This window comes from Anomaloglossus baeobatrachus, chromosome 1, assembly GCF_048569485.1.
Source record: "Anomaloglossus baeobatrachus isolate aAnoBae1 chromosome 1, aAnoBae1.hap1, whole genome shotgun sequence".
NCBI lineage: Eukaryota > Metazoa > Chordata > Amphibia > Anura > Aromobatidae > Anomaloglossus > Anomaloglossus baeobatrachus.
Window position 1 is genome coordinate 918,436,439 of NC_134353.1, and position 144,179 is coordinate 918,580,617.

General features: G+C 46.1%; 1 protein-coding gene across 1 annotated transcript; it reads right to left on the reverse strand.

Annotated features, from left to right (window-relative positions):
- Positions 1-23,943: 23,943 nt before the first annotated feature.
- LOC142256197 (aquaporin-3-like) lies at positions 23,944-86,633 on the reverse strand. The gene is made up of 6 exons (XM_075327769.1): positions 86,469-86,633; positions 50,039-50,165; positions 41,651-41,788; positions 36,476-36,594; positions 26,221-26,438; positions 23,944-25,231 (listed from the first exon to the last, which is right to left on the reverse strand). The coding sequence occupies exons 1-6, from the start codon at positions 86,574-86,576 to the stop codon at positions 25,063-25,065; spliced, it is 879 nt and encodes a 292-aa protein (XP_075183884.1). The 5' UTR covers positions 86,577-86,633; the 3' UTR covers positions 23,944-25,062.
- Positions 86,634-144,179: the final 57,546 nt, after the last annotated feature.

The following is a 144,179-nucleotide window of genomic DNA, read 5'->3' on the forward strand; positions in this document are numbered from 1 at the left end:
CTAGATGCTCTAGGTGGTCCTCCCAGGTGGGACTGAAGACGGCAATGTCATCCAGGTACGCGGCCGCGTACCCTTCAAGTCCCTTGAGCAGGGTGTTGACCATCCGCTGGAAAGTGGCAGGGGCATTCCTCATCCCGAATGGCATCACCGTGGACTCGTACAGTCCAAATGGGGTAATAAAGGCAGAGCGTTCCCTGGCCTCGCGAGTCAGGGGGATCTGCCAATATCCCCGGCTCAGATCCATGATGGTCAGGTACTGAGCCCCGGCCAACTGATCGAGCAGGTCATCGATGCGTGGCATTGGGTACGCATCGGCGACCGTGACCGCATTGAGCCCCCTGTAGTCCACGCAGAACCGAGTGGTTCGGTCCTTCTTAGGGACGAGGACTACAGGCGAGGCCCAAGCGCTGTTGGATGCCTGGATCACCCCCAGCTTCAGCATCTCGTCAATCTCCTGGCGCATGTGTTGCTGCACCTCCAGGGAGACCCGATATGCTGAACGCCGGATCGGGGGATGATCCCCAGTGTCCACGTGATGGACAGCCAAGTCAGTCCTTCCGGGCTGGTTGGTAAACAACCCCCGGAAGGGGTGTAGGGTGGCCCACAGCTGGGACCGTTGGTCCTCCAAGAGCTGGTGGCCAACCTCCACATCCTCAATGGATCCGCCTGCCCTAACCTGGGCTAGCATATCCAAGAGGGTTTCCGCTTCTCCCTCCTCGGGCAGGTTGCACACGGGGAGCGCACATGCCTCCCGCTCATGATGTGCCTTCATCATGTTCACATGGAAGGGCTTCCGCCTTCCACGGGCAGGGTCCAGGGTGACCAGGTACGTTACAGGGTTGAGCTGCTGGTACACGAGGTATGGGCCTTCCCAGGCTGCCTGAAGCTTGTCCTGTGGTACGGGGACCAGTACCCACACCTTTTGACCCACTTGGTAGGTCCTCTCACAAGCGTTCTGGTCGTACCAACGCTTCTGATCGGCCTGGGCTTGAGCCATATTGTCGTGTACCAGTTGCGTCAAGGCCTGCATTTTGTCCCGGAAGCGCATGACATACTCGATAACCGACACTCCAGGGGTGGCCAAATCCCCTTCCCAAGCCTCTTTCACCAGAGCCAGGGGGCCCCGCACACGTCGCCCGTACAGGAGCTCAAACGGTGAGAATCCTGTTGAGGCCTGTGGAACCTCCCGGTAAGCAAATAACAGGTGTGGGAGATACCGCTCCCAGTCACGCCCATGGGAGTCGACCAACATCTTAAGCATCTGCTTTAAGGTGCCATTGAACCGCTCGCACAGGCCATTAGTCTGTGGATGGTACGGGCTGGCCACCAGATGTCGCACCTGGACTTGCTTACAGAGGGCCTCCATCAGCTGGGACATGAATTGGGTCCCCCGGTCAGTGAGCATTTCCTGGGGAAAACCCACTCGGGAGAAAATCTCCAGTAATGCGGTGGCCACCTTGTCAGCCCGAATGGACGACAAGGCCACTGCTTCTGGGTACCGGGTGGCATAGTCCACTACCGTCAGTATGAAGCGTTTCCCGGAGCTGCTGGGGATGGCCAGCGGGCCGACCAGATCCACAGCCACCCTCCTGAAAGGCTCATCGATGATTGGCAGAGATACCAGTGGGGCTTTGGGGCGTGGCCCCGCCTTCCCCACTCTCTGACAGGTTTCACACGAACGGCAGTAGGCAGCCACATCGGCCCCCATTTTTGGCCAGTAGAAATGCTGGTTTAACCTGGCCTTGGTCTTAGCGATCCCTAGGTGTCCGGCCATCGGAATCTCATGTGCGATCCGCAACAACTCCGTCCGGAACGGATAGGGTACCACCAACTGTCGGTCCCTGGGCCACGCCTCCGGTGAACCCTGCTGGACCGTGACCCGGTACAGCCGTCCTTGGTCCCAGACCACTCGCTCCGGGTCCGAGTCCGAGGGAGGCTGTGCCGCCTGCTCCTTAAGAGCTTTCAGGCTGTCGTCAGCTTCTAACGCTGCCTGAAACCCCTGACTAGATGTGGCCAGAATCGACGAGACTGTCACATCTTCAGTCAGTACCCCGGGACCTGTGTCCTGGCCTCCACCTGACTCGGCTGCCACTTGGTCAGAAGGGGAAGAGCTATCGGACCTCCGGGAGGCCCCTTGGCTTCCAGCACTCCCACTGCGGGTGACAGCGGCCACAGCCGCTGCGACCGTGGGTCGTGCCTGCTCCTCCTCCGTTCCTGACCAAGTCGCCGGTTCAGGCAGACCTACCTGGCTTCCCGACACCCCGGTTGTGGGGGAACCATGCACCGAGATCTTACCTGGGAGCACTTCCGCTCCTGGACCGGCCCCAATCTCACCTGCCTGTTCCCCTCCTGCAGCAACAGAACCCCGCTGTGAAATCTCTGGGGACCCCACATTTGCTGTGGTAGCCCCCACCCCACACACTGGTCCTCCCCCTGCAGCACCCTGCTCTCTGCTTATCCCTGCAGAGGGCAACAGATCCCAGCTCACAGGCTGGTTACTTGTAGAGGCATTGTCACACCTTTCTCTGACCCCCTCCCCTGTCACAGCTGCAGCTGAGTGTGTGTCTATGGTGTCTATGCAAGCAGAAATATCAGAGTTCACTCCCTCCTCCCTTACATCATTCATAGATAACACATTAACATTGTTAGGAGTCATGTCAGTACGGGCTGAAGGTTCAGCCCTTGGGGGGGGCCCAAACTGGGAGGTTATCTGCCCCAAATCTGTCCCAAGTAGCACGTTTGCAGGGATCCGATCAGTTACCCCCACCTCCCTCACCCCTCGCCCTGCGCCCCAGTCCACATAAATGTCAGCAACAGGCAGCGCCGGGTCAATGCCTCCAATCCCGGAGACAGCGAGGGTTTTTCCAGGGATCAAGTCTTGGGGGGACACCATCTCAGGCCGCACCAGAGTCACCTCCGAGGCGCTGTCTCGCAGTCCTATGGTCACAGACCGGCCGACGGTGACAGGTTGGAAGCTGTCCAGGGACCTACCACCACCCCCACCCACACAATACACCTTGGGCGGCCCTTGGGACGGGGACGGAGCCGGGGCCTTGGGACGCTGAGGGCACATGGCCTTGAAGTGTCCAGGTAGGTTGCACTGGTGGCACCGTCTTGGTTCCGCCACGGGCCTGGAGAGGGGAGTTGAGGGGGACACCCCCTGCAGTCTAGGGGCAGGTGGGGCAGTCGCCGAATTCATCTTACCCCCTCTCCAGGTGCTGCTGGTGGCCGCTCTCCTGGCCTCAGGGGCCCGGTTGTTGGTGTAGTCATCGGCAAGGGCAGCTGTAGCCGTGGACCCCTTTGGCTTCTGGTCTCGGATGAACTGGCGGAGATCCTCAGGGCAGTTCCACAAGAGTTGCTCCGTGATGAACAAGTCCAGGATCTCCGGTCCGGTGGAAAGCTGCAGGCCTTGGGTCCAGTGGTCGGCAGCTCGGGCAAGTGCCCGCCGGTGGTCAGCCCAGGAGTCCTTTGGTCCCTTCTGTAGGCTCCGGAACTTCTTGCGGTAGGACTCTGGAGTGAGGTTGTACTGTTGGATCAGGGCCCGCTTGAGGGTGTCGTAGCCCTGATCTGCCTCAGCAGGCAAGTCACCAAGGATATCCAGGGCCTTACCCCTTAAACGGGGGGTCAGGTATTTGGCCCACTGGTCCTGGTTCAGATGGTGCTGCAAGCAAGTCCGTTCAAAAGCAGTCAAGAAAGAGTCCAAGTCTCCATCCTTCTCCAGCACTGGGAAGTCCTCAACACGGACCTTTGGAAGTTTGGTGTCTTGAAGGTCACGTGTGGCTGATGAGGGCCGGAGCTGAGCTAGCTGCAGCTGGTAGTCACGCTCTGCCTGGCGCTCTTCACGCGCTGCCTGCCGCTCCGCAGCCTCAGCCTCACGCGCTGCTTGCCGCTCTGCCCTGCGCTCTGCCAGGAGTCCCTTGTAGCCCTCCTGGTCTCCAGCCTGGAGAAGGGCCATAGCCATTTGAAGAAGGCTATCCGAGCCTCCCAGGCTCGGTGGAATGGCACGTGGTGATCTGCGGCCCGCTGCGGAGCCTGGTGATTCACTGTCCATTGCAGAGCGGAGGGCTGGCATCTGGCTCGTTGAGGACCCTTGGGTGAGCTGCTCCTCATCTTGTCCATAATTGCCAGCTTGTGCGCTGTCCTCTCCAGAACGGTTTTCTGGCGTCGAGCTCCTGGAGGACTCGTGGGCAACCTCCTCATTGCTGTCCACAGCACCGTCCTCCCTCTCTTCGGCTCCTGCCTTAGCATTGGCCAGTTGCATAGCTCTGCTCCTGGTGCCATCAGCCATTCTTGCAGACTTTTGGTCACTGACACAGAACTGACACCTGATGCCTCCACACACCTTACAGTATCTGCACTCTGACACTCTAGTGTTGAGCTAGTCTGAAGACCCCAGCAGCCACAGCTGCTGCAGGCAGTCTTTAGTGTCTGGGAGTATGGGTCTCACACTCACACACACTATTATCTCGATCCCACCGCTTGCCACCAATATGTCACAAACCACCGGGGGGGTCACTCAGAAATCCCCCGCGCTGGCTACCAGTACGTCACAATCGGGGGGTAACAAGTGGGGGTCACCCCTCCTTTATACCTCCCGACCGACAGACAGAGCACGTGACGCGCTCTCTAGCGCCCCTCTTATAGTCAGGCCAATTATGGAATTGCCCGACAATAAGCAAGGAGGCCGCTATACTACTTATGCCGATTATTGAAGGGTCCCCGGTGAGAGTAAGGTATATATTCCCCCGACCTCCGCGGGCGGAATATATAAAATCTCCCCGAATCTCACTGGCCTCCCCACAATAATCCTTGGCACAATTCGCTGCCACCAACCGATTTACGGTAACTATTAGCCGAACACACAGACGTGGGATTCAAGATCGAGATAACAGAACAGCCCAAGATTAATTATATAATTTAATCAGCCTAAAGCACACTAGAAACTACAATATATACAATAGGGAATCTACAGAATATACATATGTCAGAGTACAGTTACAGATAAAGCATGGTTTACAAACAGGCATACACAGTTCAATCAGTTACCTTGTGCGTCTGGCCACAGGGGGGCGCTGTAGACCAGGTTTCCAGGAACTCCCTCACAGGTCTTTCCCAACCAGGCCCCCGAGCAGAAGAACCCTGGAAAATGGCCGAAGTAGGGTTATCAACCTGGGCAGATCCAGGTCCCCTCCTACCTTAGTGACCTCACAGGGAAGCACTGCCACTCCCCCTGCATGGATCAGAATTATCCAGCAAAGGGGATATTGGCCATAACTTTGCCTGGGAGCGTCGTAGGCAGACGCCAATGCTCTCATTGTGACAGTTATGAATTTAGCTACAGAACGAGGGGACTCATGACCTGTCTGCCAGTTCCCCATTGGCTGATATCACGCCTGGGGCATTTCCCAATGTCCTGCTCCCATAAAAAGGGGGTGCCGGCATCGTCCACATGCGGAGACACCATTTTTATGGTTGCCATATTTATCGGAAATATGGCTTGCGAGATATGAACCATTTTTTACTGGAGTCGTTCTGTCTGGCTATTTCCATAGCCTTGCTAACTAGCTAGCAGCTCCTACTACAGGGTCACGGCAGGGAGTCATCCTGTGTCCATTGTCCCTAAGCCACCTAATTTCCATATCACAGGACATGGCCATGGGATTTGTTGCTAAACCAGTTGTGTGAAGGAAAGGGGGGGTGACACCAGGAGAGGGCTTCCTGACATACTTGAATATCATGATTTATCGTCATATCTCCGGATTTACCTCACAGGCACCTTCAAGTATTTGTATCTAAGGATGAACCAGACTTGTGCAAGTCCACACTGCTCTACCTAAAATCTTGGCTGATTTCTTTTGACTTTCCCATGATGCTACACAAAGAAAAAGAAGCAGTGTGTTTCAGGTGTGCATTAGAATACATCTACAGGTGTGTCTCTAATTAACTCAGATGTTGCCAATAAACCAGAATCAGAAGTTTGCAAAGACATGGCATCATCATATGGGCTGTCCCATATTGTTTAAAGCCATAGTACTCTTAGTGTATGTAAATTTTTGACTTTGCAAAAAGTAATAAAAATGCCATAAAAAATTCTCTCTCGCTCTTTCATTATTCTGGCATTTGGTAAATATAAATAATTTTAGTTTCTAATTGTCCTAAAAATGGAAAATGTTTATTCTGATTTAATGTCAGATAGTTAGAAAAACCTGCAGATGGGTCTTTTTAGACAGTGTATGTAAACTTCTGTTTTCAACTGTTTATCTCTATGTGGATTTATATCTGGGAGTTTCAGCCCCTCAGCTTAAGGGGTTTACCTTTGAGTAAACAGTGGTTGAGTGTCTGCTGTGTTTTTTCTCCTTCAAAAAGAACAATAAACTCGTCAGTGGCCTTTTAGCTAAGGGTACTGTCTCACTAAACGACGTACAAGCAATTCCGACCACGATATGACCTGGCCAGGTTCGCTGGTGCGTCGTTACATGGTCGCTGGTGAGCTGTCAATCAGGCAGATCTCACCAGCGACCAGTGACCAGCCCCCAGCCAGCAGCGACGCGTAGAAGCGATGCTGCGCTTGGTAACTAAGGTAAATGTCGGTTAACTAAGCAAAATGCTTTGCTTGGTTACCCGATATTTACCGTGGTTACCAGCGCACCCCACTTAGCTCTGGCTCCCTGCACTCGTAGCCAGGGTACTAAGCAAAGCGCTTTGCTTATTTACCCGATGTGTACTCTGGCTACGCGTGCAGGGAGCATGGAGCCAGCACTGGCAGCCTGAGAGCGGCGGACGCTAGTAACCAAGGTAAATATCGGGTAACCAAGCAAAACGCTTCGCTTAGTTACCCGATGTTTACCTTTGTTTCCAGCGTCCGCAGCTGCCAGAAGCCGGCTCCCTGCACATTCAGATCGTTGCTCTCTCGCTGTCAAACACAGCGATATGTGCTTCATAGCGGGAGAGCAACGAGCAAAAAATGAACCAGAGCAGTGTGTAACGATCAGCGATTTCACAGCATTGTCCAGGTCGCTGCTCAGTGTCACACACAGCGAGATCGCTGATGAGGTCACTGGTGCATCACAAAACCTGTGACTCAGCAGCCATCTCGCCAGTGATCTCGCTATGTGAGACGTACCCCTAAGAAAAGTGGAGTTTTTAGTTGTGGAGCTAGTATATTGTTTAGTCTGTACAGTGACCTGTGGAGTAGGGTTGATTTTCTCCCTTTTTCCACCACCCCTGTGTGTGAGAGTGTTATTAGGGTACCTTCACACTTAGCGATGCAGCAGCGATCCGACCAGCGATCTGACCTGGTCAGGATCGCTGCTGCATCGCTACATGGTCGCTGGTGAGCTGTCAAACAGGCAGATCTCACCAGCGACCAGTGAACAGCCCCCAGCCAGCAGCGACGTGCAAGCGACGCTGCGCTTGCACGGAGCTGCCGTCTGGAAGCTGCGGAGACTGGTAACTAAGGTAAACATCGGGTATGGTTACCCGATGTTTACATTAGTTACCAGCGCACAGCTGTGTGTGCAGGGAGCAGGGAGCCGCGCACACTGAGCGCTGGCTCCTTGCTCTCCTACCATAGCTACAGTACACATCGGGTTAATTAACCCGATGTGTAATGCAGCTACATGTGCAGAGAGCAGGGAGCCGCGCACACTGCTTAGCGCTGGCTCCTTGCTCTCCTAGCTGCTGTACACATCGGGTTAATTAACCCGATGTGTACAGCAGCTACATGTGCAGAGAGCCGGAGCCGGCAGCACAGGCAGCGTGAGAGCTGCAGATGCTGGTAACTAAGGTAAATATCGGGTAACCACCTTGGTTACCCGATGTTTATCTTGGATACAGCTTACCTCAGCTGTCAGACGCCGGCTCCTGCTCCCTGCTCGCTTCATTTGTCGCTCTCTCGCTGTCACACACAGCGATCTGTGTGTCACAGCAGGAGAGCGGCTTTGAAGAAAACGAACCAGGGCTGTGTGTAACGAGCAGCGATCTCGCAGCAGGGGCCAGATCGCTGCTCAGTGTCAAAAAATTGAAAAAAATCCAGCACTCAAAGCATTCAACTGAAATTGTTTTATATTTTATTCATTGATCTGTGTAATTATTAAAGACGTTTCGGTCATCCGACCTTCATCAGTTTACACTACAATAAAAAGATACATGAAAAATTTTTTAGTGTACAGAAATAATGGCATTATACAGTCATGGTAACAAAAAAGGGCAGAAATATTCACCACATTATAATGCATGAACCATAAACTATGATATACAAAAAATGTCAACAAAAAGACAAAAATGAAGAATCTGTCAGTTGAGCCGCTTCACTAGCAGATATACTGTCCACCTAAAGATATAATTGAAATACAGATAAAATGTAGCATAATAGAACCATTATACAACAAAAAGGGGAACCAAACAGGAAACCCAAAAATTAGAAGGACAAAGAGCCTAAGCACCAGCACTGAGACACTATTCTAATCTAATAAAACAGACAATACACAGAAATGCCAGGTAATGAACACTCACCAGAAAGGGCTCTGTAGAAATATATGGAAAAGCTGGACCAGAGGAAAAAGCTGCCCGTCCGGGTCTGCAGTCAATGTAATCTGACAGTCCAATGTCCAGATTTAAATAGACCGCTCAATTAGCTCATTAACAAGTTACAGAGCGTCACTTCCGGTCCGAAGACCGGAAGTGACGTCACGGAGCGTCACTTCCGGTCCGAAAACCGGAAGTGACGTCACCGGCTGGCAAAGTGTAAATCCTGATGGTTGGCAACTGTAGACATACACAGACAGCCACTCCTCACCGCAGGACGTCACTTCCGGTCCGCAAACCGGAAGTGACGATCCTGGTTGGCAAAATGTAAACCAGATGGTTGGCAATTTAAAGACAAATTACCTAAAAGATCAAATAAAAGAAAAAAATAGAAGAAATAAGATAAGGGGACTAAGGGAATGGTGTATTTATTCAGAATCAATTTAATAATTCTTTAATTTTTTATCAACTATAATCAACCCTAGTAAAAAAAGGGAAAAAAAAGAGAAAAAAAGAAAAGAGAAAAAAGAAAAACTAAGAGGAATATAAGTCAGGAAATGGAGGGGGGGGAAGGGGGGAAGGGAAGGGAAAGGAAAAGGGGGTGGGCATTGGGAAGGGAAAAGGGGGGGAGTGGGGGGGGGGAAGGGGAAAGGGAAAGGAGAGACTATGGAAAAAAGGAAACAAGGGAAAATGAGTAATGCGTAGAAAAAACTAAAACTAGGGAAAAAGCAGAAAAAAGGATTATGTTAAGAAAGAAACAGGAAAAAGATTATAAGACAATACCTAAAGGGACCGGCCATCATCAAATCAGTGATCAACTCCTCTGAAAAAGATAATAATAAGTAGGCATAAATGAATGAAAAGCTATAAGAAACTAGAAGTATCGAAATCACGATTAAGGCCTTTGGGCTCCAAAGTCTGAAGAGTAAAAATCCAATACGCCTCCCTTTGTTTCAATTTTTTAACCCTATCACCTCCTCTTCTATTTGGCAAGACCTGCTCTAACACCTGGAACCGTAATTGACTAACACTATGTCCCTGTTTAAGAAAATGAGATGGAAGAGGTAAAGTCAATCTCTCACACCTAATGGTGGATTTATGTTGTGATATACGTTCTTTAACAGTCTGGGTGGTTTCGCCTACATAGAGTAGGCCACAAGGACACTTCACTACATATACAACATAAGATGTCTCACAGGTGAAAAAACCTCTAATTGGATAACCCCGACCACTGTAGGGATGCAAAACTCTATCACCTTTCAGCACATTACTGCATTGGGCACAATTTAAACATGGAAAAGTACCACGTCTCTGGGTATAAAGATGAGTTTGAACGGGTCCAGTCACACCGGCGCCCACATCAGCTCTCACCAATTTATTACTGAGGTTGGACGGTCGTCTAAAACAAGGAAGAAAAGGTGATTTAAATTCTTCCACCTCCGGGTACCCTTTACGCAAGATGTTCCAATGACTTCTGATGAATTTATGAATTTTGTAAGAAAAAGGATGGTAAGTATGAACGAAAGCCAAACGTTTATCTCTAGTCTTACCAATAGAAGATTCGGTATTCACACTAGCACTATTCAAAACCTCCTGTGCATAACCCCTCGCCAGAAACTTAGTCCTCATCTCCTGTAATCTGGTATCTTTAATTTCTTGTTGGTTAACAATCCTATGTACCCTAAGAAACTGGGACTTAGGTATAGAATTCTTCATGGCTTTGGGATGACAACTATCATATGCGAGTAAGTTATTCCTGTCCGTCGACTTTATGTACAAATCTGTTTGTAAATGTCCATTCTCTAATTTCGTAACAGTGACATCTAAAAAATTGATATGATGTAAATCATATTGTATAACAAATTGAAGTTCAGACCAAATGCTGTTAATGTAATTATGGAACTCCATGATGGAATCCAACGGGCCAACCCATATGCAAAAAACGTCGTCAATAAATCTCTTCCAACACTTGCAGTGCTCTTGGAATCCCTTATGTGGATATATGAATGTATCTTCAAAGTAAGACATGTACGTATTTGCATACGGGGGCGCTACGTTGGACCCCATCGCGGTCCCCTGTTTTTGAATATAAAAGATGTCCTGAAACAAAAAGAAATTTTCAGTTAACACTATTTGTAATAAGTCCAGACAGAAATCACTTGTATCACTCAAAAAGTTATGTTGTAACAATAACTCACGAACTGCTGACATGCCCTTCTGATGTACAATAGACGTATATAAACTTGTCACATCCCAAGTCACGAGAAAAGCATCAAATGGAATAGTATCAAGTCCACGAATCACCTCTAGGAAGTGACCAGTATCCAACAGGAAAGAAGGAATGTTTTTAGTCAAAGGAGTAATAATCTTCTCAAGTAGAATAGCTAAAGGGGAAAGGATAGAATCTGTGCCCGCCACTATAGGTCTACCAGGAGGGTTCACCAAGGTCTTATGAATTTTGGGGAGTACATAAAAGACAGGAATGATTGGATTCTGCTTTTGTAAGAAATCAAATGTCTTCTGATCTATTACTCCCTTTTGTAGATAGTGGCCGGTCACAGATCTAATCCTATCTCGAATCCTATTCGTCGGGTTACTTGCCAATATTCCATAGACATTACTGTCCCCCAATTGTCTCAGTATTTCCTGTAAATACATGGATTTGTCCATAACTACCAAAGCTCCGCCTTTATCGGCTTGTTTGATAATTATGTCTTTATCCTGCATAAGAGATGCCAACGCATTTTTATCCTTATCTGAAAAATTGGAAGGACAGTGTAATGATTTGTTAGACACATCTTTGAAAAATGACGTAATGTCATGTTCCAATAAACCTATGAACGTTTCCACTGGAGGGTTACTTTTGGGAGGCATGAAAGTGCTCTTAGTTTTGAGTCCCAATCCTTGGATATTGATAGGAGCAATAGAGGTAGATTGTGTCGATGGTCTCAGACCTATATCAGATAATGATGAAAAATGGGCCTTAATACGTAAATTTCGATAAAATCTTAGTAAGTCCATTTGTAACTGGAATGTATTGAATTTGTAGGAAGGACAAAAAGATAAACCCTTCTGAAGAAGACTAATTTGATCCGGTAACAAATTCTTAGAAGAAATGTTGACTACAATGGTATCCGGCGTACCTGGGATCTGGTGACCATCGTTGTTCTTGCAGGTTCGGTGGCGTTGTCCCCCCGCCTAGGTTTCCTCTTTGACCTCTGCGGTTTCTTTGACCTAAAAAATGTGGTTTTGGTCGTCTGGTAAAGGAAAATTCCGAATCCGAAGCCGAATCACCACTAGAGGAATATTGGAAACGTCTTGGAAACACTCTGGAGGATGTATCACGCCACCGATAAACTCGATTATTTTTATAGTCCTCAGTATCCCGTAGGAATTTTTCTCTTTTAATTTTTTGACTTTCAATTTTATGGATTTGTAAATCTCTTGTAACTTGATCTTTGATTTTCGCCAGATCCTCAGCCGAAGAGGTGGAATTTAATTGTTGCTCAATCACGACAATCTCTTCACGTTTGGTAACGATCGCTTGATTTAAATAATCCAAAGTCAAAGTCATTAAGTCAAAAGAGCATTTGTTAAGAATCTGTTCAAAACGATTACAAAAATCAGGGTTGTCACTGAAGATGGTCGGTCTTACACCAACCCGTAGTCCTCTTGGAATTCTTTGAACACGTACGTATTCTGCAATAGTGGCACAGTGCAATTCCAAATTTTGTAATTTTCTAGATTCCTTCTGAAAATCACGGGTTCGAAGCTCAGAAGTAGGAATATGCAAAAAATCACTCTGCACTGTGGTACGGCTCATAATATCTGCCATTTCATCCGCAGTATAAGAAAACGCCACATTGGCCATTATAAGAAAAAATGAGGGTGCACACACTAAAGGATATACTATATAGAATATAGAAATGTGGCACTCCTTCTATAGTCGCTGGTGCTTGGATAGGGTCCCACCCCAGATCAAAAAATTGAAAAAAATCCAGCACTCAAAGCATTCAACTGAAATTGTTTTATATTTTATTCATTGATCTGTGTAATTATTAAAGACGTTTCGGTCATCCGACCTTCATCAGTTTACACTACAATAAAAAGATACATGAAAAATTTTTTAGTGTACAGAAATAATGGCATTATACAGTCATGGTAACAAAAAAGGGCAGAAATATTCACCACATTATAATGCATGAACCATAAACTATGATATACAAAAAATGTCAACAAAAAGACAAAAATGAAGAATCTGTCAGTTGAGCCGCTTCACTAGCAGATATACTGTCCACCTAAAGATATAATTGAAATACAGATAAAATGTAGCATAATAGAACCATTATACAACAAAAGGGAAACCAAACAGGAAACCCAAAAATTAGAAGGACAAAGAGCCTAAGCACCAGCACTGAGACACTATTCTAATCTAATAAAACAGACAATACACAGAAATGCCAGGTAATGAACACTCACCAGAAAGGGCTCTGTAGAAATATATGGAAAAGCTGGACCAGAGGAAAAAGCTGCCCGTCCGGGTCTGCAGTCAATGTAATCTGACAGTCCAATGTCCAGATTTAAATAGACCGCTCAATTAGCTCATTAACAAGTTACAGAGCGTCACTTCCGGTCCGAAGACCGGAAGTGACGTCACGGAGCGTCACTTCCGGTCCGAAAACCGGAAGTGACGTCACCGGCTGGCAAAGTGTAAATCCTGATGGTTGGCAACTGTAGACATACACAGACAGCCACTCCTCACCGCAGGACGTCACTTCCGGTCCGCAAACCGGAAGTGACGATCCTGGTTGGCAAAATGTAAACCAGATGGTTGGCAATTTAAAGACAAATTACCTAAAAGATCAAATAAAAGAAAAAAATAGAAGAAATAAGATAAGGGGACTAAGGGAATGGTGTATTTATTCAGAATCAATTTAATAATTCTTTAATTTTTTATCAACTATAATCAACCCTAGTAAAAAAAGGGAAAAAAAAGAGAAAAAAAGAAAAGAGAAAAAAGAAAAACTAAGAGGAATATAAGTCAGGAAATGGAGGGGGGGGGGGAAGGGGGGAAGGGAAGGGAAAGGAAAAGGGGGTGGGCATTGGGAAGGGAAAAGGGGGGGAGTGGGGGGGGGGAAGGGGAAAGGGAAAGGAGAGACTATGGAAAAAAGGAAACAAGGGAAAATGAGTAATGCGTAGATTGAGCTAATTGAGCGGTCTATTTAAATCTGGACATTGGACTGTCAGATTACATTGACTGCAGACCCGGACGGGCAGCTTTTTCCTCTGGTCCAGCTTTTCCATATATTTCTACAGAGCCCTTTCTGGTGAGTGTTCATTACCTGGCATTTCTGTGTATTGTCTGTTTTATTAGATTAGAATAGTGTCTCAGTGCTGGTGCTTAGGCTCTTTGTCCTTCTAATTTTTGGGTTTCCTGTTTGGTTCCCCTTTTTGTTGTATAATGGTTCTATTATGCTACATTTTATCTGTATTTCAATTATATCTTTAGGTGGACAGTATATCTGCTAGTGAAGCGGCTCAACTGACAGATTCTTCATTTTTGTCTTTTTGTTGACATTTTTTGTATATCATAGTTTATGGTTCATGCATTATAATGTGGTGAATATTTCTGCCCTTTTTTGTTACCATGACTGTATAATGCCATTATTTCTGTACACTAAAAAATTTTTCATGTATCTTTTTATTGTAGTGTAAACTGATGAAGGTCGGATGACCGAAACGTCTTTAATAATTACACAGATCAATGAATAAAATATAAAACAATTTCAGTTGAATGCTTTGAGTGCTGGATTTTTTTCAATTTTTTGATCTGGGGTGGGACCCTATCCAAGCACCAGCGACTATAGAAGGAGTGCCACATTTCTATATTCTATATAGTATATCCTTTAGTGTGTGCACCCTCATTTTTTCTTATAATGGCCAATGTGGCGTTTTCTTATACTGCGGATGAAATGGCAGATATTATGAGCCGTACCACAGTGCAGAGTGATTTTTTGCATATTCCTACTTCTGAGCTTCGAACCCGTGATTTTCAGAAGGAATCTAGAAAATTACAAAATTTGGAATTGCACTGTGCCACTATTGCAGAATACGTACGTGTTCAAAGAATTCCAAGAGGACTACGGGTTGGTGTAAGACCGACCATCTTCAGTGACAACCCTGATTTTTGTAATCGTTTTGAACAGATTCTTAACAAATGCTCTTTTGACTTAATGACTTTGACTTTGGATTATTTAAATCAAGCGATCGTTACCAAACGTGAAGAGATTGTCGTGATTGAGCAACAATTAAATTCCACCTCTTCGGCTGAGGATCTGGCGAAAATCAAAGATCAAGTTACAAGAGATTTACAAATCCATAAAATTGAAAGTCAAAAAATTAAAAGAGAAAAATTCCTACGGGATACTGAGGACTATAAAAATAATCGAGTTTATCGGTGGCGTGATACATCCTCCAGAGTGTTTCCAAGACGTTTCCAATATTCCTCTAGTGGTGATTCGGCTTCGGATTCGGAATTTTCCTTTACCAGACGACCAAAACCACATTTTTTAGGTCAAAGAAACCGCAGAGGTCAAAGAGGAAACCTAGGCGGGGGGGACAACGCCACCGAACCTGCAAGAACAACGATGGTCACCAGATCCCAGGTACGCCGGGATACCATTGTAGTCAACATTTCTTCTAAGAATTTGTTACCGGATCAAATTAGTCTTCTTCAGAAGGGTTTATCTTTTTGTCCTTCCTACAAATTCAATACATTCCAGTTACAAATGGACTTACTAAGATTTTATCGAAATTTACGTATTAAGGCCCATTTTTCATCATTATCTGATATAGGGTCTGAGACCATCGACACAATCTACCTCTATTGCTCCTATCAATATCCAAGGATTGGGACTCAAAACTAAGAGCACTTTCATGCCTCCCAAAAGTAACCCTCCAGTGGAAACGTTCATAGGTTTATTGGAACATGACATTACGTCATTTTTCAAAGATGTGTCTAACAAATCATTACACTGTCCTTCCAATTTTTCAGATAAGGATAAAAATGCGTTGGCATCTCTTATGCAGGATAAAGACATAATTATCAAACAAGCCGATAAAGGCGGAGCTTTGGTAGTTATGGACAAATCCATGTATTTACAGGAAATACTGAGACAATTGGGGGACAGTAATGTCTATGGAATATTGGCAAGTAACCCGACGAATAGGATTCGAGATAGGATTAGATCTGTGACCGGCCACTATCTACAAAAGGGAGTAATAGATCAGAAGACATTTGATTTCTTACAAAAGCAGAATCCAATCATTCCTGTCTTTTATGTACTCCCCAAAATTCATAAGACCTTGGTGAACCCTCCTGGTAGACCTATAGTGGCGGGCACAGATTCTATCCTTTCCCCTTTAGCTATTCTACTTGAGAAGATTATTACTCCTTTGACTAAAAACATTCCTTCTTTCCTGTTGGATACTGGTCACTTCCTAGAGGTGATTCGTGGACTTGATACTATTCCATTTGATGCTTTTCTCGTGACTTGGGATGTGACAAGTTTATATACGTCTATTGTACATCAGAAGGGCATGTCAGCAGTTCGTGAGTTATTGTTACAACATAACTTTTCGAGTGATACAAGTGATTTCTGTCTGGACTTATTACAAATAGTGTTAACTGAAAATTTCTTTTTGTTTCAGGACATCTTTTATATTCAAAAACAGGGGACCGCGATGGGGTCCAACGTAGCGCCCCCGTATGCAAATACGTACATGTCTTACTTTGAAGATACATTCATATATCCACATAAGGGATTCCAAGAGCACTGCAAGTGTTGGAAGAGATTTATTGACGACGTTTTTTGCATATGGGTTGGCCCGTTGGATTCCATCATGGAGTTCCATAATTACATTAACAGCATTTGGTCTGAACTTCAATTTGTTATACAATATGATTTACATCATATCAATTTTTTAGATGTCACTGTTACGAAATTAGAGAATGGACATTTACAAACAGATTTGTACATAAAGTCGACGGACAGGAATAACTTACTCGCATATGATAGTTGTCATCCCAAAGCCATGAAGAATTCTATACCTAAGTCCCAGTTTCTTAGGGTACATAGGATTGTTAACCAACAAGAAATTAAAGATACCAGATTACAGGAGATGAGGACTAAGTTTCTGGCGAGGGGTTATCCACAGGAGGTTTTGAATAGTGCTAGTGTGAATACCGAATCTTCTATTGGTAAGACTAGAGATAAACGTTTGGCTTTCGTTCATACTTACCATCCTTTTTCTTACAAAATTCATAAATTCATCAGAAGTCATTGGAACATCTTGCGTAAAGGGTACCCGGAGGTGGAAGAATTTAAATCACCTTTTCTTCCTTGTTTTAGACGACCGTCCAACCTCAGTAATAAATTGGTGAGAGCTGATGTGGGCGCCGGTGTGACTGGACCCGTTCAAACTCATCTTTATACCCAGAGACGTGGTACTTTTCCATGTTTAAATTGTGCCCAATGCAGTAATGTGCTGAAAGGTGATAGAGTTTTGCATCCCTACAGTGGTCGGGGTTATCCAATTAGAGGTTTTTTCACCTGTGAGACATCTTATGTTGTATATGTAGTGAAGTGTCCTTGTGGCCTACTCTATGTAGGCGAAACCACCCAGACTGTTAAAGAACGTATATCACAACATAAATCCACCATTAGGTGTGAGAGATTGACTTTACCTCTTCCATCTCATTTTCTTAAACAGGGACATAGTGTTAGTCAATTACGGTTCCAGGTGTTAGAGCAGGTCTTGCCAAATAGAAGAGGAGGTGATAGGGTTAAAAAATTGAAACAAAGGGAGGCGTATTGGATTTTTACTCTTCAGACTTTGGAGCCCAAAGGCCTTAATCGTGATTTCGATACTTCTAGTTTCTTATAGCTTTTCATTCATTTATGCCTACTTATTATTATCTTTTTCAGAGGAGTTGATCACTGATTTGATGATGGCCGGTCCCTTTAGGTATTGTCTTATAATCTTTTTCCTGTTTCTTTCTTAACATAATCCTTTTTTCTGCTTTTTCCCTAGTTTTAGTTTTTTCTACGCATTACTCATTTTCCCTTGTTTCCTTTTTTCCATAGTCTCTCCTTTCCCTTTCCCCTTCCCCCCCCCCACTCCCCCCCTTTTCCCTTCCCAATGCCCACCCCCTTTTCCTTTCCCTTCCCTTCCCCCCTTCCCCCCCCCCTCCATTTCCTGACTTATATTCCTCTTAGTTTTTCTTTTTTCTCTTTTCTTTTTTTCTCTTTTTTTTTCCCTTTTTTTACTAGGGTTGATTATAGTTGATAAAAAATTAAAGAATTATTAAATTGATTCTGAATAAATACACCATTCCCTTAGTCCCCTTATCTTATTTCTTCTATTTTTTTCTTTTATTTGATCTTTTAGGTAATTTGTCTTTAAATTGCCAACCATCTGGTTTACATTTTGCCAACCAGGATCGTCACTTCCGGTTTGCGGACCGGAAGTGACGTCCTGCGGTGAGGAGTGGCTGTCTGTGTATGTCTACAGTTGCCAACCATCAGGATTTACACTTTGCCAGCCGGTGACGTCACTTCCGGTTTTCGGACCGGAAGTGACGCTCCGTGACGTCACTTCCGGTCTTCGGACCGGAAGTGACGCTCTGTAACTTGTTAATGAGCTAATTGAGCGGTCTATTTAAATCTGGACATTGGACTGTCAGATTACATTGACTGCAGACCCGGACGGGCAGCTTTTTCCTCTGGTCCAGCTTTTCCATATATTTCTACAGAGCCCTTTCTGGTGAGTGTTCATTACCTGGCATTTCTGTGTATTGTCTGTTTTATTAGATTAGAATAGTGTCTCAGTGCTGGTGCTTAGGCTCTTTGTCCTTCTAATTTTTGGGTTTCCTGTTTGGTTCCCCTTTTTGTTGTATAATGGTTCTATTATGCTACATTTTATCTGTATTTCAATTATATCTTTAGGTGGACAGTATATCTGCTAGTGAAGCGGCTCAACTGACAGATTCTTCATTTTTGTCTTTTTGTTGACATTTTTTGTATATCATAGTTTATGGTTCATGCATTATAATGTGGTGAATATTTCTGCCCTTTTTTGTTACCATGACTGTATAATGCCATTATTTCTGTACACTAAAAAATTTTTCATGTATCTTTTTATTGTAGTGTAAACTGATGAAGGTCGGATGACCGAAACGTCTTTAATAATTACACAGATCAATGAATAAAATATAAAACAATTTCAGTTGAATGCTTTGAGTGCTGGATTTTTTTCAATTTTTTGATCTGGGGTGGGACCCTATCCAAGCACCAGCGACTATAGAAGGAGTGCCACATTTCTATATTCTATATAGCTGCTCAGTGTCACACACAGCGAGATCGCTAATGAGGTCACTGCTGCGTCACAAAAAGCGTGACTCAGCAGCGATCTCGGCAGCGAGCTCGCTGTGTGTGAAGCACCCCTTAGGCGAATAGGACATAAACAAACCCTATCTTTTGTACTGAAGCATCTAATGAGTGTGTGCAAATGTCATTATGAAAAGAGGGAGAGCTATGTTATCATCTATTGTGATTAGTGGATCCTGTGTTATCAGCTGTGTAAAGAGGTGTTAACGGGTATTGTAATCCTGTCTGTGATGATAATGAGCATGTAGGAAACTCCTCTTGAAAAAAAAAGGTGGTATCAGAATAAAGTCCCAGTGGCCAGTGTGAAGATTACAAGATTACTTGTTTTTTTAATTAAGATTGTGATCTGAAAAAAAAAATTCCACCCCCGGTCTTTTCTCAGTCATATGATGGAGAGTCCAACCAGCCAGATTACACTGCTCTTTATGTGTAAGCCGGAAGTCGCTTTTTCAACGTAAGCCTATATGGCGCTTTGTTCTCATGTTCCATATTACAACATTGTAAAAGCAACTTGTGGATCACACATAAGCGCAATGTGATGGAGCGAGTTGAAAGAGTGATCACATAGAGGAGAGCCGAAGGGGAACGGATTTTGGCATGAACGTCCATCACTGTCATTCGATGTTCAGCTCTGAACACACCTGCTGACACTGTGGCGTCAGATTCTGTTCACACTGCAGATTCTGACAAGCAACTGAGACTTTTGGATTGTTCAGTCAGAGCCAGGCCTCGGCTGGTTCAGGTTCACTGGTCTTCAGCTCTGCAGGAGTTAATTCCTGCAGACTGCTGAGTAGGACCTAAGTGCTCAAGTTGCTGATTGCCAAGTGCAGGTATCAATTAAACTATTTAAGACACTGCCGCCTTCCAGGAGGTGCCAATGATAGCTTCAGTTTTTACTCTAGCGATCCTAGTCTGTTATTTTCCTGTGTATGGTGATCCGTGCTGCACTTCTAAGTGGTGTGGATGTTCTCTGATTGTGCGTTACTTACTCCCCTTTTGCTTTGCTCCCCAGTACAGATATTGTCTCTCCTGTGTGTTTTGAGTGCTATGTATACATATATCATTTCGTGGGGTTTTGTCTTTGTGCTTTTCAGCCCGCCCCGAGGGTGGCGGAGAGGGGGAGTAAGAGCAGAGTCCAGACAGGATTTAGGGTCACACTGGGTGCTCGAACCTGGTCACCATCAAGCCTACCTCTGAGATAAGGGACAGCACAGGGTCACAAGTCCTAGTGCCAGCCTAGGGGCCCCTGTCCTGTCTTCATTTAACCCATGACAATCACTAATGATGCACTCAATCAATGCATTATCTTGTCTGTCTGGTGAGTCCCAAGCATTACATTGTTTTATCTCTTAAGGAACCAGAGTAAAACGTTTTTTACACTGTCGTAAAATATGATTTGCTCATAGGTATTGTGGTTCCATTAGTTGGTAGGATCTGCAGTCGTAAACTTGGTCCAGCAATGAAGACAGAACACATGACTCTCCCCCATATAAAGCAGAGATTATCCTCAGCTGACACTTACCCTATTTCCATTGATGGAGAGGACTATAAAAATGTAATTGGGAACATAATGGCACCAATATATCTACATGATCCTGACGGTCGAGTTACATAACATCAGTCACCTTCTATAGGCGGAATCCGGATGCTGACAAGGATGATCCCCAGTAAACACAGTTTGTTGAATAGAACTCTGGAGTTTAATTATGTCCTTAATTCACCTATTAAAGCTTCGGTGACGTTAATGTTAATAGCGACAGCATTGCTTTGTGGTTTTAGGATTACGGTATGTAATATGATTTTGAAAAGATTTTCCAGAGAGATATTAATAAAAATGACAAATCAGCCAAGCAGTCCATAGTTATACGAAGAGATGATGAAACATTAGTACCAGCACAGCCCAATAATTTATGGCTATGTTCCTGTGTTTTCCCAAAACCTGGAAAAAAAGTTATTGATCTGCCAACATGTTCCCTGTTCTCACACATTGTGGCGTCAGACTAAAAAATCCTCCACCCATAAGTGTCACGGGCGTGCCACGAGTGACAGACAGTCATATGGTTTCTGGAAATAGAAGGTCATAGTGTTTAGCTGCACAAAACTGCTCCCTGACATTCTGTTGTTCCTGCTCTTAGCATTCATTGTACTAGGTAGCTCCCCTGCTGGGTTTTCATCTCTTCCCATTTAGGACCCAGCAGAGCCCTCCTTCCATGCAGCTGCTGATTATCAGTATACTCCATGTGCTTAAATACTCCCATCTTCCCTTGACTAAATATTTAGTTCATTCAAGCTCTGGTTGCATCATGTGGCTTTTACTCCTCTGTGGTATTGTTGCTGGAACCTTCCTGAACTTCTATCTGTCAATAAGTAGTTTATGTATTTCCCCCCTGTGTGTCCTCCTTGTGTCTTCATTAGTCTTTAGTGGAGTTGACGAAGAGCTCATCCCACCCGTTCCCTATTAAGGGCCCAGCACTAGGGATACCTAGGGTCAGGTAATCGGCTCAATGCATAAGTGCAGAAAATATCTAGGGTGGTGCATGACCCCAGGGACCAGCGGTAGGTTTGATCAGAAGTCACCATCTCCCCTTTCCCTATACACAGGGTTTCCCTTTCCTTCCGTTTCGCTTGGTACTTCCCTGTACCTAGTGTGACAATAAGACATCTTGCCAAAGATCTACTCTAGGACAACTACTGGAGCAGATGTTCAGTAAGTGCAAAAAGTTCCAGTTTAGGGCCACGTGTTGTCACACTAAGAGGGTACTAAGTGGGTCTCAGTGCAAAAAGGTGGTTGCAATTCCTGCTTCCCATTTCTCTCCATTAGGAGAAAAACATTTTGGACCTTTGGTTGAATCTCTTTCACCTGAATGAAGCTACATAGAGCAACACTATTATGAACTCAGCCGGCTCAATATGGTATCAAAAGATTGCGGGACACATTCTAAAATCATCACCTTGGACTGAGTAAAAGATTGCCTTTAACTTTATTGACCTTAAGGAAAGTTGTATGGCGCCAACCTGAACAGGACCCTTACTACTCTATTACTCCATAGTGTTTGCCTTCATTAATAGTCTATACTTATGCATCTAGTTCTTCACTTATCTTTGAGGTTCAAGAACATGCCATACCACAATGGAGATCAACTCGCCCTGGATCAAGACAAGCCTATGTAAAGCCTGCTTTACACGCTGCAATGTATCTTACAATATGTCGGCGGGGTCACGTCATAAGTGACGCACATCCGGCATCGTAAGGTACATTGCAGTGTGTAACAGATACATGCGATTGCGATTGAACGGTAAAACGTTCATCGCATGCACGTCGTTCATTTCTCATGAATTAAACGTCATGTTGTTCATCGTACCCGGGGTAGCGCACATCGCAGCGTGTGACACCCCGGGAACGATTAACAGATCTTACCTGCGTCCTGCGGCTCCCGGCTGGTAATGCGGAAGGAAGGAGGTGGGCGGGATGTTTACGTCCCGCTCAGCTCCGCCCCTCCGCTTCTATTGGCCGGCTGCTGTGACGCCAAACGTCCCTCCCACTCCAGGAAGTGGACGTTCGCCGCCCACATCGTGGTCGTATGGACGGGTAAGTGCATGTGACGGGGGGTTACTCGTATGTGCAGCACATTCAACAAATTGAACGTGCCGAACATACGATGGGGGCGGTTATGATCGCATACGATATCGTATGCAGAATCGTAACATGTAAAGCAGGCTTAAAGGGAAGGTTTTGAGGTGGTTCTTTACCCTCATGGAGCTTTAGTGTGTGAAATCTAGGTAGAAGTGCCCTAATATGGCCAAACCATGACCTCCTGCCCATGTTCTCCATGTATATTTGCATTGAGACAAGTCTACAAGATGTTGAATAAAGGTTTTCAAAAGGTTGTTTTGAAGGCATTTTCTGGTCCTGTCCTCCCACAGAGTTTGTTTTAAAGCCCTGAGGTCATGTCGAAAGTGTTGCAGCCGATCAGTGAGCTGAGTGACTTGTGCCATTAACTCAGTCAGAGCAGTTGAGCTCACAGATTGGCTGCAGCGCTGCAGCCAATAACATACATTAGGAGCAGTGGTGGAAACTTAATGATGGACATGGGAAGAGTGAGTAAAAACTGTAGTTGTGGGAAAGGGGTCTTTGAAATTGGAAAACCCCTTATAAGCTGTAGAAAATTGGGATGAGGGATTAAATTGTTAATCATGCTCCTAAATATAGTGTTTGTTAGTGGTTCAAACTGAATATACATGTCATGCACTGTCTGATTCTGCACACGCGGATTGCTACTAAGGCAGACTCTGTTCAAATTGCAGAGTCCGACATGCAGCCTGGTTTCAATTCTCAGCTCTGCTGGGCGTCGGCTGAGTTGTTTCTCTGCTCCCAGCCATGCAGGAGTTAATCTTTTTTGGAGCAGTGTCCTACTCTTCTGTGAGCCAGGCTGCTAATTACCAACTCCAGCTGGTTTCTCCCTATTTAAGGCTGGGGACTGTAGTAAGAGGCTGATTAAGATAGCATCAGCGATCCCGGTCTCAGTGGAGCACTGTTTATGGTGAACAGCAGTTGTTTTGTTGCGTGGTATGAACGGTCCCCTGTTGTAAGTTTTTCCCAGCCCTTTTCTTTATTCTCCAAGTACTCATATTGTCTCCCCTTTGTGTGTGAGTGCAGTGTGTACTTAGTTTCATTTTTCCCTTGTCCCTGTCTTTTCTGTGGGGATGTGTTACTGGACCCACTCCTAGAGTTGGGGGGAGTAAGATCAGGGCTAGGCAGGAGACAGGGCCAGGTCAGGGATCCGGACCTCCCTACCATCAAGGGTACCTCCAGGTTGAGGGTGAGCATAGGGGTCTCAGTCTTAGGGGTAGCTCAAGAACCCCTGGTCTGTCAGTACCTCTCCCATGACACTACAGGCATGCAAATAAGGGAAAACCAGGGCCAGTGTATGGACACAATGTGCAAATAATGAAAGGGAAGCACATCTCATATTTTCTATAACAATATTGTATTTAAGGGCACATAAAATATACTTAATGCACAAGCAATAAGGTATATGTACAAAGCTTACAGCCATCATCTTTATCAGGAAATTTCAGCAATCACAACCTCTTCGGTTAAAAAAAAAAGAAAAAATCATCATATAAAACCCCCCCGAAGCATGGTCTGATGAATGGACAGTAAGTGACACACTGCAGTAATGTACCGCAGTAGCTTCCAGTTTATATTTAATTGCAGTCAATGGTCCGGCCTGGCTCCTGGTATTATAAAAAAATGCCCATTGTGGCCACACATACATTAAAGAAGAAATACCCATTGTATATGTTCCTAGTACAGCCATGACCCCCAGTATATATGGTTATACAGAGAAGGTGGTCAACCACTGTACAAGGAACACCTACTGGACTCCTAAGATTAGATCAACTTTTTGGGGGCCAAGTCAATATGCATATAATTTGAATATTTCCACAAATGGTTTTTGCCTATAAAATTGTTTAAAAAATGACATTGAAAGGTTGAATACTTAGTTTTAAGCTCTGAGCTGCATTCAGTGCTATAAGGAGGAATAGTCAAGAGGGGAGTGTCACACTGCAATAAAGATAACATCCCCAACAGTGATTCATGCAAAACACCCTCGTTCCCGGACAAGAGGGATCAGAACTGGTTTGCCCTCTTTTTTCCTACCCCTTAAAGGATAGATGGACAGCCTACCCAGTGGGAGTTTCCATTTTGCATCATTTGGTAACATTGTGGAGCCTGGGAAGAAAGTTGTTGATGGGCAACAACCCGAGCTCCTTCCTTCTCTCCAAAGGCTCCATAGTCGTAGGGGGTAACTTGGTATGTGCCCTTGTAAAGTGACAAAAATGTTGTCTAACGGGATTTAACACAGCGCTCATACATCTCAGTGCCGCACTCCATATATGCTTAATGTACAGCGCATGGTAAGGGAAGACGGATTTGCTCAACAGGGGAGGATGTTTTTGCACATCTGACAATCTATCAATGGTATACAAGGAATATCTAATGTCTAAGACACACGGAAGTCGTCCGCTATCTTGTTCTTGGCTGGTGGCAGCTGTGATATTTAGTCCTGTAGTGGCTGCCTCTTTAGATCCTCTCTTTGTGTTTGACGTTGGCCAATTTGACGTTTTCTTGTTCTGTAGACTCTGGTGCAGGCTCAATATGACAGCCAATCATAAGTTGGTAGACCATAACTCCAGCAACGGCTCCCAGTAAAGGTGAAACGATGGGGACCCACCACCACTGTCCGCCAGCACTATGGGAACAAACAAGATAATGTTATTAATTTGTTATATACAGTGATGGGCGATGAGTGAAATATTCGGGTTCGGATTATTTGTCTCCAATATTTCGTACTATTCGTATATTCATCATGAATAACAACTTTAATGCAAGTCAATGGGAAACTTGAATACATTTTCTGCGGACCCTCCCAGGATGACTGGCGGGGCTGCAAAAATGCTGAAATGGATGGAAACGTGCTGAAACTGAATGGGAACAATATCGGGAAGATGCATCTTTGAAATAGGTCGCTATTGGGAACAATGTTGTCAGAGTATTACACCACTTTGACGTGCGGTCCCCCATCTATTTGTGATAATCAGCGCAGATAAAGTAGACAGCTGTGGGCTGACAAATCACAGCTGACATCAACCCCATATATTACCCCGATTGCCACCACATCAGGGCACTTTAGATGAGCCAGGTAAAGTGCCACAATTGCTGCATGCAATGGATGCGCCAATTGTGGGCTGGCTACAGGCTGCTATTTTTAGGCTGGGGAGGACCCAATAGCAATGCACCTTCCGAGCCTGAGAATACCAGCCCCCAGTTGTCTCCTTTACCTGCCCTGGTTTTCACAAACAGACACATTGATGTGTTCCACCACAGGTCCTCACATTTCACAGCACTGCCGACCGAATGCAGTATAGCATCACCGGATGTTTCTGTGTGTGTGTGATGCTCCTGCGATCTGATGTGTGTGAGTGCCATTCGGAAGCAGGGGAGGACCACTATGGAGCACACAAGGACCTACTGGGAGCGCCTGCTGTGGATTGCAGGAGGACCTGGGAAAGACGCAGATATCCGGGGTCTGGTAAGTATGATTCTCCAGGGAGGTGTCTGCCTTTTTTGGGGGGTTAATTTTCACCCAACCCGTATTTCCCATAATGTTTTAATTTCGGGGAAACACAGTATTACTAATTAGTTACCATTGTTGTTGTGAAAGGAAAAAATGCCACTTACGTAAAGACTTCTGTGCCCCAGCCAGCCAAGGCGGTGAAGAGACGTGGTCCAAAGTCCCTAGCGGGGTTGACGGCATAACCAGAGTTGAAGCCCATAGACAATCCAATGACAAGAACAACAAATCCAACGGTGAAGGCTTCAAGCCCACGAGGGATGGGGTTGTTGTAGGGATCAACAATGGCCAAGACACAGACGACCAGAGCTGCAGTGCCAATAAACTGGGGAAAAAAAAGAAAAATATTTTTATAATACTGGAATTAAGACTAATAGGACATAATTTTCAGAAGGGTTTAAAAAGAAAAAAGAAAAAATCTCGGAATGGTTAGTGACTACTAATATGGCTACTCTCCATCCAAAATAATATAGATATTGGGAAAACCGGGCTGTAATGATGGCACCACTAGTAATCACTTAGCTGATCCCTAAAAATATTTTAGCAAATTGTTTGAAGCGTGTAACTCAAGAGATTTTACTTGGGAGACGTCCTCTTTAACCAGAGACAAGGAGAGTCCGGAGTCAAAGTTTATTGAAAGTTTGCTTTCTTGAAGTTGAACAAAGACCTCATTGAAGCGGGAGCAGAGAAGAAGCATCTGGTGTGATGTCAAGGTCGAATTTTTAAGACATGTGAGGACCGATATTTAATTACGGAGACATGTCTCAAGGTCATGAGAGGTCAGGAGATAGGACTGAGCAGGACTGGAACAGATCGCTGAGAGCTACTGATCTGAGCAATGTATGTCAGTACATATCACATTGCAACAGGCAAAAAAGAAACAAATCACTCAGATAATCATCAATTAGGACGTAAAGGTGAAGGGGTTGTCAAAAAATAACACACAGCATATCAGTTTTCAACAATACAGGATATAAATGGATAAACATTGGGGTCCCACCACTGGGAACACTACCGATCACTTATAGTCTCCTGTGTAAATGGAGATGTAGTGAGCATGTGCGACCACCCTTCCTTTCATGTTTTACGGTCTAGGGTTGATGATTGCACATGCTCACTACTGCTTCATTCAAAGGGGGACTTTTGACCTCCACTTCTCATGCTTGGTGGGGGTATTGGCAGGGAGACCCCCAGTGACCATACATTTATGATATATCCTATGAGCAGCTGTTTATATGACAACCTGTGAGGCAAATCCCGGGATATGAAGATGAATTATGACTCCAGTCATAATCCCTCATCACTCCCTGGCAGTGCCCCCTCCCTTCTTGTTCTCAGTGTTCCACTTACACCTCCATGGCCATGTCCTGTGATATGGAAATTAGGTGGCTTGGGGACAATGGACACAGGATGACTCCCTGCCGTGACCCTGTAGTGGGGGCTGCTAGCTAGTTAGCAAGGCTATGGAAATAGCCAGACAGAACGACTCCAGTAAAAAATGGTTCATATCTCGCAAGCCATATTTCCGATAAATATGGCAACCATAAAAATGGTGTCTCCGCATGCGGACGATGCCGGCACACCCTTTTTATGGGAGCAGGACATTGGGAAATGCCCCAGGCGTGATATCAGCCAATGGGGAACTGGCAGACAGGTCATGAGTCCCCTCGTTCTGTAGCTAAATTCATAACTGTCACAATGAGAGCATTGGCGTCCGCCTACGACGCTCCCAGGCAAAGTTATGGCCCATATTCCATGTTGTGGATTGTCCATAACTCAAGCCAGGGGTGGAGCAGTGCTCCCTCTGAGGTCACTAAGGTAGGAGGGGACCTGGATTTGCCCAGGTTGATAACCCTACTTCGGCCATTTTCCAGTGTTCTTTTCGCTGGGGGCACGTGTAGGAAACATCTGTGGGAAGGATCCTAGAAACCTGGGTACAGCGCCCCCCTGTGGCCAGACGCAACAAGGTAACTGCTGGAACTGTGTATGCCTGTTTGTAACCCATGCTTTGATTGTAACTGTACTCTGACATATGTATATTCTGTAGATTCCCTATTGTATATATTGTAGTTTCTAGTGTGCTTTAGGCTGATTAAATTATATAATTAATCTTGGGCTGTTCTGTTATCTCGATCTTGAATCCCACGTCTGTGTGTTCGGCTAATAGTTACCGTAAATCGGTTGGTGGCAGCGAATTGTGCCAAGGATTATTGTGGGGAGGCCAGTGAGATTCGGGGAGGTTTTATATATTCCGCCCGCGGAGGTCGGGGGAATATATACCCTACTCTCACCGGGGACCCTTCAATAATCGGCATAAGTAGTATAGCGGCCTCCTTGCTTATTGTCGGGCAATTCCATAATTGGCCTGACTATAAGAGGGGCGCTAGAGAGCGCGTCACGTGCTCTGTCTGTCGGTCGGGAGGTATAAAGGAGGGGTGACCCCCACTTGTTACCCCCCGATTGTGACGTACTGGTAGCCAGCGCGGGGGGGATTTCTGAGTGACCCCCCCGGTGGTTTGTGACATATTGGTGGCAGCGGTGGGATCGAGATAATAGTGTGTGTGAGTGTGAGACCCATACTCCCAGACACTAAAGACTGCCTGCAGCAGCTGTGGCTGCTGGGGTCTTCAGACTAGCTCAACACTAGAGTGTCAGAGTGCAGATACTGTAAGGTGTGTGGAGGCATCAGGTGTCAGTTCTGTGTCAGTGACCAAAAGTCTGCAAGAATGGCTGATGGCACCAGGAGCAGAGCTATGCAACTGGCCAATGCTAAGGCAGGAGCCGAAGAGAGGGAGGACGGTGCTGTGGACAGCAATGAGGAGGTTGCCCACGAGTCCTCCAGGAGCTCGACGCCAGAAAACCGTTCTGCCGAGGACATTGCGCAACCTGGCACTGCTGGACAAGATGAGGAGGAGCTCACCCAAGGTTCCTCAACGAGCCAGATGCCAGCCCTCCGCTCTGAAAGGGACAGTGAATCGCCTAGCTCTGCAGCGTGCCGCAGATCACCACGTGCCATTCCACCGAGCCTGGGAGGCTCGGATAGCCTTCTTCAAATGGCTATGGCCCTTCTCCAGGCTGGAGACCAGAAGGGCTACAAGGAACTCCTGGCAGAGCGCAGGGCAGAGCGGCAGGCAGCGCGTGACGCTGAGGCTGCGGAGCGGCACGCAGAGCGTGAGGCTGCGGAGCGAGAGCGGCAGGCAGCGCGTGAAGAGCGAGAGCGACAGGCAGACCGTGACTACCAGCTGCAGCTAGCTCAGCTCCGGCCCTCATCAGCCACATGTGACCTTTGAGACACCAAACTTCCAAAGGTCCGTGTTGAGGACTTCCCAGTGCTGGAGAAGGATGGAGACTTGGACTCTTTCTTGACTGCTTTTGAACGGACTTGCTTGCAGCACCATCTGGACAAGGACCAGTGGGCCAAATACCTGACCCCCCGTTTAAGGGGTAAGGCCCTGGATATCCTTGGGGACTTGCCTGCTGAGGCAGATCAGGGCTACGACACCATCAAGCGGGCCCTGATCCAACAGTACAACCTCACTCCAGAGTCCTACCGCAAGAAGTTCCGGAGCCTACAGAAGGGACCAAAGGACTCCTGGGCTGACCACCGGCGGGCACTTGCCCGAGCTGCCGACCACTGGACCCAAGGCCTGCAGCTTTCCACCGGACCGGAGATCCTGGACTTGTTCATCACGGAGCAACTCTTGTGGAACTGCCCTGAGGATCTCCGCCAGTTCATCCGAGACCAGAAGCCAAAGGGGTCCACGGCTACAGCTGCCCTTGCCGATGACTACACCAACAACCGGGCCCCTGAGGCCAGGAGAGCGGCCACCAGCAGCACCTGGAGAGGGGGTAAGATGAATTCGGCGACTGCCCCACCTGCCCCTAGACTGCAGGGGGTGTCCCCCTCAACTCCCCTCTCCAGGCCCGTGGCGGAACCAAGACGGTGCCACCAGTGCAACCTACCTGGACACTTCAAGGCCATGTGCCCTCAGCGTCCCAAGGCCCCGGCTCCGTCCCCGTCCCAAGGGCCGCCCAAGGTGTATTGTGTGGGTGGGGGTGGTGGTAGGTCCCTGGACAGCTTCCAACCTGTCACCGTCGGCCGGTCTGTGACCATAGGACTGCGAGACAGCGCCTCGGAGGTGACTCTGGTGCGGCCTGAGATGGTGTCCCCCCAAGACTTGATCCCTGGAAAAACCCTCGCTGTCTCCGGGATTGGAGGCACTGACCCGGCGCTGCCTGTTGCTGACATTTATGTGGACTGGGGCGCAGGGCGGGGGGTGAGGGAGGTGGGGGTAACTGATCGGATCCCTGCAAACGTGCTACTTGGGACAGATTTGGGGCAGATAACCTCCCAGTTTGGGCCCCCACCAAGGGCTGAACCTTCAGCCCGTACTGACATGACTCCTGACAATGTTAATGTGTTATCTATGAATGATGTGAGAGAGGGGGGAGTGAACTCTGATATTTCTGCTTGCATAGACACCATAGACACACACTCAGCTGCAGCTGTGACAGGGGAGGGGGTCAGAGAAAGGTGTGACAATGCCTCTACAAGTAACCAGCCTGTGAGCTGGGATCTGTTGCCCTCTGCAGGGATAAGCAGAGAGCAGGGTGCTGCAGGGGGAGGACCAGTGTGTGGGGTGGGGGCTACCACAGCAAATGTGGGGTCCCCAGAGATTTCACAGCGGGGTTCTGTTGCTGCAGGAGGGGAACAGGCAGGTGAGATTGGGGCCGGTCCAGGAGTGGAAGTGCTCCCAGGTAAGATCTCGGTGCATGGTTTCCCCCACAACCGGGGTGTCAGGAAGCCAGGTAGGTCTGCCTGAACCGGCGACTTGGTCAGGAACGGAGGAGGAGCAGGCACGACCCACGGTCGCAGCGGCTGTGGCCGCTGTCACCCGCAGTGGGAGTGCTGGAAGCCAAGGGGCCTCCCGGAGGTCCGATAGCTCTTCCCCTTCTGACCAAGTGGCAGCCGAGTCAGGTGGAGGCCAGGACACAGGTCCCGGGGTACTGACTGAAGATGTGACAGTCTCGTCGATTCTGGCCACATCTAGTCAGGGGTTTCAGGCAGCGTTAGAAGCTGACGACAGCCTGAAAGCTCTTAAGGAGCAGGCGGCACAGCCTCCCTCGGACTCGGACCCGGAGCGAGTGGTCTGGGACCAAGGACGGCTGTACCGGGCCACGGTCCAGCAGGGTTCACCGGAGGCGTGGCCCAGGGACCGACAGTTGGTGGTACCCTATCCGTTCCGGACGGAGTTGTTGCGGATCGCACATGAGATTCCGATGGCCGGACACCTAGGGATCGCTAAGACCAAGGCCAGGTTAAACCAGCATTTCTACTGGCCAAAAATGGGGGCCGATGTGGCTGCCTACTGCCGTTCGTGTGAAACCTGTCAGAGAGTGGGGAAGGCGGGGCCACGCCCCAAAGCCCCACTGGTATCTCTGCCAATCATCGATGAGCCTTTCAGGAGGGTGGCTGTGGATCTGGTCGGCCCGCTGGCCATCCCCAGCAGCTCCGGGAAACGCTTCATACTGACGGTAGTGGACTATGCCACCCGGTACCCAGAAGCAGTGGCCTTGTCGTCCATTCGGGCTGACAAGGTGGCCACCGCATTGCTGGAGATTTTCTCCCGAGTGGGTTTTCCCCAGGAAATGCTCACTGACCGGGGGACCCAATTCATGTCCCAGCTGATGGAGGCCCTCTGTAAGCAAGTCCAGGTGCGACATCTGGTGGCCAGCCCGTACCATCCACAGACTAATGGCCTGTGCGAGCGGTTCAATGGCACCTTAAAGCAGATGCTTAAGATGTTGGTCGACTCCCATGGGCGTGACTGGGAGCGGTATCTCCCACACCTGTTATTTGCTTACCGGGAGGTTCCACAGGCCTCAACAGGATTCTCACCGTTTGAGCTCCTGTACGGGCGACGTGTGCGGGGCCCCCTGGCTCTGGTGAAAGAGGCTTGGGAAGGGGATTTGGCCACCCCTGGAGTGTCGGTTATCGAGTATGTCATGCGCTTCCGGGACAAAATGCAGGCCTTGACGCAACTGGTACACGACAATATGGCTCAAGCCCAGGCCGATCAGAAGCGTTGGTACGACCAGAACGCTTGTGAGAGGACCTACCAAGTGGGTCAAAAGGTGTGGGTACTGGTCCCCGTACCACAGGACAAGCTTCAGGCAGCCTGGGAAGGCCCATACCTCGTGTACCAGCAGCTCAACCCTGTAACGTACCTGGTCACCCTGGACCCTGCCCGTGGAAGGCGGAAGCCCTTCCATGTGAACATGATGAAGGCACATCATGAACGGGAGGCATGTGCGCTCCCCGTGTGCAACCTGCCCGAGGAGGGAGAAGCGGAAACCCTCTTGGATATGCTAGCCCAGGTTAGGGCAGGCGGATCCATTGAGGATGTGGAGGTTGGCCACCAGCTCTTGGAAGACCAACGGTCCCAGCTGTGGGCCACCCTCCTCCCCTTCCGGGGGTTGTTTACCAACCAGCCCGGAAGGACTGACTTGGCTGTCCATCACGTGGACACTGGGGATCATCCCCCGATCCGGCGTTCAGCATATCGGGTCTCCCTGGAGGTGCAGCAACACATGCGCCAGGAGATTGACGAGATGCTGAAGCTGGGGGTGATCCAGGCATCCAACAGCGCTTGGGCCTCGCCTGTAGTCCTCGTCCCTAAGAAGGACCGAACCACTCGGTTCTGCGTGGACTACAGGGGGCTCAATGCGGTCACGGTCGCCGATGCGTACCCAATGCCACGCATCGATGACCTGCTCGATCAGTTGGCCGGGGCTCAGTACCTGACCATCATGGATCTGAGCCGGGGATATTGGCAGATCCCCCTGACTCGCAAGGCCAGGGAACGCTCTGCCTTTATTACCCCATTTGGACTGTACGAGTCCACGGTGATGCCATTCGGGATGAGAAATGCCCCTGCCACTTTCCAGCGGATGGTCAACACCCTGCTCAAGGGACTTGAAGGGTACGCGGCCGCGTACCTGGATGACATTGCCGTCTTCAGTCCCACCTGGGAGGACCACCTAGAGCATCTAGCACAGGTGCTCAGGCGGATCCACCGGGCAGGTTTGACCATCAAGCCGGGAAAGTGTCAGCTGGCCATGAGCGAGGTCCAGTACCTCGGTCACCGGGTAGGTGGGAGAACACTGAAGCCCGAGCCTGAGAAAGTGGAAGCCATCGCATCCTGGCCCACCCCCAGGACCAAGAAGCAGGTGATGTCCTTCTTGGGGACCGCTGGGTACTATAGGAGGTTTGTTCCATGCTATAGTAGCCTGGCAAAGCCCTTGACGGACCTCACCAAGAAGAAGCTGCCCTCTGCAGTCGATTGGACAATGGACTGCGAGACAGCCTTCCGGGCCCTAAAGGACGCCCTGTCCAGCCCGCCCGTGCTACAGGCAGCCGACTTCACGCGGCCGTTTGTAGTACAGACCGACGCCAGTGACTTCGGCCTCGGTGCGGTGCTCAGCCAGGTGGACTCTGCGAGCCAAGAGCACCCAGTCTTGTACCTGAGCAGGAAGCTGTTACCAAGGGAAGTTGCCTATTCCACGATGGAGAAGGAGTGCCTGGCCATAGTGTGGGCCCTGCAGCGTCTGCAACCCTATCTATACGGGCGCCACTTCATCGTGGAGACGGACCACAATCCCCTCAGCTGGTTGCACACCGTCTCTGGGACGAATGGGCGATTGTTGCGATGGAGCCTTGCGCTCCAGCAATACAACTTCACCATTCGCCACAAAAGGGGCCGTGACCACGGTAACGCAGACGGGCTGTCCCGACAAGGAGAGGTCGCGGACGGGCGCACGGGGGAACACCGGAGTGTGCTGCCCCCTAGCGCCCTCAAAAGGGGGGAGGTGTGAGGCAAATCCCGGGATATGAAGATGAATTATGACTCCAGTCATAATCCCTCATCACTCCCTGGCAGTGCCCCCTCCCTTCTTGTTCTCAGTGTTCCACTTACACCTCCATGGCCATGTCCTGTGATATGGAAATTAGGTGGCTTGGGGACAATGGACACAGGATGACTCCCTGCCGTGACCCTGTAGTGGGGGCTGCTAGCTAGTTAGCAAGGCTATGGAAATAGCCAGACAGAACGACTCCAGTAAAAAATGGTTCATATCTCGCAAGCCATATTTCCGATAAATATGGCAACCATAAAAATGGTGTCTCCGCATGCGGACGATGCCGGCACACCCTTTTTATGGGAGCAGGACATTGGGAAATGCCCCAGGCGTGATATCAGCCAATGGGGAACTGGCAGACAGGTCATGAGTCCCCTCGTTCTGTAGCTAAATTCATAACTGTCACAATGAGAGCATTGGCGTCCGCCTACGACGCTCCCAGGCAAAGTTATGGCCCATATTCCATGTTGTGGATTGTCCATAACTCAAGCCAGGGGTGGAGCAGTGCTCCCTCTGAGGTCACTAAGGTAGGAGGGGACCTGGATTTGCCCAGGTTGATAACCCTACTTCGGCCATTTTCCAGTGTTCTTTTCGCTGGGGGCACGTGTAGGAAACATCTGTGGGAAGGATCCTAGAAACCTGGGTACAGCGCCCCCCTGTGGCCAGACGCAACAAGGTAACTGCTGGAACTGTGTATGCCTGTTTGTAACCCATGCTTTGATTGTAACTGTACTCTGACATATGTATATTCTGTAGATTCCCTATTGTATATATTGTAGTTTCTAGTGTGCTTTAGGCTGATTAAATTATATAATTAATCTTGGGCTGTTCTGTTATCTCGATCTTGAATCCCACGTCTGTGTGTTCGGCTAATAGTTACCGTAAATCGGTTGGTGGCAGCGAATTGTGCCAAGGATTATTGTGGGGAGGCCAGTGAGATTCGGGGAGGTTTTATATATTCCGCCCGCGGAGGTCGGGGGAATATATACCCTACTCTCACCGGGGACCCTTCAATAATCGGCATAAGTAGTATAGCGGCCTCCTTGCTTATTGTCGGGCAATTCCATAATTGGCCTGACTATAAGAGGGGCGCTAGAGAGCGCGTCACGTGCTCTGTCTGTCGGTCGGGAGGTATAAAGGAGGGGTGACCCCCACTTGTTACCCCCCGATTGTGACGTACTGGTAGCCAGCGCGGGGGGGATTTCTGAGTGACCCCCCCGGTGGTTTGTGACACAACCCCTTTAAGGTTTGATTTCTTAATACATATTACATTTAGACATTAAACCTACATAGAAAGTTTTCCTTACCAATACATCATGTCTTGACTTGATCCGATTCCTGACTTACTATACTAGTGTATGCCTGAGCTGCATTCAGGATTCAGCAGGTGACTTATATAGTAGTGTATGCCAGAGCTGCATTCATGATTCGGCAGGTGATTTATATAGTACTGTATGCCAGAGCTGTATTCAGGATTCAGCAGTCGACTTATATAGCAGTGTATGCCAGAGCTGTATTCATGATTCCACAGGTGACTTATGTAGTAGCATATACCAGAGCTGTACTCATGATTCCGCACGTGCCTTATATAGTAGTGTATGCCAGAGCTGCATTCATGATTCCACAGGTGACTTTTATAGTAGTGTATGCCACAGCTGTATTCAAGATTCAGCAGTCAACTTATATAGCAGTGTATGTCAGAGCTGTATTCATGATTACACAGGTGACTTATATAGTAGTGTATGCCAGAGCTGCATTCATGATTCCACAGGTGACTTATATAGTAGTGTATGCCAGAGCTGTACTCAGGATTCAGCAGTCGACTTTTATAGCAGTGTATGCCAGAGCTGCATTCATGATTCGGCTGAGAGAAAATCTACTAGTTGTCTTCTTATTTATTGTAGGCATAGACCTTGCTACCAACATTTCTCATTTGTGCCCAGTAACTAAACTAATGCTAATTATTCCCCTCGGCATTATAGCAATTGAGCTGAGCAACCAGCTTGCTGACTGTTTTTAATAGCTACCAGAACAATTTTGATTGCAGCTCTGGAGTAAATTTTCAAAAGTGTATTTTTATGGGATATGTGAGCCTTCAACTATTTTGGTCAGTAGAAATAGCATTAGTGGAAGTTCATGATGCTCTACCATGTGACACCAGTCATGCGGATTGTGCGCTTATATAACTTAATAGGACTGTTATGTGCTTTCTATCGGTGTCAGTACCAACCAGCAGAGCATCTTCTGTCATGTCATAAAGACAACTTAAAAGGTTGTCAAAAATGCAAATAACATTTAAAAAACAAGTTACCATTAGGCTGAGTTACAAAAGACTTTTGTACTGGTGTCCCTATGACAACCCTTACTAGTCCTGCACTTAGCTATGGATCTCTGAGAAACCAATCAGAATCCAGTTCTCAGCTAATTCTTGAGACATTGCCCTACCTGATCAAAGAAGCCGTTCATCAAAGTGAGATGGTCCGTAGGGTAAGTGGCAAAAATACCAGCTGTGCCGTTATCCCCGGTCACATAGAGATTGTCATTTGCAAAATACCAGATGGCATCTGAAACATAAAAAGGTGAAAAAGTTATTGAAGACTGATAGGAAAATAGAAAGCCAAACACAATGCAACATCTGTACCAAAGATTGTTTCCCTAAAAAAAGGCCCTTTGTGGATTATGCTTAAAATATAAGCCCTAGTGGCAGTTCCATAAGGAAGTGTCCTTGCAGCTAAAAAAGTTAACGTATACTGCAGGACACTTCATTACAGAAAGCAGACACCCCCAAAAGAGAGAAGACACCCCCAAAAGAGAGAAGACACCCCCAAAAGAGAGAAGACACCCCCAAAAGAGAGAAGACAGCCCCAAAAGAGAGAAGACAGCCCCAAAGAGAGAAGACAGCCCCAAAAGAGAGAAGACAGCCCCAAAGAGAGAAGACAGCCCCAAAGAGAGAAGACAGCCCCAAAAGAGAGAAGACAGCCCCAAAAGAGAGAAGACAGCCCCAAAAGAGAGAAGACAGCCCCAAAGAGAGAAGACAGGCTCCCCTCCCAAAAAAAAAAAATAATATGAAATTGCACTCATCAGACCCCGAACAACCACCACTGGCAAGTGCTAACTGCGTCACTGTCACGCCCCTTGTGATTCTACACACACACACACACACACACACACACACATATTGGGTCGCAGTATAACTCTGCGTGAGTGATACCGCTTTTGGCCAGCAGGAGGAGTGACCACTGTGGAACGCCTGACGCAGTTCTGTATGTGAGAGCCCATTCACTTAACAGATGTGGCCACTCTTACTTCGCCTGGTTGATAAAGCTACCTGTGAAACGCGCGTCCTTTGGCTTGGTGTGAATCCCCTCCACCTCTGGGTACTGGTATACGTATGACTGCTACTTGATTTGTTATATATGTGCTGCTAAAACTCTTATCTGATCCACTAGGATATGCACAGCACTTTATATGGGACAATGTGCAATGTTTATGTAATCCCCCTGTTTCTGTGGTAATAGTAATTGTATTGCACATGACACTTTATTCCCTGTATCCTTTGTGGACATGTACTTCCTTGTAGCAATAATGTGATTTAATCAACTATAAACTGAATACCTGGATACCCTTTTTGACCCCTGCTCTCCATATGCAATTTATGAGTGTTATAATATGGTATTTGCCAGCTAATAAAATATTTATTGTTAACCCTTAAAAACCACAATTCTCTGTTTTTTGTTAAATTATGCCTGTGGTTGGTTCTTTACCTATTTGTTTTACAATATGATATGCCCTGCCATAGTACTTTGGATCGTTCTTTTGTTTATGCATATATATATATATATATATATATATATATATATATATATATATATTATAAAAAAATATATTTGTTATATATATATATATATATATATATATATAACAAATATATTTTTTTATAATAATATATATATATATATATATATATATATTATTATAAAAAAAATATATTTGTTATATATAAATATAAATAAATATATATATATATATATATATATATATATATATATATATATATATATATATATATATATATAATGTATGTATATATCTACTCTTTTTTTTTTACTGTATACTAGCCTGACAACTCCTTTAAGTCAGGATTGGTGTACAGTACTACTAAAAATTTGCTCCATTTTAATGGAATTGTTCCACGGGCAAATATTCTGCAAGCACCAGTGAGATGATTGGGACCATGGCAGAAATTTCTACAAAAAATATCAATTACACTTAATTTTTTCTACTTTTACATCTTTAAAAACAGTGAAGGGCTGATGCATAACGTATATGTGAAAGCTGCCATCATACAGCCATTTCTGCAGGACTTGCGCCCTTGTCTCTGGAGTCTTGGTATTTGGACGGATCACCTGTATTTATTTCCAGCTGATAATTATACAATTGTTTCCAAAACAATAAAGAGAATTCACAGGAACGCTTAATAACATTGTTGCCATTTGTATTTCCTAGCTCTTTGGTTAAGTTCCAGCCGTTTGTAACAATTTGGTGGCGGTGGAACCTGTTCTTTGGAGTTTATCATCCAATTGGGCCCCTAAGATCCAGCTTCAAACTGCGGTGTGTGAGCGCTGCGCCCAGATAATTGTCACTTCCTGCAATTTCCTAATGACTTTATTTTATTTTTTAACTTGTGAACCATATATCACTCGTGGGACAAGGCTCTTGGGTGGAACCTGCTGTATTTGGCAGGGAAATTATAAGCTTAGAAGTGGGAAAACCTGAATAAGCGGCTTATAATATATTTCATAGTTGTTGTATTTGGGATGATGGAGAAGGAAGGGTGGAAATGTGACTATTGTGAAGGAAAAATAGGCTTTATAAGCTTTATTGTTTTTTTTTTTCTATTAAGTTGCAGTGATATAGAATTATATCCTGCCTTACTGAGACACGCTTATTATATAAACATCTCCGAATATAATGTGTATGGGCGTCATATGCATTCTAGGTGTTGGCAAATGGGAACATTTGTAGTTCTCGGTGCAGAGACATATGACATGGTGAGCAAAAGTTGCAAATTATTTATTCTTTATCTGAATTGCTCTTTTATAATATATGGAGGCGTGTGAAAATAAGCTTTCAGAGTGACTGGATCCTGATAATTTCATGCGATTTACTGTAACCTGCATTCTGCTAATGGATCAACAAAGAAGCTCTGGGGAATTTCCATTTATGCAATTATACAAAGAAAGCTTACACTTCTTTGTATAGAATTTACTTTATACTTGTTTTGCATTATCCATTCTTTCAATTTTAGCACGTTTGTGACTAAATTGTCCATTTCAGTCATAAAATTAAAGTATTCATAGATCCCATTGCCTAGACCAGTGTTTCCCCAAACTTCAGTGAGTGTTGATTGCCGGTGTTTCCCAAATTTCAGTCCTCAGGGGCCTGAACAGATCACATTATCAGGATTTCCTTTGCATTGCACAGGTGATCGAAGAGATCAGAAATTGCCACATTTTCTCACCTGTGCAATACTAAGGAAATCCTCAAAACATGATCTGTTGGGACCTTGGGAAACACTGGCCTAGACCATTGGCAATCAGCATTTGTTTTATGGTGCCACCCATGTATTTGAGCTGTAGAGCGGAAAAAGAAGGGTTAATGCCGTTATTTACGTGGAGAGACAAGTCTCATCTGTCTTGGGGGTGACTGATTAGACAATGCGTTTCGGAGATACCATCTCCTTCATCAGGTTCCAATCACATGTGATTGTGACCTAATGAAGGAGATGGTATCTTCGAAACGTGTTGTCTAATAAATCACCCCCAAGGCAGATCGGTCTAGTCTCTCTTTCCACAGCAGCTCGGCATTAACCCTTCTTTTACCACTCTACAGTTTACATCCTTGTGTGGCTTCAGCAGTTGATGTTTTTCTACACTTATAAGTGGTTGTGACTCTTACAAACTTACAAAGTGAGCTTATACAGTTTTTTCACGCCTTGTCTCCCATCCAGGTAAGACCCTACTTATGGCTCTTTGTCTTCCAGTTATTTTCAACCTGGGCATCCGAAGCATCTCACCTCATTAACTAAAGCACATCTGTCAGCACAAAGTGACTAATCAAACCAAGCACAGGTGCTCGGTGCCCTATTGCCTGGAGTGCACATTTACATGTACTGTACTTGTTTTCCATCCTCCTCTTCCTGTATTGATGACACTGGCTTTACAGGAGCAAGAGAAAGGAGGAGATAGATGGAAAACACGTGGGTGGGAAAGGACACTGAACTGCTGGGGCACACCATGAGGTCTGTGTGAATATGCTTGGTTTGAACAGTCATTTCCTGCTGACCGACTCCCTTTAAAATCATTCAGTGGGCAGATTGTGCACAGACACATGTGGCTGCTCCTCTTTCTGGTTAATAAAAGTCTATTCATGGGGGACCGTTTCTATATTAATTCTATATGCCATTATTGGCTATATGAATAGTGTGGGAAGATTGATTGATTTGGAATAATTTGATTCTGCTCTAGTCATTCGACCATGAAATCTCTTGCCTAATCTAATCCAATTCTCTCAAAGCCGGCAAGACTATAATTGATATGCTCACCTCATTGTTCTTTAAAGTGCACCAATCACCAGGATTTTCCTATATAACCTAAAGCCAGTGCTATACTGGCACTATCAGGCTGATTCTATACATACCTTTAGTTGTCAGCTCGGATGTATAGGTTTTGAAACACAAGCAAGTAAAGTTTATAAAATGAACAGCTTTTTGAATGGCAACAGCTGCTGATCAGCTGATAGCTGGGGTGGGTTTTGATAGCAATTCCCATCCCCCTACCTATCCATCCTCCCCCTAGCTGTTATTTATGCTAATTCTATTATAGAATTGTTTTACTAAGTGGCTAGAAGGGACCTCTCCTGATGTCATACCCATGTGACAAGAAGGGGCGGGGCCTCAGCCAACAGAAAAATACTATTGTTTCCTGGTATCAGCTATGTTGGCTGAGGCCGCACCCCTTCTGGTCACATGGATATGACATCACCCACGTCCTTCTAGCCACTTAGTAAAACAATTCTTTAATAGAATTAGCATAAATTACAGGGGGAAGAACAACAGGCAGGGGGCGGGAATCACTATCAAAACCCACCCCAGCTATCAGCAGACTGGCAGCTGCTGTAATTCAAAAAGCTGCTCAGCTTACAAACGTTACTTGCTTGTGTTTCAAAACCTATACATTCGAGCTGACAACTAAAGGTATGTATAGAATCAGCTTGATAGTGCCAGTATAGCACTGGCTTTAGGTTATATAGGAAAATCCTGGTGATTGGTTCACTTTAAGGTTGATGACACAAATCCATTGAGTTCAGCCTATAACCTAATATACAGAGGAAGGGAAAAAACCCCATAGAACAGATCCTAATTTCCCTATATTAGTGAAAATATTCCTTCCAGACTCCTTGATCAACAATCTATCTAGTGCCCAAAACCCATAACTAATCTCCTAAATTCATATTCTCCAACTTGTGAATTGCCAGCTAAAGCCAAACTACAACTCCCAGCATGCCCTGATGTCCTACATAATGGTCTGTATTTCACTTAATATTCTGTATTTGACTTACCAAAGTACAAGCCATAAACGATGCCGGCTCCGAGGAACGCTCCTAGAGTCTGTGCTATGGTATACACAGGGAGCTTGATCCAAGGTTCTCTCGCCATTAGGCACAAGGCAAAAGTGACGGCTGGATTCAAATGGCCACCTGTAAAAGACAATGAGCATTGTGAAATACAATGGAGGGGACAATGTCTATTTTCTCTATAGAGAATGTAAACAGACAAGTTCAATTAGGAGCAATAGTGTTTCTCTCAACATCTGACCTGCAGTCATCAAGTTCACAAGTGCACACATTTCACCTGCGAATTAACAGCACACATACCCAAAATAATTGTTCTTGAAGGGGAGTTCCATCCAACATTACTAATTTAGCTATTGTGCAGATGCTTTTTCCGTTATTTTCTTATACACGATTACACTTGGAGGTTTTTATACCTCATCCTATTCATATTTTGGTAGATAGTTTTATTAAAGCACACCAATCACCAGGATTTTCCTATATAACCTATAGCCAGTGCTATACTGGCACTATCAGGCTGATTCTATACATACCTTTAGTTGTCAGCTAGGATGTATAGGTTTTGAAACACAAGAAAGTAAAGTTTGTAAAATCAGCAGCTTGTTGATTGACGGCAGCTGCCAATCAGCTGCTAGATGGGGAGGGTATTCATAGTTATCCCCTCTCCCTGTTATTTATGCTAATTCTATTATAGAATCAAATTACTTTGTGACTAGAAGGACCTGTGCTGATGTCATATCCATGTGATCAGAAGGGGCAAGGCCTCAGCCAACATAGCTGATACCAGGAAGCAACATTTTTCTGTTGGCTAAGGCCCCGCCCCTTCTGGTCACATGGGTACGACATCAGCACAGGTCCTTCTAGTCACAAAGTACCGTAATTCGATTCAATAATAGAATTAGCATAAATAACATGGGGAGGGGATAACTATGAATATCCACCCCAGCTATCAGCTGCTGCAGCCGCTGTCACACAAAAAGCTGCTGATTTTACAAACTTTACATGCTTGTGTTTCAAAATCTATATATATGAGCTGACAACTAAAGGCATGTATAGAATCAGCCTGATAGCGCCAGTATAGCACTGGCTTTAGGTTATATTGGAAAATCCTGGTGATTGGTACACTTTAAAGGGTCTCTGTTTAATGGAACAGCTTAGCAATCAGTAAATTGCCATGGAGTGGGTTTCTGAAACACCTGACCATCCCTGGGAAAAACTGCAGTTGCTGCAGGGAAAATGTAATACTGTAGTACATCTGCCACAGGCAGAGATACTCATAAGTAGGGTCACTGCTTTATGGCGCCCCCTACAATAAGTCTATAGTCATTTTAAGGAGTCTTATCTCAGTGATACAACCTTGTAAACGTTAGGACTATGCAAAATATTTTGGTGTGTCCAGTTTGCCAGAAGGATTTGGGCTATTACACTTACATTGCGCTTGCCGAAAAATTAGTAAAAGTGACTTATGCAGAAGCATAATACTTCAAACTAAAGGATATAGACACCTTCTGGGCCATTTTGTTTACTTAAATGTGTATTTTTTGGGCTAAAAACTATTTTTTCATAAAAAGTGTTGCACAGTTTGTCTTTTAGCAGGCTCTTTGTTTTCCTGCCCATTGCTATCATGTCAAAGTGTTCAGATGCTCAGCGTGCAGCGCAACACAAAGGTGACAACGAGGATGGTATAGAAGGAAGGCCCTAGTGACAAGGAGAGGTGACCCCTCCTGCAACTCACCTGAGTCTGTACCAAGCGCTCCCTTATGTCCCTATATGGTTCTTTCTTCAGTTACCATCACGTAACTAGGCCCTCGCTTGCCCTGAACTCACCCTGGCTAGTGAGAAGGCCGGCGAGAACACTAGTCTCACCACTGCAATATTACAACACCAAGTAAGGGTGACAAACAGAGGGAAAAAAGACACAAAAGGAAAACACCAAGTTTCATCAATACAGCAAAACACCCGAGCTGCAGTAGTCACAACTACTCAGCTTCTTCTAGAGACAGGCTCCTTCCAAAGTGGTCAGCATAGAATGAGATTCTATAACTGGCATCAGATGGTAAAACTTTTTATAGTGAAGGGGAGTGGTCATAAAGGAGCTGCACTTTGATTAAGGCTACAAAGGACAGCCAGATAAGAAAAGGGTCCTTAACCCCTGCAGCATTAAAAGAAAGAAGATACATTCACATACTAGTTGTAAGTTGTAGACATGTGAACAATAAAGCGTTGTGAGTTTCTGGTCCCAGAGTCAGGAGGGGTCTCCCCAGAGCAGGACACTCTCTTGGCAATTGCTGGCTGCAGAATGAGTTAACTGAAAATCTATCAGTGACCTAATTCTGACAAGAGTTTTTCAATTTTTTTTTTTTAAGTCCTCTGTACTGATTCTTGACTTTACTGATGCAGTTACAGTTCATAAAAGATGTAAAAAAGAGTTAAAATCTTTTCTCAGAACTCACTGATAGACTTTCTATGGACTCATACTGCAACCAGCAATGTGCAAGAAATAAATAAGAGCCTTTAAATTTCAAACAATGCAAAATATTAAATGGAAACTAAAAGGAAAATTAATTTTTAGACCAAAACACATACATTTAACAGGAACATACTTGAATGTGTCCAAGTGACTGCTGCAGCCAATCACTTGGCCTTGGTGATTATACTTACATGCTGAAGCAAGTGATTGACTGCACTGGTCATTGCTGCTGGGCAAGTAACCAATGACTAAAACCATGGAAGAGTTGGCCGTGAACCAACTGGGATTTAAAGGGGTAGATATATTTTTTCTATCTATCAATTCTGCTATTATTATGCTTTTTTTAATTCCTGGCCACCCCTTTTAAGGACTTGTTCACATGCTGCGTTTTTGCCTTGTTTTTTTTTTCCGAGTATTTTTTAAAAGTAATAAAATGGGAATGAGATTTCTGACATCTCATGCACACGATGTATAATTTTTCCTTGTGGATTTGAACCATCATAGCTTTTTTTTTTTTCTTTCCATTGTGAACGATGTCAATTCTTTCAGTGTTTTTGCAGCATTTTCACCCATGTAGATGAATAAGGAAAAAAACATGGTGAGGAAAAATGCATCAAAAACACAGGTAAAAAAAAACCCCCATAAAAACGTGCGGATTTTACGCAGGGTTTTTTCCAATCAACACTCGTTTTTGGTGCAGGAAAATCTGCTGCAAATACTCAACATCTACACATGAGCCAAAGCTCCCATGATGAGTTTTTGGTGAGTTTTTGATGTTTAAAAAACGTAGCATCTCACAGTTCAGGGAAAGTGGATGGGATTTATACAAATCTCCTGCCCGCTGCGCTTCTTTTTTACTCTGCGTAATCTGACCTGCGTTGCGAGTTTCCAATTTGCAACATCAATTTCCCTTGTGGTTAAGTTTTCTGTGCAGATTTTCCCCATAGACTTGCATTAGCCGTGAAAAATCCGCAGGTAAAAAGCACACATGCATTTTTAGTGCAATTCCACAGCAGAAATGCGTCAAAAACATGTGTAATCTGTACATAAGTATATAAGTAACATGTTTTCCAAAGCAAAATACCAGGAAGTATCAAAAACAAAGCAGCTTTATTTAAAACATGACACACCAACAAGAGACAAAAATCGCAGTGTAAAAAACGTGATTAAAAAAACACCCACAAATAACCTAATTTTTAAATAATGGAAATGGTGCAGAAATTCTACAACATTAAAAATTTGCCACAAGTTCATTGTGGGTACGTAGCTCAAAGCCCTGTGCACATGGTGAGTATTTAGTGAGCTTTTTTACCTCAGTTTTTGTAAGGCCATGTGCACACGTTCAGTATTTGGTGTGGTTTTTTACCTCAGTATTTGTATTGTAATGCTCACATTCAGTATTTGGGCAATTTTTTACCAAAGTATTTGTAAGGCCACGTTCACATGTTCAGTTGTTTGGTGAGTATTTTACCTCAGTATTTGTAGCCAAAACCAGGAGTGGGAAAATCAGAGGAAAAGTATAATAGAAACACGGCCATCACTTCTGGATTTTTCGCCCACTCTTGGTTTTGGCCTCAAATACTGAGGTAAAAAACTCACCAAATACTGACCATGTCCACGTGGCCTTACACATACTGACCATGTCCACGTGGCCTTACACATACTGAAGTAAAAAACCCAGTAAGGGCCTGTGCACACGCTGCGAGGAGTTACCGCAGATTTTCCTGCAGATTTGCCGCGGATTTGTTGCAGAAAATGTGTCTAAGGCCCCCTTCACACGTCCGTGAAAAAAACGAATAGATTTTTCACGGACGTATTAAAGGGGTGGTTTGCTCCCCGTGTGCCGTGTTTGTGGCACATTCGTGTTTTCCATGTGTTATACGTAATAACACACAGAGAACGGAAAGTCCTGCCTTACCTGTTTCTTTCGGAGCTGTCTGTGGTGCTGAATGACAGTGTCCGGCACAGGCCACGCCCCGCTGACGCTGCGTCCGGTCCCCAGTGAAGAAGATGCGTTGTTCAAATTCACTGGGGGATGGATGCAGGTGACAGCCGCGGCAGAGACTGCAGGGCTGGTGGAGGTGAGTTTGTTTTTTTTATTTTTATAATGACACGTGTGTTTCTCCGGCGCGTGTCACGTGGGATCGCATCCACACTACATCCGTGTGGTACGGGTGCGGGCTGTGTGACACCCGTGCTGCCAGAGAAAAACGGACATGCCTCCGTATAGAGCATACGGGTACATGTCTGCTCCACACGGAAGCACGGCCCAATGGCTGCACACGTGCGTGCACATATACCCATTGATTTTAATGGGTATACGTGTGCCCGTGTCTCCGGTACATGCGGAAACGGACCTAGCACGTACCGGAGGCACGGACGTGTGAAGGGGGCCTAACATTGCTGCAGTCATTCCCCAGCAAATCCTATGAGTTTTAAAAAATGCTGTGCGCACACTGCGTTTTTTTATACCGGCGGATTTTCCGCTGCGGAATTAATGAACATGTCACTTCTTTTCTGCAGGTACCTGTGGTTTTTGCCATAGATAATGGTAAAAATCCGCAGAGACCAACTAGCAGAAAATCCGCAGTAAATCCACGGCAAATCCGCACAAAATCTGTGGCAAACCGCGGTAAAACCACATGCGGATTTTGTTGCGGTTTTGGTACGTTTTTTTTTTACCGCGAGTGCGGGATTCTTTAAGAGGGTCCAGTTTTTTAAGAAAAAGGCACTTTCTAGTGCGCACATAGCCTAAATGTGTGCACATGACCTTACTAATACTGAGGTAAAAAACTCCCTTGGCTATGTGCGCACTAGGCGTTTTTACCCGTGGTTTTACCCACGGTTTTGCTGCAGAAATTTCTTGAGAAATGTTTGCAATCTTTCTGCAGACATTTCCTAGCAAAACCTATGGGAAAAATAAATAGCTGTGCGCACACTGCGTTTTTTTCTCGAGAAAATTCTTTCTGAAGAATATCTTGAGAAAATTTCTTGAGAAAATGTGCATGTCACTTCTTTTCCGCAGGTAGCTGTGGTATAGCCCCGGTATTTCACTCCATTCACTGTAATGTAATCGCGAAATACTGCGGGTATACCGCAGGTAGCAAATTATGTGCGGTATACCCTCGGTATAGCCGCGATTTACACGGTAATGCTCATCACTGCCTGCGGTTTTGCAGGGAATGATGTCATTATGCCAGGAGAGGAAGCGGAGCAGAGAGTAAACACACACGTCACACTCCCTGGACGCCGCACAGAAGCACTTCCGTGTGACCTCCAGGTGCCCGTGCAGTCTGTGTCCCGCTCCAGCCCCGCGGCTGCCTGCACTGCTGTGTGTCAGTGTCTGCCTGCAGTGTCAGCAGCTTGTCACGCTGCAGTGCTGGCAGACACTGACACACAGCAGTGCGTGCAGCCGCGGGGATGACTATCGCTCTGTCAGGAGGTTAGATGAGATCATTACCTGCTGTGACGATCTCCTGCCTCCTGACGTCACCGCGGTCACTGCTGTCTATGCCCGTCCCACTAGCAGCCCGAGACTGTCACTAGCGGTGACGTCACGGGCTCTCGCGATTCTGCTGACAACGCGGCGGGCATAGAAGTCAGTGACAGCGCTGACGTCAGCAGTACAGGAGATGATCACAGCAGGTAATGATCTCATCTATCCTCCTGACAGCAGCGCTCGTCATCCACTGCAGTGACCTGGGCTATTGATGTTAGCTCAGGTCACTGCATTGCTCTCCCAGCCAATGGGGAACATTCTGTTCTTCATTGACTGGGACAGTGACTATGGTATGGATCGCCGTGGGACCCCCCTCCTTATTGGATTACGCCGGATGTGGAATTGATTGTTCTTTTCAATAAATTGGTGAAAGAGGGAATGTTTTTGGGGAGTGTTTTTTCAAATAAAACTTTTTTGTCTATTTTTTATTTCTTACCGACTGGGTTGGTGATGTCGGGTATCTGATAGACGCGTGACATCACAAACCCCAGGGCTTGATGCCAGGTGACATTACACATCTGGCATGAACCCCATATATTACCTCGTTTGCCAATGCACCAGGGCAATGGGATGAGTTGGGGTGAAGCGCCAGGATTGGCACGTCTAATGGATGCGCCACTTCTGGGGCGGCTGCGGCCTGCTATTTTTAGGCTGGGGAGTGTCCAATAACAGTGGACCTCGCTAGTCTGAGAATACCAGACCACAGCTGTCCGCTTTACCTTGGCTGGTGATCCTATTTGGGGGGGACCCCACGTTTTTTGTTTTAAATTATTTTTTTAATGTAAAATAACAGCGTGGGGTGCCCTCTGTTTTGGATTACCAGCCAAGGTAAAGCTGCCAGCTGTGGTTTGCAGGCTGCAGCCGTCTGCTTTACCCTAGCTGGCTACAAAAGATGGGGGGACCTCACGTTGTTTTTTTTTTTAATTATTTATTTTATGGCTAAATACAAGGCTAGGCACCTTTTAGTGCCACATGAAAGTCACTTAAGGGTGCCAGCTTAGAAAATGCAGGGAGGTAGGACATTATATAAGTCTTTCTCATCTATCTATCTATCTATCTATCTATCTATCTATCTATCTATCTATCTCTCTATCTATTCATCTATCTATCTATCTATCTATTCATCTATCCATCTTTCCCTCTATCCATTATCTATCTGTCTATCGATTATCTATCTAACATCTATCTATATTATTTATTGCAGTTACAGCATAAAAAAACCACAGGGACCAACCTGCGGAAAAACCGCGGCAAAATCGTGGTAAAACCGCGGCAAAACCGCGGGAAAACTGCATGCGTTTTTCCCGCGGTTATGGTGCGTTTTTTTACCGCAGGTGCGGTAATCTTCAACTCCCAGAAGTTTCTCAAGAAATTTTCTTGAGAAAAATCACTTTTCTAGTGCGCATGTTTGAACGTGGCCTACTAAGGTTATGTGAGCACTGAGCATTTTTCGCGGCATTTTTGCGTGTTTTCGGGTGCGTTTTGGGGCTCAAAACTGCAGGACTTTGCTTCCTCAGCAAAGTCTTTGACTTTTCATTTTTGCTCTCCGCACACACCTTTTTTTTTTTTAGCTACATTTTTGAGCTAAAAAAAAAAATGTACATGTCAATTCTTTCCTGCATTTTACTACGTTTTTCACCCATGCAATGCAATGGAAAAACGCAGCAAAACGCAGAGATCAACATCACAACAAAACGCAGCCAAAAACGAGAGAGATCTAGAATGTGGAGAGAAATCAGCTGCAAAACATTCCATTGTACAGTAAAAGCCCCTCATAGATCTGCCCTGTCTCCACCCAAATTGTATCCTAAATTATCTGACCTTCCACAATATACTGACCAACTCCAGGACAAAAAAAAACACAAACATATCACACGAGGAAGGTGGTGATAATAGTAGATTACACAAATGGCAGGTTTAGGCTATGTGCACACACTGCAGATTAGGTGCAGAAATTTTCTGCACCAAAAAAAAAAAGACACCTAGATGCAGAAAAACACACTAGAAAACGCATGCGGTTTTGGTGTATTTTTATCCCATGCGTTTTTTTTAAGTGAAATCATTGGGTGGAAGGGCTGAAAAACTCAAGAAAAAAAACCCCACACCAATAATTGACAGGCTGCAGATTTTTTTTCTACACCCAAAACTGCAAGGAAAAAAGAAGCAATGTGCACACTTCAGAATTCTCATTGACTTTTGCTGGGATAAGGATAGACACGCAGATCTGGGCAACAATCTGCACAATAAACTGCACCAAATCTGCAGCAAAACTCAGCGTGCGCACACAGCCTTACAGGGAAACTAGAAGCCCCATTATATTGTGTGAACTGGACAAAGGATGAATCCATCGTGCTGCGATATGTGTATGAGGGATTCTGATCCAGAATACTACGCCCTGGTCACATACCTGAAACTTGTCCGGAGATGAGGATACCGAGCATGACAGCAAATCCAAAAGCCAGATTGACAGTCAAGAATTGACCATGGGAACCTTTACTGAGGACGACCTGTGCCACCGAGCCACAGCCGAACATCTGCAGAAACAAGAGAGAACCCAGCCATTATTACCAATGCTCCAAACATTCTGCCATCACACGAAACTAAGGAGACAAGTAACTGATGGAGACAAAACACATCCGTATGCCCCGTCTGCGCTTACTAAAATCCCCCAGTATTCTGCTTTCAGCGTCTGCACAGAGATTGTCCTGGTGATTTATAGTCTGAGATGGGTTTTTCCTACAACAGTGTCTGTATAATCATCTGATATGGAAAAATATCCCATTCCTGTGGCATTAATAAGGACAGGAAAATTCTTATCACTGATGGATATGTTTTTAGTACTTTATTTACCTACCAGCTTGTTGAAAGGTTTCTACCGTAGTAGCAAATAGCAGAATTGTGAGTGCAGCTCTGGAGTGTAATACAGGATGTAACTCCGGATCAGTACAGGATCAGTAATGTAATGTATGTACACAGTGACTACACCAGCAGAATAGTGAGTGCAGCTCTGGAGTATAATACACGATGTAACTCAGGATCAGTGGAGGATATGTAATGTAATGTATGTACACAGTGACTGCACCAGCAGAATAGTGAGTGCAGCTCTGGAGTATAATACACGATGTAACTCAGGATCAGTGGAGGATATGTAGTGTAATGTATGTACACAGTGACTACACCAGCAGAATAGTGAGTGCAGCTCTGGGGTATAATATAGGATGTAACTCAGGATCAGTGGAGGATATGTAATGTAATGTATGTACACAGTGACTACACCAGCAGAATAGTGAGTGCAGCTCTGGAATATAATACAACATGTAACTCAGGATTAGTGGAGGATACGTAATGTAATGTATGCAGAAAAAAGTTCTTGGGCCTGTTCTGCCTTCATTCATGGCTGCTGGTCAGATACTGTGAGGGCTAGTTCTGACATTGTCCCGGTATGTGTAGCATCCAGCTGCATATACTGGGACCTGAAGTGCCTTTATTTGCAGCTGCCTGTCTTTGCAGCATGGAAGCAGTTCTGATATGTTACATGTATGTGTTGCTTTAATATGGTTCTGCTTTTAATGTAATTAGGAGGCCGCATGGCACAATGAAAATATAAAATCTAAAGTAGGACCCCCCCTATAGAGATTTGCCGTGACGTGGCAGGGGTGGCTCAAAGAATTGATAACTTATTTGCTAAAAATCTCATTTTGCATTATAGGGCAGTTGGAATAATATGTGAATTTACACTTTTATTTGTTGCATGCCATTCTCAAGCAGTACTGTCTCTCCTTTTTTTGCTGTAATCTAATGTATGTGCACAGAACAGTGAGTGCAGCTCTGCAGTATAATACAGGATGTAACTCAGGATCAGTATAGGATAAGTGTGCGCACAGTGACTCAACTGTAGGATATAGAGTGGCAAACCTCAGACCTTTATATTTGTCATATATGTTCATGGCCGGCTTTAGGCATGTGCGACTTGTGCGGTCGCACAGGGCGCCGACGGCCATGCTTCAGGGGGGGGGGGCGCAGCAGAGAGGTAAGCAGTTGTACATTTCCTGGCTCCTCCGGTCCCAGCACAACGTTTTTACTGTAACTGCCAACGGTTACTTAACTTTATGTAGCGCCTGGCCAGCCGGGCCCACCACCTTCACCGAGCCCCAGTCACAGCTAAAGTAGAGGGGCCCGACGGTAACGCTTCAGCCACTACTGCAGTCTGCACATGACTAAGGTGCATGCGAAGTCCTTCTAGGGCATCGCATGAAAATTAGCCATGTGGTGGGGGAGGCACTGTGAATGGAGCAGAGCAGAAAGGTGGCGCGTCATCCCGCAGCCCAATGTGATGAGGTCATCACTCTGCAACTCATCAGAGTGCTGCGGGCAACGTGGAGCTGGCGAGCGTGCGGCATCCGGCAGAGAGAGGTAGGCGCTCTATGAGCTGAAGATTGCCGGGGGTGGTGGGGGAGCCGCTGACTCCAGCCGCGGGGGGAGGGGGCGCTGACTCCAGCCACGGGGGGGGCGCTGACTCCAGCCGCGGGGGGGGGCGTTGACTACAGGGGCAGGGGGTGAAACTGACTACAGCCGCGGGGGGTGGGGGGGCCACTGAGTACAGCCGCGGGGGATGAGGGGGGGCGCTGACTACAGCCGCGGGTGGTGGGGGGGGCTGCTGACTACAGCCGCGGGGGGCAGGGGGGGTGCTGACTCCAGGGGCGGGGGGGGGAGTGCTGACTCCAGGGGCGGTGGGGGGCCGCTGACTACAGCCATGGGTGGTGGGTGGCTGCTGACTCCAGCCGCGGGTGGTGGGGGGGCTGCTGTTCCAGCCCCGGGTTGTGGGGGCGCCCGCTGACTGCAGCCCCTGCCTTGCTTTAGCTGGATGTGTTGAGGGCACACATCCAGCTGAAATGAATAGCTGCTCAGAGAGGACGCTGCAGGATGTGGGAGCCGGGGAGGGTGAGTAAAATGTTTGTTTTTTTCCTTTTTGCGGTAGACAAATATACGAGGAGAGACCCAGGAAAGGCACATATACACAAGAAGGTGGAGATATATACCAGGAAGGGGACAAAAATAAGGATGGGGACATATATACCAGAATGTGCCCAGGAGGGGAATATATATACATCAGGAGGAGCCTAGGATGTGGATATATATATATTTGCTGGGAAGGGACAAATAAAACAGGATGGGAACATATATACCAGGAGGAGGACATATATACCAAGAAGGGGACAGAAACAAGGATGGGGAGATATATACCAGAATGTGCCCAGGAGTGGGATATACATACCAGGAGGTGCCCAGGATTGGACATATATACCAGGATAGGGACAAATAAACCAGGATGGGGACATGCATACCAGGAAGGGCCCAGGATGCAGACATATATACCAGGACTTTGACATATATACCAGGAGGATATTATACAGAGAGACAATGTGTGTGTGGGGATAGTATACAGAGGGGTAGTGTGTGTTGGGTGATATACAGAGGAGCATTGTGTGTGTGTGAGGATATATATAAAGAGGGGTAGCTTGTGTGGGGGATAGTGTACAAAGGGGCAGCGTACATGAGGGATATTCCATAGAGGGTCATTGTGTGTGTATATTATACAGAGATGCAGTGTGTGGGGGATATATAAAGGAGCAGTGTGTGTGGAGGAAGCTACACAGAGGAGCAGTGTGTGGGATATTATACAAATGGGCAGTGTGTGTTGGTATTTACAGAGGAGCAGTGTACGTGTGGGGACATTATACAGAGGAGCAGTGTGTGGAGGGGATATATTGAGGAGCAGTGGTTGGTTGTGGGGAGATATTATACAGGAGCAGTGTGTGGGAGGATATTATACAGAGGAGCAGTGTGTGTGGAGATACTATACTGAGGAGCAGTGTGTGGGGGGATAGTATACTGAGGAGCAGTGTGTGTGTGTGGGGGGATAGTGTACTGAAGTGCAGTGTGTGGGGGATATTATACAGAGGAGCAGTGTGGGGGGATATTATACAGAGGCGCAGTGTGTGGGGGATATTATACAGAGGAGCAGTGTGTGTGGGAGAGATATTATACAGAGGAGCAGTGTGTGTGTGTGTGTGTGAGATCTTACAGAGGGGCAGTGTGTGGGGATATTATACACAGGGATATCGTGTGGGGGTACACTGAGGGGTAGTGCGTGATGGAATATTACAAATGGGGCAGTGTGGGAGAGAGATTATGGAAAGGGGTGGTGTAGAGAGTATATTATGGAGAGAGGAGGTGTAGGGGGTGTATTATTAAGTTTCTAAGGGAAATGCTTTATTTGCAACATCGGGGGGGTACCAAAGGGCAGTTTTGCACAGGGCACCATTCAGGTTAAGGCCGGCCCTGTATATGTTCAGCATATAAACATTGAGACAATAGGATGTGAGCTTTGTACAAGATCAGCACAGTCCTCTCCGAAAACACTCTGTTCTGCTTTCTGAGGTGTAACCTATAGATACATAGCATACAAGACTGATCAATTTATGCAAATACTAAAGGGTACTTTACACGCTGCAACATCGCTAGCGATAGCACCCGCCCTCGTCGTTCGTGCAACATTTGGTGATCGCTGCTGTAGCAAACATTATCGCTAAGACAGCGTCACACGCACATACCTTTTCAGCGATGTCGCTGTGACCGCCGAACAATCCCTCCTTCAAGGGGGAGGTGCGTCATAGCGACGTCACAGCGGCGTCACTAAGTGGCCGCCCAATAGCAGCGGAGGGGCGGAGATGAGCAGCCGGAACATCTCGCCCACCTCCTTCCTTCCGCATTGCCGGTGGACGCAGGTAAGGAGATGTTCGTCATTCCTGCGGTGTCACACATAGCGATGTGTGCTGCCGCAGAAACGACGAACAACCAGCGGCATGCAGCACCAACGATATTATGAAAAGGAGCGACGTGTCAACAATCAGTGATTTTTGACGCTTTTGCGATCGTTGATCGTCGCTCCTAGGTGTCACACGCTGCGATGTCGCTAACGGCGCTGGATGTGCGTCACTAACGACGTGACCCTGATGATCCATCGTTAGCGATGTCGCAGCGTGTAAAGCACCCTTTAGACTTCTATCGGTGTGATAGTGATGAAAACAGCAATCACTAAAGCACACATAGCACTGCTGAGCAGACATGGCGCCCAGCCCGGGCCTGAGTTACCTGCTGAGTAGATGAAGTGCTTGTGGTAAACATGAGCCTGTGAAACACTCTGCATTAATTGCTCACACAGTGATCGCAGATTATATTTACAATCACTTTATTCATTCTGTTCATAAAATCTGTCAGATTGAAGGGATCATCACCGCGTGTAATGAAGCTGTGATGCCTGTCATCGTAAATGTCTGTACAGCTTAGCACGTCACTCCGTAACAGTATCACACACTTCCTGTGGACACCGCACCAGAATACCAGGGGAGAAGACGCCTCCACTTACACAATTGTCAGCTAACTGTTCTGTTCAAAAACATATTATTGTGAAATGAAAAACGGAACATTAGTTATAGCCCAGTATGTTTATGTGGTAAAGAAAGCGCGCAAAACTATGACTAATAATATTTACTGCGACATCTGTATTCTTGGAAATAAGACATAGTATTAGTTATATTGTTGTACATAGGGGCAGTATTATAGTAATTATATTCTTGTATATAGGGGGCAGTATTATAGTAGTTATATTCTTGTACATAGGAGCAGTATTATAGTAGTTATATTCTTGTACATAGGGGCCGTATTATAATAGTTATATTCTTGTACATAGGGGGCAGTATTATAGTAGTTATATTCTTGTACATAGGAGCAGTATTATAGTAGTTATATTCTTGTACATAGGGGCAGTATTATAATAGTTATATTCTTGTACATGGGAGCAGTATTATAGTAGTTATATTCTTGTACATAGGAGCAGTATTATAGTAGTTATATTCTTGTACATAGGGGCAGTATTATAGTAGCTAGATTCTTGTACATAGGGGCAGTATTATAATAGTTATATTCTTGTACATAGGGGGCAGTATTATAGTAGTTATATTCTTGTACATAGGGGCAGTATTATAGTAATTATATTCTTGTATATAGGGGGCAGTATTATAGTAGTTATATTCTTGTACATAGGAGCAGTATTATAGTAGTTATATTCTTGTACATAGGGGCAGTATTATAGTAGTTATATTCTTGTACATAGGGGCAGTATTATAATAGTTATATTCTTGTACATGGGAGCAGTATTATAGTAGTTATATTCTTGTACATAGGATCAGTATTATAGTAGTTATATTCTTGTACATAGGGGGCAGTATTATAGTAGTTATATTTTTTGTACATATGGGGTAGTATTATAGTAGTTATATTCTTGTACATAGGGGGCAGTATTATAGTAGCTAGATTCTTGTACATAGGGGCAGTATTATAATAGTTAAATTCTTGTACATAGGGGAAGTATTATAGTAGTTGTATTCTTGTACATAGGGGCAGTATTATAGTAATTATATTCTTGTATATAGGGGCAGTATTATAGTAGTTATATTCTTATACATAGGATCAGTATTATAGTAGTTATATTCTTGTACATAGGGGGCAGTATTATAGTAGTTATATTTTTTGTACATATGGGGTAGTATTATAGTAGTTATATTCTTGTACATAGGGGGCAGTATTATAGTAGCTAGATTCTTGTACATAGGGGCAGTATTATAATAGTTAAATTCTTGTACATAGGGGAAGTATTATAGTAGTTGTATTCTTGTACATAGGGGCAGTATTATAGTAGTTGTATTCTTGTACATAGCGGGCAGTATTATAGTAGTTGTATTCTTGTACATAGGGGAAGTATAAGGCTATGTGCACACTTTGTGTCAAGGTAGTTGCAGTTCAAAACACATCCTCTGGCAGAAATGTTTTTTGCCAAAGTTGCTCTTGACCATAAAAACGCGATAAATACGCTTGCGTTTTTACCGCGTTTTATTCGCGTTTTCAGCGCTTTTTACATGCGTTTCCATTGCATAAAAGATGCGTTTTGAACATAAAGACACTGCTAAATAAAGTTTAAACAGTCAAACACTATGGAAAAAAAAAGGAATAAAAAGATAACAAATATCAAGATTAATATCAATCAAAAAATAGCTTATTTTATTAAAATGATAGCTTTGTGATAATATTTATGCATAAAATTACATTTATTTATAGATTTTCTAAAAGTTAGTTGTCGGACTATGTGTGTGTGTAAAGGGACATATCATGCCATTAATATTTTGCCAAAAACGCATGCAATTAATTGGTCTAAAACGCATGTTTTGTGCATCAAAAAAGCATGTAAAACGCTAGAATTTTGATGTTGATTGCATTTTGACTTTTCTCATTGACTTCAATGTTATCAAAACACAGCCCAAATGGCAAAAACAAGTGATATGCTGCCTCTTTGAACGCATTTTTTACCCAAATTTATGCAAATTAAACGCAGCGTTTAGAAAAGCAAAGTGCGCACAAGAAATCCTCATTTCCCATAGACTTTGCATGAAAAGCAAAATGCAAGCATTTTGGCATGAAAACACTGCAGTTCAAAACGCTGCTGAAACGCAGGTAAAAACGCAAAGTGCGCACATAGCTTTATAGTAAAAAACCTTTTGATCTGATCACCCTTTCTCTGTCTCAGCGCACGAGTCTTGCCATGTAGCAAAGTCCATCAAGGAGTATAGTGTCAATGGATTAGGTTTAACCACTGAAACACATTTGATTTTAATTTTTGTATTCTATATGACTTTTTTGTATTTTGTTTGGCTATTTTGAAGCACCTCATTAAAACTTTCTGAAGTTTTTATGGATACAACCAGCCCTGGACCTTTCTTATAAAGTATTATAGTAGTTATATTCTTGTACAATAGGGCAGTATTATAGTAGTTATATTCTTATATATAGGGGCAGTATTATAGTAGTTATATTCTTATACATAGGGGCAGTATTATAGTAGTTATATTCTTATATATAGGGGCAGTATTATAGTAGTTATATTCTTGTACATAGAGGGCAGTATTATTGTAGTTATATTCTTGTACATAGGAGCAGTATTATAGAAGTATACTATATTAGATATAATCTATATATAGTTACTTGATTTAGTCTTTTATACACGTTCTTTTCTCAGGCAGTAAACAAATCACCAATCATTATGTCCGTTCACAGACATCCAGGGTATAGCACTGGGACTAATGTTCATGTGAGTAGCACACAATACATTCAGTCAATAAACCCCATTGTGCTCTCATGTGTAGTCAATGGAAAATAACAAACCTATATCGACTAAGCAAACAAAGGCGACTTGAGAAACTCTACAGACTTCTGACATGTTGCAGTTGATGATCTCCTGGACCCCAAAGTCACCGTATTTCCTGTTGTGGATAAATTCTGTCTTTATAATTTAATGGAGTGGAATATTTCTGGGTTGGCAGCCAGCTGGCAGTACCAGCCTGTGGATCCTGTTTTTGTTTGCAGAGTGAGGATCCTGTTGGGCTTGCATCCATCTGAAAGCTGAGCCTGCATTGTATGGTGTGCAGAGGACTGTATGCAGAGTGTGACGTGGCACCGCGACATGGAGCCATTGTAGATTATACAATCTTTGGGAGTGGAAAACGTGACGCCATGGCAAATTCCAAAAACATTGGCACAGACCGAGGGGCCCATCAACTCCTAGTCACAGCACCTTAGAAAATTCCTTGAAGTTTATGGCTTTTTTCCTTGGAAACTGGGTCACATTGGAGCAGACTGACCATATTTCATCAAATAGTGATGATCTTGGTACAACTGTTTCCCGCAGTACTCTGTGATAGCAACACCCTTGGGAATTGCTCAATGGCAGACCGGACCTGACCACGGGTATAACTCATAAATCGAACTCACCAAGCTCCATCATAAAATATTAGTCCCAATGACAATGAAGCTTCTTTGCCTCTTCTAGTTTCTAGGAAAGAAGCAGTTCATTCAACTCTACTTTTGTAGACGAGAAGGGACAACATGAACCTCAAGTTCTTTCCCTCCATTGTCTTCCTTGACCAAGAACATCCACTCTTTGGGACCTTCCTCAGTCTTATATATGGATTTATCAATAATATTATAGCTTTCATTATGGGATATTGGGACATTTTAAGTGCTTACATAATGTTGAGTAAATCGGCCTGATCATATGGTGTCTCTGATGAGTAACTGGGTCCAACGGCTAAAGATTGGCTTTGGGGGATGACTTTCAATGTGTTCATTCTTACATGTGGACTCCAACCCTTAGATTAGTGATCTCCATCTCTGGTCCTCAAGAGCTTCCAATAGGTTATGTATTCAGGATTTCCTTAGCATTACACAGATGATGGAATTATGACCTGTCTAGATGATTAATTATTACATGTGCAATACTAAGGAAATCCTGAAAACATGCACTGTTGGTGGCTTTTGAGGTCCAGAGTTGGGGGAACACTGCAGATCATTCTTATATTACGATGACCACAGATAACCACAGGAGGACCCAAATAAGTTTACTAATTTGTAGTCTTTATCCTTCAATGATCTAAATATTTGCTTCTAAATTTAAACAGAAGACTATGTCCGTCTATGTCCAATAGAAAATTGACATAGAAGCTGGGGGATGTCTTGCCTCCTTGAAGTCTGGGGACGTATACCCTTGGTACAGTGTGAAGCAACCTTAGCCAAGGAATGTGACGATACCATCCCACTTATGCCAGGCACGGAGCTATATATACTCTCAGGTTAATAGGATATAGGCCAATAACTGCAGACGTATCCAAACTCCACACTGCCTTGAACATTTTCCTAGAAGTCGTTAACTAGATAGATAGATGGATAGAGGGATAGATAGAGGGATAGATGGATAGATAGATAGACGGATAGAGGGATAGATGGATAGATAGACGGATAGAGGGATAGATGGATAGATAGACGGATAGATAGATAGATAGATAGAGAGATAGACGTATAGACGGATAGAGGGATAGATAGATAGATAGACGGATAGAGGGATAGATAGATAGATAGATAGATAGATAGATAGAGGGATAGATAGATAGACAGAGGGATAGATAGGAAGATAGATAGATAGGATAGATAGATAGATAGATAGATAGATAGAGGGATAGATAGGAAGATAGATAGATAGGATAGATAGATAGATAGATAGATAGATAGATAGATAGATAGATAGATAGAGGGATAGATAGAGGGATAGATAGAGGGATAGATAGATAGATAGAGGGATAGATAGATAGATAGAGGGATAGATAGAGGGATAGATAGAGGGATAGATAGGATAGATAGAGGGATAGATAGGATAGATAGATGAATAGAGGGATAGATAGAGGGATAGATAGAGGGATAGATAGATAGATGGATAGAGGGATAGATAGATGGATAGAGGGATAGATAGATGGATAGAGGGATAGATAGATAGATAGATAGATAGAGGGATAGATAGATAGATGGATAGAGGGATAGATAGATAGATAGATAGAGGGATAGATAGATAGATAGAGGGATAGATAGATAGATAGATAGATAGATAGATAGAGGGATAGATAGATAGATAGATAGATAGATAGAGGGATAGAGAGATAGATGAATAGAGGGATAGATAGGATAGATAGGATAGATAGATAGCTAGATGGATACACAGATATAGATACAGTAGATAAAGGGATAGATGGATTGAAGCATAGATAGATAGACAGACCTGTGAATGCAGCCTCGGCAGTGATTGGAGTAGGTAGGCATGTTAGTAGCAAATTTGTATCATTTATAAATGGTAAAAAATAGAAATGAGTGATTTTCCTTAATACCTGTTCACCTGTTCAGTTACCCATTAAAAGGTATCAACCACTAATTATTCTAAAACAAATTTCTTAATTTTTTTTTTTTTAAATTTCAGAAAATTATACCATTTTGTCATTGGGGATTCTCCAGCATGGTTGGACGGACACTTATGATTTCTTAGAATGAGTAGATAAAACTCTTCCTATCAATTTCTAGAGCAACGCTAATTTTTTTTCTGACCACAAAAATGCTGTGTTTTTGGTCGCAAAAAAATGCACAAAAATGCACCCGCAGGAAAAACGCTTTGGTAAAAACACAGGCATTTTTACTGTGTTTTGGTGCGTTTTTGGCTGCGTTTTGCTGCGTTTTTGATCACTGTGTTTTGCTGCCTTTTTCCAATGCATTGCATGGGTGGAAAAACGCAGTAAAATGCAGAAAAGAATTGACATGTTGATTTTTTTTTTTATTTTTTACCTCAAAAACGCAGCCAAACAACACTGCATTGTGCGGACAACAAAAATGAAATCTCATAGACTTTGCTGGGGAAGCAAAGTCATGCAGTTTTTCAACCAAAAACACACACGATAAATGCACGGAAATGCGGTAAAAAATGCAGTGGGCGCACATTACCTAAGGGTACGTACACACGATCAGGACTCTCTTCCTCCTGGATGCGGCGGGTCCTGACCTGTGGGGCAATGACACTCCTCCGCCGGAGTCCGCAGGTACTTGTACCCACGATCAGGGTTCAGTGCACTGCGATCTTTCGCTTGTGTTCTCCCTACGGAAGACCCACGCAATTCCGCAGCAAACAATTGACGTGCTGCGGTCTGGAAAGTCGCACCGCAGGTCAGTGTTTTCTGCGAAAAAAACAAGCACAGAGGGCAGGAGATTTCTGGAAATCCCATCCACTATGCTTGTACTGTACACCGCAGCATTTTGGGCGGAGCTTGAAGCATGCTGTGTCCAAAACGCTGTGACCACTGATCATGTGCACGTACCCTAAGAAATCCACCCGGCGTTTCCCTGCTCAGTGTTACACTGGTCATAACTGATAACAATGGCATATAAGTGTGATTTTCCTAATTCCTCAGTGATTTAGAGGAGCCTTTTTGTGGCAAGATCTCCCTAAAACCTATAATTCTTTACCTATAATGTGTACACAGGGATTAGTATATTAAATATAATGGCTTCCTGCCCAGACAGAAACCACTGGAATGTATTAACCCTTTCTCATCAATGTACTTTGCATTGCAAAAGAATGGTGTGTAACACGTGAATGGCATGCGGCATGAAACCAGTGTAACAGCACCATATTATAGAACCAGGACTCCAAGAAAGTTCGGCACGGTAGAGGTCATTACATGACACACCGAGGATTTCTATTTACTTGGGATTTTGGAAATATTCTTTTCTAGGAGTCCTTCTCCTTAAGACACCGACGTGGTGACTTATGCATTACAGACGTGTTTAGTCTCACTGTAGATCCTGGCACCTTCTTGACTTTAGGAAAGTACTTTGGACTTAACCGGACTCTCCATAATGTAAACAGAAACTTCCTGAGCATCCTGTAGTTTCCTCGGAACGAGAGGTCCCAGTGTTGACCAGGAATTACCACTCGCTTGCTTTTTTCATTTTGCATAAGGCAAGAGATGAGCTAGAACAAGGAACTTTCTCTTGTTAGAACATATGTACAGCTGGCACCCTGCACCTATGAAATATGGCACTAAACACTAAAGGCCATAGAGCTCCAGACAGCTGACATGGCATTATTGACTTCTCACTCATCCAGAACCTTTTGGATGTACCGGAATACCATAGTAGAGATGCATTTCCAATTTTGACCCTATTGAATGAAAATCGGCAATTGCAATCATTGAATCCTACCAATCAAATTCTTTCAACTACGAAGATTTTGAGCTATGCCTCTAGTGGCCAAAAATGGTACTGCATCTTCTATAGACTTATGAATGTCAATTGTCCCTCTGTGTAGAGCATCTTGCACACTAGGAGATGCTCTGCTGCGCTTTCCTAGACTACTGAGCTGGCAGTGACATGATTCCTCTGTGCAGAGCATCTTGCACATTAGGAGATGCTCTGCTGTTTATTCCTGAGCTTCTGGTTGGCAGGTTTATTGACAGCGCTGGCTTCCAGGCTGGTTTCTGGTATGTGCTGATTGCTCAGGCGTTCCATCTTCCTGGTAATTGCTCTGCTTCTTTACTGAGCATGTTCTCACAGAATCTTGCCAGTCGTACATTCTGGTTCAGTAGTTGTGCTGTTGGCCTGTGTTCCTGCTAGTGTTCTGATCTATTGTTTCTTGACCCCAGACTATTGTTTTGACTACTCGCTGCCCATTCCCTGTTCCTGTCGTGACCTCCTGGCTTCAGATCTCGGACCATTACCTGACCACGTCTCAGTTTACTCCCTGAATCTATTACGTGCCTGTGAGGTATCAACCGGCTGTATTACAAAAGGCCGGTATGTTTTGCAGAAGCGTGGGTGCTCTGCAATGTGAAACTGGCTGGGACCTGTGGTTCCACAGGATTGCATTCATGCAGAGCCATGGAAGGGTGTGTGATGCTGATTACACACTCCTTACCACCTGTGGGTGTGGCTCCAGGGGTTAAAGCAATCCTGTCTCTGAACCTGGGTGGAGAGTGTCCAGGGCAGTCTAGGGAGAGACTGGCTCTAGACTTCCAGTGTGTGTGCTGGAGATGGAGAGAGCAGAAGCAGGGTGTTTTGCACTCCTCCGGAGACCTTCTTCTGAAGGAAGGGGCTTTTAGGTCCATGTGTAAAGCCATGTGGCTGGAGCCAGGGGGAACCTGGAAAGGACACTAGCCACCTTAAGAGGAAGGTAACTGGGATTGGACCTGGGGTCTGGATACTGACAAGGGTCAGTGACACATGGGTGGCAGTCCAAAAGTGTGTGGACTTTATATTATGTGTTGGTCTTTGAGGAGAAAGCCAACGAACGGCATCTTTATGTTATGTGACCTGATATGGTTTATGGACCTGTTAATAAACCAGATGGTCTGTTAAAGAGACCAATTACTCTGGCGTGCTTTAATCCCGCTACCTGATGTGTGGCCCACATACACTTGGGGCCCACATTGTCACATTATGGTGGAGAATGCAGGCATATGGCCTGGTTGCTAGGGGCAACGCAGCCTGGTTGCTAAGGGCAATGCAGCCTGGTTGCTAAGGGCAACGGCCTAGGACATATTCCTGTGGATACGGACTGCTTGCGGTGGATCGGCGGGTCCACGAAAATTTTTTTGAAGCGGTTTGCGGTGGATCGGCGGGTCCACGAAAATTGTCTGCGCACTCAAGCAGCTGGCGGTGGATCGGCGGGTCCACGAACAGGGACAGCGCTCTCAAGCACCTGGCGGTGAATCAGCAGGTCGTTGGGGACCTGTGCTGCAGTGGCGAGAGTCAAGCGACTGGAGGTTCCAGGCCAGCCGGAATTGCGAGGCCCTGCTTGGTGAGCAGTGATACACCACAAGCTGGAGACCCTGGTTGTACGGGCGGTACAACCCGGAAAGGTTAGTGGTTCTCTAACCCCCCCCCTGTCTTTGACCACCGGGTATTACCCATTGGAGCGCCCCTCCTGTTCCTCTTTTCGTTGCAGCATGGAGGAGCTCCTGAACCAGCTGCTGCAGAGCCAGCAGCACCAACAGCATGTGCCTGGAGGTCCAGTGACAGCAGTGGGGGCTAAAAGCCAAAAAGAGGGAATGGTCCCTGCAGACGTTGTGGAGGAGCTGTACCAGTTCCTGGTGCAGGGACAGCAGGAGCTGTCAGTGTGCAGCGATGTGGCAGCCATGGACCAGTTTGAGCGTTCCCTTCGGGGGCCGGTATGGACACTGGGTTCCCAGGGAGATAAGGGCGAACGGTGTGAACTGGGGGCTAAGGACGTTGCATGGAAACCCCAAAAGGGGGCGGAGTCCCAAAAAGGGGTGGTTGCCCAAAAGGGGGCGGAGTCCCAAAAAGGGGTGGTTGCCCAAAAGGGGGCGGAGTCCCAAAAAGGGGTGGTTGCCCAAAAGGGGGCGGAGTCCCAGAACGAGGTGGTGGCCCAAAAGGGGGCGGAGTCCCAAAAAGGGGTGGTTGCCCAAAAGGGGGCGGAGTCCCAAAAAGGGGTGGTTTTCCAAAAGGGGGCGGAGTCCCGGAACGGGGTAGTTACCCAACAGGGGGCGGAGCCTCAGAAAGCGATGGTGACCCAGAAGGGGGTGGAGCATTTACAAGCCAAACAGGTAGACTATAGCAAGGGGCAATGGGGTTCGCCTTACATATGTCCTACCTGCGGTATAGGCTATCCATCCAGTATGAGGCCACAGAAGTGCTCCGTGGACTTGAATGGGCTACGTGTGTCTGGTCTGTTAGACCCGGGGAGCCGGTTGACCTTAGTTAGACCCATGTCTGATCTCCATGTGATGGTGGGTAGGACGATAGAAGGAAGTTGTGTGCATGGGACCACTAAAGTATATCCTCTGGCCAGGGTGATGATTCAAACGGCCAAACGTTTGGGACGCCCTGATGTGGGTGTAGCGCCAGATCTGTTATATCCAGTTATCATAGGACGGGACTTTGAGCTCTTTCAGGATTTATGGAAGACAGAGGCCGGGACCGATTGCACAGGAATGAGTCGGCCCTCGCCTAAGAAAGCCTCTTTTCCGTATGAGGTTATACAGATTCCCTGTGGGATATTGGGGTGCAATGAGGAGATGGTACCTCCACATAAGGACTGTCAAGAGTTAGGGGTGACCATGACGTCTCCAAAAGGAAGTGACAGTGTGACCGTTAAAAACGGGGTAGCTCCAGAAAGGGAGGCAGATATCTGGTTAAGTGGGGACATGATAGTCCAGGATACCAGGGGGAGCGATGATGACTCCAGTAAAGACACTGACTCTAGTAAGGTGACAAACGAGTACAGTGTGGTACAGATGGGCGAGAAGGGCAAAACTTCCTCCCGACGCCGAAGACGTAATAAGCGCCGAGAGGGGGCACAGTGTAGGCCGTCTGAGGGTGCAGAGAAAGTGACATGCCTGATTAATAAAGACATGGTGCTGATAACACCTGCTACGGTGGAGTCAGACGGTGATATCCTACAAAAGACTGAGGAATCAGAGATTGAACTGACATATTGTGACGACAGAAATCAGCGCGCTGCAAGTGCAGAGAAGGAGCCAACCAAGGACGTAATGGTGGTGGTCCCTATGATTTCAAAGTGTGAAGTTGATAGTCTGTCAGGCGAGAATGGTATAGGAAATGGAATCCTAGAGAGTGTGGGGGAAGGAATAATCCCCAACAGTCGTGGTGAGCAGACTGGTGAACTACCAAGTGCTGGGGTGGATGACAGCGAATTTAGCCCCAAATCTCTAAAAGGAACAGAGTGCCATGTTGAAGGGTGTGACACCCAGGCTGAGGGTGACACTGCAGAGACCCCAGAGGAAGTGGAAGATAATGCAGTGAAGAACCAAGAAACAGCTGGCGCTGAAGTGAAGAGAGCCTCTGAGGAGGTGAAGCCTGGACCAGAGGTCTCATCCAGGACTGGGAGCCTGCCTGACCTGCTTGGTAAAACCATGATGGAGGATATAGAGAAGGTCGTGGGTAAGAAGAGTAAGAAACCCAAATGTTCTGAAGCTGAGGTGGAAGAAGCCTCAGAAATAGTGTGTCATAGACCAGAGAGGTCCGCAAGTGAAGACTCATTCAGGAGGATGAGCAAAGACCATCTGCAACAAGAGATACTTCTTAGGCAGGCTACTGAGAGTCGAGTAAGGGAGCTGGAGAAAGAAGTGGCTGAGCTCCGAAGTCGCTTGGCAGAGTACCAGTCCAAGTCCCAGGGAGACTTGGAGCAGATGGAGCAGCGAGTGTCACTCCTGACCAAACTTGTTGAAGCAGGGGAGGCCCAAAGAGAGCTAACTCTGGAAGCTAAACTTGACAAGCATGTGGCAGGGATGAATGAGACTTCTGTAGTCAAGTGCATGGTGGATATACCTGAGGACTTAAGAGAAGCGTGTGCCACCGGGTGCATGCAGGACGAATTTAAGAGAGCTGTGGAAGCGTGTGAGGTCTACTGTACCCCAGGGGCTGAACAGTTAGTGATATTGTCTACCAGTAAAATTACTGGGCAGCGGGTGGCTATTCTAAAGGACATGCACTTCAGATGTGTTCATATGAAGTGGCAGGCCCGACTGCAAAAGGAAGAAGCCACTAGACAGCTAGAGTATAAAAGGAAAGCGCAGAGTCTGGCGGAAGATATTGTCCAAGTACCCCGGGCTCTGGTGGGGAGAGTCATTGGAAAAACCGGACGAGTCATGCAAGACATGGTGAATAAGTCGGGATTGGTGAGATTAAGAATCCCTGCTGCTAATGAGAGCAAGATACCCAGGGAAGCTGGTATGGTTCCGTTTGTCTGTGTCGGGACTGTAGAGGGTCTTGGAACCATTCGAAGCCTTATTGAATATCGGGTACACCATGTACGTGACATGGAGCGGTTGTGGCAAGAAAACCTGAAAATTAAGGAGCAGCTTCGCCAACTGTGTGGGGGACAGCAGCCGTCTTCCACCCGTTGTTCAGGGGAAAGAAGTGGAAGATGGCGTGTCGGTCCAGTAGTTCAGACGCGCGATAAAAGGAATCGCCGACAGAGTGGTAACCTACGATGTACGGTAGATAGTGGCCGCTATGTGCTTAGAGTTCCCGACAGTAGCCTTGGGGGTACTCGAGAAAGCCTAGGTTCGGACAAGACTGTAGGTTTGACTGGGGACATGTCTCTCTACTACGGTGACCCTGGGAGGGGGTCAGGGAGAGAACGGTCTGGAAATGGGACGTCCTTTAACCCTAGGTTGACCAGACAGGGTTTGGTGACAGTGTCGGGCGATGCCTCAGGGACTACTGCTCTTGGACGGCCCTCTCGACTGGTGGGGCATGGCAGCGGGGATGCCCTGTCTCGCGGCCCCAGGTCATTGGCAAGTGTTCTCCCCTACGGGTTTGAACAGAGGGGGAGGGTATGTGAGGTATCAACCGGCTGTATTACAAAAGGCCGGTATGTTTTGCAGAAGCGTGGGTGCTCTGCAATGTGAAACTGGCTGGGACCTGTGGTTCCACAGGATTGCATTCATGCAGAGCCATGGAAGGGTGTGTGATGCTGATTACACACTCCTTACCACCTGTGGGTGTGGCTCCAGGGGTTAAAGCAATCCTGTCTCTGAACCTGGGTGGAGAGTGTCCAGGGCAGTCTAGGGAGAGACTGGCTCTAGACTTCCAGTGTGTGTGCTGGAGATGGAGAGAGCAGAAGCAGGGTGTTTTGCACTCCTCCGGAGACCTTCTTCTGAAGGAAGGGGCTTTTAGGTCCATGTGTAAAGCCATGTGGCTGGAGCCAGGGGGAACCTGGAAAGGACACTAGCCACCTTAAGAGGAAGGTAACTGGGATTGGACCTGGGGTCTGGATACTGACAAGGGTCAGTGACACATGGGTGGCAGTCCAAAAGTGTGTGGACTTTATATTATGTGTTGGTCTTTGAGGAGAAAGCCAACGAACGGCATCTTTATGTTATGTGACCTGATATGGTTTATGGACCTGTTAATAAACCAGATGGTCTGTTAAAGAGACCAATTACTCTGGCGTGCTTTAATCCCGCTACCTGATGTGTGGCCCACATACACTTGGGGCCCACATTGTCACAGTGCCTTTCTGGAATTCTGATCCTTGGATTATGACCTGACTTCGCCTCTATGTACTCCCTGAATCCATACGTGTCCTCTTGTTACCAGACCCCGACTTTCCTAACTACTCTTCTGTTTGTACAACCCGTAAGTAGTGACTGCAATACATCAATATTTCTTACATCTACTTACCACTGCCACCTCTCCCTCAAAATTTGCCATTGACCTCCACCTTTTGCCTTATTTTTTTACCACTTCCCTTCCCTCTTAAATTATAGGCTACACCCACCACCCCATATTACCATTAAGCAATGTATTGCCCCCACCTCAGTGACAATGTGTACTCCACCCTTTTCTTTCATTGCACAATTCACAGATTCGTGCAGTGGGTTAATTTTCCCAAAAAAGCAACACTGAGTCACTGTGCACTGTCACTTCACTAACTTCAATGCTTCATGACCATCACACCCACATTCTAACAGATCCCTTCAAAGCTTCCCAATAAACTTCTTATTATGACCCTTGTCATTTTTCCAGGGTGACTTGCAAACATTTGAAGTTGCATCTTGATAAAAGTTTACAACCCAGATGGCAAAATCGAAACAAGTGCATAAAGGAAACAAAAACCGCAATAAATGTATAACATCCACCCTTCCAAATGTGTACACAGGAAAGAACATCACCCCCTAAAATAAAACTCCCTGGTATATAAATCCTGAGTCATCGAGTTTTACCAAATTCTGTTCACCCATTTGTTGTACATCTGAGAAAGCTGGGTGACTGTTAAGGAAATCGGGATGCCATGTGGATGCCAGTTGTCATGTAACACCATAACTAACCATTTGGAAGTTGTACTGTCAACCATATTTCCAGAAGCAGAAAACTTATATATATATATATACACCTTAGGGTGCCTTTTTTTTGTTTTGCTCCAATGCATGTATTTGTCAAATGGAGTTTTGCACAAACGGCCTCTGTTCAGATTGCAGATTCTGACTCTCCGCCCGATGGTTTGTCTCGTGTCTGGGATCAACAGAGGTAGACTCGGGCGTTGACCTGCTGTGTGCTTATTCATAGGCACACTAGCAAGAGTTAATTTCTGCTGGTCTGCTTGCTCCTTTGATTACATGTTGTAAGGAAACCTATACCGTCTGCTCCCCTCCTATTTATGCTGGTTGAATTCTTCCACCCATGCCAGCTATAGTTTGTGCTATGTTGGTCTGTGGGGTGTGGTGTCCCAGACTAGTGAAAGTTCTGCTTATTTGCTTGGTGCAGTTGTGGAGTTTACCACTGTTTTGTAATTGCTTCCTGTTCTTGTTTTCCTCCCGAATCTTTTATTGTCTTATCCTGCGTGTGCTTGTGCTGTTTGACACAGCTTTGGTTTTCACTTGTTTTTCTTTATCTGTGGGTTTCATCAAACTCCTATCCTGTCCCTCTCTGGGGGAAGGGGGAGGAGGAATCAGATCAGAACTGGTCAGCAGCAGGGTCAGGAAGGAGACTTAGGCATCTCCACCATCAGGAGTATCCCTGAGATTAGGGACAGTATAGGGCCCTCCTAGCTTGAGGGACAGATTAGGAGTCCTGATTCCCCGCTATCCCATAGTCATTGTGACAGTAATTTTTGCAAAATATATATTTTTTTTACATGGTTACATAGGTTGAAAAAAGACCTAGCTCCATCTAGTTCAATCTAGTTCAACCTTCCTCCACCAATTATCCATTTTGTCACTAAATCATTCATAACCGACAATGTTGTGTGTTCTGAGGAAATCATCCAGCCCTTTTTTAAAAGCTGTTATAGTATCTGTCATTACTACCTCTTGTGGTCGGCATTCCACAGTCTGACCGCTCTAACTGTAAAGAACCCTTTCCTATTTAGCTGCCGGAATCGCTTTTCTTCCACTCGCAGTGAGTGCCCCCTGGTCCTTAGTATTGTCTTTGGAAGGAATAAGTCATGTGCCAGTCCATTATTTTGACCACACATGTATTTATACATATAAATGAGATCTCCTCTGAGACGTCTTTTTTCTAAGCCAAACAAATCCAACTTTTCCAACCTCTCCTTGTAGTAGTCTAGTTGCCACCTTTGAACTGACTAATTTCTGAATGTCCTTTTTAAAATGTGGAGCCCAAAACTGGATCCCATATTCCAGATGTGGCCTTACAAGTGATTTATAGAGGGGTAACAATACGTTGGGATCAAGGGATCTAATCTCTCTTTTTATACACCCTAAAAATGTATTTGCTTTTGCAGCTGCTGCCTGACATTGAGTGCTGCTGCTCAGATTACTTGTAACCAGAATCTCCAAGTCCTTCTGTTCTGTTTGCAATAGGGTTTCGTTAAAAATGTTGTACAATTTTACTTCTACAGCCTCTATACAGTTAGGTCCAGAAATATTTGGACAGTGACACAATTTTCGCGAGTTGGGCTCTGCATGCCACCACATTGGATTTGAAATGAAACCTCTACAACAGAATTCAAGTGCAGATTGTAACGTTTAATTTGAAGGTTTGAACAAAAATATCTGATAGAAATTGTAGGAATTGTACACATTTCTTTACAAACACTCCACATTTTAGGAGGTCAAAAGTAATTGGACAAATAAACCAAACCCAAACAAAATATTTTTATTTTCAATATTTTGTTGCGTATCCTTTGGAGGCAATCACTGCCTTAAGTCTGGAACCCATGGACATCACCAAACGCTGGGTTTCCTCCTTCTTAATGCTTTGCCAGGCCTTTACAGCCGCAGCCTTCAGGTCTTGCTTGTTTGTGGGTCTTTCGTCTTAAGTCTGGATTTGAGCAAGTGAAATGCATGCTCAATTGGGTTAAGATCTGGTGATTGACTTGGCCATTGCAGAATGTTCCACTTTTTTGCACTCATGAACTCCTGGGTAGCTTTGGCTGTATGCTTGGGGTCATTGTCCATCTGTACTATGAAGCGCCGTCCGATCAACTTTGCGGCATTTGGCTGAATCTGGGCTGAAAGTATATCGCGGTACACTTCAGAATTCATCCGGCTACTCTTGTCTGCTGTTATGTCATCAATAAACACAAGTGACCCAGTGCCATTGAAAGCCATGCATGCCCATGCCATCACGTTGCCTCCACCATGTTTTACAGAGGATGTGGTGTGCCTTGGATCATGTGCCGTTCCCTTTCTTCTCCAAACTTTTTTCTTCCCATCATTCTGGTACAGGTTGATCTTTGTCTCATCTGTCCATAGAATACTTTTCCAGAACTGAGCTGGCTTCATGAGGTGTTTTTCAGCAAATTTAACTCTGGCCTGTCTATTTTTGGAATTGATGAATGGTTTGCATCTAGATGTGAACCCTTTGTATTTACTTTCATGGAGTCTTCTCTTTACTGTTGACTTAGAGACAGATACACCTACTTCACTGAGAGTGTTCTGGACTTCAGTTGATGTTGTGAACGGGTTCTTCTTCACCAAAGAAAGTATGCGGCGATCATCCACCACTGTTGTCATCCGTGGACGCCCAGGCCTTTTTGAGTTCCCAAGCTCACCAGTCAATTCTTTTTTTCTCAGAATGTACCCGACTGTTGATTTTGCTACTCCAAGCATGTCTGCTATCTCTCTGATGGGTTTTTTCTTTTTTTTCAGCCTCAGGATGTTCTGCTTCACCTCAATTGAGAGTTCCTTAGACCGCATGTTGTCTGGTCACAGCAACAGCTTCCAAATGCAAAACCACACACCTGTAATCAACCCCAGACCTTTTAACTACTTCATTGATTACAGGTTAATGAGGGAGACGCCTTCAGAGTTAATTGCAGCCCTTAGAGTCCCTTGTCCAATTACTTTTGGTCCCTTGAAACAGAGGAGGCTATGCATTACAGAGCTATGATTCCTAAACCCTTTCTCCGATTTGGATGTGAAAACTCTCATATTGCAGCTGGGAGTGTGCACTTTCAGCCCATATTATATATATATATATAATTGTATTTCTGAACATGTTTTTGTAAACAGCTAAAATAACAAAACTTGTGTCACTGTCCAAATATTTCTGGCCCTGACTGTATATCATAGTAAATAGCATGCTGCAGAATGAGTTAAAGGACTTTTTCTAAGGTAGTAAATTATGCTCTGCTGAGTCCCATTCTTGGAATCACTGAGAATCCCAGGAGTCGGACTTCAGCGTTCCACCTATCCCATTGATTGGAGATAACTTTCTGTCTTTGTAAAAGCCCTTTAGCTGTGAATTTGTGGCTTCTTCTAATTGCAGATCTGTAACATATCAGTTAAGAAGAAGGTTTGGGAGAGAAGAGATGAGGGTTACAGACCCTACTGTCAGTCTGAGCCTCTTTCACACATCTGGTTTTCACCGTCAGGCACAATTCGGATAAAACGGATCTGGCGTCTGATCCATTTTATTCCCCATAGACTTGTATTAGCGCGGGATTGTGCCGGATGGCTTTGTGTTGCATGCGGCGTCCGACGGATCCGGCGAAATTTCTTCATCCGGCAGCTAGAAAGGACGCAGCATGGAACATTTTTTGTCTCCGACAAAAAACCAGACCACATGCCGGATCTGGCATGTTGTATAATAAAAGCCTATGGGCGCCGGATCCGGGTTTTTGAACTGAGCATGCTCAGTATCACAACGGATTAGTCAAAAAACGCAAGGGACGCATGGAAAAAACTGATGCGAGGGATCCGTTTTTTCGCCAGATTCATCGCATCAGTTTTTTCACCGGATCATGCCTGATGGCAAAAAAGTGATGTGTGAAAGCATCTTAAGGTAACTCATTCTGCAGTCTTCCATGTACTGTGATACATAGTCCAGGTTTATCAGGCCAGATATCAGCAATAAGCGCTTATCCCAGTGATGAGTATCCTTCTATTTTGATAGTATCCTAATGGGAGGAAAATGTGTAGCAGATAATCCGAAATATGTGAAACATGTTATACTTTGGGTGCAATAGCAACAGAAAAGTGGCCAAGCTCCTCTACATGTTGCACATTTCAGTGCCAATATTCCATATGATATTTGGAATATTTGATGCACTACATCTCTATATTTCCCCCTAAGAATATACTACCGAGCAGATAAGTATCCAAATTGAAGGGGGTGTTACAGGCAGCGATATCGCTGGCGAGCATATCCGTTTCCGCCGTTTGTGCGTCACGGGCAAATTGTTGCCCGTGGCACACAAAATCGTTCAGAGCCGTCACACGTACTTACCTGCCTAGTTACATTGCTGTTGCCGGCGAACCGCCTCCTTTCTAAGAGAGCGGTTTGTGCGACGTCACTAAGCGGCCGCCCAATAGAAGAGGAGGGGCGGAGATGAGCAGCCGGAACATCCCGCCCATCTCCTTCCTTCCACATTGCCGGCGGCCGCAGGTAAGTTGCAGTTCGTCGTTCCCAGAGTGTCACACGTAGCGATGTGTGCTGCCTCGGGAACAATGAACAACCTGCATGCGCAACATTCAACAATTTTTAAAAAATGAACGACGTGTCAACGATGGACGATAAGGTGAGTATTTTCCATCGTTAACGGTCGTTCCTTGCTGTCACACGCAACGACGTCGCTAACGATGCCGGATGTGCGTCACGCAATCCGTGATATATCGTTAGATACGTCGTTGCGTGTAACGGGGCCTTGAGTCTATATACAGACCTTGATCTATACTAGAACATGCTGATCCACCATATGGAACCCAGAAAAGTGGGGGTTGACCGATGTGGCAACACTTCACAAAGTGAAGCCCTAAAACTGGGCATTGACAATTCCTATTATTATCACATGCACATCTCCGCTTTGTCAGTTCAGGATCATATACATATTCCATGGGTTTATTTGGGGGTGTCACAAATATAGAGATCATATGCAAAAGTGTTGCAAAGTTTTAGCTAACAACTGTGCGGCTCATGACAAACTGACTACACCTACACAATGTAACTAAATTGTAGCTGTGCGATCCGGACTTGGACACATTTTCAGTCTACGAATGCAAACAATCATTTGTTTACCAATATAAATCAAAGATCTTAAAAACAGTAAAGAATTGATCTACAGAACCGTCTAAGTACCAGATACAATTTACAGCACCCCCAAATCTCATAGGAAGGTCTTAGCACCCCCTAATTTAACTCTTCTTATGCATATACTATACGGTACATTTTTTTTTTCCCGGTATCAAACGCAAAATTCTAACAGAGAAAGTTTGTTCTTCTGTTGGCAGTCCTCGTGCACATGAGTTGGTAAGAACCTGTTCTTCATATGCCATGTGCAAAAAGGTTTGAGAAATCTCATCTTAAATTCCATTCAAGTGTTAATTAACGCAATCATCTTCATAATGATGCAACTATGTCATCATGACTTCAGTTAAAATGCTCGAAGCCCAACATAAAGTTTCTTTCTTGTACCCTTGTTTGAGCTGAACTGTATTTGTTGTCTGCTGCTGATAGAATAGTTTTGTAAAACTGCATATGCTTCATTATTGAGGTATATGGCAAAAGATTATCCTCTGTAATGTATATCAACATAGCCACATGGCAGTTTGATATCACTGGTCTCTCAATGGCAGGCAACAAACGGATCAACAAATCTTAGCCCCTGTAGCAAGAGCCCAATCCTGTAGTGTATACCTTTCCTTTCAGCCCCCTGTATATAGCCATATTGCAGTATATCTCTTTTTTTATCCCCTGTATACAGGACATCCTACAGTATATCTCTACTTTCTGTCCCCGGTATATAAAGCCTACCCCACAATATATCTCTCCAATATTTTTCCTGCATGTACAGTCCATCCAGCAGTATACTCTTTTTTTCTGTTTCTGATATATACAGCTCATCCTGCAGTATAGCTCTCCTTTCTGGTCCCTGTGTATGCAGCCCATTCTGCAGCATCTCTCTCTTTTTTTGTCTCCTGTATATACAGCCCATCCTGCAGTATACTTTTTCTCTGGGTCCCCTGTATATAAACCATCCTGCAGCTTCTCTCTACTTTCTGCCTTCTCTATATACAGCCCATCCTGCAGTATATCGCTCTTCTTAGTTATTGTCTCTTAGCACCCTTTATATAGCCTATTCTACAGCACCTCTCTCCTTTTTGTCCCCTCTATAATCTATATGCAGCCCATCCTGCAGTTTTAGGCTATGTACGCATGTTGCGTAATTACATGCAGTTCTGCTGCGCTTTGTAGCGCAGCGTAACTGCATGCGTCTTGCGTCCCCTGCATAATCTATGAAGATTATGCAGGAGACGTGCTCACGTAGCGTATTCGAGCGCAGCAATTCGGCTGCTGCCCGAAGCGCGCGTTCTAAGAAGTGACATGTCACTTCTTCCGTGCGCTTTGCCGGCAGCCCCTGCTCTGTCTATGGGAGGAGCTGCAGGCAGAGCGCATGGAATCGGCTTCTTTTTTTTTTTCACTACGGACATTTTCTGCAGCGATTTGAAGCGCACATGTGCTCTTCAGATCGCTGCAGAAATTTCTGCAGTAACTGTACGCAACGTGCGCACATAGCCTTACTTTGCTCTCAGCATTCTGTATGCAGTCTACCCTGCAGTATCTCTCTCCTTTCTGCCTCCTCTATATACAGCCCATCCTGCAGTATACTTTTTCTCTGAGTCCCTTGTATATAAACCATTCTTCAGCTTCTCTCTCCTTTCTGCCTCCTCTATATACAGCCCATCCTGCTGTATATTGCTCTTCTTAGTTATCATCTCTTAGCACCCTATATACAGCTACAGCCTATCCTGCAGTACATTTCTTGGTTTGGCCATTCTATAATCTATATACAGCCCATCCTGTAGTTTATGTTTACTCTCAACATTCTGTATATAGTCTACCCTGCCGAATATCTCTCCTTTCTGCCTCCACTAAAGACAGTCCATCCTGCAGTATATTTTTCCTCTCAGTCCCCTGTATATAAACTATCCTGCAGCTTCTCTCTACTTTCTGCCTCCTCGTTATATACAGTCAATCCTGCAGTATACTTTTCCTATCAGTCCCTTGTATATAAAACATCCTGCAGGTTCTCTCTACTTTCTGCCTCCTCTATATACAGCCCATCTTGCAGTATACTTTTCCCCTCGGTCCCTTTTATATAAAACATCCTGCAGGTTCTCTCTACTTTCTGCCTCCTCTATATACAGCCCATCCTGCAGTATACTTTTCCTCTCGGTCCCTTTTATATAAAACATCCTGCAGCTTCTCTCTACTTTCTGCCTCCTCTATATACAGCCCATCTTGCAGTATACTTTTCCCCTCGGTCCCTTTTATATAAAACATCCTGCAGGTTCTCTCTCCTTTCTGCCTCCTCTATATACAGCCCATCCTGCAGTATACTTTTCCTCTCGGTCCCTTTTATATAAAACATCCTGCAGCTTCTCTCTACTTTCTGCCTCCTCTATATACAGCCCATCTTGCAGTATACTTTTCCCCTCGGTCCCTTTTATATAAAACATCCTGCAGCTTCTCTCTACTTTCTGCCTCCTCTATATACAGCCCATCCTGCAGTATACTTTTCCTCTCAGTCCCTTTTATATAAAACATCCTGCAGCTTCTCTCTACTTTCTGCCTCCTCTATATACAGCCCATCTTGCAGTATACTTTTCCCCTCGGTCCCTTTTATATAAAACATCCTGCAGGTTCTCTCTCCTTTCTGCCTCCTCTATATACAGCCCATCCTGCGGTATACTTTTCTTCTCGGTCCCTTGTATATAAACTATACTGCATCTTCTCTTTACATTCTGTCTCCTCTATATGCAGCCCATCCTGCAGTATATTGCTCTTCTTAGTTACCAGCAGACACACTGCTGCTTCCTGGTATGAGGTCTCTGCCCTGCAATGATGGAGGCTCTGCCCCCTCTAGTGACATCATCCCTCACAGTATAAGCACAATTCCAGACACAACACAGGATGCCAGTTGAAAGAAACTGCATTGCAAAGGATCATCCTGAGCCCCTGTAACTACAATATCGCAAATTACAAATGTAGTATAGTTTTCCTGATCCGCTATCTTTCTTACCCCATGTAGGACATTGCAGTGGCTTAGGTATCCATGGTTACTATCATGCATATAGGGACAGTTAGTTGTTAGTGATTGTAACCATCATACTTAAGCTACTGCAATGCCCTGCACATGAGGTAAGTGACATCACTAATTAGAACTATACTACATCTCTAATTGGAAGCATTTACTATTATTATTATTACTCCTACTACATATTGGAATAGGATGGGAATAACCCTGTAAGCATAACAACATCAAATGAAGTAGATTTAGGCCCCAAAATATCACATTTTCATGTACCCTTTCAATATTAAAATCCATTTTTTAGCACTCAATATGTTGTAGGCTCCTTCTAGCCATGGATCCTTAGCTCTGCCCTAACGCAAAATGGACATGTGCCTCTAAGGGTAAGTTCACACACTGCGTTTTTCGCGGTGTTTTTGCACATTTTTCGGGTGCGTTTTTGCTCAGAAAACTGCATGACTTTGCTTCCCCAGAAAAGTCTATGAGTTTTCATTTTTGCTGTCTGCACACAGCGGTTTTTTTTTAGCTGCGCTTTTGTGGTGCTCACAAAAACGCATGTCAATTATTTTTGCGTTTTTCACTGCTTTTTCCACCGATTTGAGTTCAATGAGATGTTCAAAAACGCAATCAAAAATGCAAATTGCAAATATAGCTGCGTTTTAGTGCGTTTCTATGACTAAAAACGCAGCTATAAACGCAAGGGGTGGGTAGTAAAGTGACATGTACAGGAAGAGGATTCCTTCTGTTGGTAAACACAGAAGCGTGAATCCTCCCGGTACCGCCACCGCTGCTTCCACCTCCCGTCCGGCGCCATGTCCGCTCCCGTGCGGGGCCATGTCCAGGCGGGAGGTGGAAGCAGCTGCAAAATCAAAAGTGAGCAGTAGAAAAAAAAAGTCATTCTCACCTGTCTGCAGACTCCCGGTGCCATGTCCACTCCCAGCTCCTCTCCCGCCCGGTACCGCCACCCCCGCTCCGCCTGTGTGCCGGCTCCCAGGCACATCCGATAGCTGCAGGACCTGGCTGTGGTTCGCCTGATGCGGCACCTGACGCATCAGCTGATCGTAATGCCGGCGTCACACGGTATGATATATCGGGCGATATGTCGTCGGGGGTCACGTCGTTAGTGACGCACATCCGGCATCGTTTGACACATCGTACCGTGTGACAGTTATGAGCGAGTGTGAACAAGCAAAAGTACTCACCTTATCGTTGCTTGTTGACACGTCGTTCATTTTCATAATGTCGGTCCTCCTTCTGTGCTCCGGTTGTTCATCGTTCCCAAGGCAGCATACATCGCTCCATGTGACACCTTGGGAACGATGAACTGCAGCTTACCTGCGTCCCGCCGGCAATGCGGAAGGAAGGAGGTGGGCGGCATGTTACGTCCCGCTCATCTCCGCCCCTCCGCTTCTATTGGGCGGCTGCCGGGTGACGTCGCTGTGACGCCGAACGTCCCTCCCCCTTCAGGAGGAGGATGTTCACCGCCCACAGCGACATCGCCCAGGAGGTAAGTGAATGTGACGGGGGTTAACGACTTTGTGCGCCACAGGCAACAAATTGTCTGTGAATGCCGTCAGGAGACTTCATCAGCTAATTACCGGCAGCTCCTGCAGCGATCGGACGGGAGTCAGCACGGACGTGTGTATTTTTTCTTTTTTTGCACTGATGCATCAGCTGATTGTATAAACGGCTTTTATACAATCAGCTGCTGTGTGATGTGATTCAGGCCCTTGAACCCGACACATCATCTGATCGCTTTGCCTTCCAGCAAACCGATCAGATGATAATGGATCCTGATTGGACGGCGCGGGACCCTTGACACAGGATTACTGCGGGGGGGGGGGGTCTTTATTTCAATAAAGATGGAGTCACTAATTGTGTTGTGTTTTATTTCTAATAAAAATATTTTTCTGTGTGTTGTGTTTTTTTTTATCTTTACTAGAAATTCATGGTGGCCATGTCTAATATTGGCGTGGCACCATGAATTTCGGGCTTAGGGCCAGCTGATAATATACAGCTATCCCTAACCCCATCATTACCCAGCGAGCCACCCGGCATCAGGGCAGCTGGAAGAGTTGGATACAGCGCCAGAAGATGGTGTTTCTATGAAAGTGCCATTTTCTGGGGTGGCTGCGGACTGCAATTCGCAGCGGGGGTGCCCAGAAAGCTTGGGCACCCTTCACTGCGGATTCCAATCCCCAGCTGCCTAGTTGTACCTGGCTGGACTCAAAAATTGGGCAAAGCGTATTTTTTTTTTAATTATTTCATGAAATCCATGAAATAATTAAAAAACAAAGGGCTTCCCTATATTTTTGGTTCCCAGCCGGGTACAAATAGGCAGCTAGAGGTTGGGGGCAGCCCGTACATGCCTGCTGTACCTGGCTAGCATACAAAAATATGGCGAAGCCCACGTCATTTTTTGGGCGGGGCAAAAAACTCCTGTATACAGCCCTGGATGGAGGATGCTGAGCCTTGTAGTTTTGTAGCTGCTGTCTGTTCTCCTGCATACACTAGTGGATGGAGTATGCTGAGCCTTGTAGTTCTGCTACCCCTGCCTCTCCCTCCAGCATACAGTCCTGGATGGAGCATGCTGAGCCTTGTAGTTCTGCAGCTGTCTGCTCTCCTGCATACACTAGTGGAGAATGAAGAACATATTGAAGAAGGAAATGACATCAGACCTTTTTTTTTTTTTTTCAACAATCTTTAATGGCATTGTTCACTGATAAAAAAATGCATAAAAATGCAGTGAGCAAAAACGCAGCAAAAAACGCGGCAAAAACGTATGCGTTTTTTGCCGTGTTTTTTTGCCGCGGGTGTGTTTTGTGCGTTTTTTGCCGCAAAAAACGCACAAAAACGCAGCGTAAAAAACGCAGTGTGTGAACTTTGCCTAAATGTGAATGCCTTACGTGACGTATGTCAGTCTGTTAAGTAACTATTCATAAATATTTGCTGGCATGGGATCTCTGATAAGCTTCATACACATCTTTCGGCGACCACACAAGGTCGTGGCTAGCCCTTATCTGATTAGAACAGCTGGGACTGGTCTACCGGCAACATATCACATATACAGCATGTCGTATATGAAACTGAGGCGCTTTAGGGACTGCTTTATATAATTAAGACATAATAATCAGCTGCAATGGCCCGTTTTGAGAATGATATGTGTGATACACAGTATTAATCCCTCCACATCATGGTAAGATATTCAGTAATATTCTCTGTGGGGGTCAATGTACTGTTTGGAGGGATATGAAGGAGCCATTATACAGTTTTGGAGGGCTGTCTGGTGGACAATTTTAATCTTTGGAGGACTATGAATGGACCATTATACTGTTTGGAGGGCTGTGAAGTGACCATTATACTGTTTGGAGGGCTGTGTGGGGGCAATTATACTCTTTGGAGGGCTGTGTAGGGGCTATTATACTGTTTGGAGGACTATGTAGGGGCCATTATCCTGCCTGGATGGTTGTGTGGGGGCCAATTATAATGTTTGGAAATCTAGTGGGGCCATTATACTTTCCGGAGGGCTGTGTGGAGGTCATTATATTGTGTAGAGGTTTGTACAGGGGCCATTATACTGAGTGGAGGGCTATGTTGGGGGCTACTATAGTAGTGTGTGTGGGTCATTATACAGTGTGGAAGGTTTATGGGGGCTATCCTAATATATAAAGGGCTGTGTTAGGGCCCTCTTACTGTATGTGAGGGACTGTGGGGCCATCATACTACGTTGGGGGTCACTGTGGGGGTATCACACTCTGAGGGGTACTGTGGATATTGTAGGGTAATCATACTGGGCATGTGGAGGGTATGTTTAGTAATTCACTGTGAGGGTATCTTACTGGGTTTTGGGGGGCACATTTGTTGGCATTATACTTTATGGAGGCCATAAAAGGGGTACCTTAGTGCATGGGAACTCTAAAAGGCTTCAAAGGAATTACATTTCTTTGAGTGGCTGCAAAGTTATGATCCATGCTCTTCTGGGACCCAGCTTATTTTTTTTTTTTGTAGGGGTGCCCAATTAGGACTTTTGCTATGGAACCGAATGATTTCTAAGTACTCCCCTGTCTTCTACCCCCATCATGGTGTGATACAGAGTATTATTCTCTCCCCATCATGGTGTGATCCAATCTCTTTCCCATTGTGGTGTGTTACTCTGTTATCTTCTCCCCCATCATCGTGTTATTTTTGGGGCTCCCTGTTTATGCAGTGGGCGCAGCGTCCAGTTCTGGATGTGAATGGTGCACATGTCTCCAGGCGGGGAGGTTTCTGCAGGAACAGGGCACACATTCTCTCCATCGCTCCCCCGGGGGTTCTTACTCGACTCGCTGGTTTTATCCCATTAGGGAGCCCTTTGTGCTAATGATACCGGACATTGGGCTACAAGACTTCAGCAGCCTGTGATGTAGAATAGGCCACTATGTAACGTATGGTGACACGGGGATGAAGTGTGAGCCGGGGGTCAGGCTGTTTAGTTTTCAGCTACCTAAATAATAACATGTGAGTGCATCACACCCATAATCCCTGACCCCAAGAGCTCACAGTCTAAAGGCACATAATGTACTACTCCCATCATCCCTGACACCTGGAGCCTAGAGTCTAAAGGGTACCTTCACACTTAGCGATGCAGCAGCGATCCGACCAGCGATCTGACCTGGTCAGGATCGCTGCTGCATCGCTACATGGTCGCTGGTGAGCTGTCAAACAGGCAGATCTCACCAGCGACCAGTGAACAGCCCCCAGCCAGCAGCGACGTGCAAGCGACGCTGCGCTTGCACGGAGCCGCCGTCTGGAAGCTGCGGACACTGGTAACTAAGGTAAACATCGGGTATGGTTACCCGATGTTTACATTAGTTACCAGCGCACACCGCTTAGCTGTGTGTGCAGGGAGCAGGGAGCCGCGCACACTGAGCGCTGGCTCCTTGCTCTCCTAGCTACAGTACACATCGGGTTAATTAACCCGATGTGTAATGCAGCTACATGTGCAGAGAGCAGGGAGCCGCGCACACTGCTTAGCGCTGGCTCCTTGCTCTCCTAGCTGCTGTACACATCGGGTTAATTAACCCGATGTGTACAGCAGCTACATGTGCAGAGAGCCGGAGCCGGCAGCACAGGCAGCGTGAGAGCTGCAGAGGCTGGTAACTAAGGTAAATATCGGGTAACCACCTTGGTTACCCGATGTTTATCTTGGTTACAAGCTTACCTCAGCTGTCAGACGCCGGCTCCTGCTCCCTGCTCGCTTCATTTGTCGCTCTCTCGCTGTCACACACAGCGATCTGTGTGTCACAGCGGGAGAGCGCCTTTGAAGAAAACGAACCAGGGCTGTGTGTAACGAGCAGCGATCTCACAGCAGGGCCAGATCGCTGCTCATTGTCACACACAGCGAGATCGCTAATGAGGTCACTGCTGCGTCACAAAAAGCGTGACTCAGCAGCGATGTCGGCAGTGAGCTCGCTGTGTGTGAAGCACCCCTTACCCAACATAATGTAGTACCCCCATCATCTCTAACCCCAGAAGCTCACTGTCTAACCCCACACAATATACTACTTCCATCATTCCTGACCCTAAGAGCTCACAGTCCAAAGGCACATAATGTACTACTCCCATCATCCCTGACACCTGGAGCCCAGAGTCTAACCCAACATAATGTACTACCTGTATATGTAACCCCAGAAACTCACAATCTAACCCCACACAATTTAAAACTTCCATCATTCGTGACCATAAGAGCTTACAGTCTAAAGGCACATAATGTACTACTCCCATCATCCGTAACACCTGGTGCTCCGAGTCATAGTGTACTACCCCCATCATCTGTAACCTCAGAATCTCATATCCTAACCCTACACAATATACAACTTCCATTATTCCGGACCCCAAGAGCTTACAGTCGTCTAACCCCACATAATGTGCTACTGCCATCATCCATAACCCCAGAGGTTCACTGTCTAACCCAACAAAATGTACTACTCCCATCATCCCTGACATCTGAAGACACTGTCTAACCCCACACGATATGCTACTTTCATTATTCCTGACCCCAAGAGCTTACACTCTAACCAACATAATGTATCACTCCCATCATCTGTAACCCCAGAACACACACATTGTACTATTCCTATAATCTCTGCCCCCAGGAGATCACAGTATAAGCCCACACAATGATAGGACTAGTCTCATCGTCCTTCACACCAGGAGCTCACAATCTAATCTGTATATTTTACGCAATGTATCACTCCCACGTGTCTGAAATACTAAACTCACTATCTAATCTTAATATTCTAAATCCCCATCATATCTGTCCCAGGGGATCATTCACAAATAAGCACTAATACCTTACCTTACAGAAGGTATCACTATCACCATCCTTGACCACAGGAATTAAAATGTAACCTCATTGGGTGAAATAATGTCTTGTTATTGTCCCCTAGAGCTCACAATCTAATCTCCAATGGATCATTCTTCTCACCAGAAACTGCCTCTCACATGTATACACAGACTAGGATGAATTACATAGGATGACAAAGGATGACGGCAGACCCATGGGTCTATTTTTGGAGTGTAAGAATCCCACAAGAACGTGAGGAGGACATACAAACTATAGAGAATACGGCCAATGCTCAGATGTATACCTAGGACTCTATTGCAAACACTCAGCCCCCTCATTGCTGACACTCAGCCCCCCCATTGCTGACACTCAACCCCCCCATTGCAAACACTCAACCCCCCATTGCAAACACTCAACCCCCCCATTGCAAACACTCAACCCCCTCATTGCTGACACTCAGCCCCCTCATTGCTGACACTCAGCCCCCCATTGCAAACACTCAGCCCCCCATTGCAAACAGTCAGCCCCCCATTGCAAACACTCAACCCCCCATTGCAAACACTCAACCCCCCATTGCAAACACTCAACCCCCCATTGCAAACACTCAACCCCCCCACTGCAAACACTCACCCCCCCACTGCAAACACTCACCCCCCCACTGCAAACACTCATCCCCCCACTGCAAACACTCATCCCCCCACTGCAAACACTCATCCCCCCACTGCAAACACTCACCCCCCCCCACTGCAAACACTCAATGCCCCCACTGCAAACACTCAGCCCCCCACTGCAAACACTCACCCCCCCACTGCAAACACTCATCCCCCCACTGCAAACACTCACCCCCCCACTGCAAACACTCAATCCCCCCACTGCAAACACTCAGCCCCCTTATTGCAACCACTCAACCCCCCCATTACAAACACTCAACCCCCCATTGCACTCAACTCCCCCACTGCCAACACTCAACCCCCCATTGCAAACACTCAACCCCCCCCATTGCTAACACTCTGCTCCCCCCATTGCTAACACTCTGCTCCCCCCATTGCTAACACTCTGCTCCCCCCATTGCTAACACTCTGCTCCCCCCATTGCTAACACACTGCTCCCCACTGCTAACACTCAGTCACCCCTGCAGGTACCTAAACCTGTCATTCACAGTCTATAGAGAGCTGTAAATAGCTTTGTGGGTAGTAACCTGTCGGCTGCCATGCAGCAATATTTTTGGATTATAGATTGTATAAAAGATGTAGCAAATCCCAAATAGAAATGTAGCAACATTATAGAAAAAATGGTGATCCCTAAGTTTGCTACATTTCTATTTGGTTCTCATTATCTCCAATGTGCTATATTTCTGTTTAGTGGCATGATAACTGCATATTGGCTGCTACAACTCCCAGCCAGGGGAGTAACTACAGTAGGTGCAGAGGTTGCACCTATTGTACACCCGGGCCCTGGAGTGTAGGAAGACCCAAAATTCCAATGCTATTAAAGATTTGCAATAATTGGGAGCTTTAGCATAGGGGCTCATGAGCTTCACGTTACACCCCTGCTCCCAGCGCAGGTATCCGACTAGTAAGGGCATGCTGGGAGTTGTAGTTTTTGAACAGCTGGAAAGTCACAGATGAAGAATTCATCATAAAATTGATATTTTAGGTCATTAACACTTTTTTTTTTTAGATGTGAATGAACTACAAGTCTCAGCATGCACTTAAATATCAATTCCACATCTCCTGCATGAACTGTTAAGTTTCACATCAGAAAATTATTTTATATTTCATAGATGTAAAAAAAAATAACCAACGCGTTAAATATTATCCAAGCCAAGGAACAATGTGGTAAAATCACTATCACTTTAGATAACATCCGGCCAATAATTGTAATCCCTCTAATAACATGACCATTATGTTCTGTGGTGTAGAAACGATGAGAGGGAAAACAGCTGGCATGCGCTTCTGGCAGAAAAACCCAACATGGCCAATACACCTGATTTATCCTGTGGGGACTGACAAAAATAGACATTAGACTATTGCATATCCAAAACCGAATGATCGGATGTGCAAAAAGTCAGATTAAACTGTAACAACAGCTTTATTTTTAATTTGGCACACCAAGAGTTAAAGCAACAAAATATCAAGATTCCGTGCAAAAATGATCGTCCATTTATTGCATTTTGCAACCTATTCTGCATAGAATTTATAGAAATGCAAGGCTTGTGAGATGACCACCCAAAATTGCACTGAAAAGTGGTCTTCTGGTCTGAGGGAGAGGGTGGTCTTCCCAAAGACATGGTCTTTTGGAGACGTTTCACTGTATAAATATTAGGTCTCAGTCCAATAGAGAAGAAAGTGAATCTGTAGAACTACTTATATGGTATACAAAATCAATGTGGCAACATTTCATAACAATATTAGTAATAATAAATAATATTGTAATAATAATACTACTACTAATAATAATAGTTTAACAATAATGATATTAATAATAATAATAATAATAATAATAATAATAATAATAATAATAATCTAAAAATACATAAAACATAATAATACCAAAATGTAATATATAAGTCTCAACTCAATAACAGAAAACAGTGAATCTGTAGAACTATTTATATGATCAATGGTATATAAAAACAATGTGGCAACATTTCATATCAATATTAGTAATAATAAATAATAATACTGTATTATTATTAATAATAATAATAATTTAAAAATACATAAAACATAATAATACCAAAATGTAATATATAAGTCTGAAATCAAGAAGAGTGAATCTGTAGAACTATTTATATGATCAATGTGGCAACATTTCATAACAACATTATTATTAATAATAATAATAATAATAATAATAATATCCAAATACATTACACATAATAATACCAAAATGTAATATATAATAATAACAACATAAAATAGAACCATATGTTAAACATAAAAATAAATCTAAATTAGAATATAAACTAAAAAGCAATAATAGCAATAAATATTAATAAACGCAATAAAAAAAAAGAAAATTAACATAGAAAAATGATAAGTGACTTACGACAAGTATGAGGGTGCCTAGACATTCGGACAGTGCCTGGCGGAGCAGCTTGTTCCTGATGCGCAGCATGGCAGAGATGCGGTTGAGAACCTCCTTTTGGCGCCCCATGTTGCCGAGCCTCCTGGTGAGCTGTGATGCTGCAGGCTGAGTAGTGAATATGAGTGTGTGTTGTGTCGTGTGCGAGCTTATAAGTTTGGAGCCGGACACCTCCCATCCTCTGCAGACAGGCACTCCTCTCCCCACCCAGAGTCTACACATACACTCCACACAGAGCACTTCACCTTGCACTTGTCTGTGTGTTCACCCGTCACCCCAATCATTCCTTATCCTAAAAGAATTCAGAATCCCAATAAAGATGTAATCTCAGCAGACAGGGGATTGTCATCTCTGCACATGTTTTCCTTCCGTACTGTAATAAATTAAAAACTGTACAATGAGCAACATTTCATCACAGGATATTTCATGAGTGATATGTTTACTTCATTTTTCCTTTTCACTCAATTGTGGAAAATCTTGAAGACAGAGTCCCTCGTCACCACCAACAAGCCCACCACCTATTCCGGACCCTCAACTACAAAGTATCATTTATTTGGATGACATCCAAGAGAGGGTCCCACACCACTACTTATCCCAGCTCCTTCACTACAAAGTATCATTTATGTGGAAAACATCGAAGAGAAGGTCCCTTGTCACCACCAACAACACCACCACCCATCCTGTCCCCTACAACTACAACTACAAAACATCATTTGTTTGGGAAAAGATCGAAGAGAGGGTCCTCCAACACCACCATCTATCCCGGCCCCACCACTACAAAGTATCATTTATGTGGAAAACATGAAAGAGAGGTTCCTCCACCACAAACAACAACACCACCTATCTAGGCCCCTCAACTACAAAGTATCATTTATGTGGAAAACATCGAAAAAAGGCCCCTCAACTGCGAAGTATCATTCACAGTATGTGGAAAACATCGAAGAGAGGGTCCCCCATCACCACCAACACCTATCCTAGCCCCTCAACTACAAAGTATAATTCATGTGAAAAACATCGAAGAGAGGGTCCCTCGCCACCAATACTACCACCACCTATCCAGGCCCCTCAACTACAAAGTATCAATTATGTGGAAAACATTGATGAGAGGGTCCCCCACCACCACCAACAACACCACTACCTATCCAGGCCCCTCAACTACAAAGTATCATTTATGTGGAAAACATCGAAGAGTGGGTCCCTCACCACCACCACCTCTCCCAGCCCCTCAATTACAAAGTATAATTTATGTGGAAAACATCAAAGAGAGGGTCCCCCATCACCACCAACACCACCAACACCTATCCTAGCCCCTCAACTACAAAGTATCATTTATGTGGAAAACATCGAAGAGAGGGTCCCTCGCCACCAATACCACCACCACCTATCCTGGCCCCTCAACTACAAAGTATCATTTATGTGGAAAACATCGATGAGAGGGTCCCCCACTACCAACAACAACACCACTACCTATCCAGGCCCCTCAACTACAAAGTATCATTTATGTGGAAAACATCCAAGAGAGGGTCCCCCACCTATAACACCACCACCACCTCTCCTGGCCTCTCAACTACAAAGTATCATTTATTGGGGAAAACATCCAAGAGACAGTCCCTCACCACTACCAACAACAGCACCACCTATACCAACTCTCAACTACAAAGTATCATGTGTGTCGAAAATATCGAAGAGAGGGTCCCCAACCACCAACAATACCACCACCTATCCCGGACACTCAATGACAAATTATCATTTGTATGTAAAATATCAAAGAGAGGGTCCCGCGCCACCACCACCAACATCATCACCTGTCCCGGCCCCTCAACTACAAAGAATCATTTATGTGGAAAACATTGAATAAAGGGTCCCTCGCCATCACCAAGAACACCACCACCTATCCTGGCCCCTCAACTATAAAGTATCATTTATGTGGAAAACATCGAAGAGAGGTTCCCCCACCACCACCTACAACACCACCACCTATCCCGGCACCGCAACTATAAAGTCTCATTCATAACACTGGTGTCTTATGTGTTAGTAAGGTCTCTGGTGCCAGGACGAAGATGTAAAAGCTATCCCTGCAACCTCTATGACTATACCCCTGCTCACCTCTTTCGCTCTCTATGGGAAATGACCAACCAGACTAGGAGCCCTTCCTTTTGGGAAGGCGTTCAGCTTCCATGTTCCTCATTGTAAACTGCTGTTGTCTCCATGACACATAGACTCCCTCATGCAGCCACTGCTACTATGTCTAAATAGTTGGCACTAAAGATTTTACCACTCGGATGGTCTTTAAAGACTGTCTCCTAAACACGAATTGCACTGGGCAGATTTCTCCCAACAGTATGTGGGTGTAGCTGTTGCCAATTCTGAGCCATGGCACTGCTGGACATCTTACAGTTTTGAATGGAAGTAACCATGATGGATATTTTAAAATCTGCGAGTTTCCTTGGCCAACCACTGTGTCAACAGTCCTCAACATTACCAATTTCTTGATGCTTCATCAAATGAGTGTTAAGCGGGCTTTACACGCTACAATATATCTTACGATGCCGGATGTGCTTCACTTACGACGTTACCCCCGCCGACACATCGTAAGTTATATTGTAACGTGTGACAGCTATGTGCGATTGAACGTTAAAACGTTGATCGCACGCACGTCGTTCAATTGCTAAAAATTGAACGTGAGGTTGTTCAATGTTCCCGAGGTAGCACAGATCGCAGTGTGTGACACCCCGGGAACGATTAACTCAGCTTATCTGCGTCCCGCGGCTCCCACCGACAATGCGAAGGAAGGAGGTGGGCGGGATGTTTATGTCCCGCTCATCTCCGCCCCTCCGCTTCTATTGGCCGGCTGCCGCGTGATGTCGCTGTGACGCCGAACGTCCCTCCCACTCCAAGAAGTGAATGTTCGCTGCCCACATCGAGGTCGTATGGAAGGTAAGTACGTGTGACGGGAAACAATCGTTTGTGCGACACGTTCAACAAATTGAACGTGCTGCACATACGATGGGGGCGGTTACGATCGCATACGATATTGTCTGCTTAATCGTAACGTGTAAAGCAGGCTTTATGCACACAGACCTGCACACATGGAAAATAAAGTAAAATAAGATCTAACTTAAAACTACTACACCTGACCCACTTGGTTCTTGTACAGACTAGAGGTCCCAACTGCGTAGTGCCTAAAGGCCACTTGCGCAGACTGAAACAACCCTAACTGGGTGACTCAGATGACCACTCAGACCTTTGCTTCCTAAGCAGACATGAAGGGTTTCATGTACAGTACCTCCTAAAGAACCTGGGGGAAGGTGCAGAGCAAAACTAAGGTAAACCAAAAATAATAATTTACCAGGAGAAAAACTGGGCAGACAGGCTGTAGTTCTAAGCAGGGTCCACTACAGAAAGATCATCAGTGGGAAATTGAAGTCGGGGAAGCTTTAAATAGTGATAGCAGAGACTGAATTACAGCATTGAAAACACTTATTGGTAGAAAGGAAATGAACGCACAAACAAAGTGTTCAGAACCAGGACGGAAACTGAAGCTCTCAGTGGAGAGGGAAACACACCACAGCACAGGAGACTTCCGGATTAAATCCGAGGCATGACAATGAGCTTGAACCACACATCTAAAAAAAACTGTTTACTTTGAAATCTTTGCCTGGGAAAGTCCTTTCTGATGCAGTATAACTACCTTGTGTATTGTTGCTGTGCTCAAAGTTGCCATGAGGTATAATCTGTGATATGAAACTGTCTTCCACAACCTCACTGTAACGGGGTTGGCGGCTTAGAGGGAGAATGGTACATACAATCCTTAGCGCAACCTGAGGTCCACCGAGCTATTGATGGAATATAGCTGCTAAGAGCCCAGAGAGCTGGACGGACAACTCAATACATCAGTATAATTCAGTTTACATTAACAGGGCACAATACAGTCAGTGCTGCTGCCTGTTAAGGTAAAGGCAATTGGGTAACAGCACAATAAGCCTGCACTGTTACGCAGATAGAGATGAGGCAGGTTAGAGATAGCAGTGGTTTCCTCAGCACTATTACTGCTTATATATATGTGTGTGTGTGTGTGTGTGTGTGTGTATATATATATATATATATATATATATATATATATATTACTGTATAGAGGACTGCGGTAGCCAGTACTCTTAGCCGGCGCTGCTACTAGCTACGATTATTTAGTAGCTGGATTAACAAAAATAGCCCGCTGAATTAACAAATGGTAAAGAGACCTGCCTAACTGAACCTCTTGCCACATGGCAATGAAAGACTGAGCGCCGTCCGGCTTCAGCGGCGTCCCTATATAACCTAAGCACCGCCTAGTTTCAGCTCACACCCAATCAGCTTAGCTGACGTCCAGCGGCCAATCCAGCGAAGCCAAGTCATCGGGGAAGCTGACATCAAACGGCCAATCTGAAGATGCCACATCACTGGAGAAGCTGATGTCAGATGGCCAATCCAAAGATGCCATGTCACGCGCATGCGCATTGGCCAAAGAGTCAGACTTCGGAAACGACTCGACCAGCGTATTTCCCCATTTTCCACACTAAAGCGGGCTTTACACGCTACGATATATCTAACGAGATATCGGTGGGGTCACGTTGTAAGAGACGCACATCTGGCATCGTTAGTGTGACAGCGTGTGACAGCTATGAGCGAGCAGAAATACTCACCTTCTCGTTCATCGCTGACACGTCGCTCATTTTCTAAAAATGAACATCCAGTTGTTCATCGTTCCTAGGGCAGCACATGTCGCTCCGTGTGATACCCCGGGAGCGATGAACTGCAGCTTACCTGCGTCCCGCCGACAATGCGGAAGGAAGGAGGTGAGCGGGATGTTACGTCCCACTCATCTCCGCCCCTCCGCTTCTATTGGCCGGCCGCTGTGTGACGTCGCTGTGACGCCGAACGTCCCCCCCCCCCCCTTCAGGAAGTGGATGTTCGCCACCCACAGCAAGGTCGTTTGGAAGGTAAGTACGTGTGACGGGGGTTTACGAGTTTGTGCGTCCGTATCGCACAAACGATGGGGGCAGGTGCGATCGCACACGCGATTGCTGGCCAAATCGACGCGTGTAAAGAAGGCTTTAGGCTCTGGTCGCTGAACAGCTACCATTAACAGCTGAGGATTGGGCCACCTGGTGAGAACGGCGCCGAGGCGGAGCAGCACCCACAGAATGGGTCTCGGGCAGAGGAGAGACAGGGGGCACCCTTACTGTGACCCGAGAGGGAGGACGCCTCCGGCGTATAGCCATAACACTCACCTTTATAGTAGAGTTTGTCTATTTCTTACCGTTTTAAGTCTAAGCGACTGTATTTGGACCCACATATTAAAGTGTTGATCATTACCACCTCTTTAGTAGAATTAGTTACACCTGATTGTAATTTTACAAAATCGCTGACTTTGTGCCTAGAAAAATTGATGCTGTTTTGAAGGCAAAGGGAGGTCACATCAAATATCGGTTTGATTCAGATTTGCCTTTTATGTTCTTTCACTTTTCATTCTGTTAATTGATGAAAATAAGCAACACTTTTTTTTAAAACATTCTTACTATACAGCATTTTTACACATATGCCTAATTCTTTTGCACAGCACTGAACATGTTACTATCTGCTGCTCTATAGGAATGATATTCTGCATACAGATGGCTGCGGGGCAGTGAGATCATTGAAGTGTAAATGCACTTTTAGGTGACTTTTTAAAATCAAGCTGTCATGTATGTACATAAGAAATAACTCTATTTCTGGCCATTATATAACACATATCTTGCATTATTTAGTGATTTCTGCTCTTTCCAGCTTCCAGTAAAAAAAAAAAAAAAAAAAAAAAAGTGCAGTAACATTCCGCTGTCTCTTTTATGCTTGTTTCCTGAAACTTTACCATAGTACTGTAGGGTACAGACGGCAGCCTGTGGACAATCGACCCCCAATAGTTTGGGACTATAGTTAGGATCTACATTGTATTGGACAGGTGTGTCACATTTCTGTTTAGTGACCCACTAATGCAGGGGTCTCAATCTCGGACGATTAAACGAGTCGTATTGAAGTTGATGGGCCGCATTCCTTGTGAAATAAGTTGTTGCTTCTGGTGACACCATTTTGCTTTCTTTCTTATTTTTGGATGTCAGCATAATGAATTAAAATGAGACAGTTGCACTATGCAGGGCTAAGACATGTGGAACAATGAATATGGGAATATAGACATGCATTACTGCTATGAAAGACATGCAAAAATTTAGATACGTAGCACACAATAAGTGGCCAGTTTTATGTGAGCCCAACAGCCAACGGCAAGGTGATCTCTTTTTCCTTGCGTCCCTGTCAAATTAATGCCTTTCTCTGGGCCAAAAAACCTCCAATTTATGGGTAGATAGGAACCTGCAAAAGGAGAATTAAAATCCCCTGAGGCTGAAGAGCAGAAGTGTTTAATCAGAAGGTCTGACCCTGTAATCTAAGAAAAAGACTGATGGCACATGATCCTTTCTAATGTGAACAAGTGCAACCTGAACATGAAACATAGTAACAAAAAGGAGACAATTGCACTCTGTAGTGTTAAGATACTGTATGTGGAGCAATGAATATGGAAATATAGACATGCAAAAATTGAGATACTTAGCACACAAAAATTCAACTGTCTCCTTTTTGTTACTATGTTTCATGTTCAGTTTGGACTAGTTCACATTAGAAAGGTAGGAGGTGCCATCAGTCTTTTTCTTAGATTACAGTATAACAAACAAGCTACAGTTTTCGAGTGTTATTTATTTTTCTATGCTTCATCGTATTAGTTTATAGTTTGGGTCTTTCTGGCAAGGCAACTACCCCCAGTCCACAATTGAGCGGTGCCTATGGGCTTAAGATAGTTGCACCCTCCCTCAAATAACCAACTAAATATTGCTGAAACTATTGACCGTGGTATCTAAGCGGTTAAAATTTTGCGATTGGTGCTGATACTGGTTGTGGCCATTGCAGCAGGGTGCCAGCTATGATACACCACTGAATCCCACTGATAAAGGTGCCTGCTCTGCTTCCATTATCATGCCATATTTCTCTGCTGGTGTGTGAGAAGTCACCGCTATATGGCGGATGTCGAGAAGGGGTTAAAAATATCTCTCCTCTCCACATACACCATCAATGCGGGAAATCGATGCCTCCACTAGGACACACTGTGCTCCGGCGTGATGTCATTAATGGCGGCCGGCGAGCTCCTCCTTTAAAGAGCTCTCCCAAGGACTGTCTGGAAAACTGTGGTGCCCCACAGGCCGCAGAGGACAGCTTCAGGGGCCACATGCGAGGTGAGGTGTTAATGGTGAGTAATTAAAATACAAAGTCCATTCCTAAAATCGCAGGGATTGCTGCTCCCGTGCAGTGTTCCTGTTTATCAGACAAAATCAGGATTTCATCCGAAAAAGAGAAGTGTAATTACTACATTTCGCCCGTATTCATCAAGGATGATTCGCTTTCACTGTTGAGATGTGAAACAAGTCGTGTGACGTAATATGTAATACTCAGTCACTTCTGAGTAATTTTTCCTAAGTAATGATGTGTAATTAATGTTAATGCAATTTCAGTGGATCTTCACACCCCATTTTCCATAAATGGTGAAATGCTGCACAACAGAAGATAGAAACTGAAGGTCCATCTGGTCATGAAACGGTCATGAATACTGTGTGTGGGGACTGTGGGAGCATGATACTGTGTGTGGGGGGACTGCGGGAGCATAATACTGTGTGTGGGGGGACTGCTGGAGCATCATACTGTGTGAGGGGACTGCAGGAGAATCATACTGTGTGTGGGGGGACTGCGGGAGCATCATATTGTGTGTGGGGGGGCTGCAGGAGCATTATACTGTGTGAGGGGACTGCGGGAGCATCATACTGTGTGTGAGGGGACTGCGGGAGCATCATACTGTGTGTGAGGGGACTGCGGAAGTATCGTACTGTGTGTGGGGGGACTGTGGGAGCACCATACTGTGTGTGGGGGGAATGTGGGAGTGTCATACTGTGTGTAGAGACTGCAGGAGCACTATACTGTGTCTGGGGAGACTCTGGGAGCATCATACTGTGTGTGGGGAGACTGCGGGAGCATCATACTGAGTGTGAGGGACTTCGGGAGCATCACACTGTGTAGGGGGGACTTCGGGAGCATCATACTGTGTGTGGAGGCACTGCGGGTGCATCATACTGTGTGTGGGAGACTGTGGGTGCATCGTACTGTGTGTGGGGACTGTGGGAGTATCATACTGTGTGTGGGGGACTGCGGGAGCACCATATTGTGTGTGGGGAGACTGCAGGAGCATGATACTGTGTGTGGGGGACTGTGGGAGCATAATACTGTGTGTGGGGAGACTGCGGAAGCATGATACTGTATGTGGGGGGAATGCGGGAGCATCATACTGTGTGAGGGGGGACTGCTGGAGCATCATACTGTGTGAGGGGACTGCGGGAGCATCATACTGTGTGAGGGGACTGCGGGAGCATCATACTGTGTGAGGGGACTGACGGAGCATCATACTGTGTGAGGGGACTGCGGGAGCATCATACTGTGTGAGGGGACTGCGGGAGCATCATACTGTGTGAGGGGACTGCGGGAGCATCATACTGTGTGTGAGGACTGCGTGATCATCATACTGTGTGTGGGGACTGCGGGAGCATCATACTGTGTGTGAGGGGACTGCGGAAGTATTGTACTGTGTGTGGGGACTGCGTGATCATCATACTGTGTGTGGGGACTGCGGGAGCATCATACTGTGTGTGAGGGGACTGCGAGAGCATCATACTGTGTGTGAGGGGACTGCGGAAGTATCGTACTGTGTGTGGGGGGACTGTGGGAGCACCATACTGTGTGTGGGGGGAATGTGGGAGTGTCATACTGTGTGTAGAGACTGCAGGAGCACTATACTGTGTCTGGGGAGACTCTGGGAGCATCATACTGTGTGTGGGGAGACTGCGGGAGCATCATACTGAGTGTGAGGGACTTCGGGAGCATCACACTGTGTAGGGGGGACTTCGGGAGCATCATACTGTGTGTGGAGGCACTGCGGGTGCATCATACTGTGTGTGGGAGACTGTGGGTGCATCGTACTGTGTGTGGGGACTGTGGGAGTATCATACTGTGTGTGGGGGACTGCGGGAGCACCATATTGTGTGTGGGGAGACTGCGGAAGCATGATACTGTATATGGGGGGAATGCGGGAGCATCATACTGTGTGAGGGGACTGCGGGAGCATCATACTGTGTGTGGGGACTGCGGGAGCATCATACTGTGTGTGAGGGGACTGCGGAAGTATTGTACTGTGTGTGGGGACTGCGTGATCATCATACTGTGTGTGGGGACTGCGGGAGCATCATACTGTGTGTGAGGGGACTGCGGGAGCATGATACTGTGTGTGAGGAGACTGCGGAAGTATCGTACTGTGTGTGGGGGGACTGTGGGAGCACCATACTGTGTGTAGAGACTGCAGGAGCACTATACTGTGTCTGGGGAGACTCTGGGAGCATCATACTGTGTGTGGGGAGACTGCGGGAGCATCATACTGAGTGTGAGGGACTTCGGGAGCATCACACTGTGTAGGGGGGACTTCGGGAGCATCATACTGTGTGTGGAGGCACTGCGGGTGCATCATACTGTGTGTGGGAGACTGTGGGTGCATCGTACTGTGTGTGGGGACTGTGGGAGTATCATATTGTGTGTGGGGGACTGCGGGAGCACCATATTGTGTGTGGGGAGACTGCAGGAGCATGATACTGTGTGTGGGGGACTGTGGGAGCATCATACTGTGTGTGGGGAGACTGCGGAAGCATGATACTGTATGTGGGGGGAATGCGGGAGCATCATACTGTGTGAGGGGACTGCGGGAGCATCATACTGTGTGTGAGGACTGCGTGATCATCATACTGTGTGTGGGGACTGCGGGAGCATCATACTGTGTGTGAGGGGACTGCGGAAGTATTGTACTGTGTGTGGGGGACTGCGTGATCATCATACTGTGTGTGGGGACTGCGGGAGCATCATACTGTGTGTGAGGGGACTGCGGGAGCATCTTACTGTGTGAGGGGACTGCAGGAGCATCATACTGTGTGAGGGGACTGCGGGAGCATCATACTGTGTGTGAGGACTGCGTGATCATCATACTGTGTGTGGGGACTGCGGGAGCATCATACTGTGTGTGAGGGGACTGCGGAAGTATTGTACTGTGTGTGGGGACTGCGTGATCATCATACTGTGTGTGGGGACTGCGGGAGCATCATACTGTGTGTGAGGGGACTGCGAGAGCATCATACTGTGTGTGAGGGGACTGCGGAAGTATCGTACTGTGTGTGGGGGGACTGTGGGAGCACCATACTGTGTGTGGGGAGAATGTGGGAGTGTCATACTGTGTGTAGAGACTGCAGGAGCACTATACTGTGTCTGGGGAGACTCTGGGAGCATCATACTGTGTGTGGGGAGACTGCGGGAGCATCATACTGAGTGTGAGGGACTTCGGGAGCATCACACTGTGTAGGGGGGACTTCGGGAGCATCATACTGTGTGTGGAGGCACTGCGGGTGCATCATACTGTGTGTGGGAGACTGTGGGTGCATCGTACTGTGTGTGGGGACTGTGGGAGTATCATACTGTGTGTGGGGGACTGCGGGAGCATCATATTGTGTGTGGGGAGACTGCAGGAGCATCATAATGTGTGGGCGGAACTGCAGGGGCATTATACTGTGGGATCATCATACTGTGTGTGGGTGGACTGTGGCAGCATTATACTTGTGTGTGGAGGGACAGCAGGAGCATCATACTGTATATGGGGGGACTGTGGTGAACTTCACAATGTGTGTATAGTATATTGAAGATGTCCTTATGTGTGTGAGGGGGACACTGGGGGCATCATACTGTGTGCTGAAAACCATAAGAAAAAGATGTGTGTTGGTGGCTGTAAGGACAGCACACTGTTAGTGGGTTTGACTGTGGGGGAAACTTACAGTGTGTTGAGAACTGTGGGAGGTATCATACTGTGTGGGCATTACACTGTGCATTGGGAAATGTGGGGGACATAATTTTTTATACTTCCCCCTTCTACAACAAGTCCCAAAAATAACACAAAGTCACAATGGTCAAAGGCCTATTATAATTGGATATGGTAAGTCTGAAACAACATTGATGCCATGGTACTTAATGAACCATCCCCATGACTGCAGCTGACTCAATCTTCCGGGAATCAGGTAGACATGTTACCAAGCTCCCGGAGTCTAATAGTCAATTAACCTTTCCCCATTCAACTTTACGGAACACACGTGTGGCCTTTTGTCGTATTTGTAGTCTATGATGCAGGCTTGACCTGCATAGAACGAATACCGTCATCCCCGGCTACAATCCATCTGTGCACTGATCAGGGGACATCGGGCTGCTATCTGGCCTGAACTGTGTCCCTTCCCGCTGATTATGTCCTCATCTGAGTCCTTTTGTAGTACTGCAGCCTCCCCTTTGGACCTGGGATGCTCTCCACCCCCCCTTTTGGGTAACCGTCCAGTGTCTCTTCATCCTCTCGATCAGTTTATTGGCATCCCAGGGATATCCCTGGGCAACCCATGTTTCTATTAGCCTCAAAAGGGATTGCAGAAACCGGTCCAGTACCGCCTCTTCCAGTTGCTCTATCAGTGACTCCTTTTGCTGCTGCAGTTCCCGCTGCTATCGCTGGCTCTCCGAGAATCTCTGCCTACCAGTCCCCGTTTGCTGCACACCGACCTGCATCAGCTGCCTCCACAGCTCCTCCATCTCATCCGCATGCGCTGCTCTGCTTACACATCCTCGGCAGCAGCAGTTACAGGTACTTTCTGGAACGCTGCCTGCAGTCTAGCACCAAATGTGATGGGGTTACTCACTCAGCTTGCTCCTAGAGGTAATGTCAGGAACACTTTTATTTAAAAAGTCCAGCAGGTTTGTTTAGCAGCACATAAACCGCTCTCCAGGAACATTGCACAATCCCTCTTCCGGCTTCAAAAAACATAAACATGGTATCATTGTCTGTTTCACTTCCGGTATGCCTGCATAGGTTCAGATACAATGTCTTCCTAGAAGTATCCCTGTTGAGTTCTCATCAGCCTCCAAACAGTGCCCTGGTCAGGACAAGTGAATCCTCTCTCTCTCTCAGATTCTTAACAACCTCTATACACTGACCATGTGTCAAACAAACAGACACCATTATAACATATAAGACACACCAATGGGTGGGTGGAGGTATGTGGATAACCAAACATGCCCCAATGACTCTTGTAGTGCTGCAGGCACCAAAGTCACCATAATACTAATCTAATATATAAAGCTGAGTGTATGTATGTATGTATGTGTGTGTGTGTGTGTGTGTGTATGTATGTACAGTGCCTACAAGTAGTATTCAACCCCCTGCAGATTTAGCAGGTTTGATAAGATGCAAATAAGTTGGAGCCTGCAAACTTCAAACAAGAGCAGGATTTATTAACGGATGCATAAATCTTACAAACCAACAAGTTATGTTGCTCAGTTAAATTTTTAATAAATTTTCAACATAAAAGTGTTGGTCAATTATTATTCAACCCCTAGGTTTAATATTTTGTGGAATAACCCTTGTTTGCAATTACAGCTAATAATCTTTTATAAGACCTGATCAGGCCGGCACAGGTCTCTGGAGTTATCTTGGCCCACTCCTCCATGCAGATCTTCTCCAAGTTATCTAGGTTCTTTGGGTGTCTCATGTGGACTTTAATCTTGAGCTCCTTCCACAAGTTTTCAATTGGGTTAAGGTCAGGAGACTGACTAGGCCACTGCAACACCTTGATTTTTACCCTCTTGAACCAGGCCTTGGTTTTCTTGGCTGTGTGCTTTGGGTCGTTGTCTTGTTGGAAGATGAAATGACGACCCATCTTAAGATCCTTGATGGAGGAGGGGAGGTTCTTGGCCAAAATCTCCAGGTAGGCCGTGCTATCCATCTTCCCATGGATGCGGACCAGATGGCCAGGCCCCTTGGCTGAGAAACAGCCCCACAGCATGATGCTGCCACCACCATGCTTGACTGTAGGGATGGTATTCTTGGGGTCGTATGCAGTGCCATCCAGTCTCCAAACGTCACGTGTGTGGTTGGCACCAAAGATCTCGATCTTGGTCTCATCAGACCAGAGAACCTTGAACCAGTCTGTCTCAGAGTCCTCCAAGTGATCATGAGCAAACTGTAGACGAGCCTTGACATGACGCTTTGAAAGTAAAGGTACCTTACGGGCTCGTCTGGAACGGAGACCATTGCGGTGGAGTACGTTACTTATGGTATTGACTGAAACCAATGTCCCCACTGCCATGAGATCTTCCCGGAGCTCCTTCCTTGTTGTCCTTGGGTTAGCCTTGACTCTTCGGACAAGCCTGGCCTCGGCACGGGTGAAAACTTTCAAAGGCTGTCCAGGCCGTGGAAGGCTAACAGTAGTTCCATAAGCCTTCCCCTTCCGGATGATGCTCCCAACAGTGGAGACAGGTAGGCCCAACTCCTTGGAAAAGGTTTTGTACCCCTTGCCAGCCTTGTGACCCTCCACGATCTTGTCTCTGATGGCCTTGGAATGCTCCTTTGTCTTTCCCATGTTGACCATGTATGAGTGCTGTTCACAAGTTTGGGGAGGGTCTTAATTAGTCAGAAAAGGCTGGAAAAAGAGATAATTAATCCAAACATATGAAGCTCATTGTTCTTTGTGCCTGAAATACTTCTTAATACTTTAGGGGAACCAAACAGAATTCTGGTGGTTTGAGGGGTTGAATAATAAATGAGTCTGAATAAACTTTTCTCAATTTAAAAAAAAAAAAAAAATAAATAAAAAAAGAAATAACATTCTTTTTTGCTGCAGTGCATTTCACACTTCCAGACTGATCTACAGTCCAAATGTCACAATGCCAAGTTAATTCCGAATGTGTAAACCTGCTAAATCTGCAGGGGGTTGAATACTACTTGTAGGCACTGTATGTGTGCATGTCCGCTAAAGGAATCCGTACTGTCACATTTACAATCACGAAATTTTGCACAGACGCCTCATGTGACCCAGGGAGCGTCATAGACTATGTTTTGACAGAAACATTTAACCCCGTGCTTTACAGTTAGTCTCTAAAATCCTGCCGCCATTAAACTGAATGGAGGTGGGAGCTATAGGTTATTAATAGCAACTGTCAGTGGTTGCTATAGGAACAAAATAAACTGTTAGTATAAGAAGCTTATGTGTGAGGTTATATGATGTCGGTGGAGAGATGGATAGAGAGACAAAAAAAGACAGACAGACAGAGACACAGACAAATGGGGAAAGAGACAGCCCTAGAGAGAGACATCCCTAGAAAGAGACATCCCTAGAAAGAGACATCCCTAGAAAGAGACAGCCGGGCAGAGAGACAGACGGGCAGAGACAGACCTGGAAAGAGACAGCCCTGGAAAGAGACAGCCCTGGAAAGAGACAGCCCTGGAAAGAGACAGCCAGGCAAAGAGACCGTCCTGGAAAGAGACAGCCGGGGAAAGAGACAGCCGGGGAAAGAGACAGCCGGGGAAAGAGACAGCCGGGGAAAGAGACAGCCGGGGAAAGAGACAGCCGGAGAAAGAGACAGCCGGGGAAAGAGACAGAAAGAGACAGACGGAAAAGAGACAGACTGGGAAAGAGACAGACAGACACACACATAGAGACAGACACAGAGATAGAGAGCGACAGACAGACCCAGAGATGGAGACAGATAGACTGATACAAATACAGACAGAGATAGAAATAGTCAGACAGAGACATAGACACAGACAGACAAGGAAAGAGACAGACAGAGAGACAGACAGACAGCGACACACAGACAGAGACTGGGAGAGAGACAGAGAGACAGTTACTATCCCGGGCACTGCAGCTAGTAATATATAAAGATGAGTGTATGTATGTATGTATGTGTGTATGAATGTATATGTGTATGTATGTCCGCTAAAGGAATCCTCATCGTCGCATTTAGAATCACGAAATTTTGCACAGACACCCCATGTGACGCAGGTTACGTCATAGACTATGTTTTGATGGGAAAATTTAACCCCGCGCTTTACAGTTACTCTCCAAAAAAACTGCCTCCATTAAAGACAATGGAGCTGAGAGCTACAGGTCATTAATAGCAGCTGTGATTGATTGTTATAGGAGCAAAATAAATTGTTAGTATAAGAAGCTTCTGTGTGAGGTAATAAGATGTCGGTGGGGAGACGGATAGAGAGAGACAGTAAGAGGCAGACAGGGAAAGAGACAGAGACAGAGACAGACAGGGAAAGAGAAAGACAGGGAAAGAGAGAGAGAGAGACAGGGAAAGAGACAGTAATCAAAGCAAAAGGTGGCTACTTTGAAGAATGTAGAATATAAGACATATTTTCAGTTGTTTCACAGTTTTTTCTTATTTCATTCCACATGTGTTAATTCATAGTTTTGATGCCTTCAATGTGAATCTACAATTTTCAGAGTCATAAAAATAAAGAAAACTCTTTGAATGAGAAGGTGTGTCCAAACTTTTGGTCTGTACTATATATATATATATATAAATATAATCATAATATATATATATATATAATCATGTCTAGAATATATGGGCTCATACTGGTATATGCAGACATGGCTTAAAGTGTGGGCATAATTTTCTGGGAGACAGATTTCATTTTCTGCAATTATACGGTTTGTTATACACGTTTAATTCTTTTGTGTGTATTGGAGCAGCACAAAAAAAAACATTAAAAAGGGGCAAATTGGATATAATTTCACCTAAAACTCCAAAAATTAGGCAGGACTAAAATTGTTGGCACCTTTCAAAAATTGTAGGTAAACAACTTTTTTTCAAGAATGTGATGCTTGTTCTAACTTACATATAGCAAGCAACAGGTGTGGCCTATAGGAAAGTCACACTTGAAACCAGATAAAAAAGGTAGAAGTAGAGTCACCTCCAGAGATCCTGACGTTCCTTTGTCCATGGTGCGCAACATAATCAAGAAGTTTACAACCCATGGCACTGTAGCTAATCTCCCTGAAAGTGAATGGCAAAGTAAAATTGATGCAAGGTTGCAACGCAGAATAGTCAAGATGGTGTAGAAGCTGCCCTAACTAAGTTCCAAAGAAATTCAAGCTGTCTTGCAGGCTCAGGGTGGATCAGTGTCAGCGCAAACTTTTTGTACACATTTAAATGAAATGCTATGGAGGAGACCCAGCAGGACCCCACTGCTGACACAGAGACATAAAAAAGCTTGATTGTAGTTTGCCAAAATGTATGTGAGTAACTGAAATCATTCTGGTAAAGCGTCTTAAGGATAAATGAGACCAAAATAGAGCTTTTTGGTAAAGCACATCATTTTACTGTTTACAGAAAATGGAATGAAGCCTATAAAGAAAAGAACTTAGTACCTACAGTCAAATATGGTGGAGGGTCAGAGATGTTTTGGGGTTGTTTTGCTGCCTCTGGCACTGGGTGCTTTGAATGTGTGCAAGGCATTATGAAATCTGAAGGATTTTAGGATGCAATATAGTGCATAGTGGCAGAAAGCTGAGTTTGTGTCCTAGGTTATGGGTTTTCCAGCAGGACAATTTATGGAGAGAAGGTATGCACACCAGTGAATATGCAAGGGGAATACATGTAATAGCAGAAGCTGCTGTGTGAATACTGGTCTGAAAAATACAATAGCTATATGTGAAAATGAAAAAATGACAATGGAACCTGCATTACTGCCATGAAATATGAATAAAGAGAAATTTAGCTTTTGAATTGATCAATGCAACAGAAGCTTAGAAGAACACATGGCTGATGTTTTTTGGCACAAGGTTAGATGAGGCTGGTATTTTATAGAGCTGAGAAATCTGCATCTCCTGGATTTTCGTAAATCTGATAGTGAACAAGCCATAACCCTAACAGGCTAATTAAGGTCTGAAGCCATGGTCAAAGTTATCTTGGCACACAAATCTCCAAGGGTGGCCAAACCTTTGCTTTGAACCATTTTCCTTTTTGTAATTTATAAAATGTAAATGATGGAATATATATATATATATATATATATAAAGCTGAGTGGAGGATACCGGGCACCGCTGATCCCTGTATGGCTGACAAAGCTGTGCCTTCAGGCAGGTGGAGACCTGGGTGCGTGTCCCAAAGCAAAGGCGATACAAGATCCACAATGAAGAGATGAAAGGTCGCACTCCAAAGGTCGAATAAAATATTTTTCTTTTTATTCCACGATCACATCAGGGGTACAGGTAGTGAGGGAGGATGAGGGTGTGCCACGTCGGACGACGGCAGCCGTTTCGCAAGTAACCTTGCTTCTACGGGTCCAGTGCATTCGACCTTTGGAGTGCGACCTTTCATCTCTTCATTGTGGATCATATATATATATATGTATGTGTGTGTATATATATATATATATATATATATATATATATATATATAATATGTAAAATTTTTTACATAAAATCCAAAGGAAATGTGTCATTTATAACTTTATGCCTTTTAGAGATCATTTAATCTTGAACTTGCGCAACTGTTTACAATAACAGTAATTTTGACCAGGGGTGTCCAATCTTTTACATGCCACTGTGCATACATGTATGTACGTGCTCAGTGTAGACATGCGTGCCTGCTATGTGTGTATACATGTATGTGTAATATGCATTGTGTGTGTCACATACTGTGTGTATGTAGTATCCATTTATAAATCCTAGATAAGAGTTGATGGGTGTAAACATGTCGGCAATTGCTCAACAAATGAGCAAAATGCTGCTCATTCATTGGGTGATTGGATTGTTTATGAACAGAAATTCTTTTCCTCAGCAGCATATCGCCCGCTGCAAACTGCAGATGTGCTGCTGATGTCGTGATACTATATGGGGACTGATTGATCTGTTAGGCCTTGTGCGCACGCTGCATCTTTTTCCACATTTTTCTGTGTTTTTCAGGTGCAGTTTTGGTCCCAAAACTGCATGCATTTCCTTCCCCAGCAAAGTCTATGAGATTTCATTTTTGCCGGGCGCATGTAGCAGTTTTTTTGGCTGCATCTTTGTGATGACCACAAAGATGCAGCATGTCAATTCTTTTTGTATTCTGTCCCTGCATTTTGGAGGACCGGCAGATCAATCCCCCGCTGGCTTGGGGTCGGCGGGGCCCCCTGCTATCTGACCGGATGCCGGTCTCCATATAAAGTCTATGGGTACCAGAATCTGGCTCAAAGGGGTAGCAGCAAGGACTTCATGCTTACCAAGTCACCGGGTTGGCTGTCACACTGTTCCCACAGCCTCTCATTCTTCATCCTGGGCCGCTCATTAGGCTCATACATATTCACTGCTTCCCCACAGGCGTCTATGACTGGTTGCAGTCAGTCAAGCCCACACGCTGAGTGACAGCATGTCTGAGGCTTCCAATCACAGATGCCGGCGGGCGGGTTTATATCGTACAGTAAAATAAATAAAAAATTGGCATAGAATTTTCCCCATATTATGATACCAGCACAGATAAAGCCCGACAGCTGGGGGCTGGTATTTATAGGCTGGGGATACCCATGGTTATTGGTCGAACCACAGCATAAAAATATCAGCCAGCAGCCACCCGGAAGTGCTGCATACATTGGATGCGACATTCCCGGTACTTTACCCGACTCTTCCCTGGTGCGGTGGCAATTGGGGTAATGAGAGAGTTAATGGCAGCCCACAGCAGCCACTAAGTTCTAGATTAGTGATGAGGGCATCTATGAGACACCCCCATCATTATTCTGTAAGTGAAAGTAAATAAACACAAACACCGAAAAAATCCTGTATTTGAAATAAAAAACAAAAAAGCAAATCACCTGAGTGACGTCACCATTGATTGCGGGGCTCATTTCAGATGCTGCCTGGAGCTCACAGCGGGCAGTCATTTACTATGGCATTCGCTGTGAGCTTCAAATGTGGTATTTTTTCAGCGGATGCATTTTTTTGGGGGGACAAAAGCGTGCATCGTTGTGGTCACCACAAAGATGCGACGTGTGCCCATAGGCTTAGTGATCGTTCTGTGCCCATCATTCTTTGTCAACCTGTGTAAAGAGGCCGGAGAACAAGCACCAAAATATTGTCGATTGAACTAGTTTAATGGTCTAAACTTAGCACATGTAAATGTAAGCTAACTGTGTGAGTATGATGGTGCAATATGTGAGCATATAGGGCCCCCCTTTAATCTTTTACCCAGAGCCTCACTTTGTCTAAAACTAGCCCTGCAGGTAGAACAGTGAAATGACATGTCTATGTAGCATGTTTGTTTACCAGTGGGCAATGATGAAACTAGAACCTAGTACATTCCATCACGCATATAGTGAGGGTCATGTTTGAACATGAAAACTGTGAAACTTTGTATCTTTTGTGCAGTTTTGTTGAAAAATCCAAATGTCCAATGTAATTTCTTATGCTGCTTTCACACTACGTTTTTTTAACATGCGTCCTGAACGTTTCTTTAACACAAAAACGGATCCAGTGCAAATGTGTTTTCATTTCAATGCATTTGCAATGGACTCAACGTCAACATGCGTTCATCTGCGTTTGCGTGCGTTATAGTGAGGATCCAGCGACTTGCAGTTTTTTAACTTTTTTCAAAAACGCTACTTGTAGCGTTTTTGAGCTGCGTCCAAATACTGCAAATTGCTGGATCCTGACTATACTGCACGCAAACGTTTGTGAACGCTGGCATGCTGATAGACAGGATCCTGCTTGCTCTACTGAGCATGCCCAGAAACCAGCCTGGTGTGATCAGTTTTTCTCTCCCCCTCCCTCTCTCCCCCTCCCTCTCCTCTCACCCCCGCCTGAGGGCTGCGGAGGCTCGTAACCAAGGTAAACATTGGGTAACTTGCTTGGATACCCGATGTTTACCTGGGTTACGTGTGCAGGGAGCCCGGCTCCTAGCAGCTGCAGACGCTCGTAACCAAGGTAAATATCGGGTAACTCCCTTGGATACCCGATGTTTACCTTGGTGTGCAGGGAGCCCGGCTACTAGCAGCTGCAGATGCTTGTAACCAAGGTAAATATCAGGTATCCAAGCAAGTTACCCGATGTTTACCTTGGTTACGTGTGCAGGGAGCCCGGCTCCTAGCAGCTGCAGACGCTCGGAACCAAGGTAAATATCGGGTAGCCAAGCAAGTTACCCGATATTTACCTTGGTTACGTGTGCAGAGAGCCCGGCTCCTAGCAGCTGCACACGCTCGGAACCAAGGTAAATATCGGGTATCCAAACAAGTTACCCGATGTTTACCTTGGTTACGAGCCTCCGCAGCTGTCAGATGCCGGCTCCCAGTCTGTCACGTTCAGTTCCCCTCACTCCCGATCACATGACTCCAATGCCCGCCCATAAACCTCAAGTGACAGGATCCTGCAAAATAAAGGTCCAGTCACACTAAGCAACTTACCAGCGATCCCAACAACGATAGGGATCGCTGGTAAGTTGCTAGGAGGTTGCTGGTGAGATGTCACACTGCGACGCTCCAGCGATCCCACCAGCAACCTGACCTGGCAGGGATCGCTGGAGCGTGGCTACACAAGTTGCTGGTGAGCTCACCAGCAACCAGTGACAAGCCCCCAGCGCCGCGTGGAAGATGCTGCGCTGGCTCCCTGCTCTCCTAGTTACAGCACACATCGGGTTAATTAACCCGATGTGTGCTGCAGCTACATGTGCACAGAGCAGGAGCCGGCACTGACAGTGAGAGCGGAGGAGGCTGGTATCAAAGGTAAATATCGGGTAACCAAGGACAGGGCTTCTTGGTTACCCGATGTTTACATTGGTTACCAGCCTCCGCAGAAGCCGGCTCCTGCTGCCTGCACATTTAGTTGTTGCTGTCTCGCTGTTACACACAGCGATCTGTGCTTCACAGCGGGACAGCAACAACTAAAAAATGGCCCAGGACAATCAGCAACAACCAACGACCTCACAGCAGGGGCCAGGTTGTTGCTGGATGTCACACACAGCGACATCGCTAGCAACGTCACAAAAGTTGTTCGTTAGCAGCGATGTTGCTAGCGATGTTGCTTAGTGTGGCGGGGCCTTAACACTTGCCTTTGCATGCGTTTTTCTTTGTAAGAACAGGATCCGCATTTACAGCAAAAAAACGTTCATGACGCATGTTAAAAAACGTAGTGTGAAAGCAGCCTTAGATAAGAGGTCTCAAACTCAGCAGGGTATAAGGGCCGCACATTGAAAAAAAATTATTTGGTGGACCGCTTTCTTTTCAGGACAAAGTGACATTTTTATTGGTACCATATTATTTTTCTATAGATTTCTGGATCACTGTTTTTAAACATTTTCCGTTCATTTATTATAACAAATGTGCATTTTTTTTGTTTATATATATAAAAAACATTTTGATGGTTAAAAAAAGTCATGCTTTATTTTGTTTTTTACACATTTTATGCCCTTTTAGTAAGTGATATAGTTTTACAATTAGCACTATATAGTAATTTTTGCCAACATCTTGTAGTAAAGGTCCTATCCTGGTCCTCATCTTTTAGTAATGTCCCCCATTCTGTTCCTCTTCTTGTAGTAATGTGCACCATCCTGGTCCCCATTCTGTAGTAATGAGGCCATCTTTGTTCCCATCCTGTAGTAATGTGCCCATCCTTCACCCCATCCTGAAGTAATATGCCCATTCTTGTCCCCATCCTGTAGTAATGTGCCCATCCTTGTGTGCCGCCCCCGTGCCAGCAGCCACCGCTGCTCGGATCCGGATCTATGGTGCAGTTTGCGCGGTTCTCCGGACCCGGGGGCTGCGCGGACACTCCGAATAAAATGGGGAACATATTTGTATGGGGATGGTAGTAAACTGTCTGAGACGCCACCAACGGTGTGTGGTGAGATGTAGCACCACCGCTGCTGTTATGCGAAGCCCGGGGAGATGCAATGGCAGCTAGATGTTAACCCCTCCGTGGGTAGGGATGGATGCCCCGGGGCCCAGTGTCTCTGTGCTGAGGATGGTGATTTCAGAGGCCGGCGCACATAGCCAGGCCGGGGATGTTACTCACGGTCGAATAATACACACAAGTCCTGTGGAAAACCAAGGTGATGGTGGCTGGCTGCCGCAGACGGGTGTATCTGGTTCCTCACCCGGGCTGGTAGTCAAAGTCTCTCTCCTCTGCACTTAGTGTGTTCTGTGTTGGACTTCCCGGTGTGTAACGCAGGAGTCTGCTCCCGATCCTTTGTTTGGGAGCCGTGCCCGTCTGACGCTGACCCGTGGGATCTACAGGCCCTGGCGGTGGCCCTATCCCTCTCTGTGAGTGGTTGTCTACTTTTCGGCACTTAGGTTGGGACAGGACCTAAAATCCTGCCCTCAATCGGTAAATTAGCTAGGCCGTCGGTGCCGGTCCTGGCTTCAGGATCCGAGTACCCCCTTTGTGCATATGGTTTCCGGTCGAGTATCCGGTGTCGGTACCGGCGGGCTCCTACCCTGTTCCAGTCCACCTCAGATCTCCAGCAGCCATCTTTCCGTCTCCTGCCGACTATGGTTACCGTCTGCCACCTAGCCAATGTGTCAGAGCTCCGACCCTGACACCTGTCAGTCTTCAACTTGCACCTGACTTGAACTCCAACTTAGACTAACTGTTTTCCCGCCCCGGGTTCTCTAGACTCCTAGGTGGGCATTCTGAACCACCTGGTCCCACCCACTGGTGTGTCCGTCCTACCCTAAGGGTGGTGACTAGAGTTTCAGGTCGGCTGTTTTAACCCTGTGTGGCATAGGTGTTATGCGGGGGCCTACATGTACCTATACCTGGTTTTCTAGGGAGTTACATTCCCCCTTGGTTGAATACAGACCATCCGCGGGCTGTCCGACCACCACCGTTTATTTAACCGAAACTAGAAAAATGAAAAAGGCTAAAACATAAATACAATTATAATAACATTTTATACAAACTTTTTCCCGTACGGGAGGCACATTTCTTAAACGTTACACATATAAACGGGACGGACCGGGCTACCTTTTTGTTGCTCCCACCCAAACAATCTGTTCCCTGGTGCCACCGCTAAACACTGGTGCACACCCCTTTCCCCAGTCCAGGAATGGGTCCGGGTGGCGCCCACACGGGCCGGGTAAAAAGTTCCTTACCCGGCAGTCCTTGTCACGGGTTCCCAAGTCCGGGGACCCCTGGCCTGGAGGTTAGTCACCGGTTTTGGTAGTGACTGGGCCTCGGCCGACTCTACCGCAGGCCCTTCCTCCAATCAGCCTCTCCAGTGGCTGCCATGAACAAAGTGGTGGCCAGTCAATTTTTAAAACTTTTAAACACCGCTGCCGGAACAGCCTCCTCCTGCAGCTTTCCCACTGGACCACCGCCGGACAGCACGAGTCCCCAATGCCACATTCATTTACGGGCGGCACTGTCCAAAAGACTCCATCTCCTTGCTGCTTGCGGTGCGGGTACAGCTGCTCCTCCGGACATGGCTCCATCCTCCACCAGGGGCTCCAACCCCTGATAGCCTCTTCACTTTTAACATGCAGGGGTGAAGACATTCAACAAGGAAGGAACTCCACCTGTCAACTTTTCCAACTGCCCTGCCACCCTCCACCTGCTGTGCAGATGGCCTCCTCCGGGAACATGAGAACGTTGAACAAGGGTGACTGGTTCTATAAACAGTTAACTTTTAACTTGCCAACTTTGGATGAGTAGACTTACAGGTTCCGGCCCCTTTAAGGCCGGGCATTCCCGGGGCACGCGCTGGTAAAGTGCCCTGGCTGTTCACAGTGCCTGCAGATGGGTATTATCACACCTCCAACGGCAGTCGGGGATTTGTCCTCAGAGGCGGATTCCGTGTCCCACTCGTATATCCCCAACACATGGTACATACAGGACAACAAAGCCATCCGGTATCCGTTCCCGCCACTCCGTGGGATGAACTCCTCTACTGGGGTGCTGGCACCAGAGTCACCTGTCAGTCTTCAACTTGCACATGACCTGAACTCCAACTTAGACTAAAGGCCGTTTTACACGCTGCGATATCGTGACCGATATCGCCAGCGTGAGTACCCGCCCCCATCGGTTGTGCGACACGGGCAAATCACTGCCCGTGTCACACAACATCGCCCGGACCCGTCACACTACTTACCTGCCCTGCGATGTCGCTGTGACCGGCGAACCGCCTTCTTTCTAAGGGGGCGGTTTGTTCAGCGTCACAGCGACGTCACAGCAGCGTCACTGACCCGCCGCACAATAGAAGCGGAGGGGCGGAAATGAGCGGGACGAACATCCCGCCCACCTCCTTCCTTCCGCATTGTGGCTGGGAGGCAGGTAAGGAGAGCTTCCTCGTTCCTGCGGTGTCACACGGAGCGATGTGTGCTGCCTCAGGAACGAGGAACAACTTCGTTACTGCTGCAGTAACGATATTTGAGAATGGACACCCATGTCACCGATGAGCGATTTTGCACGTTTTTGCGACGATGCAAAATCGCTCATAGGTGTCACATGCAACAGCATCGCTAAAGCGACCGGATGTGCGTCACAAATTCCGTGACCCCAACGAGATCGCTTGAGCGATGTCGTAGTGTGTAAAGCCTGCTTAACTGTTTTCCTGCCCCGGGTTATGGGTTATCTAGACCCCTAGGTGGGCGTTCCCAACCGCCTGGTCCCGTCCACTGGTGTGTCTGTCCTACTCTAAGGGATGTGACTAGGGTTTCAGGTTGGCTGTTTTAACCCTGTGTGGGATAGGTGTTATGCGGGGGCCTACATGTACCTATACCTGGTTTTCCAGGGCGTTACACTTGTCTCCATCCTGTAGTAATGTGCCCATCCTTGTCCCTATCCTGTGGTAATGTGCCCATCCTTCTCCCCATCCTGAAGTAATATGCCCATCCTTGTCCCCATTCTGTAGTAATCATAGTATCATAGTATCATAGTTTTTAAGGTTGAAGGGAGACTCTAAGTCCATCTAGTTCAACCCGTAGCCTAACATGTTGATCCAGAGGAAGGCAAAAAACCCCCAATGTGGCAAACAAGTTCCAATGGGGAAAAATTTCCTTCCTTCGTCCACATCCGGCAATCAGACTAGTTCCCTGGATCAATACCCTGTCATAAAATCTAATATACATAACTGGTAATATTAAATTTTTCAAGAAAGGCATCCAGGCTCTGCTTAAATGTTAGTAGTGAATCACTCATTACAACATCATGCGGCAGAGAGTTCCACAGTCTCACTGCTCGTACAGTAAAGAATCCTCGTCTGTGATTATGATTAAACCTTCTTTCCTCAAGACGTAGCGGATGCCCCCGTGTTCCAGTCGCAGGCCTAGGTGTAAAAAGATCTTTGGAAAGGTCTCTGTACTGTCCCCTCATATATTTATACATTGTGATTTGCCCGTACTAGGAAACCCTTCATGTTTTGTGACAAATCTGTGCAGAAAAGAACAAGACAAAAACGCAAGTTGTGCACATATCCCTGGTCCAGCGGCTTAAAAGCACCCCCCCAACTTTGGGTGAATATTTTGGCGCTTGTTGGGGGCAGTCAGATCGCTGGGTGATTGCGGAAACAAGTATACGAATAGCGTGTAATAGAAATATATTCCGGTCATGTCTAGTGCTCGGGTAATGATGGGGGTTGTAGTGGTTTACGTATAGAATATTATGGAGTAGTACATGTGGTAATGCATCCTACAATGACATCATTTAAATGTCAGTAGTTCCCTGGATGACACGCTTTACATTGCTGCCGTAGACATGGAGAGTTCATACATTTCCTATGTCCTAAATGATATTACTATCCGGTAAAGCTTCCTGAGCGCTATAACATTTCCCCTAATTATTATGAATGTAATCTGTAAATTAAGTCACTTAAACTTCAGAAATGTAATGCAGAATCTGATATTATCATCACTTTAAGTGCTCACACATATCACCATATAACACGGCTGAGTGTTACCGGATGGTTTATCCCATAGCACTCGCTCCAATATTATACTATGCGGCAGTGCAGATCAGTATTTTTTTTCTCTTGACGGTTCGGCATGAGAAATAAGTCACTGCATGCTGCAATTTGCAGTAAATATCTCAGATCATGTGCACCCTTAGAAGTCTATGGGTGAGTGTGAAACAACAGAAAGCACTGACGTCATTGGTGTGCTTTTTGATATACATAGAGATATGTAATGGAGAAGATGGAGAGATTAATTTCTCCATCTTCTCCATTGTCGAAGTGATGCACAATGGTAAGACTTGAAAGCCTCCAGATATCCCAGCAGCTGGGGACTCCTGGAACCTTAAAGGCTCCTTTAAGGTTTCCAGGACTCACAGGTCTGCCAGGAGACCCAGTGACTGTTAGCTCTGATACAGAATATTTTAGTGTGACACCTTGGCCTATCAGGTCGTCACAGGGTATTGTGCAATCTGCCCTTCTGTGCAACATCCACCTTCTCCTTGGTTACGGGTCCCTAACCAAATGGTGTTGCCGAAGACCAGCTAATCGAAATCCTAGGAACACTCTGCACCGCACCCACCAGACACACCAGTGGACGGCCTGAGTGGAATAGGGTCGCCCACTTGGGGGGTTGGTTAAGGAGAGGTCAGGAGTGTCAGGAGTGGTTCAGTTGAAGTTGGAGGTGAAAGTGAGAGGAGGTCAGGAGCTGGGCTCCTTGAAGTACTAGGTAGCAGACGTTGGTCTAGGCCTGGTAGGAGCTGGACCCCCGGTCGCAGGGGATCATGACAAAGGGTACAGCATTGTTGTGGAGGACAGCCGGCGGCCTTGTACCATCACCGGGCTGGGAACAGGGCACGACGGGGTACGTGGACCCTAGGTCAGGGAGTAGCTTCAGGCAACCTGACAATTTAACCGACGAGAACGGAGCCTTCAAGATCCACTCTCCACCCGCTCCAAAATCGGGGTAGTAGCACAACGAGAAGGATAGGACTTTCCACAAATACGGTCCAAGAAATGCCAAGCGTGAACCCTGAGAGCAAGCTCCTTCAGTAAGCCATACTGGGGAGCGGGACCCGATTAGTTTCAGGCTACAGTGACCAACCAGAGAGAAACAAGGTGCTAAGGGAAAGGTCACAGAGTAACAGGCAACACCAATGGCAATGGGACCCAGGCATGCTCCCCCTCAGCGGCAGCGGTGTCCAGAACTTTGGTTTACTACAGTTGTCGGTGTCAGCGTTATTGGACTGAGTGAGTACACAAGTCACCCATAGTTCCCCAACGGCATCTCCCTGTCACTATCACCAAGTCCCGGGGCATTCCCCCTACCCGTGGAGGGGTTAGACACCTGGCTGCCACTCCATCGCCACCGGGTACTCCCAGCCACAGCGGTGGTACTCCACCTTACTACACACCACGGGTGGCATCACAAACTATTCCATCCAATACCCCCCTATAAATACCCCCCTTTTACTATACGAGTGGCCGCGAGACCCCCCGGGTCTGGACGCCCCTCGAGCCACCGCGGATCCGGATCCGAGCAGCCCGGCTGCTGACACGGGGGCGGTACATTAGGCTACCAGAACTCACAGTAACCGGGCCTCATGGCATTCGTCAACCCGGTAACTTTAAGGGAGCTTTTAAGGTTCCTGGAGTTCCAAACTGCTGAGACATCTGGAGGCTGTGAACTCTTATCAGAGTTCACAGCCTCCTGGTGTCCCAGCAGCTGGGACCTCCAGAAACCCTAAAGACTCCTTAGAGATTTCCTGGCCTCAAAGCTGTTGGAAGACACAAAGGCTGTGAGCTCTGGCAACCCTTTTAGGTTACCATAGCTCACAATCACCGGGTCTCATGGCAGCTGTCAACCCGGTAACCTTAAGGGAGCCTTTAGGGTTCTTGGAGTTCCCAGCTGCTGTGACATCTGGAAGCTGTGAACTCTTACTAGAGTTCAGACTCCAGATGTTCCAGCAGCTTGGAACTCCTGTAACCTTACAGCTATCGGACTGTTTGACTGCTTTGCCGCTGTGTCCTGCAATCTGATAGTCTGGTAATCCAGAAGTCAGATCATCGGATTTCACACTGCTCTCTGTGAAGTTAGTTAAACCCCCTGCCAATTGCCGGACTGTTGGATTGTGGTATATGGCCATTCAGCAGTCCGGTAATGTGGCAGCGGATTCAATTGAGTTCACTGAGGGCAGCAGCGGAGCTGCGGGGGAGTGTGAACTCCAGTGACATGACTGCCAGATTGCCAGACTGCTGTGGCACCCTGTCCCACAATCCGGCAGTCCGCCAGTCCAGCAGCAGGTTCACCGGCAGTCACACTTGGTACTGTGGGAACTAACGTCACCTCTTTTCACAACCAGGTCCCCCGCTGCCCTCTGTGTGTCCTAGGACCTGTAGTGATCTTTCGCATTTTACATCACTAGAGTTTATGGATGTTGCAGAGCCGGGATCATCATGGGACATCGTATGGATTACGTTGGACCTGCGGTGGTGGTTTTGGAGTTAATAAATTGGGGAAAGAGGGTGTGTTTTTTAATTACTTAAAATAAAGGATTTTTGTGCATTTGTGGTTTTTCTTTTTACATACAGGGTTGGTAATGGATGGTCTCAAATACCTTGCATTACTCACTCAGGGCTTGATGGCAGCTGTGATTTTTGACAAATCGCAGCTGACATCAACCCCATATATTACCATGATTGCCACCACACCAGGGCAATCAGAATGAGCTGGGTAAAGCGCCAAAATTGACTCATCTAATGGATGTGCCAATTGTGGGGCTGCTGTGGGCTGCTATTTTTAGGCTGTGGAGGGCCCAATAACCATGGACCTTCCCAGCCCAACAATACCAGTCCCCAGTTGTCTCCTTCATTTGCACTGGTTATCATAAATGGGCAGGAGTCCATGTAGTGTCTTTTATTAACTATTTAAATAATTAAAAAAAACATTGTGGGGGAGCCTCTATTTTTAATAACCAGCCAAGAGAAAGCACACAGTTGTCTACTTTACCTGCGCTGGTTATCACAAAAAGCCGGTGGACCGCACGTCCTTTTTTACTGCTAATCACAGTAATGCCAGTAGCAAAGATGGCTACTGCATTACTGTGATTGGCAAGCAATCCCCGCATGGTTTAGTGGCTGAAAATCAGGAGCCAAACATGCGGGGAGGGGACTTGAAACTCGACATGCAAATACTAAAATACTTGACGAGTAACGAATAGTGCAGAATATATCCTCTGATCACTATTAAAGACCATTATATTTCTGCAGAGCATTACTCACTCCTGTAGGTAACGCCATGGTGTGGCCGTGACCTCCTGACTTCAGATTCCATTTATGTAACGATAATACCTTGATAACAAGCCATTCTTTTTGCAAATCGTCCCGTGCCCTTCCTGATACATTGTATCAAATAGCAGACGTGTAGAGCTGGAATGTTCCTGACACTGTAACAAGAATATGTTTTTAATGGTGTAACAATACAATACAGGCAGGTCCACAATGTAGTGTACAAGATCTCAAACCAATCAGTGCTTAAAGGATCTTCAGCATTTCCCATAATAATCCTATCATGATGTTTTACCACCATAGGCCTCATTCAGACATCCATTTTTTTCCAAGTACGATAAAAAAAGATCGTTTTTTTTCTGTCAGAGTTTAATCTGATAGGAATAAGAGTCTGGTCTAAGTATCATCAGTTTTTCTTGTGCGTGAAAATCGGATGGTATCTGAATGCTGTCCGATTTTTTTCACAGACGCTTAGACTGGCATTACCGATATTGATCCGCCACTCAAACCAAAACTGGACATGCCTCCATCATTTTGCATGGACCACTTGGTCAACGGAAAATCACAGACATCTGAAGGACCCCATTTACTATTGTAGTTATGTTTGCGAAGATCACGGCTAGCACTTGTATGTGAAAAATGGATGACTGAATGAAGTCTTGGACATAGGATATTTTATACCGTGTTTCCCCAAAAATAAGCCCTAGCAGAACAATTTGGCCTTTTCAGAGTATCACTGAAATATAAGCCCTACCCCGAAAATAAGTCCCTGTTCTTGTTCAATAATGAAGTGTCCATGTAGCTAAAAAAGTCAAAAGACCCCACAATCATACTTACCAAGGACACTGTGAAAAGCGAGAACCTGCAGTGGAATGCATCGAAGACCTGCAGTGCAACGCATCAAGGACCAGCAGTGGAACACATCGAGGACCTGCAGTGAAACGCATCAAAGACCTGCAGTAGAACACATCAAGGACCTGCAGTGGAACGCATCGAGGACCTACAGTGGAACGCATCGAGGACCTACAGTGGAACGCATCAAGGACCTGTGGTAGAACGCATCGAGAACTTGCAGTGGAACGCATCGAGGACCTGCGGTGGAACGCATGGATGTTATATCTTCAATGAGGTTCTCAAGTTCACAGCGTCCCAGGTCACTGGAGCAGTACAGTATCACCGGATGTGTGTCGGATGTATGGTGTGTGTATGTGTGTGTCTGGTGTGTGTGTGAGTGCCGGCCGGAAGCATGGGAGAACCGCTGTGGAGAAGTTAAGGACCTGCTGGGAGCGCCGGCTGAGGACCTGGGAGCAATGCAGATGTTCGGAGCCTGGCAAGTATGGTTCTCCTGTGGGGGTGGTCTACCTTTTGGGGGGTAAACTTACCCCCAACCTGTGTCTCCCCCAAAATAAACCCTACCCCGAAAATAAGCCCTAGCACATTTTTCAAGACAAAAAATAATATAAGCTAGTGTCTTATTTTCGGGGAAACACGGGAAAATGCCTGAGATCCAGACCTAAGCTAGGATCCACACCTATTGGAAATTTGAGTGTTGCCAGTCACAATTCTACAAGCTGACATGGCTTGGCAGCAACATCCACAAGTGGATTGAAGGGAAAGATGCACACATTGCGATTGTACAACTAAACACAAGACAGGTAGGCACTATGGATATATTACTCATTAATGGCATGACTACAGAATATTAATTGGTCATTAAAGAGAACCTGACAGGTCCCCTATGCCCTAAAAAAACACCAGCATTTATATATATACATATATATATTACTATATAAATATCATGCCTGACAAAATTTTATGCTGTTTGACACATTATCAGATCTTTAAAGAAAACAGTCACTTTTTAATATGCAAGTGTGACGCCCTGGCAAATCCAGGTAGTCACAGAAAGAGTTAATCATCCTTGGCAGCTACACAATCCCCACCCAGATGTGCAGCAGCCAATCAGGCCCTACTTACCCCCTCCCCAGGAAAAGGGAGGGGGCGAGAGGAGTTAAGGAATTCACAGAGCAGAATTTAGTTGAGTTGTGCTGTAGCATGTGGAAAGCTGACAGGGGAGGCTTGCAGCTCCCCGGAGAAAGTGGTAGTTGGGGTTGGAGCCCTGGACTACCGGACTAGGTGGCTGTGAGGGCCACAGGCGACGGAGATTTGGCAGCAGGGAACCTGAGGTGACCGGGACAGAGTTGTAGCCCGCCGGTGCCGGGAGAGGGACCCAATCCGGAGGCCATTCAAACGGACTAGTCCAGACGAGAGAGACAGACAGGGAGTGTGGAAGGAAGGGCTCCTGGCTGTACAACTGGGTGTGGGACCCGAAGACACGCCAACGGTGACCAGCCATTTGGCAAGTTGGTTTACAAAGGACTCTGTGTTTTCTGACCACACACATCAGCCTAGCTTCATCCAACACTAGGACAACTGAACTGTGAGTTTCCTGCTCCCTGCAATCCCTGCCACCACCACAACTCCCAATTGGGCCCCGGGCCTACAACTCCCCTAACCGTGGAGGGGATCCCACCTTGCTGCCCCACACCATCACTCCCGGGCACGGTCCCCAGAGGCGGTGCCACCATATCATCACCGCAACCCACGGATGGCGTCACAGACAATCTCGCTTTACATATTCCCCTTTTGTTGTGGAGTCTGGGATCACAGACTGGGTCACGCCACCGTGATACCTCTAGAAGCGACCCCATTGGCCCGGCTCTGAGTACCACTTTTCCTGGGCGACACACAAGCAACCTATTGACTAGTTGATGGGGCGTTTGTTTCCAAAGACTAGTTCTCCCACTCAGTTATCCCTGTGGGCATGATAATGGGATTTGCAAGAGCCAGCTGTCTGCAAATCTTGCGTATGCAGGTAACTTTCTTTCCCACAGGTTATTGCATCTCTGAAGTTGGAGCCTTTAACGTTCCTGGAGTTCCCAGCTCCTGGGACATTTGGAGGCTGTGAACTCCAGTGACCTGACTGCTGGATTGTCAGACTGCTGTGCCGTCATATCCCACAATCTGGCAGTCCGGCAGCAGGATCACTGGTGCTCACAATTGTTCACAATTGGTACGGTGGGAACTCGGCTGTGAACTCCAGTGACCTGACTGTTGTCACTGTGGCGCCCTGGACAAGCCAGGTCGTCACAGGTACTACATCAACACACCCCACACCCGGCTAGGCACACCAAAGTCAAACACAAATCCTTGTTGCCTCCCTCCAGGGGCTGATGTCCACACCAGGGGGTGGGCCAGGCGGTTGGCCCCGCCCACCGAGGAGTTCACAGTCCTGGTGGCGGGAAAAGAAGGGAGATCAGTTTTGGAGAGTGAAGTGGTGGTAGAGGAGACTGACCGTATCCGGGTGTGTGGCCCGGGCACATACAGCAAGGTTGGCAGACGGTGGTGACCGTCTGCAGGAGAGGCTGATTGGAGTGAACCGTAAGGACCGGGGACGGGCGGTGGCCCGCCGGTACCGGATCGGGGAGTGAAGAGAAGCCAGCACCATTCGGCAGGGCTTACGGACCCCGACCAGGCTAGGAGTCGCCGTAAAACTGGTCAAATCCATTAGCGAAGGGAACCTCCGGGGTTTCCCAGCAGTCAAGACCCGATTGAAGGCAACAGCTCACACTGTAAAGGGAAACACAGTCACCGCCAAGGCTACAGTTCCCAGGGCCAGAGCCTGCGGGCAAAAGGGGCTCCCTCAGCATCCATCCAAGCTGGGGAGCGGGTTACCGGTGGGAAGCCATTGGAACCGTAAACACAACACAGGTGCAGGGAAAGGCAGTCACCATCAACCTACCGGGAGAGCTACCGCGGCCGTCTGTGGGACCCGTCCATCCAGCCGTTTGTTTTACCGGAGACTTTGCATTGATCATTGGCTGAGTGAGTACCACCGTGCCGTGCGGCACAGCGCTGCCCCCGCGACCCTGCACCTTACCAGGCCCCGTAACCCGCCTGCCATCCCTAACCCTCACCGGGGCCCCGGTACAACCAACCCCCCTACCCACGGAGGGGAGAACTAACATCCAAGCTGCTCCCTGTCATCGCTCCCGGGATCCCCGTCCAGAGCACGGGCAAGGAGCGCCGCTCGAGTCCCTGGGATCCGGCCCACTGCTCAAGCCACCACCGAGCAGCAGCAGCAGCAGCCGGACCCGAGCAGTGGGTGAGCGTAGCGTCCCCTCCTCCGCCCGCGACATCACCGCTTCTCACAGCCAGGTTCCCCGCTGCTGTGTCCCAAGATCTGCAGTAATCATTCACGTTTTTCATCAATGCAGCTTCTGGATGTAGCAGAACCGGGATCGTCGTGGGACATGTGAATTATATCAGACCTGCAGGGGTGTTTTGAGGGTTAATAAATTGGTGAAAGAGGATGTGTGCTTTTTTATGATTTAAAATATAAGATTTTTTGTTTGTTTGTGTTTTTCTTTTTAGTTACAGGGTTGGTAATTGGGGGTTCTCATAGACACCTCTCCATTACCAACCCATAACTTGATGGTGTGGCGCCCCTGAAGCTTCAGTCGCCATAGAGTTACTGCACCTCAGAGCCAGAGCTTTGGTTTTCCATCCTGGGTAAGGAAGAGGTCATCCACCAGTATGCACACAAAACACACAACACTCTAAATTGGCGGCTCCCCACCGGGTCAGGGTTAGGGCTTGGTACCATTAATGCTATGTATAGCCACCCCTGGTGATGGTACCTCCCTCCCCCTAATCTAAATAAGCCTGGGGATGGAGTCTAGTTAGTGAAGGGACACTGCAGTGTCAGGGAGTCGAGAAGGAGCAGTGGAGGAGCGAAGACCTGTGGTCTGGAGCTGGTGCAGCTTGACCCAGGCGTAAGACCGAAAGGATCCTAGAGCCCACAAAAATTGAACCATACTCCCATGGCCTCGTTCCACATACGACATATTTTAGTGGAGGGACTTGGCCGCAAAACGGGGACTGGTCCCTAGACTAGAGGAAAAGAAGCAATGTACTCCGCTAGTTAAACCAGAGGCTAAGGACACATTTAGTACCAAAGAAAACTCCACACACGAATCCGCTGGAAGGTGACCACATAGGGCAAAGGTAAGGAGCTTCAAGCCACCCGACAGGGTCCGTGGACACCGGCTCAGGGCACTGACAGGCAGGAGAGAAGTCAGCGTAGGAAGATGACCAGGGTAGGTACATAAGAAAGGTGCACCGGTTTTGACCTCCGAACTACCTGGGATCGACTGGATTCCATGACAGTGGAACCCAGCACTCCAAAGGCAGTCACTGACTAGTCGTATTACCTTGGAACCTGCTACAGTGAGTAAAAATCTTGAGACTGCATCTCTGTGTCGTTCCATTGTTCGCCTGTGTGACGCCCTGGCAAAACCAGGTAGTCACAGAAAGAGTTAAACCTCCTTGGTACCACCTGATCCCACACTGGTACAGTGAAGCAGCCGCACCTCCCCCCCCCCCGCCCCCAGTGTAACAAAAGGAGCAGGAGGGGAGGAGTTGAGTCAATCGGTGGAAGGAAGGAGAGGAGTGCAGACAGGGTTGTAGGGGAAGTGAAGCCAAGAGAAAGCAGAAGTCTTGGAGCTGAAGTGGAGAGTAGGCTCAGGGGAACCCGTAGTGGACCGGGGCAGGGTAGTGGCCCGCCGGTAGTGTGCATGGGTCTCCGGACTTGTGCAAAGAGAGGACTTCTCCCGTCCGAAACAGAGAAGGTGACTATTAGCTGGAGTGCAGGAGAGAGAGAGAGGGCCCTGCTTCTTGTACCGGGTGTGGGATCCGAACACCCCTGTACCAAAGGCCTACGGATACCGGCAATTTCTGGTTAAGTACTGGACTCTGTGTTTCCTGACCCTACACATGAAAGCAGCCTCATCCAACACCAGGACAACCGAACAGTGAGTTTCCTGCTCCCTGCAATCCTGGCCACTACCACAACTCCCACTGGGCCCCGGGGCATCCATCCCTACCCATGGAGGGTTAATAACATCCAGCTGCCAGCCCAACGCCCCCGGGAGTCCCTTCAACGGCAGCGGTGGTACCCCATTTACCACATACGTGGGTGGCGTCACGTACAAACTTTCCAAAATCCCATACACCATAACCCCCTTTTCAATTGAAGTGACCGTGAGACACCCGGGTCCGGAGACCCTCGAGCCACCCACAGAAGGTCCAGATCTGAGAAGCATCGGCTGCTGAGAGCGGGGTGGTACACCTAAGCCTCCGGCCCTGCACTCCCGCCATTGCCTACTATTACTCCCATCCGCCCTCGATGCGCCAATTGTAGAGCGGCTGCGGGCTGCTATTTTTAGGCTGGTGAGAACCCAATAAGCATGGACCGTCCCAGCCTTAGAATACCAGTCCCCAGCTGTCTCCTTTTGTCTTTGCTTTATCACAAATACACGGGAGACTGCACATCATTTTTTTTTTCACTGCGCCTGCCAATCACATTAATGCTAGTAGCAAATATGGTTACAGCAGGTAATCCTTGCATGTTTACTTAATGAAAATCGGGTGTAAAAGCATGTGGGGAGGGGACTTAAAACTTATGAGGTGAATACCAAAATACTCGACGAGTATGAATACTTCGAATACCTTAATATTTGTGCAAGTAACGAATAGTACCAAATATATTCACTCATCACTATATGTTAGACCCGCAACACACATCCGTTTTTCTTGTACGTGTGCGGTACGTATTTGCACGTACCGGAGACACGGAGACCCATGTTATTCAATGGTAGATGGCACACACGTAAAATCACACGGAACGTGTGTCCATGTGGTAAGTACGTGTGTGCGCTTTTCTACACGGACGACATGTCCGTTTTTGGCCGGCAGCACGCAGACACGGACCCGCTTTAGTCTATGGGTCCGTGCCTGCACGTACCGCACACGGAGTATGTCCGTGTTCAGCACGTATCGTCCGTGTCCGTTTTTCATCACAAAATCTGCAACACTTGTTTCCAATCTATCAGGTCATTTGAAAGCAAACCACACCAGGATCTCATGATGAATGAATAAAATCGTTAATTGGGTAAGAATGCGGACCTTTATAAACGGACAGCACACGGACGTATTTTATGTCAATACGGACATTCCACACGCACACACGGCTCACATACGCCATCACACGGATGCCATACGTACCGGAGAAACGCCCCTAAAAACGGAACACGGACCCGAAAAATGGACTGTAAGACACGTACGTTTTTTTGCGGAAGTGTGTTTAGGCCTAAGTGATATGCAAATGATAGAAACATGGAAACAAAGAGAAGAGAGTCTTCAAAGCTTTTAAACCAGAATACTGATGTAAAATGCTTTGAAAATTGCAGCATGTGTGCGCAGTGCAGTGTAGAGTCTGAAGCAGGTGCGCAAAAAAGGGTGGAGCTGGTGAATACCGGGGGCGTGGCTATTCCCACTTATCAAACTCTGCAAAATATTAGAAATGTTACTCCAGTCCCTGACTACTGAGGATATGCACCAAATTCATTATGCCTAGCACCTCTCAATGAATTTGGACTGGCATATGAAACGTCAGTCTTCATGAATCGGCCCTGTTATATTCAAAACATTTCGATTTATTCAATATAAAGTATAAGCGCCCCGTGCAGAAATCATTGCAATTACAGCCTTGGCTGCTATCAATGAGGTTATTACTAGTTGTCGGAGGAATGTAAATTATCAAGATCCTCCGCTGGCAGCTCTCTTTTGCTGACCAATGATGTTCCACTTCTGCTCGATGGTACGAAAATGCAGGCCATGGTAGCAAGTTTATGCCACGCAGGCTTCTCACAGTAGCAAGAGCATCATTGGTTGGTAATTGCAGAGGCAGCTGTCAGCAGAGGATCTTGATTATTTGCCAAATGCATTCAGCGCGGCAAACATTCCTCAGCCAACAATGAATTACCACATTGCTAGCAGCCGAGCCTGTAGGTTCAGGGATTTCTGCTTGTGGCTCTCATACGCCATACTGAATAAATTGTATTTTCATCCTGTGCAGATCTTTATTATGTCTATCGATCCTGTAATTTCCATATTTTAACCACTTTTCCTTCTTGCTGCCGCAGTTTCAATATTGAGGAGCGTGTACTCTCTAATCTGATCTTTGTTTCAATTCCCCACTGGCTTAACCCCTTCATTGCCAGTCTCATTTTTGCTTTTTTTCCTCCTCTTCTTCCAGTAGACATACTGTATATATTTTATTTTTCTATCAACATAGCCGTATGAGGTTCTTCTTCCGTGAGATTAATTGCCATTTTCAATGACACGGTTTTACCATACAAAATACTAAAAATGGGGAAAGAAAATTACAAATGAGGTGATTTTAAACCATTTAGTTGTTGAAAGCCTATTCTGAGCCTGTTGTTGGGTCTGTTACAATGTATCAGTGTGAAACTATCAGGATAGAAGTCCATTTGTGGTTCCTGTGTGTTTCGCTCACAGAGGATTGCCTATACCGGTGTTTCTCAAACTGTGAGTCCGGTGCCCCCTAGTTGTGAGGAGCAGATCTCACAGATGTGTGCAGATGCTGGCAGTACTTCATCTGGCTGCAATATTGTCTCCTCTTTGTTCTGAGTTAACGTTAGATTGGATTCAGGAGACTAAAGGGGGCTTTACACGCAACTACATCGTTAACGAGATGTTGTTGGGGTCACAGAATTCGTGACGCACATCCAACCTCGTTGGCGACGTCGTTGTGTGAGAAACGCACGAACGACCGTTAACGATTAAAATTACCTAATCGATCGTTGACACGTTGTTCTAATCCCAAATATCGTTGCTGTTGCAGGACGCAGGTTGTTCGTCGTTCCTGCGGCAGCACACATCGCTATGTGTGACACCCCGGGAACGAGGAACAACACCGTACCTGCGGCCGCCGGAAATGAGGAAAGAAGGAGGTGGGCGGGATGTTATGGCCGCTCATCTCCGCCCTTCCGCTTCTATTGGGTGGCCGCTTAGTGACGTCACTGTGACTCCGCACGAACCGCCCCCTTAGAAAGGAGGTGGTTCGCCAGGCACAGCGACGTCGCTAGGAAGGTAAGTAGTGTGACGGGTATAAGAGATGTTGTGCGCCACGGGCAGCGATTTGCCCGTGACGCACAAACGACGGGGGAGGATGCTTTCACCAGCGACATCACTAGCGATGTCACTGCGTGTAAAGCGCCCTTAAAGATAAACTAAACTATATTTTTAATATTCTTATGGCTCTCTATCTCAGATGGTGAGACCGAGGCGTCATCATGTTCTGAAGGGTGTGACCCTAGTATCAACATTTTAGAGACTCACTGGTCTACACTGGAACTCTAAAACTTATTAAACCACCTCTTCAGCATTTGTTTTTTTATATAATTTTGGGTTTTGTTTCAGTGCTGGAATGGTGCTTTAAATGTAAGTCCCCTGCTCCTCTATTTTATACTCCCCTGCCGCCGTCTTCATCTTTTTCCAGTGTCACTCCGGTCGGTCTTCTGCATTTTGTAACCTGCCAGCAGCTCCAGTGTTTCTTAGAGCGCACCAGAGAACACAAATCAATACAAATCTATGAGAGCCTCTTCGTGGCTCTCATAGACTGGCATTTAGAGAAAGGTGTGACATAACTTCTGACTTCCGGACAGTCAGAAGTTATGGGCACAAGATGGCTCCGCAGTGCCTAAAAAAGGATGAAACCATTGGAGAGTGAGTATTAGACAGGGGAAGTGGTGCAATTACAGCTGCTGCTCACTCTAAACTGAGCGGTGCCACTTCTGTGACGCCCTGGACTAGACAGGTAGTCACAGACAGGCCCTTGCACAACACCAACCCCCCCTAATAAGGTAACAGCAGCCAACCTACAAAACCTAGTCACCTCCCTCAGGTCCTGATGTCCACACCAGGGGAGCCAGGCGGTTGTCACGCCCACCGAGAAGTTCACAGACTCTGAGGCAGGAAGAGCAGGGCAGATTAGCAGTTCAGTTTAGTGGAGAGGAGTGTGGAGGAGTAAAACTGTCCAGTGCCCTTGGTTGGAGCCCGGACGCTTTGGCTAGGAGGCAGACGGTGGTGTCCGCCTGCAGGAGCTGGGATTATAGCCGGTGGAACCGTAAGGGACCGGGACAGGGTAGTAGCCCGCCGGGACCGAACCGGGGAACCGCTTGGAAACCGTAGCACCAGTTTAGGGGTACTCAGACCCCGTAAAAGGCCCAGAAGCCACTGGACCGAGTCGAATTCACTGATTGGGGTCTGGACTCTTGGTCTTTTCCCCACCCAAGACCCGAAGGAAGACAACAGCCCAACCAGAGGGATAGAAAGCCACATCCCAGGCATCGAGATCCCACAGGCCAGCGTCTGCAGTGAGGTGCAGGAGAAAGGCGGAAACCACCAACCTGAAAAAGGGGAAAAGCGCAGCCGGCTGCGGGCACCGTCCACCATCTTGTTTGGTTTACCAGAGACTCCAGTGTGTCTGTAATAGTGAGTACAGCAGTACCCTCGGGCCGCGCACTGCGCCGCACCGACACGCCAGCACGCATCCATCCCCTCGCCCAGCACCTCCCTCGGGCCCCCCGGGACCATCAACCCCCTACCCACGAAGGGGTCAACACCAAGCTGCGTAACACCGTCCCCGGGAGCCTAGTCAACGGCAGTGGTGGTGCCTACGTTCACCACAACCCGTGGGTGGCGTCACGAACTTTAAATCTAAAACCCCCCTTCAAAGCGCCAGCCCCCTTGCAGAGCGACGTGACCCCCGGTCCGGAGGCGCTTGAGCCACCGACACAGCGAGCCCGGACCCGAGCGGCTCGGCTGCGGACGAGCGCGGGGCGGTACACATCGACCTCTTTTGGCGTCACAAACAGGATTGAACCCATCCACTTACTGGTGGAAGTGCGCCTTGAAGATACAGTCAGAGGAGTCCCGTTGAAAAATTGCAGAATCCACCATTTTTGGGCGCGCAGTTTCCCGTCAACGCCGTCTTCTCCAAGAAAAGAGCGGGAGAGTGAAACCCTGCCCCCTGAGAACAGCGCGCTGCAGAAAGCGAGCGGAGTGCCCGAAAAGACCAAGGGGGACCTGGTGAAGAATGGCGGCATGTAACTAGTGCTGTGCAGTGCAGGGACGCCAGGACTCTGCCGAAACCCGTTCCTGGACACCAACGCGGAAGGATGTGTGGAAGGATCCAGGCCCAGGCTGATTCCCTAATGGAGCGGTGGATGGCCGAGATGGAGGAGCTGGCTGCAGCCGTGCGAGCACGCGAAATGGAGGCAACTTTGGAGGAGCGGGTAAGCGACCCACGCCCCTATGTCCCCGAGAGACTGGCCGACGCGGCTGAGGGACCCGGTCTGCCCCTGCCCTCTATATTGCCTCCCTCGCCGCCCGTACCGGTTGCCGCTGCTCCCCTGCTTGGTCCGCTGCCACCAGCAACGGCAGCGGGTTCCGTCCCGTCTGCCTGTGAGGACCCGGCGACAGAGTCCTCGGGCCTGGAGCACGTCACCGCTCCGGCACCCGTAGCAGCCCCGCGAAGAGCTAAGACCCCGATGACGTCGGTCCCGGCCCCAGCAGTCCGCCCGGCCAAGAAAGAGGTGGTCGCTATTCGGAAGAAGGCCCAGCAGGGGAGGCCAGTTACCCCAGAATCCCAGGCTTCGGCTGAGGCGTCACGGGGTTGCCGCTGCAGGGCACCCCAGGCCACGTCACTGCAGGGTTCCCCAGCTCCGAAGGTACCGGTCGTTGCCGCACAATATCGCTAACACCAGTCACACGTACTTGCCTTCCTAGCGACGTCGCTGTGGGCGGCGAACAACCTCTTAGTTGAGGGGGAGGTTCGTGCGCCGTCACAGCGATGTCACACGACAGGCGTCCAATAGAAGCAGAGGGGCGGAGAGCAGCCGCAGGAAAGTCACGCCCACCTCATTGCCGGAGGACGCAGGTAAGCTGTTGTTCGTCGTTCCCGGGGTGTCCCACGTAGTGATGTGTGCTGCCTCAGGAATGACGAACAACCTGTGTCCACAACGACCAACGAAATTTTGAAAATAAACGACGTGTCAATGATCAACGATAAGGTGAGTATTTTTGATCGTTAACACTCGCTCAGAGCTGTTACACGCAACGACGTTGTTAACGACACCAGATGTGCGTCACGAATTCTCGATAGATATGTCGTTGCGTGTAATGGGGATTTTAGGGTGTCTTTTTGTGCACCAGAAACGCATCAGATGTTAACATGCTGCAGTTTTTTTAGTGTTTTTAAAATGCTTTGAATAAAGATTTTTTTATTTTACTCATCGCTCCTTGGAAGATGTCGTTCCTTTACTCCTTGATTTCTACCTTTCTGGTCGACACCTTACCAGAGGATCTGGCACCCATTTCCCATTTCATGGACTGAAACTGCTGCTTTTTCTTTTGATTTTGACATTTTACACTTTATAACAAATGTCTGCTGAATTGGGAAAACATTCACCAAGTTGTAGAAGATTACAAAGTGCAGCCGATGTGGTGCCCTCCCATGTAGCTCCAGACCACGGCGACAGGGGGAGGAAGGCCAGGCAGGCAGACATGGGGGGAATATATAGCAAGATCCAACCCGCATATTTCCTTCCTGTTGTACCTGTCAATCAACTAGCAGTGCATTGCTGGCACTTTACTTGCACATATTTCTGAAATAAAACATCCAATCTCAGAACAAAAGCTATCCTTACATTCAGCATCCTAGCACCAGTATAGCACCAGCTTTACTTTATATATGAAAATCCTGATGGTGGTTCCCTTTAAATACTCCGCACACAGCTTCTTATATCTAAGCTTCCTAGATTTAGCTTAATTGTGCTGATTCTTCAGCTGAAGCTATAATATCCACAGTGATACAGATAAGCTGCAATATGTGACTTGTATCACAAAGCACAATAGTCAGTTGATAATTAAACATAAATTATACATCCGTATTGGCCGGATCCTGAATGAACTGCCAAAATTCTGTGGTTTTATATACACAGGCGCTGTTATTACACTCCTCGAGCAAGGTTTATATTCAGCCCAGGAACAGGAAGTCGACAAAGAATAATATCCCCAGATCCAGCAATAAATAACAGGACTGATGGTGTGCAACCCATAGCCCAGGTCTACAATGCGACCATCACACAAAGGCACAATGTAAAAGCAGAATCAGTGCTATATGTAAAGTGGACAGGTCTGGTGTTATAATGACAAGAAATCCTGGAATATAGTCCATTTCCAAGCTAAGTTTGTCCTTAATCTTTAACCATGGAAACAAAAAGGCTTTAAAAAGTTTTTAATAAGATTGCCATAGTTATCATACAGCTTAAAATGTAGTAGTTATATTATTGTACATAGGAACAGTATTATAGTAGTTATATTCTTGTACATAGGGGCAGTATTATAGTAGTTATATTCTTGTACATAGGAACAGTATTATAGTAGTTATATTCTTGTACATAGGAACAGTATTATAGTAGTTATATTCTTGTACATAGGAGCAGTATTATAGTAGTTATATTCTTGTCCATAGGGGGCAGTATTATAGTAGTTATATTCTTGTACAGAGGGGCAGTATTATAGTAGTTATATTCTTGTACATAGGGGGTAGTATTATAGTAGTTATATTCTTGTATATAGGAACAGTATTATAGTAGTTATATTCTTGTACATAGGAGCAGTATTATAATAGTTATATTCTTGTACATAGGGGCAGTATTATAGTAGTTATAATCTTGTACATAGGGTGCAGTATTGTAGTAGTTATATTCTTGTACATAGGGGCAGTATTATAGTAGTTATAATCTTGTACATAGGGGGCAGTATTATAGTAGTTATATTCTTGTACATAGGGGCAGTATTATAGTAGTTATTTTCTTGTACATCGGGGCAGTATTATAGTAGTTATTTTCTTGTACATAGGTGACAGTATTATAGTAGTTATTTTCTTGTACATAAAAGGCAGTATTATAGTAGATATATTCTTGTACATAGGGGGCAGTATTATAGTAGTTATTTTCTTGTATATAGGAGCCGTATTATAGTAGTTATATTCTTGTACATTGGAGCTGTATTATAGTAGTTATATTCTAGTACATGGAGGCAGTATTATATAGTTATATTCTTGTACATAGGGGCAGTATTATAGTAGTTATATTCTTGAACATAGGGGCAGTATTATAGTAGTTATATTCTTGAACATAGGAGCAGTATTATAGTATTTATATTCTTGTACATAGGGGGCAGTATTATAGTAGTTATATTCTTGTACATAGGGGGCAGTATAATAGTAGTTATATTCTTGTACATAGGGGCAGTATTATAGTAGTTATATTCTTGTACATAGGGGTGGTATTATAGTAGTTATATTCTTGTACATATGGGGCAGTACTATAGTAAATATATTCGTGTAGATACAGAGGAAAAAAAGTATTTTATACGCTGCCGATTTTTCAAGTTTTCCCACCTACAAAGAATAGAGAGGTCTGTAATTTTTACCATAGGTACTTCATCTGTGACAGACAGAATCCCACCCACCCTAAAAAAAAAAATCTAGAAAATCACGTTGTATGATTCTTAAATAATTAATTTTCATTTTATTTTATATTTATAGGGACCCAACCTTAAGAGGTCGCCTTGGCATTGGCTGTTGGGCTCACATTAAACTGGTCTTTTTTGTGTGCTAAGTATCTCAATTTTTACATTTTCATTTGCAGTTATTGCATGTCTATATTCCTATGTTCAATGCACACTACAAAGTGCAACTATATATTTTTTGTCTGTTTTTTGTTACTATGTTTTATGCTCAATATGCACCTGTTCACATTAGAAAGGCAGGAAGTGCCATCAGTCTTTTTCTTGGATTATTGGTAGAAAAAAAAAGAAGCAACGTGTGTGCACAGCACTTCAGAATTCACATTGACATTGCTGGAATAAGGATAGACACAAATTATGACAAAGGGAAAGTGTTACATAACAAAATAATATAACCCTTTAAAAGTCAACTTTAATGAATTAGCTTAAAAATATCCCAAATCCCAGTGCGAATAATACAAAAAGAAAGGGAGGAGGGTAAAGTTCTCACCCGAATAGATGCACCTCCCTCCTGTCCGCTCCCTACCGCGGAGGTTGGCACCCTAATACAATACGAAAGTGGCGTCCCCACTCAACGACGGCTGTCCCTGAAAATTCCCTATCATGCCCTCTCAAAAGTCATGAAAGATACAAGGTCAGAGATATATGGGCAGGGTATACTTAAACTAGTGGACAGGGTACTAAAGACACACACATGTACCACATTCCGGTTTCCATAACATGATACATAATATGGATGCACACGGATTATAATACTCTAAAAGGGAGTCCTAATACATGTATATGTGGCGCCCTGGACTAGCCAGGTCGTCACAGATAACACACAAACACCCCCACCCCCATTAGACAGTGACACCAGCCAAACAAAAACCCTTGTTGCCTCCCTCCAGTATCTGATATCCACACCAGGTGGGGCGGAGCCAAGCGGTTGGCCCCGCCCACCGATGAGTTCACAGGCCTGGAGGCGGGAAAAGTTTAGTTTAGTCCAGGAGGTGGAAGTGGAAGGAGTAAACACTTGGGTGTCTGGGTTTGTGGCCCAGGCACTGACAGCAAGGTTGGCAGATGGTGGTGGCCATCTGCAGGAGTGGTGAAGCAACGCGGAACCGTAGGACCGGGGTCGGGCGTTGGCCCACCGGTACCGACCGGGGAGCGAAGTGAAGCCAGCACACACAGGCAGGGTCATCGGACCCCGACCAGGCTTGGAGCCGCTGACAATAGTCAAATCTGAGTGTGACCGGAACCCCAGGGGTTTCCTAACAACCAAAGACCCGATAGAAGGCAACAGCTCACACCGTGAGGGTATACAGCTACCGCCTAAGGCTAGAGACCCAAGGGCCAGCGCCTGCGGGCAAACGGGTTCCTGCGGCATCCATCCACCGGGGAGCGGACTACCGTTGGGGATCCATAGTAGTCAATCAAGTACATCAAGGTGCAGGGAAAGACAGCCACCATCACCTGTCCGGGGAGAGACACTGCAGCTGGCTGCGGGACCCGTCCATCCAGCCGTTTGGTTTACCGAGGACTTTGTGCATCTCTTACTGAGTGAGTACACCCGTGCCATCCAGCACCGCGCCCCGCTGTCCCTGCAACCCTGCACCTCACCAACCCAGCCTCCCCGTCACATCACCGGGCCCCCGGGACCATCGACCCCTACCCACGAAGGGGGAAAACAACATCCCAACTGCTCCCTACCATTGCTCCCGGGATCCCCGTCACCAGCAGCGGTGGTGCCCATCTTCACCACGACCCGTGGGTGGTGTCACGGACTAAATCCCCCAAACCAATCACCCCTTTCACTCACGGGCGAGGAGCGCCGCTCGAGTCCCCGGATCCAGCCCACCGCTCGAGCCACCGAGCAGCAGCCGCAGCAGCGCCGGACCCGAGCGTTGGCAAGCGACCAGCAGCGGCGGCGTCCGCCCGTGACATATATCCCTTCTTATCCTCCAATCAGGATGGGGCCATACCCTAGTAGTGAGGAATCCGGTGCCCCCAGACTAGACTAACCTCAGGTAGCCCTCCTACACCCTGAAAATAGATGTAAAGCAGGGGTATCTATACTATAGTAACAAGTTGCACAGCGTAACAGTCAAAAAATGCATAGCCACAATGTTAACATGGGATTATATATGCTTGGTAAAGTGCATAGTGCATATATCCAGCAAGATAAAGTGCTAATGCAATATGGTGTGCAAAATCCTCATTCATGATTTATAATTTCAAGCCTATAAAGTGCATTTGATCAATAAAGTGCATATGCTTCAGTAAACCAAGTCTTAAATAAAGTGCTAATGCATAATAAATAATAAAGTGCAACCAAGTTATGGGCAGCCAATTGATAAAATGGGGTAGTCAAACACTTATCGTGCAGAGGTCACATGTGCGTCCCAGAGATGCCTCAAAAATGCCTCGACGCGTTTCTCCAACAGCGGGTCATCAGGAATAAGGATAGATATGTAGCTTTAGATAACAATCTGCACAATAAACTCAGATCAGTCCATACATTATGACTCTGAATAGGGGGATCCACCTTTAATGTCCATATACCTTAATATGGACAGGGTTTGTCTAAATTACACTGCTACTTTATTTTTGATGTGCTGCAGAATATTCTAATAAATAGTGATAATGAGTAACGACTTCATTGAATCATTGTAACTGTATCTGTGTCTAATCTGTTTCTCAATCCTAGAATAGATGTGAGACATCAAGTGTTAATAATTGTGTGTACTTTTCCAGAGAATTCTTGGCTTGAACTTGACTGGTCATTGTCCGCACTTCCAGTTAATGATGTTGTATAAATTATATTCTTTATGTTACGAGAAGTCGACTAATGAGTGAACCTGATTGACTCATATAGGAATATGACCCTCTCACCATGCCCCATGTTATAGCTCCCTGTGACTTGAGTGCAGCACACTTTGTGACACTAGATTTACTGAGAACAATGCAAACTATGGGCAGAATGTTGTGAAACGCCGTCAGGAGCAAACCACAAAATGCTGCAACCTCACCACCGAGTTATCTAAAATGCACTTACTTGTGTTTAGACTGCAAGCTCTTCAGGGCAGGAATGAGTCTATACTGCCATGTAATACAAAATAATACTTTCATTCATCTCCCAAATATGATTGTCATGAGAAAAGAAATTTACATCATGCAACAGCCAAATAATAGCACTAGATATTGCAAAATAATCTAATATATAAAGTTGCGTGTATGTGTATGTGTGTATGTGTGTGTATGTATGTGTATATGTATGTATGTGTGTGTGTATGTATATATGTATGTATGTGTAAATGTGTGTATGTGTTAGTATGTATGTGTATATATGTGTATCTATGTGTGTATGTGTAAATGTGTGTGTGTGTGTGTGTATGTGTGTGTGTAAATGTGTATATGTGTGTGTGTGTGTGTGTAAATGTGTATGTGTGTGTGTGTGTGTGTGTGTGTATGTGTGTGTGTAAATGTGTATGTGTGTGTGTGTGTAAATGTGTATGTGTGTGTGTGTGTATGTGTGTGTGTAAATGTGTGTGTGTGTGTGTGTGTGTGTGTGTGTAAATGTGGTGTGTGTATTTCCACTAAAGGAATTTGCAGCGTCTTATTTACAATCACAAAATTTTAAAATTTTGCAGAGACACTCTATTTGACTCAGGGAACGCTATAGACTATGTTTTGAGGGGAAATTTTAACCCTGCACTGTTATTCGCCAAACAACCTGCTGACATTAAAGTCAATGGAACTGGGAGCTACAGGTCATTAATAGGAGCTGTGATTGGTTGCTATAGGCAACAAAGGACATTATTAGTATAAGCCAGCTTATGTGTCAGTTAATGTGATTTTGGTAGAGACAGAGAGAGAAAGAGGCAGACAGGGAGAGAGACAGAGCAAGAGAGACAGAGAGAGAGGCAGACAGGGAGACAGATAGAGACAGAGAGATGGACAGAGAGAGAGGCAATTAGGGAGAGAGACAGAGAGACAAATAGAGACAGAGAGAGACTGAGTAAGACAGAAAGAGAGGCAGATAGGGAAAGTGATAGACAGAGAAAGACAGAGAGAAATGGATGGATAGAAACAGAGAGAGAGAGGCAGACAGGGAGAGAGACAGACAGAGACACAGAGAGAGACGGATAGAGAGACAGAGAGACAGGCAAACAGAGGGAGACACTCAGATATGTGATTTTTCCACTATGATGTCGTGCTGCTGTCCATATTTAGAACAGGTCTTCAGTATCGGATTGTACTATAGTGCAAGAGCTGGAACAGCACAGATCTGTACAATATTTAGTGGTTGCCCCTCAGTACTGTAGTTCAGTATGAGAGCAGGATCTATCTAGACTCCATTTTGTGTGTACGTATATTTCTTCTCTCTATTTAATGGATTCCATTGCTTGTTTTAGAGAAGAGAGACACGTCCATCTCTTTGTTTAAATCGAAACTAAGAGAAGCTCAGAAATGTTAAACTAAGAAGTCTATAGCGGGCTTTACACCCTGCGACATCGCTAGCATCGGCTCACAGCGACGTCACACAACGGCCGGCCAATAGAAGCGGAGGGGCGGAGATGAGCGGGACGTAACATCCCGCCCACCTCCTTCCTTCCGCATTGCCGGTGGAGGCAGGTAAGGAGATGTTCGTCGCTCCTGCGGTGTCACACATAGCGATGTGTGGTGCCGCAGGAACGAGGAACATCGCTAATAAGCAATCAACAATTTTTTGTTTCAGGACGACCTCTCCATTGCGAACGATTGTGACCACTTTTGCGATCGATTAAGGTCGCTCGTACGTGTCACACGCTGCAATGTCGTTAACGTTGCCGGATGTGCGTCACAAACACCATGACCCCGGTGATAATACGTTAACGATATCGTAGCGTGTAAAGCCCGCCTAATGTCACATCTATACACTTAGAGCAGGGTGCAAAGGATACTAAGGGGTACTTTACATGCTGCGACATCGCTAGCCGATGCTAGCGATGTGCAGCATGATAGCACCCGCCCTCGTCGCACATGCGATATGTGGTGATTGTTGCCGTAGTGAACATTATCGCTATGGCAGCGTCACACGCACATACCTGCTCTATGACGTCACTGTGACCGGTGAACCGCCTCCTTTCTAAGGGGGCGGTTCGTTCAGCGTCACAGAACCGCCGCCCAATAGAAAAGGAGGGGAGGAAATGAGAGGCCGGAACATCCCGCCCACCTCCTTCCTTCCTCCTTTTCCGGTGGACGCAGGTAAGGAGATGTTTGTCGTTCCAGCGGCGTCACACATAGCGATTTGTGCTGCCGCAGGAACGACAAACAACATCGTACCTGCAGCAGCACCGATATTATGGAAATGAACGACGTGTCAACGAGCAACGATTTTTCACGTTTTTGTGCTCGTTGATCGTCGCTCATTTGTTTTACATGCTGCAATGTCGCTACTGGCGCCGGATGTGCGTCACTAATGACTTGACCCCGACGATATATCGGTAGCGATGTCGCAGCGTGTAAAGTACCCCTGACATTGAGCCAATAGGATATCAAGTAGTATGAAAAAGTGTTTGCCCCCTTCCTGATTTCTTATTCTTTTGCATGTCTGTCACACTTATATGTTTCAGATCACCATAGAAATTTAAATATTAGACATACCTGCTCTATGACGTCACTGTGACCGGTGAACCGCCTCCTTTCTAAGGGGGCGGTTCGTTCAGCGTCACAGAACCGCCGCCCAATAGAAAAGGAGGGGAGGAAATGAGAGGCCGGAACATCCCGCCCACCTCCTTCCTTCCTCCTTTTCCGGTGGACGCAGGTAAGGAGATGTTTGTCGTTCCAGCGGCGTCACACATAGCGATTTGTGCTGCCGCAGGAACGACAAACAACATCGTACCTGCAGCAGCACCGATATTATGGAAATGAACGACGTGTCAACGAGCAACGATTTTTCACGTTTTTGTGCTCGTTGATCGTCGCTCATTTGTTTTACATGCTGCAATGTCGCTACTGGCGCCGGATGTGCGTCACTAATGACTTGACCCCGACGATATATCGGTAGCGATGTCGCAGCGTGTAAAGTACCCCTGACATTGAGCCAATAGGATATCAAGTAGTATGAAAAAGTGTTTGCCCCCTTCCTGATTTCTTATTCTTTTGCATGTCTGTCACACTTATATGTTTCAGATCACCATAGAAATTTAAATATTAGACAAAGATGACACAAGTAAACACAAAATGCAATTTATAAATGAAAGTCTTTATTATTAAGGCTATGTGCGCACTTTGCGTTTTTTCATGCGTTTCCACAGCGTTTTGAACTGCAGCGTTTTAATGCCAAAATGCATGCGTTTTGATTTTCAAGCAAAGTCTATGGGAAATAGGGCTTTCTTGTGCGCATAATGCTGTTATAAACGCTGCGATTCAGTTGCAGAAAATTTGTCAATATCTCTGCGTTTAAAGAAGCAGCATGTCAATTGTTTTTGCCATTTTGGCAGCGTTTTGCTAACATTAGAGTCAATGAGAAGTTTCAAAACACACCCTAAATCAAAATCCTAGCGTTTCACGTGCTTTTTTGACAAATTAAATGCATGCGAAAATCAATAAATTAACGTTATTTTATACATAAATATTAGCACACTGTTATCATTTTAATAAAATAAGCCATTTTGTGTATGATTTTAAGCATGATATTTGTTATCATTTTTTTCCCTTTTTTTCCATTGTGTTTGAATGTTAAAATTTTATTTAGCAGTGTATTTGTCGTCAAAACGTATCTGACTTTAAGCAATGAAAAAGCATGTAAATCGCGGTAAAAATGCGGTAAAACGCGGTAAAAACGCAAGCCTATTTATACCGTTTTTGTGGTCAAAACCAAATTTCACAGACAATTTCTGCCAGAGGATGCGTTTACAACTGCAACTACCTCAACGCAAAGTGCGCACATAGCCTTAGGAAATCCAAACCTACAGGGTGCTTTTTTGGTGCTTTTTTCCTCTATCAACTTCTACATGAAGCCTGAAAAAAAAAATGCAAGTAAAAAAAAAACCACCATTGCATTTGTAAAGTCAGAGCTCTTATTTTTAGAAATAAAACGGCATTGAAACCCCGTATTCACATCTGCACCAAAAACGCATCAGACAATGGGGAAAAAAACTTAAAAAAAAATCCAACAGACACACAACAATCAGAAAACATTGTTATTGCATTGTGTGGTTCGGACACCTGCAGAAAAAAGCAGTAGAAAAAAATGCAGCATTTATACTGTTTGAACACAGCCTCAATGTTACTTTTTATTATTACGCTTTTCATGGGTTTAATAGAGAAAAATAATCAATCACACCATATTTTTTCACCATTTTCCATTCTCAATAAATAATCTGATCACTGTGTTATGCTAGTTGTTACAATTACAGGGACACCAAATATGTTCGTGTTATTTACTTATTTGTGAAGTTTGTGATTTTTTTTTTTTAAAAGAAAAGGCATCTTTATTATTATTTTTTAGTAATTTTATAGGAAGAAAAAAACGTCTTTTTTTATTCTCCCTCTAGAAAACAGAAACATAGAAATACACTGCTATGTACAATGTATCGCTATGTACCAGTATAATCTGCCTGTGTAATCAGAGGCTGCACTTCATCTGAAGTACACGTTAAGTATTTAGTCAGTTTTTTATCTCAGTATTTGTAAGCCAAAACCAGGAGTATAACAAAGGAAAAGTATAATGGTAAGGCCACGTATATGTTCAGTATTTTATCACTATTTTACATTAGTATTTGTGAGCTAAAATCAAGAATGGGCAAAAAATACAGAAATGGTGCCCGTGCTTCTATCATATTTTTCCTTTGTTTATGCCACTCCTGATTTCGACTGAGGTACAATCCTGACCAACTACTGAACATGTGAATGTGGCCTACAGAATAGAAAATTCTCCCTGTGATATCACCAGAACCTGTGGCTCAAAGCTTTAGTTCATTGCTTGCAATCTTGAAGGTTGTCAGTTCAAGTGCTGGGGATGGGGTGATTAAAAGGAAATTTTTGTAAATGTTTTTCATTATTTTTAGCAGCTTCATAGGAACAAAGAAATCTGACTTTTTCTTCCCCTCTAGACTACAGAGACATAGAGATACAGTGCCATGTACAGAGTTATCTCTATTTACCTGTATAATCTGCTTCTGGGTTCACTGCCTGCACCAAATCCTCTTACATCTCTCAGTTTAGGTAGTGGCTCATTGGTAGGCATAAGCCACACGGCGAGAAAATCAGTGCGAGTGGAGTGCGATAAAACATCGCATTCCACTCGGACCAATTTTAGCCTGTGTGTCAGCGCACATGAGCGATTATTTCCTCAGCCCCAATCGGACCGAGAAAACAATCGCAGCATGCTGCAATTGTAATGTGAGTCTCTTTTCTCTCGCACCCATTCAAGTGAATGGGATGAGAGAAAAATTGCACTGCACTCGCGGTACACCGGTGTACCGAGCGTGCAGAGCGAGAATCGCAATATCCGGCTACGGAGGAGAGAGGGAGAGAAATCCCTCCCTCACCTCCTCCGTGCCGGCCCGCCCCTCCGCAGCACCGCCCCGCCCCTCCTGAGTGCCGGCCCTCCCCCCGCAGCTGAGGTCTGTTCGCACTGTCGGACCTCAGTCGCATGGATACTAGCATGACACTCGGCTCTGCTGTACTGCCAGCATGAGCTGAGTGTCATGCTAGGGGGTCGCAGTAATCCCCGTGTGGTCCCAGCCATAGAGCTGATGTGGAGGAACATGAGAGTTGTGAGTTTGGGTCCGGGAAAACGAGAGCTGAGGTGTTGATTTAATTTATGCACTGCAGAGATGATGGCCCCGCCCATGAGGAAGAGTAGCTACCGAGCCAGCAAGGGAGAGGTGAGAGGTAACTCTGATTGATGGGACTGAGCCCTCAAATCGGGACAGTCCTGCTGAATCCGGGATGGTTGATAGCAATGGTGGTGGTCCCATATTTACAAAAGGGTAGAATGAGTCAGAAAGTTAATTGTTTAATTACCTCATTAGTAGTGATGAGCGAATACTAAATATTAGGGGTTGGATTATTCTTTCCAAATACCTAGTACTATTCAAATGTTCTACATGCATAAAAAACAAAATGCAAGTCAATGGAGAACCTGAGCATTTTTCTTGAAGATTTCCCAGAAAAATATTCGGGTTCCCCAGTGACTTTCATTAGGTTTGTTATTCGTGATGAGTACTGGAATAGTACTAGGTATTTGGTAGCGATAATCCAATTCCAAATATTTAGTATTCGGTCATCACTACTCATTAGTCATTCTACCGGTGATGGGAAACTGGACAAATAAATGCAAGTGCTTTAAAGCGGTGGTTCACTACTTAGTTTTCCAAGCCACATCGATATAACGCTGAGAAACAAGGATTCTCTCAAATACCTTGTGTAGTCAACTGTGCCTCTGAGCGGTGCTATTGCGGTCCACTCATCCCCATGAAGTGACTCCCTGGGCTCCGTGACCTCTGAGATCCGGGGATGTCACGTCAACTTCCAGTTGATCCGACATCACCGAGGCCAGCCCCAGTCTTCCTGAGTGACTGGGCTGTGGGCGGCGTTTCACCCCTCATCACAGCCCAGCATCGCCCCTGCTTGCGGTGCTCTGCAGCGAAGGAGACCTGCTGCGCTCTGACGCTGAACTGTGATGAGTGGTGAAACTCTGCCCACAGCCCAGTCACCCACAGAGACTGGGGCCACCTCGGTGATGTCAGGTCAACTGGAAGTTCACCTGACATCACTGGATTTCAGAGATCACAGAGCCCGGGGGGGGGGGGTCACTTCATGGAGATAAGTGGACCGCAATAGCGCCGCTCACGGGAAGAATTGGCAGCACAAGGTATTTGAGGGAAGCCTTGTTTCTCAACGTTATATCGATGAGGCTTGGAAAACTAAGTAGTGAACCACCTCTTTAAACTTGCAACCAAAATGTGCATTTTTATGGAGCAAGGTTCATTTTAGAATAATTTTAGAGTGCCTATAAAAAACACCCAAAAAAAGTAAGTAAAAAAATGAATGGGGGTTTAATTTAGTTATCCAAAAATCCCCCCCGTACATGATCCCTTCAGGAAGGATCGCAAGTATAAATATTCCATAATGAAGCTGTATAATACGTGAGCAGGAGATTTCCTGGATAGTTATTGACTTGGGACCATTCTCAGCCCCATCATTATATGGTGTTGTGTGTGTATATATGCAGTATATATAGCAGGCAGCACGCTATCATTAACTCAATGGTGCAAAATTCTGAAAGGAGCAAAGTTCATCACAATCTCATTTTATTATACACAGGTATCCAGGAACTTTTATATAAAACACATAAAGGATATTTCCTTGCCTAGTTTTTTTGTTTGGTCAAGAAAACTGCACCTAGCAAAACCAACAAGGAAACATATTAAACATCTTGGACAAAGGGACATCTACATCCAATCTGCAGTGCAGAGGTACCTTACAAGTGAGATGTCACCTAGTCATGCAGAAGTGATGAGTCCTGGCATTTTACGTGCGCTGGCCCTTTAACAACTTCCTATTCGTAGTTGTGTAAGCCTGACTGTAATGACTAGGCATGAATATTGCAGATGGTAATGTATTTAGTAGAATGCCCTGTTCACCAGTCACACCCACAGGGATTAGTGATAGATACAGGATGATAAAATGCCTCAGTGCACAATACCTGGCATCTGATAGACAGCAGTGACTCAGGCTCCAGCATTAGATAACGAAGATGAACAACATCTGCAAGGAGTCTGTATGTTCTGCCCTTTGCGTGAGTTTCCCCAGGGTTCTCTGTTTTCCACACTAAGGCGGGCTTTGCACGTTGCGACATCGCAAGCCGATGCTGCGATACCGAGTGCGATAGTCCCCGCCCCCGTCGCAGGTACGATATCGTGTGATAGCTGGCGTAGCGAAAATTATCGCTACGCCAGCTTCACATGCACTCACCTGCCCTGCGACCGTCGCTCTGGCCGGCGACCCGCCTCCTTCCTAAGGGGGCGGGTCGTGCGGCGTCATAGCGACGTCACACGGCAGGCGGCCAATAGCGGCGGAGGGACGGAGATGAGCGGGATGTAAACATCCCGCCCACCTCCTTCCTTCCGCATATCCTACGGAAGCCGCGGTGACGCCGGTAGGAGATGTTCCTCGCTCCTGCGGCTTCACACACAGAGATGTGTGCTGCCGCAGGAGCGAGGAACAACATCGGACCGTCGCAGCAAGGTAATTATGGATTACGCCGACGCTGCACCGATGATACGATTACGACGCTTTTGCGCTCGTTAATCGTATCATCTAGGCTTTACACACTACAATGTCGCATGCGATGCCGGAAGTGCGTCACTTTCAATTTGACCCCACCGACATCGCACCTGCGATGTCGTAGTGTGCAAAGCCCGCCTAATGCCCTTATTACCCCCCGAAAGGAAAAAAATAAGTTTCCAGAGTTCATATGTACACTGGAGATCAAAATTCGAGAACAATGTATGGTCAGTTGCTTTTTCAGAAATAATGTAATCTACATTGATGAACATTTGAAGGTTTTTGTAAAGGGTGCACCATGCCACTAGAACAGGGTTTTACAAAAGATCCAAAGTTTATCAACATAAATCCTTTATTTTGTCCAAAACTTGATGATCATAATTAGAGAACAGCAATGACTGTAGCACAGAGAAAGATAAGTCAATTTTCTACAGGTAACAACAGTCACAATCAGTAGGACGTGGACCGGCCGTCGCTGTGAATGACTTCAGCACATCTGTGGCCACAGGACATCACTAGTCTCTCACACTGTTCTGGTAGGATTTTGGTCCACTCTTCTTCCAGTCTCTTCCACATGTGATAACACGCTCCGGGATCGCCTTTGCTGGGTTCAAAGGGCACGTATTCACCTCAGGCAGACAGCCGAATTCAAGGTGTAACTGACGCTTGGTCAGGTTTATTGCAGTGAAGCATAAACAAAAAGAAAAAAAAACACCAACAAAATAAATCCTTGCCTGTCCGGCACTAACTATACACTGTGTTATCCTAACTACCAACTGGAGGGCTTCTCCCTTCCAGCTAAACCATACAAACATCAGGCACTGCTCCTCACAAGTGTCTCCTACACAGACAGGCTTACTGTGTTCCCAGATGGAGACCCTCCCCCAACTTCCCAGATTCCTTTTACCTCCGTCCTTCACCTCCCATTAATCCATTAGTAGCCAGGTGATCCTGGCCAGGCTAAGTCACATTGGACCGATACCGGGGTGAGATATACCTGCCCTCATCCACTAATCCCACATGAGTCTCACATATCCCCCCCCTCTGCTCAGACCACTGCAGCTGAGCAACAGCACCCACAAAACAGTGCACACGAGACAGGGCATCAGCATTCCCCATCCGCACCCCCGGGCGGTGCTCCACTGTAAAACGGTAGGCCTGAAGTGCAAGGAACCACCGGGTCACTCGGCCATTCCGTTCCCTATTCAAGTGCATCCACTTGAGAGGGGCATGGTCAGTGATCAGCCGGAACTTCCTACCAATCAAGTAATATTTAAGGGACTCTAGAGCCCACTTAATGGCTAAGCATTCTTTTTCCACTATGGCATAGTTGCGTTCATGCTTATTAAGTTTCCGACTAAGATAAAGGACCGGATGTTCCTCTCCGTCCTTTAGTTGTGACAATACAGCCCCTATACCGGCATCAGAAGCGTCCGTTTGGACCACGAACTCGCTGCGGAAGTCAGGAGTCATTAGCACAGGTTGAGAGCAAAGAGCTAGTTTTAAGTTATGGAAGGCTTCTTCGGCTGCCGTGGTCCATTTGATCATGACAGAGTCTTTCCCTTTGGTAAGGTCCGTCAGGGGAACAGCGGTAGCCGCAAAATTGGGAATGAACCGTCGGTAGTAGCCGGCTATTCCTAAAAACGCTCTCACCTGCTTCTTGTTGACTGGTTGCGGCCATTTCTGAATGGCTTGTATCTTGTCAATCTGGGGTTTAACAATTCCCCTCCCAATTACGTATCCCAAATACCGGGCTTCTTCCAGCCCGATATGACATTTCTTGGGGTTTGCTGTTAGGCCTGCCTCCCGCAGGTCCTCAATCACGGCCTCTAGTTTCTGGAGGTGCGTCTCCCAGTCCAGGCTGTAAATGACTATGTCATCCAAATACGCAGAAGCATACTGCCTATGGGGCCTCAGGACTCGGTCCATCAACCTTTGAAAGGTTGCCGGTGCCCCGTGTAGTCCAAACGGCATATACACATACTGGTATAAACCTTCCGGTGTAGAAAACGCAGTTTTCTCTTTAGCGGCCTCTGTTAGCGGGATCTGCCAATAGCCCTTCGTTAAGTCTAGGGTCGTGATATACCGGGCTTTTCCAAGCCGATCTATTAATTCATCGACCCGTGGCATAGGGTATGCATCAAATTTGGAGACCGCATTTAATCTCCTGAAGTCATTGCAGATTCTAATGGAGCCGTCTGGTTTTGGTATTAACACAATCGGACTCGACCAGGCGCTATGCGATTCCTCGATTACACCTAACTCTAACATGGTCTTCACTTCTCGGGAGACAGCTTCCCGCCGAGCTTCCGGTATTCGGTAGGGCTTTACCTGAACTGTTACCCCAGGCTCTGTTATGATGTCATGTTTAATGAGAGTGGTCTGCCCGGGCTTTTCCGAGAAAAACTCGTGATTGTTGATTACAAACTGCTTGACGTCTGTCTTTTGCCGCTCTGACAGCGTCTCCGCAATCCCGACATCCGGTATGGTCTGCTTGCAGACCGGAAGGGCCAGACCTGCTGACAGAGCTGGACGGTCCTTCCAGGGTTTTATCAGATTCACGTGATAAATCTGTTCAGGCTTCCTTTTACCAGCCTGGTACACTTTGTAGTTTACCTCACCCACCCGTTCCTTAATTTCAAAGGGGCCTTGCCACTTTGCCAGAAATTTGCTTTCTGCCGTGGGGACCAGGATCAACACCCTATCTCCGGGTGCAAAAGTACG

Coding starts and splice junctions, on each gene's coding strand:
- LOC142256197 (XM_075327769.1), bottom strand. CDS start 86,576: ATGGGGCGCCAAAAGGAGGTTCTCAACCGCATCTCTGCCATGCTGCGC. Junction 50,166..86,468: donor TAGGCACCCTCATACTTGTC/GTAAGTCACTTA, acceptor TTGTTTCTGCAG/ATGTTCGGCTGTGGCTCGGT. Junction 36,595..41,650: donor CGTTTATGGCTTGTACTTTG/GTAAGTCAAATA, acceptor TTTATGTTTCAG/ATGCCATCTGGTATTTTGCA.